This window comes from Abramis brama, assembly GCF_963993115.1.
Source record: "Abramis brama genome assembly, chromosome: 15".
Taxonomy (NCBI): Eukaryota; Metazoa; Chordata; class Actinopteri; order Cypriniformes; family Leuciscidae; genus Abramis; species Abramis brama.
The window spans coordinates 11571386-11715564 of NC_139977.1; the positions used below are offsets into that span (position 1 = coordinate 11571386).

The 144179-nt window shown below is 37.1% G+C and overlaps 6 protein-coding genes across 16 annotated transcripts; 2 read left to right on the forward strand and 4 right to left on the reverse strand.

Moving 5' to 3' along the window:
• The first annotated feature begins 15494 nt into the window (after window positions 1-15494).
• On the forward strand, window positions 15495-18717 carry adrb2b (adrenoceptor beta 2, surface b). Of its 2 annotated transcripts, XR_014609158.1 has the most exons (3): window positions 15516-15724; window positions 15899-17820; window positions 18038-18717. XR_014609158.1 is itself a non-coding variant. In XM_084136280.1 (2 exons), the coding sequence occupies exon 2, from the start codon at window positions 15909-15911 to the stop codon at window positions 17115-17117; it is 1209 nt and encodes a 402-aa protein (XP_083992406.1). In that variant the 5' UTR covers window positions 15495-15724; window positions 15899-15908; the 3' UTR covers window positions 17118-18717. The 2 variants fall into 2 exon arrangements, 1 of the variants encoding a protein (XP_083992406.1); XM_084136280.1 differs by having other exon boundaries at window positions 15495-15724; window positions 15899-18717.
• Window positions 18718-29753: 11036 nt separating this feature from the next.
• On the reverse strand, window positions 29754-37454 carry poglut3 (protein O-glucosyltransferase 3). The gene is made up of 8 exons (XM_084137656.1): window positions 36988-37454; window positions 36009-36203; window positions 34901-35184; window positions 34462-34678; window positions 34178-34374; window positions 33013-33207; window positions 32740-32844; window positions 29754-30779 (listed from the first exon to the last, which is right to left on the reverse strand). The coding sequence occupies exons 1-8, from the start codon at window positions 37214-37216 to the stop codon at window positions 30639-30641; spliced, it is 1563 nt and encodes a 520-aa protein (XP_083993782.1). The 5' UTR covers window positions 37217-37454; the 3' UTR covers window positions 29754-30638.
• A 283-nt stretch (window positions 37455-37737) lies between these two features.
• On the reverse strand, window positions 37738-59261 carry tmprss15 (transmembrane serine protease 15). 2 transcript variants are annotated; one of them, XM_084136912.1, is made up of 25 exons: window positions 58530-59260; window positions 58292-58431; window positions 54872-54939; window positions 53937-54085; window positions 53717-53758; window positions 50873-51013; window positions 48464-48572; window positions 48278-48387; window positions 48062-48199; window positions 46470-46622; window positions 46224-46329; window positions 44676-44823; window positions 44446-44587; window positions 44235-44324; window positions 43956-44081; window positions 43032-43172; window positions 42834-42944; window positions 42616-42748; window positions 41312-41407; window positions 41169-41218; window positions 40871-41075; window positions 40601-40782; window positions 38864-38959; window positions 38610-38749; window positions 37738-38257 (listed from the first exon to the last, which is right to left on the reverse strand). In XM_084136912.1, the coding sequence occupies exons 1-25, from the start codon at window positions 58648-58650 to the stop codon at window positions 38078-38080; spliced, it is 3117 nt and encodes a 1038-aa protein (XP_083993038.1). In that variant the 5' UTR covers window positions 58651-59260; the 3' UTR covers window positions 37738-38077. The 2 variants fall into 2 exon arrangements, with proteins under 2 accessions (XP_083993038.1, XP_083993039.1); XM_084136913.1 differs by lacking the exon at window positions 43956-44081 and having other exon boundaries at window positions 58530-59261.
• A 536-nt stretch (window positions 59262-59797) lies between these two features.
• rbm11 (RNA binding motif protein 11) lies at window positions 59798-70589 on the reverse strand. The gene is made up of 6 exons (XM_084136916.1): window positions 70347-70589; window positions 65235-65391; window positions 65085-65148; window positions 63875-63971; window positions 60793-60951; window positions 59798-60664 (listed from the first exon to the last, which is right to left on the reverse strand). The coding sequence occupies exons 1-6, from the start codon at window positions 70440-70442 to the stop codon at window positions 60551-60553; spliced, it is 687 nt and encodes a 228-aa protein (XP_083993042.1). The 5' UTR covers window positions 70443-70589; the 3' UTR covers window positions 59798-60550.
• An 811-nt stretch (window positions 70590-71400) lies between these two features.
• Window positions 71401-87041, forward strand: lipia (lipase, member Ia). Of its 2 annotated transcripts, none has more exons than XM_084136914.1 (11): window positions 71401-71498; window positions 73119-73182; window positions 75391-75761; window positions 79368-79476; window positions 80709-80810; window positions 80996-81085; window positions 81652-81819; window positions 81897-81986; window positions 84382-84490; window positions 84600-84773; window positions 86692-87041. In XM_084136914.1, exons 1-11 carry the CDS (start codon window positions 71475-71477, stop codon window positions 86774-86776), a joined length of 1386 nt encoding a protein of 461 aa, XP_083993040.1. In that variant the 5' UTR covers window positions 71401-71474; the 3' UTR covers window positions 86777-87041. The 2 variants fall into 2 exon arrangements, with proteins under 2 accessions (XP_083993040.1, XP_083993041.1); XM_084136915.1 differs by having other exon boundaries at window positions 71467-71589.
• Window positions 85851-93501, reverse strand: LOC311097331 (uncharacterized protein). 8 transcript variants are annotated; one of them, XM_084136922.1, is made up of 8 exons: window positions 93316-93488; window positions 93156-93187; window positions 92785-92844; window positions 92445-92543; window positions 90195-90299; window positions 88873-89087; window positions 88709-88772; window positions 85851-87981 (listed from the first exon to the last, which is right to left on the reverse strand). In XM_084136922.1, exons 4-8 carry the CDS (start codon window positions 92487-92489, stop codon window positions 87943-87945), a joined length of 468 nt encoding a protein of 155 aa, XP_083993048.1. In that variant the 5' UTR covers window positions 92490-92543; window positions 92785-92844; window positions 93156-93187; window positions 93316-93488; the 3' UTR covers window positions 85851-87942. The 8 variants fall into 8 exon arrangements, with proteins under 8 accessions (XP_083993048.1, XP_083993050.1, XP_083993049.1 ...); XM_084136924.1 differs by having other exon boundaries at window positions 86391-87981; window positions 92785-92860; window positions 93316-93501; XM_084136919.1 differs by having other exon boundaries at window positions 86392-87981; window positions 92449-92543; window positions 93316-93501.
• Window positions 93502-144179: the final 50678 nt, after the last annotated feature.

The window sequence follows — 144179 nt, forward strand, 5'->3', positions numbered from 1 at the left end:
TAAAGGTAATTACTCTGGTCAAATTAACTGTTGGACCACTTAAAATGGACTGATACCAATGAATTTGTCACAATTTTTTCATCTGTATATCACCTACTACTTTATAGCATCTGTTTTGACCCTCAGCCTGACTAACTGTCCTCTTTACCCAGATATTTTGATTGTGAGATCCTCCAGCAGTTTCCTGACCTTCAGACATTAGAGGAAGAGAGATGTGGCTCAGTGCGGTCATGCCTCAGCCCTGACCTAACGCTTGGACTCACTCCACATCCGGTTAACATCAGAGTCACTGCCCGAATGTCTGCGTTGTCTGTTTAACTGACATATTGTGCGTGTGCAGTTTAAAGTTTTACATGAAAAATATGGACCAAATCATGTGTTATTGTGAATATACTGTTGGTGTATAAATAATTATGAACATTAGGCAGGCGCTTTGTAGTGTCAGGTCAGGTTAAATGCAAGTTTTACCTCTGATTAAAGAATCAGATTATCAAATCAGATTAGGCCTATATAATTATATCATCTTGTATAGTAGGTTCCTTAAAGTATCAGATCAGATAATCTGGCAAGGTTAGTTAAACATTCCCTACAGTTTTTAAAAATAAATTTTTACCTGGAAAAAAATGTTTGAAAACAATATAAAATAATTAATAATTAATGCATATTCATTAATATGTATTCAAGGTGTTTTCATTACATCATTAAATCAAAACTTAGTTCTGTCTTGACAACTCTCTGAGTGTAATGGATACAATGTTGATATGTTTGGTCTTGGTGGAATAGATCTGCAACGCTACTGTTGCTGTTATTGCTACTTTTGCTACTGCTGTTGGTTATTGCTGCTGCTGCTGCTGCTGAAACTGCTACAGAAAATGCTGACCAGTATTTGAAGGTTGAGCAGCGAGCTCATTGGCTTATTGGCAGGATCCAATCAGCCCTATAGAGATGTGATTGCAAGAAAGTTAAGTTAAGGACCAATCAATGGATATGACAATGTTTATATATTTGGTCTTAAGGTCCTTGCACAATGAGTCCGAAATTTTCGTATGCTTTTTTCGTATTCGTCATTCAGTGTCTCTGAATTGTCAAAACACCTTTCAAAGTGCTTGCTATGGATGCGGAAAACGCAGAAAATGAAAAACGTGCGGAAATTTCAGACGAACATTTCGGACTCAGTTTGCAAGGACCTTGAGTCCGAAATTTTGGAACGTTAAAAAATTATTACAACCTCACGTTGTGTCAATGATGTTTACACACTGCATGCGAAACTTTCGTCCGTCATAAAACAATTCTGATCAGGTTCGATTTTGTGCGTTTTTCGCATCCGTAGCAAGCATTTTGAGAGGTGTTTTGACAATTCAAAGCCACCGAATGACGAATACGAAAAAATGCACACAAAAATTTCGGACTCAGTGTGCAAGGACCTTTAGCGAATGAAAAAAAATGCATTGTTGAACTTAATAAATTTTAGTTCAACTTAATGCATTGTTTAAATGTAGCTAAAATCAATTGTGTGCAACCACTTACCATAAAAAAATTGATTAAATTCAACGAATCATTTTTTTCAGTACACGTACGCTGCTGCTGCAGAGCAAGTACGGGACTTGCTACTGCCAATACATACATGACATGCTGCTGCTGTAAAAAAAATAGCAGAGCAGGTGACAATGAGATCCCCCATCATGCAGGAGAGGACAAAGGAGATGATTCACCTAAAAATTTTAATTATCCCATAATTTACTCACCCTCAAGCCACCCTAGGTGTTTATGACTTTCTTCTTTCAGTCGCATACAATCAACAACCTTAAAGTCATAGTGTAAATGTTTGTATTTTGTTCAAGTTTTTGAAGCTCCAAAAAGTGCCTCCATGCATCACAAAAGTAATCCATACAACTGTTAATAATAATAATTCTTAAGCAAAGCAATAGGTTTTTGTAAGAAAATATCCATATTTAAAACTTTATAAACTATAATCACTGGCTTCCGGCAACGTGACAACATGTTTGTCACACGTGCTTCAGACACCAGTCAAGCTGAGGTCATTCCCCACACTGTCAATGCAAGATGCAGTGTCTCGTTATTCTTGTCAGGGAACCAGGGTAACAGTTTTAAGCTTAGACATTTTCCAGAAACCAACATGAACACAAAGATTTCATCTTAAAAGCATTTTAAACCAAGATTTTTAAAAAGATTTTCTTGGAGATCTTTGTCTTTGACTCATTAACAGTCTAGTGTTATTTTAATGATTTTTAGAGAATAAAAATGTTTTCAGTGGCACAGTCAACGTCACATCATCCTAAAGACCACAGACACTATGCATGTACAGTGACACATACAGTAGGATTCAAATGCAATGTAAAAGTATGTTAGCTTTATTTTTAGCTCCAATTTAATAAACTAAACATCCTGGGGCTGCTGACGGAAAGGGGCTTGATTGTTTTTTCTTTGCTCTCTCTCTATACAAGAAAATACCAACTGGGCAGGAAAAAAAGCATATTTTTTATTTATACTTTTAATTTTACCAGAGAGTTCAGATATTTCAATCATACCCCTGTGCATTAAGAATTAATTGAGGGAGAGTCGGGTGCTTGACTAATGGAGCAGTTCTCTGTCCTGAAGGGCTTCACAGAGCTCTCCAAACAGTGCTGTCCCTTTGGAAAACCTGTGACCCAAAAGAGCCCAAAGCTAAAGGGTATGTTTTCATCCAGGCACACAAATTATTAAGTTAAATTAGATTTCAAGAGACCGCTTATGCAAAGTATTTCTTGATAGTATGAGTCAATTATTTTTGTCTGGTAATCAACATTATGCCACAAATGCTGTTTTTACTTGTACTGAACCTAAACAAATCCTTCCAAGAATCAAATCTTTTAAATTTTTTAGGCTTTCTAATAACACTTTCAAAAGAGAAAAGTTGAACTATGAGGGGGGAATCATAAGTCAAAACCATGTGCAGCATTTTTCTTTCTGACATTTTCACTTCACACAAGAATTTGATTTGATTAAATATCACGACTACCTGGGGACATGACATGCCTGAGGAAGATCTATGAGGATGAGGATGATAAAAAACCTTTTTTGGTTCTGCTTAAACAGACGAGTTTATTGTCAGTTACTGCACGTACTCGGGACGCATTAACACTCATGCTTCCAGGGGCCTACGCTAGGTAGCTGCATAAAAATAATATTTTTTAAATAATTATTTTTATATCTATTGGAGTTTACAGCAGTGTCAACCGCATTCTATAACCGAACTCACACCTGTAAACTTTTGGGAATCACAACCGCATTTTCGGTGAAGCCCTGGTGTGTGAACACAGCCAGTGTAACGGTTTAACTGGTTTCATAACATTAGGAAATTAAGTAGCCAACATTATCAAATCATATGAACATAAATTTGCATCTACATCCCAACTCAACCGCTACTGTCAAATGGACATTTCCAAGAGACCTAACATGCAATATTATTAATATTGCATGTGCGGTGCAGTGCTTCTAAATCAGGTGCTGGTGCCACTGGTCTCAATATATATATATATAAAGGAGAGATATCCAGCTTCCAGGTGTGTCCACAACATAGAATCTGGCACCCTTAAGATAAATTTGGACACCACTGCTCTATGGACATTTTAACACAGTGAGAACAAGAACAAGAAAAATCGGGTAAATATAGCAATATAGCAGTTGAAATATAGCAATATAGCCTTTCTCCACTGACGTTCTAAGTTGTTCAAAGCGTTTTTAAGGATGCTGATTTTTAGAAGGCAGCTGTTTGCCTCTGAGATGGCCCTGTATTTAAGTCTTCAGTTGTTGGTTGTTTAGTGCATACTGTTGCGCCTGATTTCCTTCTTGTTTATTAAACCTCATTTGTATTTTAAATCCTGCCTTCAGTCTTCATTTTCTTCAGCATTGTAATAGTTGTCAAGCCAAAGGCTAATTATATCAAGTATAGTTATATGTCCGATGTAGTAGAAAGCGATACATAAAATGCATAACCATTCTGATACATTGACTTGTAGATGTATAATTCGCTCTTCCTCTTCTTCTTCTTAATCAGTTCGTATATGGCTGAATTAAACCAGTATTTCCACTTTCCATTGTGCAGCGTTTGGATCAGGTAGTCCAAGCTGTCTAATTTCAAATTAACATTGGATAGGCTATACCAGTGTCATTATGGCCAAATAGTATATGCACATGCTCCAAGTTTTATTCATTATCCAGGTAAATGACAACAAGCCTATATATTTCTGTTTCATACCCAGCTTTGTGTGGTGAGTTTGGTGGTTTATTGCTGAGTGGATTCAATAAAAAATAAAACTGATTTGTGGTGTGCTAAGGTGAGAAGTAAGACTTTTAATAAGACATAAGGAAAGAATATTGATACTTCAGAAGGCAGAGCATTCAGTTCAGAGATTCTCTCTCTCTCTCTCCCTCTCCCTCTCTCTCTCTCTCTCTCTCTCTCTCATGATGGGTCCTGCAAAAGTGAGAAAGAGCTGCAAACATTTCTTCTACATGGTACATTCCCACAAAACAAACCGTTTATAATTAAAAGGAGAGTGGATAAATACATTGAAGAGTTAATATTTCCATTCAAATGTCATACGATGTAATCTGATGATGATACTATCAGATTGTGAGCATAGGGTGAAAGTGACATGAAGGTAACCCATACTTGGAATTTGTCCTTTGCATGAGTGAACACACACAGTGCAAACATGGACACACACCCAGAGCATTAGGCAGCCATTTTGCTGTGGCGCCCAGAGAGCGAGTGGGGGTTAGGTGCCTTGCTAAAGGGCACCTCAGTCATTTCTTGCTGGTATTGAAGATTGAACCTGCATCCTTCGGGTTACCAGTCTGACTCTTTAACCATTAGGCCACAAAGAAACAAAGCATTTCGAAATGATTCAGATATCAAGAACATGTTGTCACTTATCGCAGTCTCAAAAAGGTATAACGCACTCCACTGTTGTGTTAATAGTGTTTTTGATGGACGAGTTAAAAATTTTGGCAACACTTTAGAAAATTGTTCCGTCATTAATTAATAACTACACAGGAGCAAATGAGTAATGCAATATTACCATTCTAGTAACTACTATTAACTAACAAGAAACTCTGATTAATGAATTAGTAAGTAATAGCACAGTTGAATGAGGTAGTTCATGATTGCTAATCAGTACTATATTTTTCATACCTCCAAGAGGACTACTAAGAACTATACAGGTTTATAGTTTATGCATTATTATGTATACATAATTCTAAAGTAAAGATCATGGTAATCTACTAGTAATGAATGTCACTACATCCTTCTAGGAATTACTAATTATTTGGAACAGACAGTAAAGTGAAAAGCATAATAACCCTCTAGTAATTACTGATGTCGTAAGCTTTTGAGGTTTTTGTAAGGTTTTGGATAGTAATTGCTTCTGATGGATTTAGGTATGCTTGAGTCATTACTAGTGGTTTACCATGATCTTCACTTTAGAATACTGTTCCAAATGACCACTAATTCCTCTAGAAGGATGTAGTAACGCTTGAGTCATCATTACTATACATTATTATTACACAAAAGACATGTGAGCACATGGCACAAAGAAACAGAGAGTGCTCACATTAAACAAAACAAAAAACAAGAGCACATGGCCAGCGAACACAATCACAAGCCATGTGCTCAAACAAAAAAAGACAGGAACACGCACCTAATGAGAACACCGCGTGTTCACACAAAACATGACAACATGAAAGCACACAGTCAGTGAAAAACACAAGCTGTGTGTTACACAGCACAAGACAGAACATAACATCCACAGAACACAACAACAACACACGCGGACAGAAGAGCATACGTCTCGGACGAACTTGAAACCGCACGCTAACCATAACAAGACGATATGAGTGTCAGAACTCTGTCACCAAACCAAGAATAAACACTGCGAAGTGACCGGACAAGATGCCTCTAAGACTCCCATGCTATGTACTACCACTTTTTGCAGATCCAAAAGTGTATCTGAATTTACCTACCTTTTATTTAAATACTATAAATGTAAGTCTAAATTACACCTAGATAAAAGACATTTCTAAGTCATCCACTGAGTTAAATAATAGATAAATAACAGCAAAAACTGTTCCACTGCCTCAATATCCTGCATGTAAAGCTGCTTAAAAGAGGAAAAATCAACTTTAGCTGACTTTCCCATTCCACCTCACAAATCTCTCACCCATGCAACAAAAAAATCAGGCCATCCGTCCTCTGGTCTGCACCTGTCTTCTGTCGCGTCACGGAAAACTCAGTCCATGCATTTAAGATAATTTATCAACAAATTCAGCCCAGCTCTGCTGAAAGACTAATGAATCCTCTCCTGATAACAATGGCACCTGCTGTAAACTATATGACCAGTCATGACCAGGCTGACAGTACATCTCCCTATCTTAATCTGTGGACCTGTGGACCCTTAACTGACATTTGAAACCTTTGATGGGTGGGAAGCATCAATAGGTGAGGCACACTGAGGCTGGGCCAGGGATTTAGTAAACGTTTGCTAAACCTTGCTAACCTTTCCACAAACAGGTCTGGAACACACACTATCACATACTGGAAACCAAACATTATACCACTCCAGAATTTCCAGTTAGTTAGTGTAGACGTTTAATGAGGATTTCTTCAGCTATTTTCGAGTTTTTGAATAATGTCATTTATTTATTTTTTACCAATGGCAATTGAGTGGTTAAATCTGGCATAAAATCCATTTAATTATTATTATTACATGGCTTGGTTGAATTCTAATGTAGAATGCGGTCTCTTATGTAAGGGATAATGTAGAGCGAGGCGGTTGTTATAGCGAATACAACCCCGACAGACGCGAAGCAGAGGGGTCTTGAATCAGCCTGAAGGGGTTGTATTCGCTATAACAACCGTCTCGCTCTACATTATCCCACTTATTACATGGCTGCCTACCAAATAAGTCATTTTTAAATCAATAAACTCCTTTTTAAATCAATATTTTGTGTCAAATTATTGATTTAAAAAGGAGTTTATTGATTTAAAAACGATTGTATTGCTTCCGCTAAAGAAAATAGTCCGTTCCATCTCTACGGTTAGAATCCTGCGTCCATAGCAACGCTCTGTTTTTCATGGCAACGGTGTGTTATCCTTAGCAGCGGTCTGTTATCAAGAAATAACAGACCGCATTCTACATTGGAATTCAACCAAGCCATGTAATAATTCTTGATAACAGACCGCTGCTAAGGATAACACACCGTTGCCATGAAAAACAGAGCGTTGCTATGGATGCAGGATTCTAACCGTAGAGACGGAACGGACTATTTTCTTTAGCGGAAACAATATAATCGTTTTTAAATCAATAAACTCCTTTTTAAATCAATATTTTGTGTCAAATTATTGATTTATTTGGTAGATAGCCATGTAATAAGCGGGATAATGTAGAGCGAGGCGGTTGTTATAGCGAATACAACCCCTTCAGGCTGATTCAAGACCCCTCCGCTTCACGTCGGGTTCCTGATCAGCCTGTAGGTCGTTACATAGCGATCGACATGGGACTACGTGTTCAAATAAAAAGAGTATTTTTTCCATTCATTTTTCACATAGGGATTTTAAAAGTCTACATTAAAGAGTTATAAGCCATGAACCAAGCCAATCAGCTACGAGGTGGATCACAACACTACAAAATTAGATTTGAAGCAAAAAAAGTGTACCATTACATTTTTGGACAAAAAGACAATGGTACAAGACTGTTTAGTGAGGGAAATATATATATACACTAAAAAATGCTGGGTTGTTTCAACCCAATTTTGGGTCAACCGTTGGGTTTGTCCATATTTGACCCAAACTTGGGTTGAAAAACCCCCAGCATTTTTAGAGTGTGCATATATATAAAAACATTTCTGTATTTTGAGAGTGTAGAGAGATCGACTCGATTACGTCATTTGCAGTGGTTCATGGGAGTGGGCGGAGCTAAAGAGCTAATTCCGCTGTTAAACAATTATTTTAAAAATAAGCTGAAATAGCAAACAGCATCGATTAACAACCTCATTGCTCACAGTCTGCCTTTAAAGGTTCATAAGTTATCATTCAAAATCAATTTCCCTATACGGAGAAAATTAAATATTCCGCAACCCAACTGTTACGCTTCATAGGAAGTACTGAGGAAAAAAGATCCTCTCCCCTACAGATCTATTGGTTGCATAATGGCCAACACTTGAAAAACTAAAAAAAAATGTCTTTAGAGTAAAATAGAATAAAACTGGCAAATGTAAAGTTTCCCTTTTTAGACTCAACATTTATGAGAAGGGAGTATTGAAATGAATCATGCAAGGTGATTCACTTTACGTCAATTTACTGGTGTTTGCGCCATTATTTACCGCCCCAAAAAAGCATGTCTTAAAACAGATGCTAATTTGCGCATCTCTTGGTAGATTGTGTTGGTCATTATGGAAATGATCCGGCTCCATCTGTGTTCTTTAACGTGCGCGTCATCAGTAGATCACACACAGAACTTTCCACTTCCATCAGCGCTTTTTTGGGATTGCACTCTCACACTAATTTGCCCTGTTTAGTAAATCTGGCCCATAAAGTTGTACAGTAAATTATCTTTTTTCTTTACTTCATTGACTTTTGATTGTGTAGTGGTTACCCAACCCTGCTCCCGAAGGACCCCCAACACTGCACGGTTTCTTTGTCTCCCTAATCAAACACACCTGATTCAACTCATCCGCTCATTAACCCATGTGATAATGAGCTGATGAATTGAATCAGGTGTGTTTGATTAGGGAGACAAAGAAAACGTGCAGTGTTGGGGGTCCTTCAGGAGCAGGGTTGGGGAACACTGACGTAGAGGACACTTACTTGAACGAGATATTTTAACAAAATTACAAGCCTTTTCCATTTCGCATTGGAATTCTGTGATCTTCTAAAAACAATTAAATGAGAGACAGAGAAAGTAAAATAATCAAACATAAAAAAATATCCTAAAGTGAACATGTGAGAGGAAACAGGTCCATCATGTACATCCTGTAAGTGCTGTAGATTTATCTTCTTGATTGATTCTCTGGACAGTGAGCTTTTATCTGTAATTGACCGAAGTGCATCGCTGTCTGTTTCCATTACATTTTCACTTATTTTGACAACGTGCTCTCCTCTGCATTCAAATAAGACATGGATCAGGTTGGCGCCACTGTTTTGCATTTTAGAGACAGTATTAGCGTCCGCCCTTCACTGAATTTGTAAAGTTTGGAACTGTTTAAGGATTTTGGCTGCACCATTATCCTGCACATTGTCCAAGCAGGAAATTCAGTGAAACCAAGTTAATTGACCTTTCGTTGACCCTTTTAATGCCTAGTGCTGTTCTTTAAAATCAGCTCCAGTTTGTGGCATAACATAGATGCAACATATACTTTCATTATATGTAACATATTCTAGAAAAAATATATATTAGTCATGGCTGTGCACTGTATTTCTGGTCTATATTCACAGAAGATACAATGTAAAAAATGTGAATTTTCAGCATTATTTATTAATGACATGTACAGTCCAGTATATTTATATATTCATGGTTAGTGGTAGGTGATATACTGTAGAAATGATTACAGTCTGTTGTTTCCATATTTTCTGTGTAAATTATGTTAATTGTAATAATTTGTGTGTAGAGTGTTCAATATCAATATGTGCCTGGATGAGAGCCCAAAATTCACCAAATGATAACAACCACTTCCCTAACCACAATAATATTGTTTAAAATATATAATAATAATATGTTTGTGCTATATTATAAAATATAACCAAAAATGGCATTGCATGTTATGAACACATTTAGGTGTTATTAATAAATTCTGATTATTACATGGAGAAAATTCTGATTATTTTGTCCATGTATTTTGTCCTCAATTGTTACACCACCAAATTAATCAAAATTAAATTAAAGGTGGGGTATGTGATTATCTTTTTTGTCAATTTTTTCAAAATCACTTGAAATCCTATTCCTAACCCATTTACAGCCACTGAGTTAGAAGCATTGAAATGAAAATTAAGCAATTTAATCATCTGTGGAACGGGCAGGACTCGAAAAACTCCAGCCAATCATTTCCAAGACCACCTAGAATCATTGGACAGTAAGTTCGTCAATCAAGCGGTCGTACCATACCCCCCTCCCCCCATCCCCCTCGCGTGCGTGACCGCGAGAGACAGAGAGAGAGTAATGGGTGGAGTCATGGCCAGCGTTGGAGGAAAGAAGGTAGGACCATTTGAGTTGTGTATTTTCAAAATCTGCCGGCCGTTTTGCAAATCCCATACCCTACCTTTAAGTAATCACAAAAATATCAATATCAAATTAAACAACAATCTACTAAAGGTGTATGTTTCTGTCACATAGTAAAAAAAAAAATAATTTAAAAAAAAGATGTAATTGTTACTTTCTATGTGTCTTTATTTCTGAAAAATTCTTACCAAGAAAAAAACAGTTTACTCAAGTTAACCTCAAACTTACCTGGTAGGAACTAAAACCAGCTTCATGCAACAGGCCTCTGATGACATTTGCATTGTTTACTACATGGCACAAGCTGATTGGTTCCTGTCACATCTGCAGCCAGTGAGCTTGCTGCATAGCTGGTTAGAGTTTTCTAGCAGTCTGTAGCATGATTCAGAGTTCAGACTGAAACCCTCCACCTTCCCCAGCTCCACCTGTATAGATCTAATACAGGTAATTTTATATATTTGTGCAGCAGCAGCAGCATGTCTTGTATGCCACAGAAACAATGTGTTGTATTGGCAGTAGCAAGTCCCTGTACTTGTTCAGCACCAGTAATAATCTACATTATTACAGCAGCGTAGTAGATATATTCCACCAAGACCATATACATTAACATTGTCATATCCATTATCATGCTAGAAAATGCATCATATACTAGAAATAATGCCAATAAATCTATCTCTGGCATATATTTGGACCATTAGTGTATTTTTCAAACTAAAATATATATAATAATATCTCATTTATGGTGGTTCACAGATGAGTGTGGACTGATCTGAACCCTGCTATTTCCTAAAGTTGAAAGCTAGTGTCAATGTACAGCATGTACAGCATGCCTGACCATATAGACAAGCCTACACCTTCCTCTCTACCCTCATTTCCCCAGGAAGATAAGCAATCTGCTCATCAGATCTCCCTGGTGCTGAGTGGGAATACATCTGGCATGCATGTCAATGATAAAAAACGGTTTTGGGAGGCATCCTGTGGAAAAACCTTCTCTTCAAGTGTTTCATTTCCTTAACTGCTCTCACTGCTCTTGTGAAGTCGAGTATGTATGTGTGTTTGCATGTGTATGTGTGTGTGAGGGCGTTTATGCCCCTGTATGCGTTTGTCTAAGGTTATTGTCGGAGCCAGGAGATGCGTAAGTAAACTCGTTTGTATGAACATGGTGGATATCCCTCCCAAGGAAACATCTCACAAAACTCTTGGCCACTTCCTCATTGTTGGATTTATATGGAACAGACAGCATTACTTTTCCTTGATGTTACATGCCACAGCACTTTCAAAGCCAAGCTGACGCAATAACATCCGGAAATGCTAATGCTAAAGTGCTCTAAATTGTTTATGCCAAAACACTAAATTGTTTATGCCTAAAACAATTAAAACTACTTAATACCCTGATAACATGTTATGTTTTCATTATGCTAGCACAGGATGTTCAGCCTAAAAATTGACAGGTTGAAACTGGCTGTACGGAAAGGCACATTTACACTTAATGAAGCACATTTCATGCATATGTGCTCATAAACAGACTTAACCGTTGTTCACAGCTAAATACTACAAAAGATTGTAGAGAACACAAAATGTAGAGGTTAACATAGGGCAATGACTGAGGTTACTACATGAATATACAGACCAAAGCACAAATCCACCCACATACCGCTTCAGATTTTTTATTAGCTCCAGTATCAGATGCTATTGAGCATGTTTTGTTTTTAGCATCACAGAGCATGTTATCAACCAAGACAGCATGCTTATTTGCACATACGGATGCATAGTTAATTCACATACACGAGGCACAGGTTGCACAGTCTGGTGAATGATTAAACGTATGCTGAGATATGCTGCATGGACATTTGACTCAGTAAGAAAGCTATATGGAGTTTAGTGCTTTCATATTGTCTTATCTGATTGAAATGAACTGTGATTTGCTGAATGGCATTCTGTACATACATAGGTTAGTTATACATCTGAACATACATATAGTGAGTGACAAACCCTTGCAACCAAATTCAGAGTGTGCAGAACCAAACTGAACAACTAGCTAACAACATCATTTAAAAAGGTCATTTAAAAGTGAATTTCCTGAAGTGGAATAATCAGATGTGTGCTTTATTATATTGAGTGTGCATGTAAGGGTTATTTAGTTGTGTTAGTTCATATACACAACACCATTTTCAACAAAAAACCTGAAAACTTTTTATGCGTTTTGGCCGTTCATTTACACAACAGCAGCGTGTAAATGCAAGCTTTTGAAAACAGGTTTCAAATTTTGAAAATCCACTAGATAGTGTACACGCAGCGAACGCGTCTTTCCTCTCTCACGGCCAAAGGAGTATACTTTGAAAGGCACTCGCACTAAACTGAGCAAGACGGAGCAGAACGTGAAAAATGAAGTATATCTGGGCCTTTAGTTGCCTTAGTTTCTACTTGAATTACACACCTGTTCCCTGTTCTGTTGATTACCTTCGCTAGTGTATTTAAGCCCTTGGTTTTCCTCAGTTCATTGTCTAGTGTTAATGTTGTGTTTCCCTCTGCGTTCATTAAAAGTCTGTTTAATCATCTTCGGCTTGCTCTCTTGGATTGCTACAACTTTAAACATTACAGAGCCCTTGTGGGTACTACAGATCTTAAAAGTATAATATTAATGAAATAAAAGCCTGCTTAAGTGTACTTAAAGAGAGTACACAATCATAACCATGTTTTTTAAAACACTTAAGTACACTTTGTCATGCTTTGAAGTCAATCAAAATGGACAATTCTTGTTTTTTTTATAGAATATTGCACTATTTACTATAAATGAGATCCACGCAAAACAGTATTTTTTTGTAATTCATGTGGCCTCATATTCTTTCATCAAAATAACTTCCCCTCCCACTTGCAGCTGCATTGCTTCACTGATGATGTTTACTTGCATGAGACAACCTGTCACTCACATGAGATCAACCAATACTGTAGCAAACCACATTCATCCAATCAGTTCCCTATGGACAAAATCAAGTCCCGCCCCCATACATTTTTTCTTGTTCGAGAAGCCATTTCACTCAGTTATTGTCACGATTAGCCACGCACTCCCTGGGTGATTACGGACTCCATTTCCCATCATGCATCTCCCTGGACTGATTACACCATACACCTGCACTGCGCTGATTACACACACACCTGCACCTCATGGTCAAACACTCATTTAAGCCACAGTCACACAACACTCTGGGCTGAGTCTTGTTTTGCTGCTGCAAATATTTCCAAGCGGTTTCCATGTGTTTACCTGCCTGTTGGGCCCTTGTCTGTTCCTGATCTTCTGCCTGGTTCCTGTATCCTGTTTGTTTTCTGCCTGCCCTGATATCCTGCCTGTTTGTTGACCACGATGTTGCCTGATCTTCTCTGCTGTGTTTGCTGGTGTATGATCCTTGCCTGGTGACTACTCTGTTTAATAAAGACAAGCTGCACTTGGATCTGAATGACTCCTATGCTTCGTAACAGATATCTGTCACATCAAGCACTCACATTTAAATAAATGTAAACTACTATAGCCTACATCATTATTTAATTGTAAATATAATTATTTTCAAAATTATGCTAAAGTGATGGCATATCAAGATGGCCTACCAACAGCTAATGAGCAGCAAAAAAACATTTACCATGTTCAGAACAGTTACCAGCTGTGTATGTGTTTGTCACTCATTCTCAAATGTAACCTGTCCTTCTACTTTATATTTGCTCTCACCAGCCTTCTGGTCCAGGGGTAACATAACAGTTCAAAGAAACGGTGCTGTTTAAAAGCACCAGCTTATCAAGCATTAATAAAACATGGCTAAAAATTGCCAGACATTTATACGTCTCCAGTCGCTATTATTACTTTCGTCTTAAATAACAAACATTGAATGGCTTAAGCTGTTGACATTCATATTTCTTATTTGTAGGCACGAGACAAAACTGTTGCTATGTTTTATCACTATGTCAACCATCACAATTTCAGGAGAAACTTATGCATTTCAGACATATGCAGAACAATCGTTTAAGAGATTCAGTCCCACATTTAAATCCAGTAGTCATGTCCCAAATGTTATGGTAAGTGAATAGAGACTGTATAAAGCAGAAGCAATATTACTGTAAAAATATGCAAGTGGAAGAAATCAAAACGCTTATACAGCTGTAGTTCCACCTTACAATTAAAAGAGCCAGTGATAGAGGCATCACAATGCTTAATATAGGGGCTGTACCAATAGAAGTCCCGTCCGTAAAATTAAAAGAGCCAGACCTGGTTTCACAAACAGGGTTTAGATTAAACCAGAATTAGGCCTTAGTTCAAAGAGCTAAAACAGCTTTAAAAGCTTTTAAAACAGCTTTTAAAACAGCTCTGTAGCTTTTATAAACGTGCCTTAGAAAAAAAAAAAACATTACTGGTGTGCATCTTGAGATAAAACAATGGCACTGACATGTTTTAAGATATTAAAACATATTAAACATGCATTTTAGTCAGGGACTAGCTTAAGCCTTGGCTGTGAAACCGGGTATCCTTTTTAGTTCCTCAAAAAAGTGCATGTGAATTCGTTGGACCAGCTACTGTGTTATTTGAGTTTAAAAGGACGTTTTTCCTTTGACGTGAAGAATGTAAAAATAATGTCTACTTGAATAATTAAGACCCCAATTCTTTACATATTTATAAGTGTATTGTAAGTGGCCGTTATTAGCAGATAGGAATATTTTTAAAAGCTAATTTAATTTGTACAGAATAAAATATCCCAAACCAATCATTTTGAGCAATAATCTTTAAATATTAAGTTTTTTCATTAGTCTCCTGTCTCCATTAGTGTAACCCAGAAAATGTGAGGCAAAGATTAACGCATGTGGATAGAAATATTGATCTTACATGGCTTAATGACAAAACACAGTGGGGATCTTCTCTAGGTACACAGAACATCCATATCACAGCAGAGATCATTAAAAAAAAAAGAACAAAACAAGAGTTTCTCACCCTCTATCTGTCTGTCTATCTATCTATCAATCATAAATATATTTTGTCTTTTTGTTTTTTATTACTGGTACATATTGCCTTAAATTGAATACTAGTAATAATTCTGAAAGTAACATCAAATAGCTTCTTCTGTTTCTCTGCTTCTCTTTAGAAGTGAAGTGCTCTGCACTGCACAGAGCTGTGCTCTGATTGGCTGCTGACAAACTGTGATGTCAGCACTGGCTGTTATAAGAGTCCAACAGATAGTCAGGAGCACATTTAGTCTACAGTGTGTTCAGACAAGAGTGCTGTGCGCATGTAAAGGAAACACAGAAAAAATGACCAGGTGATTAAGAGTTGAGCACACTCAGTGTAAGAACACTATGTGAGACCAGAACACTTCCTAAGAGAAACACAGTTCAAAAGGATTATTTTTGGATACCTTAAGGGAGTCCATGAATAGTGGAATTAAGTTGGACGGCTCTAAAACACTCTCCTGATTTTAGTAAGTGACTTGATCTCTTGAGGATATTCTCCTCTGACACATTTTCCATGCTGTAAAGTCATTCTCATACTTTGCTTTCTGACTGACGCTCAGTGTACTTTCTATTCGCTTGTGCTCTCTGAAAAGCATTCCTTTTTCAGGCTAACAAAATGTATGTTGATTTTCCTTCCTCAGGTCAAAGCTCATGGAGGGAGAGGATACGTTGAGCACGGAGAACACCTCCCTGCCCATGAATGTTTCAGCTGGGCTAAACGATTCTTCTCCGGTGTCAGAATATAGTGATGCAGAGGTGGTCTTAATTAGCATCTTAATGGGGCTTCTGGTTCTAGGCATCGTCTTTGGCAATGTGCTGGTCATCAGCGCCATTGTACGATTTCAACGTTTGCAGACGGTCACCAACTACTTCATCAGCTCCCTTGCCTGCGCCGACCTGGTCATGGGCCTCATGGTGGTGCCCTTCGGCGCATGCTACATCCTTCTCAACACGTGGCACTTCGGAAACTTCTTCTGCGAGTTTTGGACGGCTACGGATGTGTTGTGCGTGACCGCTAGCATCGAGACGTTGTGCGTGATCGCTTTGGACCGGTACGTTGCGATCATGTGGCCTCTACGCTATCAGTCGATGCTTACGAAGCGGAAGGCCTGCGGGATGGTCCTAGGGGTGTGGGCGGTGGCCGCCCTGATCTCTTTCCTGCCCATCCACATGGAGTGGTGGGTGTCCGACTACCCTGATGCGTTGAGATGCATGGAGAACCCAACCTGCTGCGACTTCAACACCAACGCCGCCTACGCCGTGACCTCTTCCATCATCTCCTTCTACATCCCGCTGGTCATCATGGTATTTGTGTACAGCCGGGTCTTCCGGGAGGCCCGTAGGCAGCTTCAGAAAATCGATCGCATTGAGGGACGCATACGCACACAGAGCTTCAGCACCCAGGAGGGGAACCGGAGGACCAAGTTCTGCATGAAGGACCACAAAGCTCTGAAGACCTTGGGGATCATCATGGGAACATTCACCCTCTGCTGGCTGCCGTTTTTCGTGCTTAACGTGGTGGCGGCCATCTGGAAGATGGACAACATCATGTTGCCTTTCAGGATCTTGAACTGGATCGGCTACGCCAACTCCGCCTTCAACCCCCTGATCTACTGCAGGAGTCCTGAGTTCAGATGCGCCTTTCAGGAGATCCTGTGCAGGAGAACTTCTCACCAACCTTCCACAAGGAATAACAAGGGATATATCTACAGCGGCCACAGCTGGCAAGTCCACATGAAGACCACCAGACAACGAGAGCCCTCGCCAACTTGCGAAACAGAAATGGGTGCTAACAGTTTGACTGCAGGCACCAAAAACACAAATGGGAATTGTAATAAAGCTGTGACGTCCAATATTTAGCCAATTTTGAACGTTTGAATATTCCCTGGAGCACTTGAGAGATTTCTGCAACCACTATTGTCTGTGACAAAACATGGTTTTTAGATGTTTTATCCTTTGAACCATGAAGGTTTTGCCCATATTTTCACCATATTTAGGATGTACTGTTGACATATTGTGATACTTGTATTGAGTCAGAACAAATGGAAATGAAGTAACTTATGTTTCTGGACAAATGAGGAAAGAAACAAAGTTTGAAAGCCAAGACAGTCTACCTCTGGATTCCACTTACTACCTCGAGACACTTTTCAAGTCTCAACTGAAACCTGGATGGTTAATTCATAATTTATTCATAAATTCCTCAGCTTACAAAACCAAGAGTCTGGATTTGTGTGGACTGCAGATCTTAAAGAGCGTCAAAGGGGTGTCTTATGCCAGACAGACTTGTTACATTCCATTAAATTGGACTCGCTGGAAACCAGGGTCTTCGATATCTCTGAGCCCTCCTCCAGTCAGAGGAAATATAACCCTCTGATGAGGGGCAACAGGTGCACATTGCCGTCTGTGCTATAACCAGCTGTTCTTGTCGAAAGGAAAAAAGTGAAGGAGCCAAGCAGTTCCCTCCAACCCCAGCCCTTCAACCTTCCCCCGTTAACATTTCCACTGGGAAATCGTTTTAAGGTTACAGCTGAAGCTGTATCTATAAAGGGTCATGTTTATTAAAGTAAGTACGCAAGTCTACATTCGCAGTCTGGGTGGCACAATAATGATGTTATATTTAACACGTCACTACGTGTAATGAATGTGCCAATGATTCTCATCGCTAAACAATATTTAGATGTTGAGTGTGTAAATCTTGATGCTATATCAGCATCCTAATTTCAGGAATACAACTTCTGGGGGGTAGGCATTCATAACTGTTGTGTTTGTACTGTTTACAGATTCCTAAACAAACAGCCCTTTGGGCAAACGGCACAAGCTCACCCGATATTGATCCGACGGTTGTTTATTTCCATCCGTTTAGTTTTGTGTAATAGCCCAGGCAATGCACTTGATTATGACAGAAACACTACTGGAAAATATCTGACATTACTAAAAGCTGACAAATGTACGTTTACGCAATGGCCCGGTGTTGTGCTATTTGAGCCCCCTTCCTGTGTGCACATATGTCATGGGAAATAGAGAAAGACATAAATACAGCTTATGTGGCTCTATAGACTCATTGAAGTGCTATATTTATTTTTTGCCAGGAATAAAAACAAGGTTGTGATGAATAGAAGTACAGTGTGTTCAAAGAATTATATTTAAGAATTGTAGTCTTAATTAACAATGTGCTCATTTTTAAGCTGACGAAAGATATTTACAAAAAAATAAAAAAATAAATCAGTATACAAAAACTCCATAAAACACTTTTGAAAGCTGTGAGTTTTGAAAAGTTTGATCTAGGACCTATATATGCAGTGCATGCTATTGAAAAGACTGTAAATCTATGCTCACACGGCCTCAATTTCATGCACATAAAATTCAGTATGGTGTGTTTACACTGACTAAGGTCTATTCCAGAAGGAAGGACATTGCTAGGGAAGGCTGTATATGCTCTATCTCTCTCTCTCTCTCTCTCTCTCTCTCTCTCTCTCTCTCTCTCTCTCTCTCTCTCTCTCTCTCTCTCTCTCTCTCTCTCTCTCTCTCTCTATATATATATATATATATATATATATATAGCCTATATATATAGTCTTCCCTAACAATGTCCTTCCTCCTGGAATAGACCTTAGTCAGTGTAAACACACCATACTGAATTATATATATATATATATATATATATATATATATATATATATATATATATATATATATATATATATATATATATATATATATATATATCTTCCCTTGCAATGTCCTTTCCCCAATACACACACACATACACATACACACACACACACATATTTCGAAAAATCTATCTAGGATTGTTTATGTGAAATGCGCTCTTTGGGATAAAAACTGAAAAGCTTGAATCTCTTTCATTATGTGAAGAATTGTTGGTGTTTTGTTGTTGGTACTGTAGTAATGAATACATCATGCTTCTCATTTAAGGTATTAGTCATCTGTCAAACATCGTCTTAGGCACATTTTGTATGAAGTATTTACCACATTGATGGGCAAAGCAGTATGTGAATGTTGCCTAATGTGTCACTGTGTTTTGACAGCACATTTCTGAAATGGTCTCTGCTTAGTTTGTGTCATTCCACGAAACAAATTATATTGTTTGCCAAGTGCAAATGTTTCCTCTATGCTACTTTTACAACAGAAAATGTTTTGAATTTTTTTTAAGGTGTATTATTTTTGTTTATTTATTTTTGTCTGTCCAACCAGCTGCTTAATGTACAAAATAAACATTGTGGTTTGTAATGCTGTTGTACAGAGTCATGTTCTTGTGTGAACTTTACGCCATCTAGTGTTGACAGGAAGCATATAGGGAAGACTTGAGAATATTTCAATACTAACCAACTAGTCAGTGTTTTTTTGTTTGTTTTTTAACTCTATTTGTCTCAAACCTTTATATAATATTCACACTTTTAACTTCATCAAATTAAAGTAGTGTAGAAATATATTATTTCTCCCTAAATAGTAAATTATTGTCAAAGAGTGTTGTCGTTACAATCTACCCCATGGGGTAGACTAATAGAAAATATGGACATTTTAAATTTGATTAATAATAATAGAGTCCTTGTTATCGCTCATTCTCAAGCAAAACTATTAAAACTTATTTCAGAAGAATTCCACTTTAAATCAATTCTGTGTTACTTTAGCCTTCATATTGAAGCTTTTAAACATTCAATTTAAAGGGATAGTTCACCCAAAAATGAAAATTACTCACCCTCATGTCGTTCCAAACCCGTAAGACTTTTGTTAATCTTCATTAACATAAAATAAGATAGTTTTAAAGAAAACAGAGAGCTTTCTGTCCCCGACAGCCTACAAAACTACCACTTTCAATCCCCAGAAAGGTACACTGTCAATTATTTGACTGTAAATTTAAAGGAAATTGCAGGTTACCAGTTGCATGACTTTCACAGTAAGTTACTGTATCATTTTTACAGTAAATAATTGTGAAATGATGCCGTCGTATTTCTGTGATTGTAGAATTACTGTATTTAACTGTGAAATTACAGTTAGTGTATATCGTATTACTGTAATTTAGCAGTAGGCTGCTGTAGAATTACTGTATTTAACTATGAATGTCTATGTATTACTGTGATTTAGCATAAATGATGGACCAAACAAAACTGATAAAAACAGTGGTTTAACTTTTATTTTTTAGAAGAAAAATACAATTTGATAACAGGAATAAACACTGGGTAACAGGAATGTGTGTCAATATGTGTTTGCATGTGTTTACTATGTGATAATTGAACTTGAAAAATACAATTTAATAACAGGAATGAACATTGGGTAACAGGAATGAACACTGGGTAACAGGAATGTGTGTCAATATGTGTTTGCATGAGTTTACTATGTGATAATGGTACTTCACAATGTAGGAGGTGAAAAGAGAAAGAAGGAGAGAGAGAAGAGAGAGAGGGAAGAAAAGACAAAAAGGTGGGAAAAGAGAGGGTTGCAGGTGTCTCGCTCCTTCCCTTGCAGCTGGTATCTGCATAGTACGGGTTCTGTCCACTATCTTCAAAAGATAAGAAAGACAAAAAGTTGAAGTTACTCTGCGGTGGACTGGCTCCCTGTAAGTATGGTACTCAAATTGTAGACATTTTAGGATTAGTTTTACAATGCAAGTAATTTCATTTGTAAAACTCATAAATCATTTGAATAGTACTATATCAATGAATATTAAATCAACAAACCAGAGGACTCTATACTCACTCCTGTTACTTTTACTCAGTCCTGTTATTTTTCATATGATTAACAGGACTGAAAGTAACTTGATTGAGGTTAAGCAAAAATTACATGACAAACTGCCACATGGCGTACATAGTAATGCAACTCAGTAGCCAGTAATGTGATGTAAATTTACACTTAAAACTATTGTAAAGTACTGTATATTTGACATTTTTATTCTAACCCATAAATAACCAATAACATTGAAAGAGGTATGTTAATATTCAAACATTCAAATAAACGGAAGAACAATGAATTTTACACATTTATTGTGCAGTCTGTCTAAACTCTCCATTGAACCAGGAGACACTATAGAACAGATTAAAGGGATAGTTCACCCAAAAACTCACCCTCATTCCAAACCCGTAAGCCCTTTGTTCATCTTTGGAACAAAAATTTAGATATTAAAGGAGAACTCCGGTCAATTTTAACATTGAGCTCATTTTTTTGTAAATTTGGAGTGCTGTCAGTACAGAGAACAACGACAAAAATCGGTGTTGCCTACACCGTGTTATCCTCTTTTTAAAATTTGCACCCTGTTGATTTCAATGGGGCAAGTTTTAAACCTGCTTTTAGCCTCTTAACATCCTTGATGTGTCATTACAAGTGCCCAGCCAATGTGAGTGATTCCTTCAGAGAGAACACGGTGAATCTGACTGCAGTAGATGTGAAAGATATGTAGTCACATGGGCTATTTTAACAATGTTTTTACTACCTTTCAGGGGCTTGAAAGCGGTTATAACATTGCAGTCTATAGGTGGGATCAGAAAGCTCTTGGGATCTCTTGGATTTCCTAAAATTATCTTAATTTGTGTTGAACAAAATTCTCTTTCTCAGGATCATTTAGAAAATGGGCGTAGCAAAAAAACACTCAAAAGCCTATAAATCCTAAATGAAGACTCAGAACTTCACGAAAATTGGTGAGCATATGTGACATAACATTCTAAACAAGCATGCAACATTTTATGGTGATCGGACCATAGGTGGCGCTATAACTTTAATTTTTCAGATCCCAAAGGGTAAAGTTTAACTCTTTTTTTTTGATAATTATTGATCTAGAGAGTCCAGAGAATTGTACTGCACTGGTTTGGTTCTGATCGGGCGAAAAACCTAGGACTAGTTCCCAAAAGTAGGTTTTTAACATCATAACATATTTAATGAACAAATTGATTGACAGCAATGGTTCTTGAGGCAAAGTTGTTCAGTATGAGGAGATCTATCAAATGATATGCATCACATGATTACAGAACCGTAAAACTTGTTAGCGTCAACTAGTGGCCGATTTCTTTCAAAATTCGTACAGACCTCTAGGACCATGAGTCGAACATGCCCACCGAGTTTCGTTCTGATCAGCCTCCCTTAACCATGTCTTATATGTGCACAATCTTCATTGGCCGATGGCGGCCATGTTTTTCGAGATACACCAGTTTCCTCAAAGACATACATGGCACCTTGGACCAAGACACTGCATGCCAATTTTCAAGTCAATCGGACTAACGGTCGGGTGGTTATAGCCCTACATATGTTTATTTCATGTTATAGCGCCACCTATTGTTCAATCGTCACAATTTTTTTTACTGTGACCAGAGATTGTGCCCATACAAATGTATTTAGCAAGCATATAACCATCTTGATCATAGATGGAAAAGACCATTTACAGCCAATACAGGCAATTTACCATTGGAAATGTATGTTTATTAAAGGTTTTTAACAGTTATAGTGCCACCTATGGTCTGATCTCCATTTTTAAATAATTATTTTAAATAAATGATTAGTAACAAAATGCTTAGGCTACTTGTAGTCTGAAATGGCTTTAACAAAAGAAGAAAGAAATATTCTTAGATTTCTGCTAGTTCTAATCATGTACAGATAAAGTAGCACAGTAAGATTTATTTGAATGCTTTAGAGAGAGTGATTGCACTGTATGTGCAGTGTCTCTCTACTAATAGTGAATAATAGTTTAAGACACTTCGAAAACAGAAAGAAATATTTAATGTTCAATTTTCTCTGTTTTTATTGTTAAATCCCAGAATAGCATTTAGAATAAGTTTTGCGATCCTGAACGTTTCTGTGCATGTGATGTGTGTGTGCTACTGTCTGTATACGTGTTACAATGTTCCAGAGAACTAGTTTAGAACTGCAAATTTTGGTTCCTATGACAAGCATTAACAATTTGACAACAGCAATTAACTTATCTGTATATTTGGCCTAGGACTTGTTAGATTTTGCTGTATTTGGCCGAGCAGTGGTTTGGGTGGCTCGCCAATGTATTAGATTTCTCCAATACATAAAATAAGTAAGCTTGACCAGAGTTCTTGTGGGGAGAAGAATTTATTGAAGGTTTGTAGTGTAGCAGTCCTTCAGCAGCGATGTTAGCATGTCACCCTTCAACAATCTTAACCCAAAATTCTGTTTGTGAGACAGAACTTTATACATGAAGACAAATGGGCAACAAACAATAGAAAACTGTTAGGGCCTCCCACAGGAGATCGATCTACCCTGCAATCTTTGTCATTCATACCAATCAGTTTCTATGGGTTCACACCTTTACAGACACAGATAGAGTTGATTAAATCTAAGGCAGCGTTGATTAAATCTAAGGCACAGTCACAATGTAAATGAATATGATGACTGAAAATACACATAATCTTTCAATCCCTCATCTGATCATTTTTGATCACAAAACAAATTTCATTAATCATATATACAGCATGCTGCATACAGGCTCCATTACTTAAACACAACTGGAATCAATAGACGGTTCTGGACAAAAAACTCCCATAAAATCTAGCAGCAAGATAGAGAAAAAGTCACTCTACCCATTTAAAGACCTCAAGAAGATTGAGGATCAACAACGTCGTTATCTGCTAGAAGAAAGTGACAGCAGCTCGACTGGGAGCCCTGATGACAGTGATGTTGAACCTGAGACACATGCTTATGTCACCAAGAAGAACAAAAAGGTTAGACTCGCTCCTGTAATTGTCAAGAACAGAAGGACTGAAATTGAAGTTGACAATGAGGAGGAGTATGAGGAGGAAGGCGAAAGACGAACCCGCATCGTAAAAAAAACTATGAAGAAATATGTTCCCTGTAAGACATATCAGCCAGCTTCACTGGAGCAAGTAGACAAGTGGTCAAAATAATTGCCAGACATCTACAAGCAACCAAGGAAAGCTTGGCAATTTCTTCAACGCTTACAGAAAATCTACAATTTACATCCAGTAGATGGTGTGATGATTGTTAATGTGAACTTAAGGGACAATGACCAAAAACAGGCTAACTGAAAGTGTTGAAAACAGGGTAGGCGAGTCTCAAGAAAACATTGAGGCTGGATGGGAAACTGAAGGAACATTATTGTTTGAACTGAAACCTGCAGAGGTTAATTGGGCTAGAATTACCTCATGCATGCAGAAGACTGAGTTCGAAGAACGCTTCACACAAATTTGGTTGGAACATGCTGGTTTAAATGACAGTGAGGATCTTGACAAGGACACTAGCATGCCTCTGAAAACTGCTTTTGTAAATGGACTGAAACCTGAAGTTTCAAAAGCCCTCAAAATCCAATATGACGACTGGGACAGTGTTGGAACATCTTTTAATCAGATTGTTGAGTGGTCAGCAAAGATCGAAAGAACACATGAAGTCAAACTCTCGATCAAAGACAATGTCATACAACAAAAGGATGTGGATGTGAACAATGTGGAATGAGCATAAAGAAAATGAAGATAACAGACCGTCAAAAACTCAAGGAAGATGCAGGTATTGCAACGAAGAAGGACATTGGGTTCGTGATTGCAAGCTGAGTTTAAAACATCAAAGCGATGACAAGGACAACCTGTTGAGGAGGTTTCAGCAGTTGACAGCCAAACAAAAACAGATTCTGCTAAATGCTGTTGAGCCGCAGGGAAACTGAAGAGCCTCTCTCTGCAGCACCAACTAGTGACATCTCATCAGACAACTGATGGAATCCATGTGTATGCAAAAATGACAAATGAAAACACCACCCCAAAGGTAAAAGCATACACAGAAGTCTCAACAACTGAAGCCAAAGATGATGTCCTAGTAGAAGGTGCTGCTATACAAGCCGTAAAGGAGAGAGGTGCACATACAGCGGCATTAAGACAACTTCAGCAAGTTTTGCCATGTAAACTGATTCAAAATGAAGCATCCAGAAAACAAATGCCATCAGTGATGGAAGCTAAAACAAAACTGCATGATGACAAGCAATGCAGTAAGCATGACCACAAGGAAATTGGACTATGGTCGGCCATGTCACAGGTCGGCCCATGTCCAATGAAAACCTAACATCTGACAGCCTTGCCCAAACTGATGAAAGACTCAGCCTGGTAGGACACAATGCCAAGAATCAATTTTCACCATTAGAATCCAGGAGGGAAAGCCTTCATTATCTCATGGTAACTGATAAAGCAGTTAAGGTGCAGAGAAAAGAGTGGACCGACGTGAGCCATTGGGATTTGAAACATCTGCCTAGAGACGAGGGATAGACGGCAGTAGTGTTTATTAGAGTCCAGATATGGCGGGACTAGGGTTTTTAGGCTCTAGCTTGTCGCCTGAGGATGAAGACATAAACATACAGCCACTGATAAACACAGTAGTGTCCTGCCAATATTAAATAGGGACAGTTTTTCAGGCAGTTAGGAATTATGTGTTTAAAATCTTTTCCTTGGCAAGATACGTTTCCCTTTTCTCTTTTGTGTGATTGCAGGTGTTCCAGTGTGCCAGAGGATGAGCAAAGACATCCAACGTTTAGACTGCACTGCATTGGCCACCAAGATGAAAACTTCTGAACATTCACAGAACACAACACTATCCGCCACTTCCAAAAGACCACAACTCTAAAATAAAAGCTTCCAGAGGACTCGAGCATTCAAGAAGATGCAAAGTTTCACCATGAACTCTTATCCTGTCATTTTAAACCAAGGTTATTGTAGTTACTATGGTTTTACTTCAAACCATGCTAAACCAGTTACTACAAAAAAAACATGGTTCATTTGTAGTTACTTTGGTTTTACTGCAAAAACCATAGTTAAACTATGGTTCATTTTGTAGTTACTATGGTTTTACTTCAAAAAACATGGTTAAACCAGTTACTACAATAAAAACATGGTTCATTTTCGTAAGGGCCTGCTCGCCAGCTGATCGACCTCAGTGATGAGAAGCTTCAAAATTTGACTGCCCCAAAGAAGCACAGCGATGGTTTAATGTACGGTACTCAACATCCTAGGTATCTTGTAGAGATAAAAATGCAAAGGACACCAACATTGTATAAGCAAATGCGCTCTTGATACAGTGCTAACTTTGTGCTTTCATGTTGCCTGAAATGAATGTTCTCTGTTACTCCATATATGTTCGGGAGTGACTTCAAGCGACATAGATGCGAATAGATAGGGTCTGCCAGCATTGGATGTTCCTGTGTTTTGGCATTCTGCCTCCATTATTTGGGAATGGAGAGAAGAAATTGAGTGATGTTCAGGGTAGGGTGGGGGGATTTTTTTATATATATACACTACTTTTTTCTCCTCCGCTTTTGGCCTCCTCTCTAATTATATATTAACCTAACTTGATGAATAGCACCAGAAGCTCAGTTAGATTCTTGAGTTGGAATGTGAAAGGACTTAATGGTCCCATTAAAAGATCCAAAATTTTGACACATTTAAAACAACAGAAACCTGACGTTGTATTGCTCCAGGAAACTCATCTGCGCCTCAAGGTCCAAACTCGCTGGATATCACATGCGTTTCATTCCAACTTTTATTCCAGGTCAAGAGGAGTTGCCATTTTGATTAACAAGACTGTGCTTTTTTCTATTGACAATGTCATTTCTGATTTGAATGGTATATGTAATTGTGAAAGGGAAAATTTCACAAACGCCAGTAGTTTTGGTAAATGTATATGCCCCAAACTTTGATAATACTCTCTTTGCTCAGAATTTGTTTTCTAAGATCCCAGCTCTGAACACACATCTTCTCATATTTGGGGAGACCAAAACTGTGTTATTGATCCAGATTTGGATAAATTAAGTACTGTTATGAAAGCTCCCTCTGCTATGTCAAAGATATTTTCATCGTTTATACCATATGTGAAGAGTTGAGAAAGAAACGGATGTTTGTCAGTTTTTTTCGGTCCGTGCAGTCGGTCTTAAAGTGACAGCACACACTTAAAATTATATAGGCTACTGTTTTCTGTGTCATTGATATTAATAAAACAAAATACAGCTTTAACAAAGATGAAACTATATTTAATTTATACAGTGAACAAAGTGTGTTATTTTACATTTAGGCTTAATTATTCATTTATGTAGCCTACCTGAATATACTGTTAGACTTTGTAAACTTTGTTATTTAGTATTCATCTCTGCTTGTAATTTGTGTAGTAGCTATCGAAAAACTTCAAGTGAGCTTTAAGTAATAAATGAAAAGCTAAGTTATTATAAAACTTCTCAATCTTAAACCTAGTAGCCTATTATGTCTTATTTTGTTTCTATCTTGTTTGGTAACCTAATGTGCAGGGTTTGTAGATCTTTCAAATAATAAAGCTTTTCAGAATCGTGAGAGAATCGTGATCTTTATTCCAAGCAAAAAAATCGTGATTCTCATTTTAGCCAGAATCGTGCAGATCTAGTTCTAAGTATTATTGAAAGGGGCTCAATAGATATGGCAAAAAGTAATGGAGATAGGGGACATCCCTGGCGCGTACCCTGTGATAAAGTAAAATACTCAGATTTAGCATTATTAGTATAAACTGACTTGAGGGTCAGCATATAATAAACATAGGTTACTAATGTGATTGCTTTATCTGTAAATTAAATTAATGCTTTTTCAATTACTGAATTCATTGAAATAAAATTAATTCTTTGATTTGAATATATTTTTGGCAATGCGTCGTGTAGGTCTTAAATTTCAATCTTTATGGTCTTAAAATGTCTTAAAAAGGTCTTAAATTTGACTTTCTGAAACCTGCAAGAACCCTGTATAGGCAAGAGAGCAAAATGACAAAAACAACATAAATGAAGAGGGTTACTTGAGGACATTAGAGCAAAGGGTTGCTGAACTTGAGAGGGAAAATTGTTCCCTGAGGAATGCTTTGAGCATCATTGAAGGTAAGTTGATTATTAACAGTAATGTGTATTTTTAGATTTTCTAATACTTTGATTTACTAAAAACCTGCAAAGCTAAAGACATTTCTATCAACCCTAGATATACAGGGTTGTACAAAAAAATCAGTATCAGTTTAAGTGTAGGCTATTACTTAGAATATTTCCACAGCTTTACCTTGCTGTCAGACAGCCCTTTACGGTGGGGAACACCAGACTACTTTGACAAAAAAAGTAATTTTTCCTCTGTGTTATTGTGTGACTTTTGCGTTTTAAAGGGTTAGGAAATAAAACTAACCGACCAAAGCAGCGGTAGACCAGCTCGTCTTCTGTGAGGTAAAACTTTTTGTCAATGGAATAGTGGCTTTAAAGAGAGCAGAGAAAACGGTTTTGGAGAAAATAGTCTAAATATAGCATACATTTAAACTGATATTAATTGATCTAAAATACTTTAAGCAGCTGCCTCCGTCCACAGCAGTAGGCTACAGCTGAACTATCCCTTTAATGCATAGATACAGAAAGACAACAATGATGTTGCAGAAGCACCATTTATGGTGCATACCTCAACTGCTGGACCCAGTTTGCAGGTACATGATAGTTTGTTATTTAATGGTTCATTTGAATTACAGCTTTTATGTTGTTGGTGTTTTTCTTGGTTATAAATCAAATCTGTTTTGTCTGTCTGTATTCTTGTTAGTTTCTTGTGAATAACATACATTCTTCTGCGCTTTTTAAATTAGTGTATGCAGTCTTCCAGAACACAGCTGCCTGTGGATGACCGTTCGATTGCCTCTGTGGCTGTCTGTCTGGTAAGTTTATTCACTATTAACAGAAGTATACTATAAAGTGGGACTTCTGCAAATAGAAATCTGAGATAAATAGGAAGATTAACAAAATAGTTTTAGTTGTCCACTTTGAACCCCAACACCGCTATTTCATAACAAGCTTTGGTAATATGACCCAATGTGATACCAATTTATGTTCTTAGGATATTCCACAGGCAATCAGGGACCGCTGCGACAAGGTTACAGCAGCTAAATACACCAATGATTTGATGCATGGTCTGTACACCACTGCATTCATGGCAGCTCACAGTGTGACTGGGCTTGGGTCATCAAGCAAGAGGGAGACACGACCATCACTCCCTCCTGAAGATGTTAAAAAGATTGTTTGTAAGTATTTCTTCTTCAGTGGCAGTCAGTAATGTGCCGTCCGTAAAGAGTGACAAATGCCTGCCGCACTGTGTAGTGTTGTATCATTTCACAACATTAGAAAACATTGAGTGAGCCATACAGACTTAAGAAATTGTTAAGGTAACCAGGTATTTTGCAAAGCAGGGTGTGTGTTGCCCTTACTGTAACTCTAACTCTCAATAGTTTGTCATTGTATCTGTAATATCTGTGTCTGTGTCTCTATATGTACCTGTTTGTATGTCTATGTATCTATCTGTAACTATCTATCTATGTATCTATTCGAATGCAATGAATTAATTGACTTATAATAATCTCCTCTAAGGTAATGGGTCTATCAAGTTCAGATCCTAAAAGAGAGTCAACCTTAGGGAAGTTAACAAGTCCAAGAAATTGTTTCATTTCTTCTTTATAGTCCGAAGCTTCAGGTTTGTGCAGGGAGGAATACAATTTTTTAACTATGATTAAAGACAGTTTATCATGAAACAATAGTTTGATTTATTTTTTCATTAAAAATAAAAAATAAAAATCCTTGAGTTGACAAATGTCACTTATATTACCACAGAATATCGCTGTTTGGCACAACTGAACAAATGGAATGTGTACAAGTTTAAGGCAAGCATGATTTATGCTCAGACTTTGAGGACACTGATTTTTTTTGTTGAGGTCTGAGACACAAACTCCACGTCTAGTCAAATTGACACTTAAGTCACCAAAAGATCAGTTCAGCCATTCATTCTGAGCCGTCACAGAGTAAGAATTGTTAGATTATGATTTCTTTGGGCAATGAGCTTACAAAAGCTAGCTTACATTAGTTCATTCAGAACATTTACTATAAAGTTTCTGAGACTACTCACAGATTTTACATTGTTCCACAAGTCAAATGTTATTTATCATCCCTGCTTTCCATACTGATAAGTAATGCTAGTAAGAAAAGTAATATTAGTAAGGACAAACAAGGGGAAAAATGATACAAAATCAAAGCAAAAACAGAATAAAATATAAAGATCAAAGCAAAAATGTTACACTGTGAAATTCAAAATGTTAAAAAGCAGAAAAAATTTGGAAATAAAATAATTTAAAACAAAGTTGGAGTAATAGCATAATGCACAGGTACATAGTTATCTGCAGTCAGATAAACAAGTTGTTAAACATTTTACTCCTATCGAAACTCAAGTAAGCCATCATTCATCCTTCAAAAGTATATCATTTCTTTATATCTATACACAACAAACCATTCTGATTCATTTGAATGTTTTTTGTGTTCCATTCGATATTCTTTCTACATGTGCATGTTTGTGACACTTGCTTCAGATGGAGTAAGTTTCTATCAGTTAATCTTTGTCAGAGCTCGTCCTTCTGCTGAAGCTTCTGATCCTCTGATCTCCTCTCACAGTTACACAGTGTAGTGTGATCGGATGGCTGAGGCACTATTTCCATATCAGGATGGACTAGAGGCTGAGTGCTCTGACGATTTGCATAGGTCTGTAAAAGGACAGGACACACAAATTGACTACATTTACTACTTTCTCCATATTAGCTGTACCCAGAAAAGTCTCCCAGATGACAGCTCCAGGGCTTTTGTAAAAAGGTTAGTTCACCCAAAAATGAAACATCTGTCATTAATTACTCACCCTCATGTCATTGCAAACCCAGAAGTGCTGCACTGTTTACACTACGTCAACAGCGTAGGAGAATGACGTGCAAGAGAAACCACTGTAGTCACATGGACTATTTTAACGATGTCTTTCCTATCTTTCTGGGCCTTGAAAGTTACAGCCTATGGGTGATTCAGAAACCTCTTGGATTTCATCAATAATATCTTCATTTGTGTTACGAAGATGAACGAAGGTCTTACGGGTTTGGAACAACATGAGGGTGAGTAATTAAAGGCACAATATGTAACTTTTTTGCTTTAAAAATAGCAAAAATCACTATATCTATGTTATGTATTTTTTTTAGTTGTGTACTTACATTATCCCGACTGTTTCCAACAACTTTCAAACCAGGAGAAATTTGTAATTTAATTCGAAGACACGTCCCGTTTCTTTATTTCCGTTTTGTCGCCGTCAATGGCGTCATATCCGCGTTGTCCCTGGTTTCCGCTCGTACTGCCATGGCAACCAGAGCCCTCTGATAGTAACCAAAGCGACTGACGCGGACAACTGTGTAGTTCGCAATGTCTATTTGTACGCTGTTGTTGTTTCGTTCAAACATTATGGACCATGGCCAGCAGACTTTGGATAAAAAAGGAGAACTAAAACGAGAATCAATATCAGCGCGGTGTTTTCAAGATGCCGAGAGCTCCCATAGACAGTATATAAACGAGAGCTCCACGTCCGAGACTTCGACCGCACCTACATGTACTTTATTAAACAGGTGAGCACATTTACATAAAACTAATCAATGTTATATAGTTCAACAATGATAAAATGTCAGAATATGATCTGTATGTTATTCTAATGTTGATCTAGTTTACTGCTAGTCTCATACAGACAAACTAACACATACATTTCAACACATTCAAATGCAGTTTAGTGTGCTAGTGTAACGTTAGACCAAGTGAAACAGCGCTGCGTTACCTCACAAGTTTAATTTGTCTAATAAACTGACCTGTGAGTTGTAATTCTGCACTTGGGTGTAGTTCGGTAGAATGAAATGTCCATATTCCTTTTATATCCGCGGGACTCGTGTCGCGTGTGGAGCTGATAGCTGTCTCTTAGCAATCCCGAACTGCTTCATATCACAGTCATGATAAAAACATGATGTATTCAGTCATCCATAAACATTATTAGATCGGTCGGCTTGACGTTGACGACAAGATCCATAATTCTTAGCAAATGTTGCGTCATCAAACTACGCCTTTGTTATTGTAAAGAGGTTAGCGACCCCTAGTGGAGAAAAATTCCATACTGTCCGTTTAATGACAGAAAAGTCTTTTTTTCTACTGTATAGACTGTCAAGTTTTATTAAAAGCCCATCTCGCCAGGGGCAGGTCAGTTTTGGTCTACTGGTTTGATTTGCCTCACAAATACTTTATGTATATATTTAAAAATATATTTAGCCTCTGCGCTGTATCTTACACACACTTTTAGGTCTGAACTGTTGGTAAACATGAATATGCACACGCAAAGACAGACAAAAATATATACTGTATATTTTTTAAAAACAACCAAAAAAAAGGTATTTTGAATTTTTTTTTATAATTTTTTTAAAAAAGGGTACATGTAGTAATAACATGGTGATATTTAAAACTTAGACTTTTTCTCACATTCACTCATTAACGAGAAGTTATTGATCAGATACGATATGGTTTTAGTTGAAAAATATTACGTTTTATAAGTTCAATGCAAAAGCTGTCTGTAGTTTTTGAATGCATTAGGAGGCACTTTACATTTATTAGTACATTATTCAGCATTTATTGTTGTAAATGGCAGATTCTTACCTGAAAAACAGTGTAGTAGTAGCAGTAGAGTCTGTGAGGCTGAAGCAGATCTCTCACCACCGATTGTCCCATTTTAGCTACGGCCTCAGCCTCTGTGTCATTGTTCTGTGTACGTTAAATACATATTCAAGTTCTAACAATTACAAGATTTTCCTTTTTTGTTTTGCATATAATATGGGTCTTTTTTTTTGCAATTTTGTCATTGTTACATGCAAATGTATGCTGTTACTATACATATTCAATGTGCTCAAAAAGTAAGGACACCGTTTGTACCTTAGCCCATTTAATCTTCTCGATGAGGTCAGAAAGGTCCCTCTTCACTGGGATGTAGTGCACACCTGGTTTCAGATGTGTGTAAAAGTGTTCGTAGTATGGTGAATCCTGTTTTAAGACCAAGCTGTTGCCCAGCATCAGGTACGGAAACCTATAGGCTGCTACTGTTCCATCCACATTCATCTGGTATTTGTACTAGAGAGATTTTCAAGCATGTCCCAATTATTCATTTGTATTATTTATTAAAGAATTAGTTCACTTTCAAAACATTTTTTGCTGATAATTTACTCACCCCAATGTCATCCAAGATATCCATGTCTTTCTTTCTTCAGTCGAAAAGAAATTAAGGTTTTTGAGAAAAACATTCCAGGATTTTTCTACATAGAATGGACTTCAATGGCAACCAACTATTCCAATGTTCAAAGAAGGTTCAAATGTCCGTCTCAATGCAGCTTCAAAGTCTCGACACGATCCCAGTCGAGAAATAAGGGTCTTACCTAGCGAAACGATCGGTCATTTTCTAAAAAAAAAAATATATATATATATATATACTTTTTAACCACAAATGCCCGTCTTGTACCATCTCTGAGATGCGCCAAGTATTACGCCATCACGTTGGAAAGGTCATGAAAAAAATTAAAATAATATTAAATTAAAACAAAGATGTCGGACGATTTTGAAGTTGGAGGAGAAAATGAGATCCCTACCTTTTTGAACCAGAGTACACAGGCAAATAACTTAGATAGATGACGTGGTGTGTGACCTTTCCAACGTGATGACGCAATGCGTCGCACATCTCAGAGATGGTACACGATGAGCATTTGTGGTTAAAAAGTATATAATTTAAAAAATGTTTTTGAAAATGACAGATCATTTCGCTAGATAAGACCCGTATTTCTCAACTGGGATCTTGTCGAGACTTTGAAGCTGCATTGAACATTGGAATAGTTGGTTGCCATTGAAGTCCATTCTGTGTAGAAAAATCCTGGAATGTTTTCCTCAAAAACCTTAATTTCTTTTCGACTGAAGAAAGAAAGACATGGATATCTTGGATGACATCGGGGTGAGTAAATTATCAACAATTTTTTTCTGAAAATGAACTAATCCTTTAAGCAGAGAAAAAGCATATCACAGTTTAATGAAGCTTTTTCAACACATTACTTACCTTAAAAAAATCAAAGAAACCGACCAGTGGTGTTTTTCCAAGTTCCTTCTCCCGTTCACGAAAGAAAAAAAACGCTGTTATTCCCGCATCGAGCAGCTCTGGATTTTCTTTGGACATGGTTACCAAACGCAAGCGCTCTTCTCGACTGTCCCTGCCTCTGAAGAACGCCTTGTCCGTTTTATTTGACCACACAGGACCTGGGAAAACCGGAAGTCCAGAAAGATGAGACAAAGGCAAGTAAGATAATATCGGAGATTGACAAGAGCTGATGTTCGAAGAAGCACCTGTGTTCCCCTGGACTGACAGCAGGTCATTTGTTACGCCTCTCATTGCCTCTAAGGATGAGTGTGTGATATCATATGTGGGAAGAATGATGTCACGCGTGTCCGTGGAGCCGCACCATGAGATAATAGGCACTGGTCCAGGTTTGTCATTCACTTTCCTGGTCTCCATTGGCCAGTCTCCTACGTTAATATAAAATTCCACATCAGGCATTTTTACCTGGTGGAGACAGGACAGATAGTTGATATGACCAATAAATCACCATAAAAATGAAAAAATAAATAAATAAATAATAAGCGCTGATGACAATTATAATGGGTTTTTTTTCTATTAAATTAGAAAAATGCCAAATAGAAGCATATTCACTGATGGGTTTAATTTTGGACCCCATTTTTTAACTGTTTCAATGTGAAATAAGAACAACCGGTAAGAAAAGCTTACTTTTCGAGCGAGGGAGTGCAGTATCTCATCCGAGAACATCTTGAAATCGGTGTACTTGCCCAGGGAGCGCCGATGCACCTGGTTGTTTAAGATGGTATAGTGAATGAGTCCTCCTCGCTTTGCAAAGCGCATTGGAACCTCCTGCAGGAGCTGCTGCAGGTCAATAGATGGGAATGAACTGAAATCCTCTTGAATTTGGGGGTCTTCCTCTGGGCACTGCATGACCCTCCGCCACGCTGCCACATCGGACTCTGGACAATCACAGTACTCATGATGAACAGGACCTGATGGAATTAAAAAGATTTTATTATGCATATTTTGCCAAACTTTTAAAAGAATTGCAGATCATTTGGAAAAGAGTTTGTCTTTGCATAATACTAATAGATGTACACTTCTGCATACTTTTAAAGGCTATACTTTTTACGGAAATAATATGCTTTAAAAGAATATACTTAAGTGAGAACTTAATGCAATGTTTTTAGACACTTAATTTTAATTTACTGTATTATACAACATTTGTAATTTTATAATTTTTTGGAAATATGGTTTAAGTGCACTGCCGAATGTACAAGCATTTATGGTAAACAAATATTTACTTAAATGTAATTCTATTGACAGCTGTATGTCATGGATTTTAATATATTTGTATCTGCACATTTGTAATGATGAAGTTGCAATTTAGTCCATATAAACTATATTAACTGTAAGTGTAATATTTTCACACTACACACTACAGTTACAAATATAATCAAGTACTTCACATGTGCTTTAGTATGTTATTAAACGCATCAGAAAAGGACAACAAAAGGAAAAAATAAAGTAAAACTTTTCATTTGACATTAACTACAAACTAGTAGTTTTTATACGTTTTTAAAATAATCATGGAAAGTGTCCTTTAGGTACACTTAAGTGGCCTATTATACTATATATCAGCAAATACAGTTTTTTTTAAAAGACTTTTTAATAATTGAAGTACACCACAAGTGCTACTACTGTACTACTGTATTTATGTGGAATCTCACTACAAGTGCAAAAGCGAAATCTAAAGTTTGGCTGGGTAAAACTAAGCCTATAGACCACATCTATCAATGTCCAAAAAGTACGTTACCCCTAAGACTGTATGGTGACTTTGCCACTGGCTTGTCTTGATACAAAACTTCAATCTTCAAACCCTTCATAGAACTTCCATAGAGTCGGTATCTGACAAGCAGGGAGCCGTCGCCCCGATCCAATGGCGCTGGGACATGGACACGAAGATACTCCTTTTCCAATGAGGATATCGTCACTTTGAAAGAGTCTTTAACTAAAAGAAAATAAGCAGTTACCATAAAGTGTGCAAGAAAAGATACTGACATACACTGGTTTGAACTAAACAGATTTCAGTCAATTTACATGAAAGGGGGAAAAAAAGCTAAAAATGTATATTTGCATCGATTAATAATATTTTACAACTAAATACTGGCTTTTTAAGCCAGGACAACTGTGTATTACTGAAAAGGAGATCTTAAAAATCTGGTAATCCATAATAATAATTAAAAAAAAGTCATTCAAAACATACAAACACCATCATATTCGCCTATATACTGTAAAACTGAACAGTAAACATACATTCATTCAAAAATTAGAAATGTCATGAAACTTTAAGGCTGCAAGTTTTTTTCTTTTCTTTTGGATAACCCCTTGATATGATCCATCTCTTTTCAAAGAGATATTTTTTAGATATATGATCAGTGTTGGGTAAGTTAATTAATTACTAGCTACTGTACTAATTACATCTTTAACAGTGTAATTAGATTACTGTACTAATTGCTCTCTCAAAAAAGTATTGCATGATTAATTACTTTACAAATGCCAAAGTGTGTAAAGGGAAAAGGTTACATTTAAAACATATATTTTAACATAATAAGTTTGATTTTAAATCCACTATTGTTTTATATAGAATTGTTCTATAGTCTAGTTAGTATAATGCAATCAGAATTAAATGTAATTAAATTACAGAAAAAAGTAATCCCAAAAGTAATTAGATTACTTAGTAATTAATTACACCCAGCACTGTATATGATTATTATACATATTTACATTCTTACCAGGAGAGACAGTGATGTTGTCTCCTCGTGAATCAACAGTCTGAATGTAGAAGTATCTGACAGGAAGCACAACATCAGGATTCAGTCCAGGACCCCACACGAGACATTTACCCGGATTAATATCAATACTCTGACAATATCCAACATTTAAAGCTGTAGTAATGACCAGGGCGAAGGCAACATTTGGCATATTTGCAAAAGCGTTTCTAATGTTTATATGAGGGATCATTTTATCTGCTGTTCCTGTCGCTGAGCAACAGGGAGTTAAATTACAGCTAAAGTTCGCTGCAAAAGCTGCTAAGAATTTATTGACATGGTTATTACAGACGTTTTTAGCCTTTTCCTGTTTTATAGACCCGGACTTGTTGCGTTAAAGTGGAAAATAGCAAGTTAAAAAATAATTAGGGTGGCTTTTAAGTGTGGCGCTTGTGCTGCGGTGCGCCTCGATAATAATTCCGACGCGTTTTAAAAACTATTCAAGAGTTCCGGATCTTATGGGAATGGAAGTTCATAATGTAATGCAGTTAATTTTAATAGTGCGAATGCAAAATCAAAAACTGTAATAAAAATAACACTGGCCTAATTTGTAATGACATTTTATCTTTTTTATGTGAAAATAGACTTATTAGGTGAATAAAGTTCGAAATGTGCTGCTTCATCTGTCTTTCTTCATTGATTATCAACTAAGGTCATTTTTTATATTCCACTCAGAGCTATCACAAAATTAAAAACCATTACAAAACATTACAAGAAATAAAGTCTTTATTTATGATACACTGTAAAACAACTGTAGCAAAATACATTAAAAATATTTCAGTAAATAATTAATCTTCAAAACACAATTTAATCCCAAATTAACATTACAGTTGTTATTTATATTTCAAAACGGTTTATAATATCACATTTGGGTAGGCTGAATATTACTCACTGGTTACTAGCAAATACATTTTCCTCCATTATTCACATGTACATTTTTTTAGCAATGACAATAAAGTGCACAAATCACTAGATGGTGATTACAATGTCCAGAAGCTCATGGACATCAAGAAAACAAACTATTTAAGACATAACATCAATGCGTACTAAATTATTATAACCCCTTCCAGTCTGAATAGAGCCGTCGGTTCTCTACTACCCAGTCAACAAACTGACTGACGCGAGCATAAGCTCCAGGCCGCTGGGGTCGTCCACAGCCGATACCAAAAGATGTCGCCCCCACAAGAACCCAATGGCCAGCCTCTTCACACATCAGCGGACCTCCAGAATCCCCCTGTCAAGAGCCCACAAAGTATGCCAAAACATTAAAAAAATAATGTATGCATAAATATGTATGGAGGATTCGCTGCCTCCAAAATCGCGTACTGTCTAAGTAGCTACATTTGAATTTGAACTAAAAAAGGACATTCTATGTATAGTATATATAAATCTGACTTTATATATTTCACAATTCTGACTTTATTTCTCACAGCAAACTCGCAATTGAGAGAAAAAAAAGTCAGAATTGTGAGTTTATATGAGACATGTGAAAAATTGTGTGTTCACTATTCTTGATCTAATTAAATAAAAAAATTAAAAATAAATATGAAAATGTATACTATATAAAAAATTAAAAATGTACACACCTTACAGGAGTCCACCCCACCCTCGGCATACCCAGCACACAGCATGCGGTCTGTAATGTTGTACTCAGGCAGCCATTCCTGACACTGTGTGTTGCTTAAAAGGGGCACAACAGCTTCCTGTAACACATTAGCTACGTTGCCTGGAGATCAAAAACAAACAGCTTATACACGACCATCCAAAAGATTATTAACTCAAATTTGAAAGAGGAAAAAAAAAAAAACTGGAATAAAATGCACAAATGTGTATATCTGACCATTTTCAGACAGCAATCCCCAACCAGCAATAAAACACTTTCTCCCTTCTTCAATCTGTGCTCCAGGATCCGGGAGGCAGATGGGCTGAATGTAATCTGGAAGAAAAATCTTTTTAATCCTTGGCAAATCTGACAACAAAATATGTACAAATCAGTTTACATTGTTCTGATATATATCTCTGTAAGTAGTGGTGCAGCTAACAACTGCAAAAGCCAATGAAAACAAAAGTGTTTAAAAAGTCGGTAAAAAATGTAATTTATAATTTTTTTGCTTTTGATTTTTGGGTGAAATAAAACTTTAACAATATATTTCTGACAAACATGTTCCCCCTCATTATGGCCACCAAGTTGAGATCATATGACCATCCAATTATCAGCAGTGTTGTGGGTAACTCATTAAAAGTAACTTGAGTTACGTAATCAGATTACTTTTTCAAGTAACAAGTAAAGTAACGCATTACTTTTAAAATTTACAACAAAATATCTGTGTTACTTTTTCAAATAAGTAACGCAAGTTACTTTGTCTTCCCATTTATTGACTGACAGCTCTCCTGTCCTCATGTTGAGACAAATCAAAGTGCAGTGGCGTTTTGTGTGTGTGTGTGTGTGTGTGTGTGTGTAAACATGATGGTTCTAGACTAAATGTGAGTGTGCATTTACTCATCTCACTTGCACAAAAAAAAAATTCAATATTTCATAAAAATAAATAAAATCAGTGAAATGCAGAATCAGAATAATATGCAAACCTCCAATAACTAAATAAGTTAAATAAAACAATTTTTTATGCATTTAATTTCACTTTATTGACCAATGTACTTGCTTCTGACCTTCCATGATTCAGTTAAACCATAAGAAAAAATGATTATAGATTTTTTTTGTTTTTATTGGTAAAGTTTTAAACTTTCTTCTCCTTCATCCTATTCTTGCTTTATCCAGCAAAGGTTTGTCTGAGCTGTTCCTCTACAGTACACACGTGAATCTACATTTCCTTAAGCCTGAGGATTATTATTTCACTTTTGGTGTGAAAGGGTCTTTAAATTTGCCCAAAAATATAACTTTTTTGTTATTAAAAAAACAAGCCCAGCCCAGGTGGAAAAAAAGTAACGCAAAAGTAACGTAATGCATTACTTTTCTAAAAAAGTAACACAATTAGTTACTTTTTAAGGGAGTAACGCATTACTTTCCCCAACACTGATTATCAGACAATTTCAAATGCAAAATGAATAAATCGTAGATGACGAAATGAGCCTACATGTACACTACCGTTCAAAAGTTTGGGGTTTATGTTTTTGAAAGAAGTCTCTTAATCTCACCAAGGCTGCTTTTATTTGATCAAATACAGACAAAACAGTAATATTGTGAAATAGTATTACAATTTAAAATAATATCTTCTATTTTAACATATTTTAAAATGTAATTTATTCCTGTGATGTCAAAGCTGAATTTTCAGCATCATTACTCCAGTCTTCAGCGTCACATGATCCTTCAGAAATCATTCTAATATGCTGATTTGATGCTCAAGAAACATTTCTTATTATTATTATTGCTGCTTCATATTTTTGTGGAAACTGTGATAATATTTTTCAGGATACTTTGAAAAATCCAAAGTTTAAAAGAACAATATTTATTTGAATAGAAATCTTTTGTAGCTATAAATCTCTTTAGCATATTTAGCCTATAAAAAAAAACTGAGTAAAACCTCAACATTTGTAGAAAAACAGCGTTTTGTCTACGTACCTGTGTAGTTGACAGGTGTCTGTAAGTGCATTAGGGCAAAGTCAGACTCCTTTGTTATCCTGTTATAGCGCTTGTGCATGATAATCCGATCTATTAAATGGACTTGTTTGTTAGGGTCATCCGTCCCAAACTGAGAGTGAAGACCCAACACAGCTGCCCAGTTTGACAGGTGAACATTTTTTCTACGGGATCAAAATATAATTTAGTCTCTCAGTGCATGTTTTTTTTTTACAGCTTCAACTACAGCCATGAATGCTGAGCAGCGCTTACCCATGAACACAGTGTGCCGCTGTTATCAACCATTCCCTGTCAATCAAACTGGCCCCGCAAACATGGCGGCCGAGCCAGTTCAGAGACACTATCCATGGCCACGACCCTTCCTGGGAATCCTTTCCGCCCACAACTCTGCCTGATTGGTCGCTGTCCATTTCCACATTGGTCTCAGGTTCTGAAGGTACTTTACGAACACCACATGCTAGAACGCAGAGTACACAACAAGAGATGTTGAATTTGTATTGATTAGCATAAGAGCGAATGATACTGTACAAGCTGCGGGTTTCAAACTTACGTTGATTGTTACAATGCAGAGACACGATCTTCTCACTGAGACATGCGTCACTTTAAAAAGACACAAAAGAATTTGAAATGAGATTTTATAGGCCAATAAAAGGGGGGGATTCAGAAAAGTTTTAATCGATTTTTATCGATTACCTGGGTTTCAGATCCAGTGAGCCATTAGCATTCACACTTACAGTAGTAAATGGACTATCTCCATCCATAGTGATGGAGAATGAGGCATTTCCTGACCTAGGCACATCAACAAACATGTTATACTGTTTTTTTCACAATATTTATTAATTGACAAACTATTTTATGCTTAACCCTATAAAGCCTGTAACATATCTGATACACAAATTTCTAAGATATTAAAGAAACTTTGCTGTTGTACACAATCTTCCACGTGCCTTCTGTCCTATGATTTATAGTTTATACCGTTTTATCATATATAATTCAAAAATGTCCACCTTTAGGTTGTGGTACACGTGTCTTTTTGCTGGGAAATCTTTACTGATTTTTATAAAGGAAACAAAAATAACCTTTATATTGCTAGTAATATTCCAAGTTAAACACTTACTGGACTGAAGCAACTTAGGTTTACTCGATTATCCATCTTTTTTCTTTAGAAAAATCTGATGCATCAAATATGATACATCAGGCTTTTGAGGAGAGTTTATTTGATAATTTCTCTATCATCATTGCACTGCATTATATGTTTTGCCCCCACAATAAAAACTACAGAGCTTTGATCATAAAACTAAGCATTTAAATTATCGCATCCAAAATAAAAGTTTGTGTTTACATAATATGTGTGTACTGTGTATAATTATTTTGTATATATAAATACACACACATGCATGTATACGTTTTTTATATAAAATATTTATATATAATATAAATGATGTATAAATAGATATACAATATATGCAAATATTTCTTAAATATATACATGCATGTGTGTGTGTATTTATATATACAAAATAATTATACACAGTACACACACATATATTATGTGAACACAAACTTTTATTTTGAATGTGATTAATCGTTGCCCAGCACTAATTTAAATATGATCTTAGTGATCTTGACATATTATTGGGAGATCAACTGATTTTTATATTTATTTTATGTAGTCTGCTATGCTGATCTCATTGATTTACATTAGAATTTCATATAAACATTAGCCACTGCACAAAATTGCGTATTTTTGGTCAGTTTGGCCATCTGAATAAAATGTTGCTGTTTTTTCATACTCGAGAATAAGTTCCTTATTCTCCTATATCATGCTATATGAGCCATAAAAGCCTGATGTATCAAATATGATACTCGACAAACATATGCAATTTTTTTTTATTACTCAAGGTTTCAAAACCTTTTTTGACATTTTCTTTCATATGTCTGTCTTCACATGGTTAATATTATAATGTGCTTAATATATTAGACGGTTAAGTGTTTACCTGTAGCCCAAGTAGCGGCAGAAGAAGTCAGATAGCTGAGAGGTCCAGTCTTCAGCACATACCGTGTAAAGACCATTCTGGACCTGAAGTCTCAGTCGTTCAGTTCCAGTGGCATTAGCTTTTATTAAATGCACTAAAATACAACAGCCTGTGATCAGCAGCATGAACAGCGTGATTTGATTTGTGAGGTTTTGTTGAAGTTTGACTTGTCGATTTACCACAGTCGCCTTCATCGGAGCCATCGGAGCAGTTTTCTACACCGTCACACACACTGGCATTGGACACACACACTCCTGTGCCGCATTGAAACTGTCCAGTGGGACAGGGATCTGCATATTCATGAGAGTTTTTGCAGTTTTTTAGGCCACCTCCATGTTATTTTACCATTCGCATACTGTATGAAGAAGAAAACTAACCTGGTCGGCCAATGTTAAGGCCTGTGCTAAAGTTGGCTAGAAAGCCTCTGTCATTCCCAGAGGAGTCTGTGGAAAGCATGATGGTCAACCGAGAGGTTGTGGAAAAGAGATCCGGGAAGGAACGATCACCAGTTAGGACACCTTCAGTGACGAAACACACATTACTACATAAAGATCCATTTATTTTCTTTGCATATTGTGCAAATAAACATTAACAATGTAAAAGTAATGTTATGTTAAATATTGATTGATTATTATGCCATATTTTCTGACTTTCATATAAATGGTCAATGAAATATTACAATTATCAAAATATACATATCAAAAGTTTGGAGTCAGCAAGATTGTTTTTATTTTTAAAATATATATAGTTTAATTCAGCAAGGATGTATTCAGCTGATAAAAAGTGTCAGTAAAGACTTATACATTGTTACAAAACATTTTAACTTTCTATTCATTGAAGAAAATATTTATCACGGTTTCCATAAAAATATTAAGCAGCACAACTGTTTTCAGGATTGAAAATAATAAGAGATGTTTTCTGAGCATCAAATCATCATATTATAATGATTTCTGAAGGATCATGTGACTCTGAAGACTGGAGTAATGATGCTGAAAATTCAGCTTTGACCACATGAATAAATTACATTTGAAAATATATTAAAACAGAAAACCGATTACATGATTGATCAAATATTTTACAATTTTAAATATATGAGACTTCTTTCAAAACATTTAAAAAATCTTACCGATCCCAAACTTTTGAAAAGTAGTATATATTTTCCTTTAACTGAAAAATGTATTGAAATCCCCATTACCTATAATATAAATGCATATATATATATATATATATATATATATATATTTTTTTTTTTTTTTTTTTTTTTTTTTTTTTAAAGATTCATGTCTTCCTAACAAAATTACCTAGCAACTCTGAATACGGCTCCACTCCATCCCGAATTTCCAAAATGTCATAATCCATCTCTAAAGCAACGTCTTGAAAATGCAATTGTATATTCTGTCCTTCCTTAGCATGTAAAGTCCACATACCTAACCAAGATAAACCATAATACTCAAAACATTATAAATTAAACAAGGTAGGGTTGTAATTGTCCATTTTTTATTAGAATCTTCCATGAATTATTCTGCATTCTTTATGACCATGGCTGAAAGTTAAATGATTCTATCTACAGTTGTACTTACACGAAGCGTTGTGTCCATAGCCATTGGGGTAGTTTGGAGAACTGAACGTTGAGTTTGACTCATACAGATCAAAGGGTCCCCCACAATCCACTATTAGAATTGAATTACATAAATGTAACTCCTTTCCAATTTTGTGCTAATAAACATAGCATTTGCATGACAACAAACTGACATCATTGTGAAAAGGGTCTATTCACAGATCTTGCCTTACCTGGTATGGGAGGGGGGGTGGTGGGTGGCGGGACAGGGGTTGGGTCAGGGGGGGCCTGTCCGCAGGAACCAGACACTATGCTGATGTCATCTAGAGCGATATCATTCAGAAATCCCGCCCTCTTCTGCGCTTCAAATACCACCTGAGACAGACAAGAAACAGGCAAATGTATTTAATGACTTTTTAACCGTTTAATGTTAAGAACTAAGTTGATTTGTACGGGAACTGACCACAGCATCTGCAGTGATGTTTAGTGTGGCTTGAGCATAGTTCCAGTTGTCACCATAGTTCCCTTCTTTCTGGAAGAGGACCGTGACGGATGAGCGTTCCTCTGTTGTGACCGTCAGACGCCACACCTCCTCCCCGAACATATGGTACCTCAAAGAGCACAGGTACATTCATCAAATGCTTACAGGGGAGATCAATCCCTTGTGAAAAAGAAGTACACCTCAGCATACATTTAAGTATGAAATAATATACTTTAAAAGAATATACTTAAGTGCTAATCACTAAAAGAATGATGAAAATGCTAAACTAAAATACACTTTAATGTAAATTCTATCGAAACTTGCGTGTCGTGCATTTAAAGTGATTGATTGTATCCCTTAAAACTCATCTTTGATCACCAAAATGACATTTAAATGTTTTTTTTTCCTTGAAAATGTTTTTCTTTATGCCTTAAAATAAGAATGTAACTCTTGAATGTAACTCTATATACCCTTGCCTCATTTAATATACGCGGTTCTATGAATATGCAAATGATCCCCGCCTCCACTCACTCACACCAGTTCAGAGATCCACTGGTTGATGATCACACGTCGACCTGATTGGTTACAAGGTAGTTTGTGACGTCAGAAACATCAGTGATTTCAGACCGCGTTTTTTAGACTGTCTTTGGTTCACTGCAGTTTTAAGGAGAAAATGTGGTTTAATAAAAATAAGTGTACTTCTATTGTATTCGGGTTTGTTTTGACATGAAAATATTTTTTTAATCCATAGTTTTTAGTACGAAGATCAATTTTGTTAAGATTGTCAAAATACACTTTTTTCAGATTTTTTTAACAAAAAAAATTAAGAGATATAACCAACTAAATTGTTACACTTTTAAAATAAAATGACAAAAACAAATTAATGTCTTAATGTGTTTGTAGAGCAAAAGTTCATAGACCAAATAGTCTAAATTTGAAAAAGGAAAGAGGGATTGGGGGGGGGAAAGTTAATATTTCACTTTGCTGCCACCTATTGATAAACCATTGCAGCATTAAAAGGAGATTCAAGCATCATCATTTTTTTCATATGAAAGTAAAATGTCATGCAAGTATATTTTGTTTGAAAACAGTTTTGAGCAGTCACGAGTTATAAGTTTCAATTTATATGAGAAATACAAATATGAGAATTAAAAGTATGAACTATTTCAGTTAATGGAGTTCATACTGGTAATTCTCATTATAATTTTACTTGTTTAATTGTTAATTGTCTTAAAATGTTTAATTTGGCATTTAAGTACACTTAAGTGGACTTTTATTTCATTAACATTATAATATCTGCAAGTACAGTTTTTAAAAATAAACTTTTAAAATCTGAAGCACACTACAAGTGCACATTCAATACAATTAAGCGCACTCCTTTTTTTCACAAGAGGTGGAAACATTCTTGACTACCTCTACCATTGCATCATCTTAGCCCATTTTAATTTGCATTTATAAGACACATTTTTAGAAAAATGTGCATGTATAAGCTAAATGTTTCCAAACGTTACCCCTGATAAAAAAACTAACCAGAATTGCAGACACATTGATTCCTTTGCAGGAGTCAGAGGAAGACTGTAGATACGGATTTTTTTATCCCAACTTCCAGGAGTCCGAGGGGTCACAATGTAGTACCCTATGAGATAAAAATCGTAAATATCATCAATCAGAAATCTAAGTATAATAAAACATTAGACAGCATACATTTTCAAGTATTTACTAAAAGCAGATCAATTCTATGTATAGTATTTCATAGCATAGTGTATGAAACGGCACCTGATTGGTTGTTGCCCATTGTGTGATCAAAGCTCGGGCCAGTGTCTGGTGGAGAGGTAGCGCCTTGTGCTCGAATCCAGTCGCCATTGTCATCAAATTCTTGCCTCCAGAGACACAAGTCCTCTTCAAACAAACAGTTTATCTTGTCTTCATCTAACAAAGACCATAGAGTTCAATAAAACTTCAATATGATTTTTTTTAAACTGAAATAAAAGTTAGCATTTTTGCACTTAGGAAGCTTAGCGATGGTGATGTTGAAGCCATGCGACAGTGGTGTAGTTTTAGCTAAGTTTAGCTTTTACATCTGCCGATTGTATTTAAGACTTTAAAATTCAGTAGTGTTCATTTGGGAAATTTATCTAGAGGAGCAGAATGTGTAAGAATCATTATCTTTTCTTAGTCACAGCTTATTTTCTGCAATAATCCAAAAGCCAAATGGAAGAATCCTATGGGGTTTTTGTTGAGAGAACCAGGATGATGCTGACTACAAAAATACGTCATCACTGCAGCACTCTATATGTGTTGTCAAAAATATCGATATTTCAGTATGTATTGATACTGAAATATCTGAAACGGTTCCAATACTCCTTTTCTGCAGTATCGATAGGCCAATACCAAACTGTGCGTTCTCACTCTCTCTTCTCTCCGACAGTGAATCGACACACGTCAGCATCTTCTTACTCACTCGTCTCATTCGCAACGGTTAAATAGTGCTTGTATTATGCATGATTTTAGTCATTCCTGCAGGTTTTGAGCTCACACCAAAAGCGCGCACACCACTGATCTATAGTGCAAACAGCTTGCGAGAACCAAATTGACTTCTTTTTTGTGGCTTATTGCACTTAAACGGTCAAATACATACAAAATTATGTCAAAATGTCTGAGTATTCCGGTAAATGCAGTCAGTTTTGGAACGTAAATAGTTTAAAAAAAAATTAATTGCATGTTGTGTAACAGTATATTTGATCTGTGCATAAGCTCTTAAAGTGACAGTAGCCTCATAAACCTGCTTCTGTCTGTAATGTTAATCAAAGAACAAAAGACAAAGAGAAAAATCACTCTCTGCTCTTGACCGAGTAACCTTTGTAACTTTAATTGAGCATTAATCTGCATTTAACTTTTTACAATTGATTACTTTAATTTCAGCAGTATTTCTTACCTGAATACTATTGTTAGACCCACCTGAAAAACTTAAAGCCATGTTTACTTCATTTGTCTCTTTATGCTATTGTATATTTGTGCTATCGTTTACAATCTATTTATTTGTTCTTATTTTATTACTGATTCTTTATTTATGTAGTTCAAGCAATTCAAATAAAGCCTCCCTGTGCTGAGTGTAAGCTATTGCAACAAAATTACCCAAATTAGCAAAAAAGTATGAGATAATAAATTATCTGTATGGCAGTGGTATCGAATATCAGAATTTTTCAAGGTATCGTATCGAAGTTGGAAATTCCAGTATCGTGGCAACACTACTCTATATGCCTCTGAATAAGGTATTTCCACACCATTATTATGTCGAACGTTCCATAAATGTTCAAGTAACATTGATTCAATGGCATTTATGGTATTTTGGGGAAATCAGTACTCACTAGAGAGCTCACTGATGTTCTCTGCTGTGTAAGTAGCATTGAAGCCTTGAAAGTTATTGATGTAGTCTGCGTTAAATTCAACAGTGGCTTTATGAGATAACAGCCAGACGTCCCCTGGTGACGTTCCTGAGAGAGAGTCTGAAAGACACAATCTGATGTGAAGACACTACTTAAGAAGTCAGAAATCTTAATGTAACACTGTTTGTCGAAACTCACATGTCAATGTTTTCATAGGGCCGGTGCCCTCATATAGCTCCAGAACGTCAATATCTTGTTCCGTATGGAAAGTGTGAAAGACTATTTTTATGGCCATGCCCTCAGTCACTCTGTGGGTGAAATAAAAGACTGTATGAGTTGGTGAAATCTCAAAGTATGTCTAGATGTATCTGAATATTGTGTTACCGTATAATCCAACGGCAGGCTGTGGGACTGTCATAGACTTCTGGGAAGTTTTTAGAGTGGAAGGATCCAGTCGAACCAAGCAGGAGAAACTGGCCATCACACGCTGTTGCTGTGGAGTATGAAAGACACACAATACTGTATCAATCGCAATAAGTGCATACAGGGCTTGACATTAACACCCGCCAACTCGCCAAATGCGTGTGGATTTCCACAGTGGCGTGTAAAGCAGTCAGGCCTACTAGCCACATTAAGCGGGTTGAATTTTATTACATAATATATACCTTTTTTCAATTGTAGTCTTTTAAAAAGGCATCTGAAATAATAAATGAAACTAAATCAAAAATATAGATTTTTCGATACATATCGATACTGAAATATCTGCAACCCTTCCAATACTCATTTTCCGCAGAACAGATACACGATACCAGCTGCACTTTCTCATCTCTCTTCTCTCCTTCTCTCCAACAGAGAGTTACACACAAACCCGCCTCCCCACACTCACTTCTTTCGTTTGCTCCGGATGAATATTGTTTCTGTTACAGGGCTTGAATTGCGGTGTGGGATTTCGTGTATTGTGCATAATTTTACTCATTCATGCAGATTTTTTGCTCACACCAAAAGTGCACGCACATAAAGCCTCCTGTCAGTACTAAATTGAGTTATTTTTCGCTGCTTATTGCGCTTAAACAGTCAAATACACACAAAGTAATATCAAAATGTTGGTCTTGGTGAGTATTCACGTAAACAGTTGAGGAAAAAAACGCATGTGTAACAGTATAATGGATCCGTGTGTCGGTTCTTAAAGTGACAGCGGCCTAATATACCTGCTGCCAAACTATGAGATAATATTAAAAATATCTATATGTCAGTTTTTCCTCTTGGTATCAATTAGGGCTGTGCAAAAAATATATATATATATATATAAATGATAATTTTTTCACGATAGTGTATCAATATTCCAACCACTACTATGGATACTTTAAGATTTTTTTTTTTACAGGTTTAAAATGATGTGAACGTAATCAAATCCCTGTGTCTGTGTCTACAAAGAGAACAGTTGTACATCATATACATTCATACGGCCCAGCGGCAGACCATGGCGGAAAACATGAGCTTGCAGAGCCGACGTGTGTGTGCACTTTGGTTTAGGGGTGTGCGATATCAAGATTTTTGATCATGGACGATTAAAATGTCTCCACGATCTGCTTTTGAAGAAATATCGTAGTATCGTGTTACAGTGCATTCTATCAGTTGCAGTTCTGGCGCCTCCGTCTCAATGCGACGTACATTCACATCACATGTTAACGCAGAGATAGACTTACACTCACGGGACACTGCAATTCACAAAAGTTCATTATTTGCATGTGCTTTAAAGCCTTGCCGATTAAACATTTAATTCATGTGCTGATGCGCTGTTTTAACATGCGCTTTTCTGAGCGCGTACACGAGAAGCTCACAGGCACTAAAGCCTGTCAAACAGCATCTAGATTCTGTTACATTTGAGTCTTATTACGCTAATACTGTTAAATATGTACTCACAAGGTTTACATAAACACAGTTGGTTATGTCTAAAGTGAAAGCAAACGTTTGAGAGGAAATTGGGTGTGCATCGTATGCGTGTATATTAGATGCGTCACGTGCCGGTCTTAAAGTGACAGTACCCTAATAGTAAACATGCTGCCGCTTATCCTTAAAGGGATAGTTCAACCAAAAATGAAAATTCTGTTATTTAGTACTCTCTAATGTTTTTCCAAAACCTATATTAAGTTCTTTTCTTGTGCTAAACACAAAAGAAGATATTTTGAAGAATGTGGCTAACCAGACAGTTGCTGTTCCCCATTGACTTCCATAGTATGAAAGTCACAGGGGACTGCAACTGTTTGAATACACATTCATCAAAATAACTTTTATTTTCAACAGAAGAAATTTCAGTTTAATACATTTTGTGGGATCTTCATTTTTAGTTAAAAGTGTTCAGTGACACAATATGTAAATAGCTTTGCTAATAAACTGGAATGGAAGTTTTTATTTTTCTGATGAGTTATCAATATAATGTGATACACATACCACACAGCAAGTTGTATTTTCAACTCTATTATTTAAAAAATAAAATAAAATTGAAGTATTGCAATATATCGCAATATGTATCGTATCGTGATATATCGTATCGTGACACACGTATCGTGATATGTATCGAATTGTGAGCCCCTTGCCGATACCCAGCCCTAGTATCGATGTCAAAATTGTGGCCAGTGAAAATGCTGAGTGACAAGTAACTTTGGAAAATCACTATAGCCACAGTGGCTGGTCAGCAAAAAAGTTAATGTCAAGCCCTGAGTGCATATTTTCAAAGTAAATACTAATATTTTAAATAAAACATATAATATTAAAAGGGTCATAAATACATACCACAGACACTCTGATTCTCATCTGAGCCATCAGAACAGTTTTGTATTCCATCACATAAGTCAGTTTGAGAAATACATGATGAATCATCAGCACATGCCTTCTGTCCATCTGGACAATTCACTGGAGTGACTGACGGACGATCTGTTAGAAAATCAACAGAAAATCTGTTATCTTTCACAAATTTGCAATATGAATAACATTAAAAAATAACTATTTTCTGTTTTAATGCATTTTTTCAAATGTAATTTATTCCTATGATGGATGATTTTCAGCATCATTACTCCAGTCTTCAGTGTCACATGATCCTTCTGAAATCATTCTAATATGATGATTTGGTGCTCAAGAAACATTTCCAATTATTAATGTTGAAAACAGTAAATCATTTTGAGCAATCCATGATACAATTTTTTCTGGGATTCTTACTGTCACTTTTGATCAATTTAATGCTAAATAAAAGTATTAATTTCATTAAAGAAATATTACTGACCCCAAACTTTTGAACAGAATATACAGTGAGGGAAATAAGTATTTGAACACCCTGCTATTTTGCAAGTTCTCCCACTTAGAAATCATGGAGGGGTCTGAAATTGTCATCGTAGGTGCATGTCCACTGTGAGAGACATAATCTAAAAAAAAAAATCCAGAAATCACAATGTATGATTTTTTAACTATTTATTTGTATGATACAGCTGCAAATAAGTATTTGAACACCTGAGAAAATCAATGTTAATATTTGGTACAGTAGCCTTTGTTTGCAATTACAGAGGTCAAACGTTTCCTGTAGTTTTTCACCAGGTTTGCACACACTGCAGGAGGGATTTTGGCCCACTCCTCCACACAGATCTTCTCTAGATCAGTCAGGTTTCTGGGCTGTCGCTGAGAAACACGGAGTTTGAGCTCCCTCCAAAGATTCTCTATTGGGTTTAGGTCTGGAGACTGGCTAGGCCACGCCAGAACCTTGATATGCTTCTTACAGAGCCACTCCTTGGTTATCCTGGCTGTGTGCTTCGGGTCATTGTCATGTTGGAAGACCCAGCCTCGACCCATCTTCAATGCTCTAACTGAGGGAAGGAGGTTGTTCCCCAAAATCTCGCAATACATGGCCCCAGTCATCCTCTCCTTAATACAGTGCAGTCGCCCTGTCCCATGTGCAGAAAAACACCCCCAAAGCATGATGCTACCACCCCCATGCTTCACAGTAGGGATGGTGTTCTTGGGATGGTACTCATCATTCTTCTTCCTCCAAACACGTTTAGTGGAATTATGACCAAAAAGTTCTATTTTGGTCTCATCTGACCACATGACTTTTCTCCCATGACTCCTCTGGATCATCCAAATGGTCATTGGCAAACTTAAGACGGGCCTTGACATGTGCTGGTTTAAGCAGGGGAACCTTCCGTGCCATGCATGATTTCAAACCATGACGTCTTAGTGTATTACCGACAGTAACCTTGGAAACGGTGGTCCCAGCTCTTTTCAGGTCATTGACCAGCTCCTCCCGTGTAGTTCTGGGCTGATTTCTCACCTTTCTTAGGATCATTGAGACCCCACGAGGTGAGATATTGCATGGAGCCCCAGTCCGAGGGAGATTGACAGTCATGTTTAGCTTCTTCCATTTTCTAATGATTGTTCCAACAGTGGACCTTTTTTCACCAAGCTGCTTGGCAATTTCCCCGTAGCCCTTTCCAGCCTTGTGGAGGTGTACAATTTTGTCTCTAGTGTCTTTGGACAGCTCTTTGGTCTTGGCCATGTTAGTGGTTGGATTCTTACTGATTGTATGGGGTGGACAGGTGTCTTTATGCAGCTAACGACCTCAAACAGGTGCATCTAATTTAGGATAATAAATGGAGTGGAGGTGGACATTTTAAAGGCAGACTAATAGGTCTTTGAGGGTCAGAATTCTAGCTGATAGACAGGTGTTCAAATACTTATTTGCAGCTGTATCATACAAATAAATAGTTAAAAAATTGTGATTTCTGGATTTTTTTTTTAGATTATGTCTCTCACAGTGGACATGCACCTACGATGACAATTTCAGACCCCTCCATGATTTCCAAGTGGGAGAACTTGCAAAATAGCAGGGTGTTCAAATACTTATTTTCCTCACTGTATACATTGACATGAAATACTTAGTGTAACATGTTTCGCCATGGAATAAAAAAAATGTAAAAGATAATTGCGACTTTTTATCTCACAATTCTGACTTGTTATAAACCCGCAATTGCAAATTATAATGTCAAAATTGCGGGATATAAACTCGCGATTGCGGGAAATAGTCAGAATTGTGAATGGCTTTATTTGTTGCAATTGTGAGTTTATATCTCACAATTCTTTCTCTTTCTCTTTCTAGCTTATATCTAACAATTGCAAAAAGAAAAGTCCGAATTGTGAGATGAAAAGCCGCAATTACCTTTTTTATTTTTATTTTATTCAATGGAGGAAACAAGCTTCCATAATTTTTTATGCATGCAGCTTTAATAAGCTCAAAATATATATATTTTTTTGAGATTACATGGAATTCGTCAATATTTAAATTTTGTAAAATTCATTTAAAATGGCACAAAGGTGATTAACAATTGTGAAAATGTAAAGATTCCCACGTTCCCTTATACATTCATACAAATGTATTTTAACCAAACATTTTGGTGTTGATAAAAAAAAAAAAAAAAATCCATGGACTTTTATATTACATTTTATATACACATTTTTTTAGCTTTTCATTACATTAATTAAATACAATTGTAACAACCAGAATGGACGTCTGTCACTGTTACCATGTCATGATGACCTCACAGCACACATTGCAATAACACACACAGCAATAAAATATAAAACATAACCCACCTGGTTTTGTTGTAGATGGTCTCTGGGTTGAAGCTGATTTATCTGAGGGTATATATTAGACATTTTATACAATCAACTGAACTGTTAAACAATCAGCTGAACAACAGTTCAAACGAATTGCCTATATTAAATTAACTAATTAAATGAAGAATATATGGTCAGATGGAGATCTTCAGATGACTATGAAACTGTAGATATGTCTTGTTGTTGATGATATTACCTGAGACCTGCACACTGCTGATGTCAATTACGAGTCCATCATTCCCACCTTCACCCCGCTGTAAACCATCTACTAACTGCTCCTCCGCCGTCGCAGAATCTAGAACACCTCGGAAGAGGACGTCAAAGTGCACGACCACACTGCCTTCGCTGAGAACAACGGGAAAAAAAACTGGTGACAGACAATGACACTACTTGAGAAGCACAACTATATAAAATAAGATATTTTTAGAGAATATATCCTTAAAGGGATATATTATATATTTTTATATACACACCATGTAACTTTTTTCATTAAAAATTGACATAATGTATATAAAGAGCGAGTACACCATGAATCCATCTTCCAAACCATGTTTTTGTCTTATCCTGAATCAATACACTACATGCCTATGATAAATGTTTTATTCAGAATTTCTATTATTCTATATACTATTTTAGACCAAGTGTCGCAGATATCTATTTTAGGAATAATAGGCGGACATGTTATAGACGGACTAGCCTATAACATGTTTGCAGGTATTTCATAACCTCAAAAGCTGTCAATTTTTTTAAACATTTATATTCCTGATTTCAAACCCCATCTCTAGACTGTGATTTTGCCATGTAAGACATGTTCCTGGATCAACATATTTTATTGATCCTGGAACAACAAACCCAACCCTACCCACAACTTCTCCCGACAATCAGAGGGAAATGATAGGCGAATAACACTGATGTAAAAGCCTAAACTTGACATAAACTGTAAATTTGTCCCTCAAATCTGATTGGTTGATTGGAATAATGTAGATGTTGATCCTGGAACATGTTGCACTTGGTGAAATCACGTTCACCATAGAGATCTCTAGAATCTAAATACATACGCATTATATTATAGATTATGAACTTTATTGCTGTCTTTATAGCTTAGGGGCTTTAATATATATAAAGTCTCACCTGAATTCATTGACCTTGGAACTTCTGAACTGCTCCTTAAGGGAAGTAAGACTGTAGGCTTCACTGATCTGCAGGGAGAACAGAAAATCTGCTTTATCACACTAAAATACTGAGATAAAACATATTTGTAAGCCAATAACTTACAGAATGAAATGGTATGTAACATAACACACTATATACACTGAAAAAAAATTATTCGTTGAATTTAATCAGTTTTTTTATCGTAAGTGGTTGCATTCAATTGATTTTACCTACATTTAAACAAATGCATTAAGTTGAACTTAATCAATTTTAGTTCAACTTAATGCATTTGTTTAAATGTAGGTAAAATCAATTGAATGCAACCACTTACGATAATTTTTTTTATTAAATTCAACAAATAATTTTTTTCAGTGTACAAATGTTAGTCACAGCTGTTGAAAATGAAGTTTGATTTGCATTTAGATTCACATAACATAGATGTGTTAAAAAATCATAATATAGCTTTTTGTAACCATTACAATGATTTATCTCATGAAAATATGCTCACATTTAAAATTATATTTTACATGATTAAGCTTATTTTTATGTACTATTAACATCTTTATATTTACATTGTGGCATTTTTGTGACAAAAATTAAGTCTAATTTATATGTAATCCAGTTGTTTTACAGTTGAGGAGTTTTTGCCATTCCCTTTATTTTTAATCAATGATTTTCCTTATTAACTTTATCAAGCAATTTCTACTGTAAACAATTCATTAAAATCAGTCTTAAAGGTTTTACAACAAATACGACACATGAACCATGATTTGTAAATAAATGTATGGTGATTTCATATTTCACAATATCCATTTCACATTCATTGTACAAAAATGTTTGTACATTTGTAAATGTATGTTGGAAAAAAATAATAATAATAAAAAAATAAAAATAATAATAATAATAATAATAATAATAATAATATTATATATATATATATATATATATATATATATATATATATATATATATATATATATATATATATATATATATATATATATATATTTTTTTTTTTTTTTATTATTATTTTTTTTTTTATGTAAACACAAACTTTTATTTTGGATGCAGTTAATCATTGCCCAGCACTAATATAAATAATATAAATAATATATATAATATATATGGTAGCAACGATTAATCGCATCCAAAATAAAAGTTTGTGTTTGCATAATATATGTGTGTGTACTGTGTATAATTATTTTGTATATATAAATACACACACATGCATGTATATATTTAAGAAAAATGTATTATCAATATAAAAAATATTCATATTTATATATAATATAAATTATGTATAAATATATATACAGTATATACATGCAAAAATTCTTTAAATATATTATATATTATATATATATATATATATATATATATATATATATATATATATATATATATATATATATATATATACAGTGAGGAAAATAAGTATTTGAACACCCTGCTATTTTGCAAGTTCTCCCACTTGGAAATCATGGAGGGGTCTGAAATTGTCATCGTAGGTGCATGTCCACTGTGAGAGACATAATCTAAAAAAAAAAATCCAGAAATCACAATATATGATTTCTTCAACTATTTATTTGTATGATACAGCTGCAAATAAGTATTTGAACACCTGTCTATCAGCTAGAATTCTGACCCTCAAAGACCTGTTAGTCTGCCTTTAAAATGTCCACCTCCACTCCATTTATTATCCTAAATTAGATGCACCTGTTTGAGGTCGTTAGCTGCATAAAGACACCTGTCCACCCCATACAATCAGTAAGAATCCAACTACTAACATGGCCAAGACCAAAGAGCTGTCCAAAGACACTAGAGACAAAATTGTACACCTCCACAAGGCTGGAAAGGGCTACAGGGAAATTGCCAAGCAGCTTGGTGAAAAAAGGTCCACTGTTGGAGCAATCATTAGAAAATGGAAGAAGCTAAACATGACTGTCAATCTCCCTCGGACTGGGGCTCCATGCAAGATCTCACCTCGTGGGGTCTCAATGATCCTAAGAAAGGTGAGAAATCAGCCCAGAACTACACGGGAGGAGCTGGTCAATGACCTGAAAAGAGCTGGGACCACCGTTTCCAAGGTTACGGTTGGTAATACACTAAGACGTCATGGTTTGAAATCATGCATGGCACGGAAGGTTCCCCTGCTTAAACCAGCACATGTCAAGGCCCGTCTTAAGTTTGACAATGACCATTTGGATGATCCAGAGGAGTCATGGGAGAAAGTCATGTGGTCAGATGAGACCAAAATAGAACTTTTTGGTCATAATTCCACTAAACGTGTTTGGAGGAAGAAGAATGATGAGTACCATCCCAAGAACACCATCCCTACTGTGAAGCATGGGGGTGGTAGCATCATGCTTTGGGGGTGTTTTTCTGCACATGGGACAGGGCGACTGCACTGTATTAAGGAGAGGATGACCGGGGCCATGTATTGCGAGATTTTGGGGAACAACCTCCTTCCCTCAGTTAGAGCATTGAAGATGGGTCGAGGCTGGGTCTTCCAACATGACAATGACCCGAAGCACACAGCCAGGATAACCAAGGAGTGGCTCTGTAAGAAGCATATCAAGGTTCTGGCGTGGCCTAGCCAGTCTCCAGACCTAAACCCAATAGAGAATCTTTGGAGGGAGCTCAAACTCCGTGTTTCTCAGCGACAGCCCAGAAACCTGACTGATCTAGAGAAGATCTGTGTGGAGGAGTGGGCCAAAATCCCTCCTGCAGTGTGTGCAAACCTGGTGAAAAACTACAGGAAACGTTTGACCTCTGTAATTGCAAACAAAGGCTACTGTACTAAATATTAACATGGATTTTCTCAGGTGTTCAAATACTTATTTGCAGCTGTATCATACAAATAAATAGTTAAAAAAATCATACATTGTGATTTCTGGATTTTTTTTTTTAGATTATGTCTCTCACAGTGGACATGCACCTACGATGACAATTTCAGACCCCTCCATGATTTCTAAGTGGGAGAACTTGCAAAATAGCAGGGTGTTCAAATACTTATTTTCCTCACTGTATATATATATCTATATATATATAAAAAATTATACACAGTACACACACTTATATTGTGTAAACACAAACCCAGCACTAATATATATGAAATATATATGAAACCCAAAAATGAAAATACTGTCACTATTTACTCACACTCATGTCATTTGAAAACTGTATGACTTTTTCTTCTGTGGAACAGAAAAGCAGATGTTAGGCAGAATTAATATCTCACTTTCAATGCGTGGACCGTAAATGGTGAGACTGTTATTCTGCCTAACATCTGAAAGTAAGTCATACGGGTTTGGACTGACATGAGGCTGAGTAATTTGTATTTTAACTGTTTTTTAAACCTTCCAGGAATAATAACTATGAAATAAATGGCTAATTCACCTTCTGCTCAGTGTCATATGCCAGAGCTTTAAACTGTGCACTGTTTTTGTTCAGGAGCTCCTCTGTGAAAACCGTTCCATTAGAGATGACAAGTCTCCCAGTGAACTCTGAGCCGGTTTCCTCTCCTTCACCATCTATAGCTAAAAAAATTAAAAGCACAAAAATGAAACAGGGGTCACTACAGAACATCCTAAGTATTCAGTATTATTAATCTGAAATGGAGGTAATAGTCTCATACCTTTGTTGTCCAGTGCGAGCCAAGTCACGACACTTAGTCCCACGCAAACCACAAACAGCACAACAACCAGTGTTGTGAGCAGAACCTCCGTGGACGACAAACGACAACCTCTTCTAGACATTTTATAGACAAGTGACTGACTTACGAAGACTTAAACACTTTTCCTCAGATGATAAACCTCCAGCATGTCACTGGAAAGTCAGAGGTGACACTGGCTTCCAGAGCTTCTAATATCCCACCTTCTTGCTTTTGTCACTGTTATATAAACTAGCAATAAATTTTTATTGAACAATAACCGAGCACCATTTTATCAGCATTTCCAGAAAACAGGAAAATATGGAAATAAATGGAAGTTGGAAGCAAAAATATAATGTTCAAACACTTTGACCTTTTCTATCATTCACAAAAACTGTCAAATCATACTTCTAGATTTCCACAATCCTAATATATTCCAGTGGGAAGAATCAGCATGTGCTGTGAAAACTCACCTGTCCTTTCCATGTTAACCTTCAGGAAGAATCCTACCACCTTCTCCTTGACAAACACATGGTTAAGTCGTCAACAGAACAGCAAGATTTCAAATGGGATAAACAAAGCACCACAATAGACAAAATACTAAATATTTTATATTCAAAAATACAGTCAGAAACAGTAATATTGTCCATTATTCTTACTGTTTGAAAAAGTATTACATTTGAAATAGCAAGTTTGAATATATATTTTTTTACATTTCAAATACCTGAGCTTTAAATATACATCATATTTTATTAATAATTATTTGATCAATTTATTAAGAACTTTATAATTATTTATTATAATGCCATAATTAAATTGTATTATGTATTAAGAAAAAGGTTTCATTATTTAAAGTCAAAAACAGTAATATTGTCAATTATTATTACTGTTTGAAATAGTATTGTTTGAAATCATATATATATATATATATATATATGATTTCAAACTACTATTTTGAACAGAAATAATAATTGACAATATTACTGTTTTTGACTTCTTCAATGTGTATGCACACAGTACAAGAAAAAAAAAAAATAATAATAATAATAATAATAAAATATATATATATATATATATATATATATATTGATTAATATTAATCATTATTTTATTGTAAGAAAAATGAACACTAGCATTCAGAAGTTTGGGGTCTGTAATTTGTTTGAATGTTTCTGACACAATTTTAAAATACAGTAAAATTGTAATATTGTGAATTATAAATACAATTTAAAATAACCACTTTCTATTTGAACGCATTTTAAAATGTAATTTATTTTCAGCATCATAACTCCAGACAAGAAACATTTATAATTATTAACATTGTTGTAAAATTGATATTATATAAAACTTTCAGGAAATTTTCTTTCAGGATTCTTTGATTAATTGAAAGTTAAAAAAAAAATGCATTTATTGGAAATGGAAATCTTTTGCAACATTTAATTTTTTTTAATCAGTGTACAATGATTAGAAGTATTAATTATTCACACATATCTCAAGGTTTTTGTTATGTTTGTACATTTCTTCTTAATTAATGCCAACACCAGAACCAACTGAAATACATTGTATTCTTGTACTTGGTGAATAAAAATCTCCTTAAGTCTAAAGTCTAAAGTTAATAGTTATTGCATCTTATCATACCAGTTCAATTCAAGAGAAGGAGAGGCTTTCACTGTCTAACCCACAACAGACTACTCAAGGTAATAAGAGTGAATGGCCATAAATTATCATCCAATATGATATATGACATTTTACGTCACGTTAATATTTTATCCCCGCCACTAAATATGTCATTGTAAAAATGCTAATTGACCAATCAATCATTATGCTATTGATTTTGCAACTGCACGAGATGCAAAGTCCTACTGGAGGTGAACACGAGATGAAGTTTATCAGCAAGTCACAAAAACAAACATTTCAGATCATCAGATTTGTGTTTCAATGTTTCAAGAAACAGTAAGGTGCATTTAGATGGCTTTATTAGAGCATTCACACTCATATATCAATGATTACAGCTTACAGTCTGAATCAGTGCTACCAAAAGCACTCACTGGAATATATGGTGTATTTTTTTGTGCAAGAGGTGTCAGGATGCTTGTACAGCGTCCACTGTATTGTTGTCTCTGAAAATGAAACGTTTATCTGGATTTTACATTTAAACTCAGCCTGTAAAATAAGATTTACACTCGTTTTTGCTGTTAGGGTCGCATTTTATAGCATTTTTACTCGTTTTTTTACCCTCTGAACTTACATTTGCACAACCTTCTCTGGTGCTGGCTGACCTATAGAGCAACAGATTCTCATCCAGACAGGACGTCCAAGGAGGGTATCCAGAGTTCATCCACTGCTGGAGGGGTGGACAGTACCACACGACTGGAGGACACACATCCAGAGGCCTGCTGCTGTATACCTGAGACACAAAGAACACAACACCTGGAGATATGTTCATATTTTCTTCTCAAGTGTGCTCTTGTAAGCTCTATTTGTAGATTTAAAGGCAGGGTAGGTGATTTGTTCCAGAAACATTTTTGGTTATGCTGGTTAAAAGCCTCTTCACATCCTGATAGCAATCACTAAGTTAAAGGGATAATTCACCCAAAAATTAAAATTAGCCCATGATTTACTCACCCTCAAGCCATCCTAGGTGTATATGACTGTGTAAGCTAGTTATTATAGTTGATAAAGTTTTAAATATGGATATTTTTCATACACAAATGCATCGCTTCGCTTCAGAAGGCCTTTATTAACCCCCCGGAGCTGTGTGGAGCACTTTTATGATGGATAGATGCACTTTTATGGACTTCAAAACAGAAACCGGCCATTCACTGCCATTATAAAGCTTGGAAGAGCCAGGACATTTTTTTATATAACTTTGGGTGAACTATCACTTTAAAGGAACACTCCGCCGTTTTTTGAAATAGGGCTCATTCACCTTCTTTCCTACATTTAGATAGGTGGGCAAATGCATTTTTGTCTCAGTGCATGCATTGTTTTAGTTTGACTGGGTCGGCGCTAGCTTAGCTTAGCATAATGAATGGAATCCTTTGTTGCCAGCTAGCATGTCCTGAGTAAAAGTGATATAAAAAAAAAAAACCCCACCTAATTACTTCTTGTGGCCTGCGTATTCACAACGAGTACAAATAGCGATGCAGATTAACACTAGGTGATTTCCTATGCAGATATTGACTTGGGACTATATTAGGGGGAAGCACAGGCGAAGCACTTCTACTTGGGCGCAGAGATATCTCGCCCAAGTAGCAGTGCTTTGCCTGTGCTTCCCCCTAATATAGTCCTTAATATATAAGTCAATATTTGCCTAGGAAATCGCCTAGTGTTAATCTGCATCGCTATTTGTACTCGTTGTGAATACGCAGGCCACAAGAAGTAATTAGGTGGGGGTTTTTTTTTTTTTATATCACTTTTACTCAGGACATGCTAGCTGGCAACAAAGGATTCCATTCATTATGCTAAGCTAAGCTAGCGCCGACCCTGTCAAACTAAAACAATGCATGCACTGAGACAAAAATGCATTTGCCCACCTATCTAAATGTAGGAAAGAAGGTGAATAAGCCCTATTTCAAAAAACGGTGGAGTGTTCCTTTAAGTGGTCTAAATGTATTTATATGTATACTGTATCGCAGGGATAGGCAACTCCGGTCCTGGAGGGCCACTGTCCTGCAGAGTTTAGCTCCAACCCTAATTAAACACACCTGAACAAGGCAATCAGTGTTTTCAGGATTACTAGATAGATACAGGCAGGTGAGTTTTTATGAGGGCTGAAGCTAAACTCTGCAGGACAGTGGCCCTCCAGGACCGGAGTTGCCTATCCCTGCTGTATCGTCTGTGGAAGGCGTAGGACCATACAATGTTTGTCCAATCATTGAATTCGATGGCCTAACTGCCTGTCAACGTATTTCCATACATCCGCGCAACTGCTCGCGCAGACATAACACGTCATCCGCGCGTTTCATTTTATGCAGAGAAACAGCAGCCACCTTCTCCTTCCTCCTGAACCAAAACAACAAGCTTATGCTGTTTTCATGCCATAACTAGAGATGGAAACCCGCGATGTTATACTCAGAGAAGTTCGTGACTCTAAGGCCGTGTGTCCACCAAAGCGTTTTTAAAACACCATGAGCGTAGCGAGGTGCTGAGCGGTTTTTTCACGCTGAAGCGCCGAGCGCTCTGCGTTTTTTACAGATCGCCGAGAGTTGAAGAATGTTCAACTTTTCACTTTTTACCCAACCGTCCAATCACAGTGGAGGAGGGGCGGGACTAAGACCACACCAACCAACCACAACATTCTGCTTGTACAACGTCAACAGATGACAACAACAAGCATAATAACGGAAAAAAAAAACATTTAAAACAAGAGCCAGAGAAAATACATTACATTGGATCGACATTTTAATATAGAATCAACACAGAAACAAAATATGTGTGAATTGAGATACTAGTAACATTTTCACGGATCTTCCGTATCATAACAAGCAAAGTGTCTCAACTGAAAAAAACGCAACGCTTCCAAAACGCTCTCAAGCACTCACAGCTAGGCGTTTTCAGCAGTGCGTCTAGCGTTTTCAGCTGGCTAAAAACGCTTTGGTGGACACACGGCCTAAATTGTACATTTCAATGGCAACACTATCAACGGCGAAATGAATCTGCAGCAGTCAGGTGGTACAGGTCAGAGCTCTTTAAGTTGTTTATGTTCATTATTATTGTAATGTTTTCTGCTTCGAGAAATGAGGTAGTTAAACGCCATCTCTCGTCTTGTGACGCTTTGCTGACGCTGCTGTACTGTGTTTTGAAGAAGGCGTGGCTTTGGAGACGCTCTGAAGGGAGGGTGGGATCTTATGCTTTCAAAGCTAGCTTGCTATTGCTAGCCTCTCTGAAAATTGCCTACCCTACCTTTAAAGGGATGGGATTTGCAAAACGGCCGGCAGATTTTGAAAATACACAACTCAAATGGTCCTACCTTCTTTCCTCCGACGCTGGCCCTGACTCCACCCATTACTCTCTCTCTGTCTCTCGTGGTCACGCACGCGAGGGGGATGGGGGGAGGGGGGGATGGTACGACCGCTTGATTGACGAACTTACTGTCCAATGATTCTAGGTGGTCTTGGAAATGATTGGCTGGACTTTTTCGAGTCCTGCCCGTTCCACAGATGATTAAATTGCTTAATTTTCCTTTCAGTGCTTCTAACTCAGTGGCTGTAAGTGGGTTAGGAATAGGATTTCAAGTGATTTTGAAAAAATGGACAAAAAAGAGAATCACATACCCCACCTTTAAGGAAGAAACATGATGATTATATTTTTCTCTTTGTGTATGTTACCATGTCACTCCAGCCACATGCTTCATTAGAATGGTTCTCCACACCTGGACTGCCATTTAAATTCAAAACCATATTGTCCTGGTGCACAGCATCAGCACTGTATGGAAAACGTTGAAGGGAAATAACAAGAGTATGCGAAATTGCAATAAATGTCACACAGTTAAGGTGATGATACACAGGGCAACTTTTTGAGCAATGTTGCTGGGCAATCTTGCCGAGCGATTGTTGCTTGGGCACTTTTCCCATTGAAAAAGGGCAATAAATTTCTATCTGGATAATTTAGATCAGTCGTGGGCCCTGTGTCTCATCTGGTTGCCCGTTGACGGCAACATTGCCCAGCAACATTGCTCAAAAAGTTGCCCTGTGTATCATCACCTTTAAAAACAATTAAAACACAACACATTACATTTCAGCATGCTAAATATCACTTATCTTACAACAAAAGAAAACACTATACTGTTCAAAAGATTTTTCAATGTTTTTGAAAGAAGTCTCTTATGCTCTGCATTTATTTGATCAAAAATACAGTAAATTGTAAAATTTGATTACAATATTAAATAAATGTTTTCTTTTAGAATATATATTTTAATATGTAATGTATTCCTGCGATGGTAAAGCTGCATTTTCAGCATCATTACTCCAGTCAGAAAATGCTGCTCAATATTTTTGTGGAGGATTCTTTGATGAACAGAAAGTTCAAAAGAAGAGTATGCGATTTCGGACACAGACGAATTGTTGAACTTTCTTCTTCTACAGACATGTCACGTGAATTTACATTTATTTCAGCCTGAGGCTTATTCATTCCACTTTTGGTGTGAAAGGGCCTTTACATGTGCCAAAAATAGATATTTTTTTGTTATTAAAAAACAAACAAGCAAGCCCAGCCCAGGTGAGGAAAAGTAACGCAAAAGTAATGTAACGCATTACTTTTCATGAAAAGTAACACAATTAGTTCTATATATCCTTTTTAAGGAGTAACGCAATATTGTAATTCATTACTTTTAAAAGTAACTTTCCCTAACACCGCCCATCTCCAATGAAGTACATACTTGTAGTTTGACCTCATTGCCTGAAATACCTCTGTGGTCCAGTGCTTAGTAATCCACAAAAAAGCAGCCCTTTTTTAATACCCATAATGCCAAACTCTGCCATAAACAAAAACACTGACAAAAGTGCATGAAACTGTACCTTTTTTTGTAATCTGACACACCTGTTTGCTATCAGTCCATTCTCCATGTGGTATGCAAGCATGTGATTTCTGTGATAATGGCCACCTAAAAATAACAAAGCACAAGCATTCTGTTAAGATAACACGTCTGCCTTTAAACACTGATTCTCAACACTGATTTTAGTTACCCACCAATTTTACATTGTAACTTGATTGGCTGCCCATAGAGCCAGATTCCATTGAGAAGTTCAACTGCATACGGAACAGCTTCAGCATGCTTATAATAAACACATCCATAAGGAGCCTGCTGTCCGTCTCGGAATATATGCACCTTGTTTACCGGCCCAGCCTGGTAAGTGAATCATATATGAAGAAAAAAAAAAAAAAAAGTGTATGAATTTTTTTTTTTTTTTACAATTTCACACTACAGCAATAACAAAAAAAAAATTCTTAAAATAAAAAAATAAAAATAAAAAAATGACCAACAATCATAATATTTTACAATTCTAATATTAATAAAAAAAAAAAATTAATTTAAACTGGGGTCCGGAAACTCCAGAAATGTGTGACAGGGGGTCTGTGGAAAAGTCTTAAAAATTAAATAATTAATAAATCAGATTCAAATAAATAAATGAATGAATTAAAAAGAATAGTTTACTATTAAGTATATTCAGTTATATATATATATATATATATATATATATATATATATATATATATATATATATATATATATATATATATATATATAACTGATTAAAATTCAATAAACTAGATGTACCGCATGGCGGTACAAAATATGACCGCCGCTCAGGCCTGCACTGGCTTTCCACAAAAAGAAATGACGTGGAGCAATTTGGCCTTATTGCGTGTTTATGTATATACCTAAAAAAAGTAGTAGTATGTGCATGTCTGTGTGTGTGTGTTTGTGTATGTGTGTGTCTGTGTGTGTGTGTGTGTCTGTGCGTGTATGTATGCGTGCGTACATGTGTGTGCGCGTGTGTGTTTGTGTGTGTGTCTGTGCATGTGGATTTGTATGTGTGTGTGTATGGGTGTGTGTCTGTGCGTGTGGATGTCAGTGTGTGTGCATGCTTGCGTTTGTTTGTATTCCTGCATGTGTGTGTGTGACAGTTAGGGTTGCCAACTTCAGAAAAGGAAAATGCGGGACAATCGTGGTTATTTATAGGAAAATGAGGGACACTCAAAATATTTGTACTGTATCACACAGTGTACGTCATTTCAGTGTCTGCAGTTAAGTTTGTGTTTAAAAGGTTATCAGACATAAACACATTTGTATTGCTTAACCTATTTATGTATTTAATTCTAAAAATAATTTTAATGTCATACATGAAAAAAGTCACATTACAAACAAACCATAGTTCAAAATAACAGCATTTATCTAAAATAGAAAGCTTTTTTAACATTATACACTAGGCTTACAGTTCAAAAGTTTGGGGTTAGTAAGATTATTTTTTGGGAAAAAAAATAAAGAAAGTAATTGTCTACTTTTATTCAGCAAGGATGCATTACATTAATCAAAAGTGACAGTTAAGATAATGTTACAAAAGCTTTCTATGTACTTTCTAAAAGCTTTAAAACATTAATAATAATCAGAAATGTTTTTTGAGCATATATTCCCTCAGGTAGATTACATGTTTTCTTGCGTGGCTGGATGTTAGACTCATGAACAATAATCACGTTGTTTGCATTCGCCAAAATTGATTAGCCGAAATCAAAACGTGGACAGTGAAAGGAAATTACCGTTAGCGCGAGACGAGTCCGGCTTGAAGCGGAAGCGACCAGACGGCAGAGGATGTTCGCAAATCAAACAATGATTTGTCTCAAAACAGTGATTAAAAAAAGCTGTGATTGGATGATGACAGGTGTCGGTGATCATTCTCAAGTGTCGTGGTCAGCACTGCTGCTGTTGCTGTTGTATCAGTCAGTGGTTTATCAGCTTGTCAAAAAACGGGACACGGGAGGTCACGCAAGGGACAAATAAATTAGGCCCAAAATGCGGGACGTCCCGCCTAATTCGGGACAGTTGGCAACCTTAGTGACAGTATCATCCTAAACCAGCAACCCTTCGCTCAACACCACCATCTACAGGCCGATGAGTGTACAGTCACTAAATGTGCACATAAATGAATTTATTTTATACCCCCCCCATGGATGAAATTCTACGAAACTTAGCATACCCCCAGAGGATGTCAAGTTAATCATACACATGAAATATGGTGCAGTTCTGAACATCTAAACTGAAGATAGGGGCGATTAAAGCAGAATAATATTGCATTTTCATTTTTTATGGGAGGGGCGCAAATCACAAATGAGTGATTATGGGGTAGGTTGATGTGGGCCCTTAAGAGCAACATACCATAAAAATTTCTTCATCCTCGGTGCCACGGTTCAGGTAGTTATTTAGGAAAAACTGCATTTTTTGGGTTTGGGGGGGCCCAGCGCGGGGGGGGGCCCAGCGCGGGGGGGGGGGGGGGATGGGGGGGGAGTGGCCCCCAGGGACCAAACGAAATTTTTCCGTAAAAGTCTAGTGGGGCTACATGCCCACCAAATTTCATGTTCCCCGGTGTTTCGGTGTCCCTGGTATCGTTGACGAAAAATTCAGTAGATGACGAAAGAAAAAAAAAAAAAAAAAAAAACCTTTGACAATCCCTATATGACCGCTAGGGCCAGCAACCAGTTTGGGGTGGCACAGAAATCTTAATTATTGTTTGATAAAAAATAATTTGAATATAATGTATTGGACTGTTTAAGTGCCTACACAACTGAACAAAGTTAATTTGTACTTAATTGTAATTGAGTTAGTAGTGAATTAGGAATCATGGAATACTGAGTGAATTTTTTTTTTTTTTTATTATTATTACCCACCACCTCATATTAAAATTAATTAAATAGTAATAAAAGGGCACACACTATAGCTAAAGTTCAACTTGCTTGCTCTACATTGTTGCATCTTCATGGATGAGATAGCATGCAGATAAATACTGTAGTCCAAAGATTATTCAACCTTCAATGCGTTTTTTATAATCAATGAACTCTTTAACCAATTCCGAGTTTGTCAAAAAAGTTGAACTTTCTATATTAGTTGTCAAAATAAATAATTGCAACAGTTCTATAATACCTAAATTAAAAAGGAAAACAAAAGTTCTCTTTTGAATCCCCATGTGCAAGAATGTGAACAAGGCGGAAGTCAACAGCACATAATGTAAAATGAACAAATTACAAATTTTTACAAATTAACAAATTAACGCAAAATGAATGCATATCTTCTAGTACAAATGCACAGTGCTCACATTTATTTGGACATTAAAATATTACATATCAGTTTGTGCCTTATATTGTGATCTCACATTGCAGAATAATTTAATCCAGACACATGTGACGCATAGTAGCCTATAACAGATACATGCATGCAGTTTTGACAGCTTTAATCGCCTTTTTGATTCTTACATGAGTTAATTAACGGCAACTACGGCTACAGCACGCCGCATCTGCACGTAATGTGCAAGCACAGTACAACGGCTGTCAGCCATATGACAGAAAAGTTACTTTTACTGACATTTGGCCTGATAACATCTCATTTTACCGAAGACAGCCAACTGAATAAGGACAACGCCGTTTTCTCAGCATCTGACAGAAATGTCACAAGCTTTCACACACACCTTCTAAAATAAAAGTAGCATGAGAAAAAAAGAGAACTACGTTTGTTGTTGACTGCACTCTATTCGACTTACTCAAAACGTTCTTGCAACCAACCAGTTGAGAAAGATTGACTCTATATTTACTATGTGCGTGAGAAAAAAAGTCTCACGTTTTTTGTGGTCTTAAAGAGACGGTTCAGCGTTTTAAAAACACAATTTTTGTCAATAAAAAAAGAGACAGAAACAGCAGTTGTGAGAGGGGTGGCCAAGCTTAGACCAAGGTTTTGGCCACTAGTGATGGGCGATACTGCAAATTTCGGTACCGATCCGATACCAAGTAAATACAGGGCCAGTATCGCCGATATCGATACCGATACCAATACTTTTTCATTTTGAAAGCATGCACTTTAACTTGTATGCACTTTCCTGTGCTAGAGCAGTGTGTCATGATTTATGAGGTGAATGCATCATTAATATGATAAATCTGAATACGTTTTCATGACTACTAGGCCTAAATATTTTGTGATTTGTGCTCTCAACTCGCCTGTAATTACTCAGTGACTTTTACAAAACGACCCTAATTACAGTACTAGCCTACAAGTACTAGCCTACTGTTCAAAAATTTGGGGTCTGTAAGATTTTTAATTCTCTTCTGCATTTATTTGATCAAAAATACAGTAAAAACTGTAATATTACAATTTAACATAGGCTATCTGTTTTCTATGCCATTCAAAGCTGAATTTTCGGCATTATTACTCCAGTCATGATGATATTTCATTTTAATATGCTGATTTGCTGCTCAGGAAACATTTCTTATTATTATCAATGTTGAAAACAGTTTCATATTTTTGTGGAAACCATGATACATTTTATGCAGAATTATTTGATGAACAAAGTTGAAAGAACAATTTATATGAAGTAGATTTTTTTTTAACAGTGTAAAACCCTTGACTGTCACTTTTGATCAATTTAATGCATCGATCCTTGTTGAATAAAAATATTAATTTCATAAAAAAAAAAAAACTTACTGACGTCAGCATTTTGAACCGTTATGCACACTTTTGGTTTGTTTATTGCGAAATAACTCCCGATTGTTTCTCTGTGTCATCTAAGCAAGGCTTCGTTTCCCAAACGCACTGGGCCTGTGAGCTCAGTGAAGTACCAGCATCGAACGCTCTCTGTGATTGATTGGTTTCGTCTTGTATCCAGATGACTAGGAGAACAAGTTCTATCCTACACAATTATCCGCTAACATTCGCTTATTTTTCCACTTAGAAGCTTATTTTACGCACTGAATTGCGTGCTAAATTAATAAAAAATTACTAGTAAAAAAACACCCATTTGGATCGATATTTTTATGTGAGGATCGATCCTTTTTGATACCACGTCAGTATCGAAGTATCGATACTTCAGGATCGATCCGCCCATCACTATTGGCCACCCCCTAGCTCCGCCAGTGGATCTTTGGAGTCCATGGCATCTAAAAGACTGAAACCTCTGCTCTAAACGTTAGCAAACGTACCCAAGAAATATGGGATGCAATAACCGATTTGTCAAGAAGACAAGAATCATTTGAGCATTGCATATAAATAAATAATCTTCAAGACTCTGAACAGGTGAATGATGATGGCCTGGATGAGCTCACCTGCAGAAACAACTCGAACAGAATCTCCTCCGTCACACAGCTGTGGATGTTTCCCACGAGGATGGTCTTGTCGAGATCTCTGTCCCTGTCAAACATTCTCTAAAGCGATTTTAAGGGTTTGAAATGTTAGATTTATTTTTTTTATATATATATTTTTCGGTTGATGTTAGACAGTCATGCACTGTTTTTATAAAGACGGTGTTTGGTTTGTCGTAATGAATGACTGAATTGCGACACCGCAGTACCACCGTGAGCCACTAGATGGCGATATCGCCCCTAAAATATCTGGACGAAAAGTGGGATATATCTGCACTGATCTATTTAAATAATCAGTTATATAGATGAGTGGCATGTCATTGCAGACGGTAACAAAATATCAGTTTTGAAAGTGGCATGGTATAGATAGCACAAGCACACTTTTCAAACGACACCTGCGGTTACTCTAAATAAGCCACCTGTGTGAACTTAAAGTGACAGTTCACCCCAAACTGTTAATTATGTCTTCCGCTGAACACAAAATAAGACATTTAGAAGATTATGGGCTACCAAACAGTTGGTGGACCCCATTGACTTCCAACGTCTTTTTTTTCCCCATACTATGGAAGTCAATGGTGCCCCACAACTGTTTGGTTACCTACATTCTTCAAAATATCTTTCTGTTCAGCAGAAGAAAGAAATTCATACAGGTTTGGAACGACGTGAGGGTGAGTAAGTGATTACAGAAATGTCATTTTTGGGTGAACTAACCCTTTATTATACTACTATTGTATTATATATTAATTCTATATACATTTTAAGAACTATGAATGATTTATATATTTAATTAGATAGTTTTCCAAAGTTATGTTGGTCAACCAATGTAAAAAATAATATGTGCACGCAGTCTCAAACGCATGTTTAATTCAGTTGTAAAATCCCAGCTTTTTTCTAGCTTCTTGTTGAGTCCTGCAACATAGAATCAGGATCAGATTTCAGGAATGTGCCACCTGTAGGTGGATGTTGTTTGTAGGATGGTGGGTGGAGCAGTTAAAGTTAAAGGAGGAGTAGCTCAGCCAGTAAATGTGTCACCTTACTATTTCCTGGTGTCTTTAAATGAAGTATCAGCAACCCTGACGTTGTCAGACATAAATGTCTGGATACTCCTCCAACATGGTACGTTGTCTCCTCGTTTCATGTCAAATATTCCTTGTTGCAGATAGTAGTAACTGCTCTTTGTTTGAATAGACTATGTTGATGTCCACTGGTGAGTAAATGGCTACTATACGTTTGTGTGACTGTTTAACATTAGTGGTTTGTCAGACTGGGAACACAGTTAATGTATGTTAATGTGATTTGTTCTGCTTGTTTGGGAAGCACATTCTTAAACTCTCCCCATGACAACAGTTAAAACCAGTCTGTCTTCTTTTTAGCTTTGGTGTAGGAGTCTCTAAAATGTGCACACACTCACAATGACTGTTTGTTTTAGTTTATTGTTCAATGATTGGGTTTTTCATTGACTTATATATGGTTTTAATGCTGAGCTAATAATGTTTTGTATATTTTGTATTCTTTAAGCACCTAAACCTGTTCCCCACACAAACCTTCCTGCATTTTAAAATGTTAATGTTTATTTAATTATATATATATATATATATATATATATATATATATATATATATATATATATATATATATATATATATATATATATATATATTATATATTGAACTTACGATACTCCAAATCATATAGTAAAATGTTAAAAAAATACTGTAGATTAAAATGCTAAATTTGATATTACATTGTGGGTGTAAATGAATAGGCTTGGACATAGTGCTGGAAACCCAATGTACAGGACAATGGTGACATCAGAATAAAATATTCATGATTCTAAAGCTGAAAATACAGAATTATTTTAGACAAACATGCTTGTACTCTGTCACTGACTATATAATGTAGGCCACTTTTTACTGGTAACATAATTTGGCATTATCATGACCCACAAATATCCCCCCATTGCATTATTATACTTTATATTCAACATTATATATAGTAGTTTAATGTAGTGCTGACACTAAAAATCTGAAAACTAGAATTTTTTCACACACAGTCATTTTTATTTTGTGTGAACTATACACAATACATATTGTCACTATCCACGATACATATTGTTGCATTTTTGTATTGCGATATAACATGATATATTGTTAAACCCCTAATATATACAACATTTTCATTACTTGAAATAAAATAAACATCTACTGAAATAAAATATTAGATTTTAGCTAGTTGTCAAGGCAACATTTCTCATTTTCATTAGTTTAAGCGGAAGTACTAAAATAACAAAAACGAAATGAACGAGAACCTAATAAAAACTATTTAGACATATTAAAAAAAAAATGAATACAAATGGGGAAAAAATGCAAAAAAACATAATTACTAAACCTGTACAATTACATTAGAAAAATAAAATCTAATGAAGAAAAACTAGTATATCAATGATACTAAAATAATAAAAGGAAAAGTAGAGACCATATTGCTCAATAATAAGTTTCATTGAAACTGAATGTAAGTGTGTGTGCTGGGGTCACTGGAAATTTATGGTTTCATCATGTGGAAAATACGTGATGCGTGGCTTTCCATAAAAAATGTTAAATCGTTTTATATGGCCAGCAAGTAATAAGAAAGCAAAAGAAGTCTGCAGCACTTCCGCCACTTTATAGTGAGAAAAAACATTGCTAAGATGAGAACTGTGAATTTGCGGTTTGTGTCATGCTTTTGTCTCTTTTGCAGTTCTACAGGATGTTCTTTTGGGGGCTCTTATATGTGATGCTGATGTTGTTTGACACTTTCAGAGGTAATGTTGTTGATTACCACTTTATTCCATATGCACACACTTCAGCGTGGTTAACCATAGTGGCCTAAAACACCATGAGACAGTCAGCTGTGAGAAAACAAATACAGTTTCTATATTACTCACAGTGAATGCTGTCTCATTATGATGGGTGTTACTTTATAAGTTCTCTCTTGAAATGTTCCAAATAATTCCATGAGTGGGCTCCACAGATGTACTGTAACATTACTCCCACTCTTCCTGTAAATACCAAAACATACGTGCACACATTTTCCCACTACTTGTCGTCTGCTTTTAAGTGTAAATGTAAAAAGATTGCTATTTGTAGACTACAATTGTATTCCTTTCGGTTGTCTCTTATAAAAAAAGTAGGACCGTATTAGATGGTATCAGATTGCAGTGGTAATTTGATATCCAGTGGCCCTCGAAAGTTCTTGAACGCATACACCAATGTATTGTGAATGCTTCAGAAAAAAAAAAAAATCAAAGCAAGCAGCATTTCCAACACAGCTTTTCTAAGCCACTTTTTAAAATGACTTATAAGCAACATGTCAAGTTTTATTGGATTAATGGAAGTCAGTTCTCTTCAAAAATCAGTTGCGAGTTATAGAGTCAGAATTGTGAGACATAAGCTTTGCACATTTATATCCTGCAATTCTGCTTTATTTTTTTTATTCCATGGTCGAAACAAGCTTCCATAGAAATTCTTGTGCAGTCCAAATAAAAACAAAGCTGATTCTAGTTTATTTAAAAAACAACAACAATTATATAAGAATTATTTCCGGCAGGCAGGCTGTCAGTCTGTGCATTAGTGTTAGGGATTTTTCAGTGACTCCTTCTGGAAGTTACATCAATATACCATTAAGTGGCAACAAGTGATTGTTTTTATGAGTGAGTCATTGAATCATTTGCTCAATCAATGCATTCAAACACATTTAGGAACGAAACTCCTTTATACTGTTATATATTGGTAGAACTAAAGTAGTTAAAGTTTGTTTTTTTATGAACTTTTGTATTAAAGTGTTGTGCTGTTTCCTACAACCAAATCAGTCACAACCATGTTGACATTCAGACCCAGAGTAAGGTTGTGAGCAGGGCCATTTCTAGAGATAAGCGAATTAGGCTGTTGCCTATAGTGCCACCACCTGGAGGGGAGCACCAATGAGCAACCCAACGCCCCTGTTGATGCGATACATGACATTGCTTTTTAGCAAATAACTTGTGTTAATAACATTGACTTGGCTGAATATTAGCATAAGAAAGATTTTCAAATTGTATCGGAAAGATGGTGATCAGGAATACAAATGTTTTGTGTATTTTTAAATGAATGACAGTAGCTAAGTTTCCATCCACTTGTCAATCGAATTATCTGAAGTTCGGTAACAAAACTAATGCGAATAAAGCTGGTGAAAGTGTGTTTCCATCCAGCGGCTTTAAAGCGAATAAAAACCTGTGCGTAATGATGTCACATGCTGTTTTGTGATCAAATTGGTATATCGAATTGATTTGAGACATTTGAAGGTGTTTCCATTCATTTTCGCACTGAATCGCACAACATTCAAGCAAACATTTGCGAACAAAGTTTTGCTAGACAAAATGGATCGCACCATCTACCAACAAATGATCAATATTGCACAAGTTGTAATAGTGCTTATGTGCCAGCTGACATATCAAGCTATAATAAGAAAACAACGACGCTATCAACACATTGCTATGATGATGCAGATGCACGTAAATGCCCGACGATATTCGGCAAATAACGTTTCCAGCACCGTATATCGATCAAGATAAAATCCGATGAGCCCGAACGTATTTCGTTTGAGTCGATATTCATGAAATTCAATCAAATTTTACTGTTTCCATAAGGCATTTTTCATTCGATATCACTTAATTCGGATAAAAACGTGTGGATGGAAACATAGCTAGTGTCAGCAAAATAATTGATTTACTAAAATAATAATGATTTCCACAACCGAAAGCTTCGCTGTAGTATTAAGAAAATGTGTCCAAAAGTGTTCTGTTGTAAAAGTCAGTAATGGATCTTGGTCTCCTCTGAAATATTTTGAATAATCATATCAATAATTTAATCAAATGCATTGATAAGTCTTATTTAATTTCGTACAAGATACAACTAAAGTTCTTGTTTTTTAAACAAGGACTTGCTTTGCCTAATAAGCCAGCCTCTGAACATTATTTACTTTCTCCCTAAAGCTCAAGAATGTGAGAAGATGATAGACCTTGACCTTAAACACTCCCTTTCTGGGACGTCTTTGGATGTCAGATTGCTGCTTTACACACGGGCCAACATCTCCTGCGGTCATCTGCTCTCCCACCAAGAGCCCTTCAGCAATCCTCACTTCAACCTCAGCTCTCCCACCACCTTCCTCATCCACGGGTACCGGCCCACCGGCTCACCCCCAGTGTGGCTCTACCAGTTTGTGGAGTTCCTTCTCAACCGCCGTGACATGAACGTTATTGTGGTGGATTGGAACCAAGGTGCAACCAATTTGAACTACTGGAAAGTCGTGAAAAACACGCGCAAGGTGGCTGCAAATCTTACTGATCTCATCCGGAAAATGGAGGTAAAAGACGTGCAATCTCAGATACAGAATTTTACATAATTGTTTTTAATCACAGGCTGTGAATACTCTCTGAGTAGGTGGTACTTTTGAATAAGTAATTACTTCACAACCGTTAAAAAGTACGTTCTATGTAGTGTGTTGTATGTCATTGTCATGTTTCCTACCAGCATCAGTTGCGTTGCTTCACTGCCATTCACTAATATCCTCCTGTGGCCTCATGGGATAGTAAAGTGTCCACTGGATGCGCACTTCATAATCTCAGTGGGAGTATAGGTCATCTGGGAACTTTGTACATACTCTTTTATGAGTACTGTGTGTGAATTCAGACATACTACTCTTCACTACTATATAGTAGGTAAATATGTGATTTCAGATGCAGCCAAATTCTGGGTGGGCTTATTGGAAATTAAAGGGTTAGTTCACCCAAAAATGATCCCATAATTTACTCACCCTCAAGCCATCCTAGGTGTGTATGACTTTCTTCTCTCAGCCAAACACAATCAGAGTTATATTAAAAAATATTCTGGCTCTTCCAAGCTTTATAATGGGAGTGGATAGTAACTGAGATTTTGAAGCCCAAAAAAGCACATCCATCCATCATAAAAGTAATCCATACGACTCCGGTTGGTTAATAAAGGCCTTCTGAAGCGAAACGATGCGACTTTGTAAGAAAAATATCCATATTTATAACTTTATAAACCATAATCACTGGCTTCCGGGCCATATGCGAGTCGAGTTTGTAAGCCCGTTTCTCGGTCCAAATGGGGGTTTCCGCCAGAACGGGTGAACGTCTTTGCATGTTACTGTCTTTCCGTCTGGCAAAGTAATTTAATTCCATTTAAGCTTTTATCTAACTCTATTTTATCATGACCTCGAATTTAAGTTAGATTGCCAATTGGTTATTGGTCAATTATATAGTAGTTTAGCAAAACATTAGATTGTTCTATTTAACCCTTTACTTATATTTTACCCGTTCATATTAGGAAGCTATGTCGCTCAGAGGTCCTCACGCCTTGTTTAACGTGGGTCTCACGATCACAATCTCGCCAGCTTCGGTCACTAAACAGAGGTAATTGCTATATACCTGAGATCGGTCGCATTCACGCTTACACAATCAAAGATACTTTGGTATAGCCCCCGTGATTGCATACACTTGAAATTAAAGTAACGTTTACTTCAGTAGAGGTATGGCCACTACTTCAGATATAAGTCAACCAACTTTACTTGTCTTATAATAGCTTTGGATTGGCCATGCTGTGGTTTTCCACACACACTTATCTAAAGTAACATTAAATTAAAACAGAGGTAAGACACACCCAGATTTAGGTTGGTCAAGTAGCACTTTTGCTGTCCTAAACGGAAATCCATCATAAAAGTAATCCATACGACTCCGGTTGGTTAATAAAGGTCTTCTGAAGCAAAGTGATGCGACTTTGTAAGAAAAATATCCATAATTATAACCGCAGAGGATACCGCAGAGGATAGAGCAAAACAAAACACCGGTCACGAATTAGACGTCTAAAACCAGAAGAAATGTGGGAGGATCTTGAGTTTGTTGACCAGCCCTATTTGCTTAAACCGAGAGAGGTGTCTACTCTAACCGAAGCTTACGCTACTCCTACATCCTACGTCATACGCCAGAACTCAACTCTCTCGTGAATTTACGTATGGCCGTTACCGGAAGCCAGTGATTATAGTTTATAAAGTTATAATTATGGATATTTTTCTTATAAAGTTGCATCGCTTCGCTTCAGAAGGCCTTTATTAACCCCTTGGAGTCGTATGGATTACTTTTATGATGGATGGATGCACTTTTTTGTACTTCAAAATCTCAGTTACTATTCACTCCCATTATAAAGCTTGGAAGAGCCAGGATATTTTTTAATACAACTACGATTGTGTTTGGCTGAAAGAAGAAAGTCATTTACACCTAGGATGGCTTGAGGATGAGTAAATTATGGGATCATTTTAATTTTTGGGTGAACTAACCCTTTAATAAGTAGGTGAGCCTAAATTGTTGGTGTGCTAGATGTCAACAATTATGGAATATTTGTTGATGGAAAATGATATATACATTATATACATTTCTGGACTCCGTTATGGATAGTTTTTCACTCTACAAAAATTTTAGCACCAGAGAGGCTCACAATACTAATTGATTCAAATACTAAAATAAATTTTCATGTATACCCCATGAAATCAAAATTCAGTTTTAGTTTGAGCGTTAGTTCTAGAACCACCAGATCTTTTCTTTGTATTGAGTGGGAAAACATTTATGGTGGGACTTTGGTTGTTGATTGGATCTTGAGATGTGGGTGTTGTATTCACTAATATGTTCGAGCTTACAAAGGGGATTGTGGAAAGTTGTTGAACAACATGAGTTTAAAAAACTTCCTCAGGGAAAAGAAATTAATAAAAAAACATCTGAGCCCTTTAAGGTTCATTGGTCAATGTGGAGTCTTGCACGTTGGCAGTAGGTTTGTATATGCAGAGGTGAAGGATACAGGCATTTTATAATCCTGCGTTAATCGTTAACTTGCTCAGGCTATTTAAATGCAATCCTCATGTTGACATAAGTCATGTTTATATGCAGTGCTGGGTAGATTACTTTCAAACCATAATCCATTACTGAATACAAATTACAAGATTAAAATTGGAGTTAGTAATGTAATCTATTACATTACATATTTTAGGTAATGTAATCTGATTACTTTTGACCCAACTCATTTATCAGATTGATTTGAATAGAATAATCGTGTAGCATAATGATATAAAAATGCAAAGAGAGAACATTTATTCCAGTTATCAACAAAGTGAAGTGCATTAAACGTATGTCAGGCTTTCTCAAACTGGGAGATGTGTAGGAACTGCAGGGGGTTTGAAAATGGATGAAAAGCTAACAACTATTAAATCTTAAAGGGATATTTCACCGCTGGAAAGATGAATGTGTATTTAAATTGGGTCATTTATGTAGGAGAAATGTAAAATTATTTTAGAAGTTGGTGCCTTCTAGACTGAGAAAAGCCAGAAAATGTATTTTTGTCTCATGTGGATGAAAGACAACAACTCCCAGAATGCACTTGCTTCGCTGCCCTACGAGGCCACTCCCAAGCCACACCTACCGGTTACAGAGGGCAGTTTTAGAAGAAATGATACAACTAGGCTACTAGTTGACTCAAAACTGAAAAGACGCCATTTTATCGTGAGGTCCCACCCCCTATAGGCGGGTTGAAAACATGCGGAACGAGCTCCTACTACTGGCTGTAGTCTCTCGCCTCTGGCCAAAAAAGCCTCCGATGACACAAAATGACGATTTTTGCATCATCTGAGTTTTTTTTCCAGACACACAATACAGAAATCTCTCGTCTCAGGGGGACATGAGGGAGGGAAGCACGGTCATTCAAAAATACTACCGGTTTTCTACTGATACAAAGCTTAATGCTAATCGGTGAAGTATCCCTTTAATGTTAATTTTTTTTATTTTTATTAAAACAACCAAAACAAAACTTATTTATAAATATTTTAATTGTTTATGCTGTGTGGCCTCTCAATTTCCCATGTAATTATAGCTGCCTAACTATTGTGTTTGCACGGTTGACATTACAGATCAGTGGGGCCAACCTGAGCTCCATTCACATGATTGGTGTCAGTCTAGGAGCCCACATTTCAGGTTTCACTGGGGCCGAATTTAGCGGGAAAATTGGCAGGATAACAGGTGAGATTCATCCATTCACCTACTAAACCTTTAAGCCAGGGATTCTCAACTCTGGCCCTCAAGAGTTTTGCTCCAACCCTAATCAAACACACCTGGACAAGCTAACCAAGGTCTTCGGATTTACTACCCTGCGTCCTTATGTGCATATTATCCATCCTAAATAGTATGTGAGATTAGAATAAATGTGTCCCAAAAGTCGCCGGATGGTCCTCTGTTTCTGGTAGATTTTCAAAGTGTGGATCTGTGCACACCCTAACGGCTAATATTGCCCACAACCCATTGCGCTTTGGAGGAGGATTCGGTTTCGGAACTACAAACACGAATAAAAAGTGTTCAAACATGGCGGATGTGTCCGACCGACAGTTAAAGGGATAGTTCACCCAAAAATGAAAATGCTGTCATCATTTACTCTTCCTCAAGTTGTTTCAAACCTGTATGATTTCCTTTCTTCTGCTGAACACAAAAGAAGATATTTTAAAGAAGGTTGGTAATTAAACAGTTGCTGGTCCCCATTGACTTCCATAGTATTTTTTTTCCTACTATGGAAGTCAATGGGGACCAGCAACTGTTTAATTACCAACCTTCTTTAAAATATCTTCTTTTGTGTTCAGCAGAAGAAAGAAAGTCATACAGGTTTGGAACATTTACATTTTTGGGTGAACTATCCCTTTAAGTAGAGAGGTTAAGTAGAGTGGACTAATGATCAACATTTAGCCTTATAAGAAATATTTAAGTTATCTTATCCATGTTACATTTCATCTGCAACAACAATGCAAACTTTTAGATCCATTTAGCCGTTAACTTTTAAATGCATCATAATGCAAAAATATGGGAGTTCTTTACATTAAAGACCCACTTCTGGCAGATCAACGTGCTATTTCTTTTCTCTCCAATACATTAGGAAATTATATTAAATAAAAAGTGGAGGATGTAAACTGTGAAAAGATGATTGACAGGCCAGTTTACGGAGACAGGATATACGTACATATGCGACAGTGTCCATTAAAGACACAATTTAATGATGTGATAGTATGTCCTAAAGCTTGTCTAATAATAATAATTTGGTGAATTGGGACGCTGCACTTGAAAGTTATAGGCAGGTGAGTTTGATCAGGACTGGAGGAAAGTGGACCTCAAGGGCCAGCGTTGAGAACCCCTGCTTTAAGCTATTATCAGTTTCAGTATTATGATATTTTCATCAGCTTTATGATATTTTCATCTGCTTTAATCAGCGCTGGATCCAGCAGGGCCTGAGTTTAATGGTCGGGCTCACAGTGACCGTCTAGACCCCTCTGATGCCCAGCTTGTGGAAGCTCTACACACAGACATGGATGGTGCGGTTTCTCTCACACATCATTGAGACTTATCTCGACGTGGGGCTCTTGATTCGGTTCAGGAAGCAACCACTCACAGCAGTCTTGCATTGTAGATGTGACATTTGCAAAGGCAAACACCAAATGCATAGTAGAAAAATAGAAAATCTAGGTCTGGTTAATTCATTGTTGCCACTGTCTTGTAGCACTGGGCTATCGCGATCTCCTGGGTCACATCGACTACTATGCAAACGGTGGAGCAGACCAGCCAGGATGCCCTAAAACCATCTTTTCAGGTCAGCTTTTATATCATTTTAATAATATAACCAAAAAAGAAAATTGTCACTATAAAAATGTATATATATTTGAAGGTAGGGAAGGCAATTGTATAATGTATATCTTGATCCGTAAGATTTTTAATGTTTTTAAGAAGTAAAAAGAAGTCTCTTATGCTCATCAAAGCTGCATTTACAAAAAAAAAAAAAAACTTAATATTTAATATGTATAATTTATGTTAATATTAAGATTTATGTAGTAAATCAGAATCGAATAAAATGAATGTATATATTTTGAGACAAAGCTCTTGTTAATGATTTTCAGTTTTGTTCAATGTAATTTAAGCAAGTTTTTCAATAACTGAATAAATACTTTACTTTTTAAATAATTTTGTTTCTGTTTTTAAAATGAACATATTTTAATGACAGTATATTGAACAACAATTTATTTTATCAAAATAAACTAAAGTGATTGTTTTGAACAAGTGTAAACTTATACATTTATAGAAACATTATTTTAGCTAAAGTATTTGTATCAATACTTTGTGCCTTTTGCCTTTTTACAAAATTCCTCTCTATCTTCTCAGGATCACAGTATTTCAAGTGTGACCATCAGAGGTCGGTGTTTCTCTACATGAGTTCTGTGAACGGCTCCTGTCCCATTACTGCCTACCCCTGTGAATCCTACACAGACTTCCTAGATGGGAAGTGCATGGATTGTGGGAAGTTTAAGCCAGATGGATGTCCTGTTTTTGGTAAACTCCAAACACCGAGTAAACTCTGAGTTTAATTGCCCATTTTGAGACATTCATCATTTCATTACATCGCCTAGGTTACGATGTTGTACACTGGAGGGAGCCACTGGTCCAGCTTGGACAAACAAGGACGTATTTCCAAACTAATGAAGCTCTTCCATTCTGCAGTGAGCACCTTTTTACTGCATTTCAGTTACATTCATTATTACTGTCAATTTTGACCAGATTTATTAATAGGGTTTATTTATTTTTTGCTTTCACTAGTCGTGCATTGTGACAAGTACAATATAGTATATTCTATATAGTCTAATATGGTCGATGTTAATATTATTTCTTGTTGTTAATGTTAATATGGTCATTAAGTATTATATACACTACCAGTCAAATATGTGGAATAATTAAAAACAAATTATGTTTTAAGAAGTCTCTTATGCTCACCAAGACTGCATTTATTTGATCAAAAATCAAGTGCAAATATTATTTTTATTTTTAAAATTACATTACAGTTTAAAATAATTGTTTTTCCGTTTTAATATATTTTATTCCTGTGATGCAAAGTTGATTTTTCAGCATCATTACTCAGTGTCACATGATCCTTCAGAAATCATTCTAATATGCTGATTTGCTGCTCAAGAAACATTTATTATTATTATCAATGAAAGCGGTTGTATAACTTATTTTTGTGGAAACAGTGATACACTACCATTCAAAAGTTTTGGTAAGTAAGATTAACAACAAAAACAAATTAATACTTTTATTCAGCAAGGATGCATTAATCTGAGCAAAAGTGACAAAGACATTCATAATGTAACAAAAAGTTATTTCGAACTTTATTCATCAAAGAATCATGAAAAACAAATCAGCATAAAAGATTGATTTCTGAAGGATCTTGTAATCAGCTCTTTTAAATTATAATTATATTAACAAAATTTGTGTTTTACTGTATTTTGATTAAATACATGCAGCCTTAGTATAAGAGAGATTTCTTTAAAAAAAACATAATTATATGTAGAAAATTAGCTTCAAGGGGAAATATGAATAATTAATTATAAATATTTGTATCGGTTAATAGAATTAACTTGATGTAGCTGAATTAATGTTACAGTCAATTATTGTTTGTCCAGCGAACTCTCAGTATTGATCATCTATCTACGAAATGTTTCGTGACCACAGAAAAATCGCTCTTTCTTAGCATGTAGCTGTTATCGCATCGCTAAAGGGACTTTGTCTCAAAAGCAGGGACCAGAATCAAAACTCGCATGAATGTTCACAAAAGTTTTATTTAACTTAATCACGAACACATAACTGGTCTAAACAAACACACGCCATCATGCATACATGGGTAAAATGGAAAGTGAAAGTGACTGAATCTGAAGCAGAAACCGGGTAATGAAGCTATGGAAACATAACACAAACATAATAGTCAGTTAACTGAACAATCTGTTAATCTGAACAGAACCATCACTCACCTTGTTAACAAGGGGTCTGCATACTTCTTACCATTAATTGTAACTGGAAGGACCTTCTCTTTTTTCTTTGTGATTGATTTCAGAAAGAAAAAAGAGAAGCTCCTTCCAGTTACAATTAATGGTCAGTTGATCGATATTGTGCAGTCATATACATTTTTAGGTGTCCATTTGGATGAAAAATTACATTTTTCATATAGAGAACACTAATGTTGTAATGAAGAAAGCTCAGTCGAGACTGTTCTTTTTGAGAAAACTAAGATCATTCAACATCAGCACAAAGCTCTTGAATGTTCTTTATCAAGGGATTTTAGCTAGTGTTCTTTTTTATGCTGTACTTTGCTGGGGGGGGGCAGTATATCTGTTGAGAACAAAAATAGAATAAATAAGCTGATAAAGAGAGCTGGTTCAGTTATTGGTCTTAACCCAGATGTATTGGAGGTTATTGTGGAGAAGAGGATAAGTTCAAAATTAAAAATTGTCCTGCTTTTTGAAGGCCATCCACTACACAATTTGTTTAAGGGACGCAGAAGCTCTTTCAGTAAGCGATTGGTTATGCCTCGGTGCTCTAGTGAGCGCATGAGAAGGTCTTTTGTTCCCGCAGCGATCAGATACTTCAACGAACATTGTTAATTACTAAATATTATCCTTGTTTTTTTATAGTGTTTGTATTTTTATACTTTTGAACTGATATTGAATCTTTTTTAAATTGTATCTCCAAATCAGGTTTTATTAGTCTTCTAATGCAGAATTATTTATTGTTTGTTAGTTGTGTATTGTGTTTGATGGCTGTATGGTTGGTGGCAAACCAGTTTCCCTACCGGGATTAATAAAGTTGTTCAATCAATCAATCAATAAACCTGTTTAGTTAGTCTAAGGTGCAATACTTGGGGGTTTGCTGGATTATTCATTACATATAATGAATAGTTGTGTGTCTGATTGATCAGGCCGCTACAAAAAAATGGTAAATATTAATTGTAACCTTTGACTGGTAGTGTACTATTTTTAAAAGTATTACAAAAATGCTGTTTCTAGTTTTGCATTTCATCTGTTCTGTAAAAACAGACTCTTATTATTTAATCTTTGACTCCATCAGAGTTTGGTTACAAGGTTGAAATTGTCACATGGAACCAGAAATTGCATTGGGGATATTTAACAATTAAATTACACAACGGAAAGGAAGAGACACAAGTTGAACTCAACCAGTAAGTCCATGAAAGTCTATTTTCTCCCATCGGACATTTGTCTTTATTAAAGAGTAGTTCCAGATTTATTATTTGGGCTTATGCTAATGTTTCTCCTCCTTTTTTCCAGTAAATCCATAATGTTTGAGAAGTATGTGGAGACCAGTCTCTTTGCTCAGTTTGACAGAGACATCCAGCCTGTTAAAGAGATCACACTGAAGTTCTGTCCAGCAAAAGGACTCCGGCCACGTACAAAACTACGGCTGCTGCAAATTCGCCTGACTCCTCTACAGAACAACCTCAGGTGTGTTCTCAAACGTTTGTACACTCTTCACATTTAAGGTTTTTTACCCCGCTATTTTGCTGACTTTATTGCTTTTCTCTCGTTGGATTAAAGAGGCCTTGTATTTCATCAAACTTTAAAAAAATGGATTTGATGGCCCAGTACACCATTCTCTAAAATTTGGAAGCCCTTTTTAGCATTTATACAAACTCTGCAGACTCTTAATTTGGCTTATTAACCCTTTTCATTCCAGCTAGTAGATTTCATTATACATCTTCACCTGGATTTATATTTAGAATTCAGTTCTAAATGCACACACTACCAAGTGCACTACTTTGTCTGTCTATATTAGTATATTTCAGTGTTCCACTGTTATCTGCTAATGAGAATGTATTATTTTTTTATATTCTTCCATCATTACCTTTTGTTTTCTTTTTTATTATTTATTTAGGTATTTTTTTTTTCACCCTGTGTGTATCATAAATTATAAATAAATCATAAATTAAAAAAACAATAATAAAGGTTATTTATGGGCATTTATGGTTTCATCCATGGAGCCTTTCCATTGCACAAAAGGTTCTTTATAGGGTTCTTTAGATTGTATGTTTATATATGTTTACTTTTGAAGAATACATTTTTTTTAATTATGAAGCACCTGTATATATACATATATATATACATATATATACATATATATATATATATATATATATATATATATATATATATATATATATATATATATATATATATATATATATACACACACACACATACATACATATGTACATACATACATATCTCTATGAAGACTTCAGATGCAAAAGCCATCTGAAATTTTTATCAAGCTTGTATGCTTATGTTCAGTTATTTCACTTTAATGGCAATGAAAATTACCTATTAATTGTCATTTTACTGAAATTACTGAATCTAAATATACGAGCTTGATAATGTTAATTTTAGAAGAAAATTTCAGACGCCACTTAGAGGCTTTTGCATCTGAACTCTTCATATATATATATATATATATATATATATACACACACACAGTACCGATCAAAAGTTTGGAAACGAAAAGTTTGAAAGAAGTCTCTTATGCTCATCAAGGCTGCATTTATTTGATCAAAAATACAGAAGAAAAAAAACAGTAATATTGTGAAATATTATTACAATTTAAAATAATGGTTTTCTATTTTAATACACTAAAATATAATATCTTTCTGTGATCACAGCTGAATTTTCAGCATCATTACTCCAGTCTTCAGTGTCACATGATCCTACAGAAATCATTCTGATTTATGCTGATTTGATACTCAGTTATTATCAATGTTGGAAACTGTTGTGCTGCTTAATATTTTTTTGGAACCTGTGATACTTTTTTCAGGATTCATTGATGAATAAAAAGTTTTTTAAAAACAGCATTTATTCAAAATAGAAATATTTTCTAACAATAAATCTTTACTATCACTTTTTATCAATTTAACACATCCTTGCTGAATAAAAGTATTAATTTCTTGCAACAAAAAAAAAGAAAACAAATTACAGACCCCAAACATTTCAACGGTGATGTATATTGTTACAAAAGATTTCTATTTTAAATAAATGCTGTTCATTATTTAAACTTTTTTTTTTTTTTTTCATCAAAGAATCCTGGACAAAGCATCAGGTTCTAAAATAATATTATATATTGTTCGTCACTGACGTCAAACATGGGATTAGGAAATGTCACAGGCTAGATTCAAAGCAGAACTCTCAAAACAGAGCATTTTCTTCACATGAAATCTTTCGACGTGAAGATTAAATTCACGCTTGTTAATACACATCTCAAACAGAATAGAAACAAAGACCAGTGTACAATTGACAGCCACAAAGCAAAGGATAGTCTTATGGTTTCATTCAACTAAATGTCACATTAAACGGTTGCTTTGCTTTTCAACAGGCCTCTGTGTCGCTATGATCTTCTGCTGGAGAAAAATAAAGATGTGACGTTCAGACCGATTCCTTGTGAAGACTCGAACTTTTGATCCAGACTCTCCCAAGCAAGGACATTCCTGTCTCGAGACTGTAACCCCTGCCTCTTTTAGTCAGTTAACTCGGCATAGCTGTCATTTGTAGTCTTTAACTAAAATGAGCTGAAGTTGTTTTTCTTGTCAACATGTTGTCTTTCACAGTTTGCCCCTTCAGAATTATAATTTACTGATTATTGTTGTGTTTTCTTCATCAAGGTGCAGCTACACCTGTTTGTTTTTATGTAATGTAAATAAATATTTTTCTCGTTTTTGTATGGTATTACTTTAGTTGTCTGTGTTTTAACTTAAAATCTAGTGCAGTGGTTCCCATTCTTTTTCGTGCAGGACCTTGACTTTCTTGCTCACCGCATATCCAAAATGTACAATATAATTAAATATAATAGCAAAGTTAATACATTCTATTATACATTACCGTTCAAATGTTCGGGGTCAGTAAGAATTTTTGTTTTTAATTGATCAAATCAATATTTTTTTCATTGTTCCTAAAAGCCCTGTTTTTTTACTTTCTATTCATCAAAGAATCCTGAAAAAAGTATCATGCTTCCACAAAAATATTTTTCAACATTGATAATAATTATTGATAGAAATTATTATTGAGCAGCAAATCAGCATATTAGAATGATTTCTGAAGGATCATGTGACACTGAAGTATGATGATGAAAATTCAGTTTTGCAATCACAGGAATAAATTGCATTTTAAAATATATAGAAAACATTTTTCAGTTGTAATAATATTTCATGATATAATGTTTTTACTGTATTTTTTTGATCAAATAAATGTAGCTTTAGTGAGCAGAAGAGACTTCTTTTAAAAACATTTTAAAAAATCTTACTGACTCCAAACTTTTGAACAGTTTTATTAAAGCTTTAGAATTCTCCTGCATCTGACAGAATCGGACATCCCAACATTAAATTAACATTAAATGTATTTGATTGAAACTATATAGACTGATGTCTCTTTCCAGTCATCTTCCAAAGTTTGTAACCCAAAACATTTCTTTTATATTACCCATGTAGCGGCACAATATATTTTCACAATGAATCTTGATACAAATTCCCAAGAGTCCCTCCTTAGTCTCTGAAAGTTTTTCGTTTCCACTCTTGAGACTCACGGTGGCGTATTTGTGGTTTGATCGGGTGATGGATACCTCAGAGCTGGTTCACTTGGACATGTGTTTCTTTAGGTGTTCTACTTCAATCTGAAATTAAATCCAGCACAAGTGAGAGGGTCAGAAATTATCACAAATCTTCATGTTAGAGGACCTATTATGCCCTTTTCCAAAGTTTTGATTTTACTTTGGGGTCTACTATATAGGTTTTCATGTTTGAATGTTCAAAAAAACATATTTCACATATTTTATATTATTGCTGCTCCTCTCTTCCCAGTCTGTCAGTAACGCTCTGTTTAGTTCTTGTCTCTATGAAGCCCCTCCTTCTGAAAAGTGCAGTGTGCTCTGATTGGTCAGCTGGACCAGTGTGTTGTGATTGGTCAGCCGCTTTGAGCGTGTTTGGGAAATGTCACACCCTTTAACATAACAGTGAGTTTCAACACACTACTTGCACAACTCAACCAGGCCTCGTCCCTTTATTTTGCGTATGCCTTAGTTAGAATTACTTAAAGGCAGAATATTATGACATGTTCTTTCCCGAAAGAAAACTCAAGACTGCAGTCGTGGCGTTTCATGGAGTTCAGAAACAGTGCGCACTGATATAGAGAATATCTCGCATTGGAGTGACTGTGCTTTATAACTTTGCAGACCTTTTTCATGCTCAAACAGCAACATTACAGACTAAAGATTGTTGAAAATGTGAAAAAGCATAATAGGTCCATTTTAGGCAATTAAATAAGTTCTACTTTATGGTAATGAGTGAAATTGTGAATAAAGAGTTAACATCTAGAGGCTCTTGACTCATCTTCATGCTTACTTGCAGTGACAAACGCATCTTCTTTTCTTCATCAAGTTCGTTCATGAGCAGTTTGATCTCTTTTCTGAAACGCAATGCCATTACATTTATTTATTTTTACAGAAATATAAGGATAGGCATCTCAACATTTTTAGTTAGTTTAAATACAATCATATTGCACTAACTTCTGCTGAGTCCTCAGCGTATTCAGTTCATCTCGAAGATCTCGGAGCTCTGCTCTCATCTGCTCCAAGGTGGCGGGGCCCTGAAGGGCCGGTCGGGGTTTAGCTGCTAATAATGCCGAGAGATACGCAGGGAGCGGGATTGTGCTTGTTGTGCCAGAAGATGAAGAAGAGGAAACTGCCGGTGCAGGAGCAGAGGTACAGTTGCTGACAGGTTCCTTAAAAAAAATGAAAGGGACAATCCTAATCATTTCAGTTGTGAGCAGTTTGTCCACTAGGGGCCTCACACTGCCAGAAGCCCCAAAAACCCAATAAGGCCCCTAAAGGTGAGCACTGAGCACTGAAAAAAAACAGTTTTGAAAGTTTAAGATTTTTTTAATCTACACATTTCCTAAATTTTTAGAAAAGGATAAGGCAGGGCTTCCCAAATGGGGGTTCGCAAAGTTATTAATTAATTAATTAAATTGAATGTAACATTAAAATAAACAAATGAGGCTATACAATTAATCAAAATCTATTAATACATCAACATGTAAAATAGCGATATATCTTATCACATCACAATTATCAAATCAAAGGCTGCGATTTAGATTGAACTACATGTTTCAGAGTGAAGAGCGGCACTGTGTTCATTTACACACGTGTGGCTTATAATATCATGTTTTCAGAGCGGCACAGTTCACAGTAAATGCTGCTTCTCACAAACTTTGCATCTCTGCAGAGTTTAACACACATTTGAAACTAAATAAAAGCTTAAGGATTTGACATTTTAAAAGCTTGAGGGTTTGAATGTTTGAAAGTGAAGAATTTAAGACATAAATATTTGTATTGTAACTTAAACCAGGATTATGCCTTAGTTCAGTAAGGACATTTAAGTAGCTTTTATAAACAAGAAAAAAACATTACTTGTGTGCATCTTGAAACAAAACAATGGCACTGACATATTTTAAGATATGCCAGTGCAAGTTGCTTAGCTGTTAGTAAATCTGGCCCTTTGTCCGTGTCTGGATGTCTCAGCAGTAGCAATATGAGAAATTTTCATATGAAATGAATGTCATATCACAGACATGCAGCCATATATGGCAATCAAAATGAAACACTTACTAAAGATAAGATATTTTATTTGTTTACTTGCATGTTTTGTGACCATTAACCAAAATCAGAGAATCGTGAACATGCCAATGTGTTGCAAAATTAATGAAATATTAACTTAAATCACAGGCCCCAGGGGGTACTTCAAGAAAATATTTTACTTCTAAGGGGTTTGGCTGACAGAAAACTTTGGGAACCCCTGGGTTCCCAAAAAAGCATTCAGACAAACTTACTTTGGTGTCTTTGGGTTCATCTGTGTTATAAAGAAACTTGAGGGCCAGCAAATCTGGTTCCTGATTCACTTCATTCATTTCCTGTCCTTCTTGTTCCTCGACAGCCTGCAAAGGGAACACTAATAAGTACAAAACACTCAATATCTTCATAAAGGATGAGATTTTATTCTCAAAACTTCAGTTTTAGGTTCTAAAATGTATCTTATCTCATGGTTTCATCCTACAAACACAACACAATTCGCAGAATACTGTAATTAAATGAATTATGGAATTATCAGTGTTCATTCACACTTATTTGTACACCAGTGTTTCCCAAACTGGGGCGTACCCCTGGGGATATGTGAATACATTCTGAGTGTAACAAGGTTTAATAGTTAGAAGAAGGAAGGAGGAAAAACCTTTGCATTCCCCGAAGGATCTTTGCGTTCGCTTGCAAAACCTTTGCATTCCCTGGAGGAACTTTGTGTTCGCTCACAAAACCTTTGCGTTCCCCAGAGAAACTTTGCGTTCGCTCGCAAAACCTTTGCGTTCCCCCGAGAAACTTTGCGTTCACTAGCAAAACCTTTACATTCCCCCAAGAAACTTTGCGTTCGCTCGCAAAACCTTTGCGTTCCCCCGAGAAACTTTGCGTTTGCTCACAAAACCTTTGCGTTCCCCCGAGAAACTTTGCGTTCACTAGCAAACCCTTTGCATTCCCCAAGAAACTGCGTTCGCTCGCAAAACCTTTGCGTTCCCCCGAGAAACTTTGCGTTCACTCACAAGACCTTTGGGTTCCCCTGAGAAACTTTGCGTTCACTCACAAGACCTTTGGGTTCCCCTGAGAAACTTTGCGTTCGCTCGCAAACCTTTGGGTTCCCCCGAGAAACTTTGTGTTCGCTCGCAAAACCTTTGCGTTCCCCTGAGAAACTTTGGGTTCACTCGCAGAAACATTGCGTTCGCATCCAAAACCTTTGCGTTCGCATCCAAAACCTTTGCGTTCCCCCAAGAAACTTTGCGTTCACTCACAAAACCTTTGCGTTCCCCCGAGAAACTTTGCGTTCACTCACAAGACCTTTGGGTTCCCCTGAGAAACTTTGCGTTCGCTCGCAAACCTTTGGGTTCCCCCGAGAAACTTTGCGTTTGCTCACAAAACCTTTGCGTTCCCCCGAGAAACTTTGCGTTCACTAGCAAACCCTTTGCATTCCCCAAGAAACTGCGTTCGCTCGCAAAACCTTTGCGTTCCCCCGAGAAACTTTGCGTTCACTCACAAGACCTTTGGGTTCCCCTGAGAAACTTTGCGTTCGCTCGCAAACCTTTGGGTTCCCCCGAGAAACTTTGTGTTCGCTCGCAAAACCTTTGGGTTCCCCCGAGAAACTTTGTGTTCGCTCGCAAAACCTTTGCGTTCCCCTGAGAAACTTTGGGTTCACTCGCAGAAACATTGCGTTCGCATCCAAAACCTTTGCGTTCGCATCCAAAACCTTTGCGTTCCCCCAAGAAACTTTGCGTTCACTTTGCAAAACCTTTGGGTTCCCCAAAGAAACTTTGCGTTCGCTTGCAAAACCTTTGGGTTCCCCTGAGAAACTTTGCGTTCACTCGCAAAACCTTTGCGTTCACTCGCAAAACCTTTGCGTTCCCCCAAGAAACTTTGCGTTCCCCCGAGAAACTTTGCGTTCGCTCGCAAAACCTTTGCGTTCCCCTGAGAAACTTTGCGTTCACTCGCAAAACCTTTGCGTTCACTCGCAAAACCTTTGCGTTCACTCGCAAAACTTTTGCATTCCCCTGAGAAACTTTGGGTTCACTCGCAGAAACATTGCGTTCGCACCCAAAACTTTGGGTTCACTTTAAGGGGGCAAATATATGCCACTAAGGAAAAGGTGTGACTGTAGTCTAAGTGGAAGAGAGGGGGTCCGCCGAAGAATGTTAAATGCCTCAAGGGGTATGCCACTCTAAGCTTGAGAACCACTGTTGTACACTTTTAGTCATTGCAATGTACTGAGTTGTACACTGAAAAGTTAAATATAACTCAAGGACATCCTGACACAGACTCTGTCTGTCAAAACGTGACAAACATTCTGTCTACACATTCCCAGGAGTGACAGTGATTTAAATAATCTTATGTGGACCTCAAGAGGTTTGGTTGTCATTGGTAAATACACGCCTTTATGTAATGTTGACTTAATACTGATTATTTTCCCTATAATCTAAAATTTATAATAACTAAATTGCCATGGCTTGTTCATGCAATAATTTTATATCTAATAATTCACTTACTGACATGATTAACTGAAAGTGTGTTCTCCAGCCTGTTGTGTTCATACAGAATACGCTGGTTCTCTAGAGTCGACACAATGGACTTGAAATCTTCAATATCTGTGATGAGGAGATGCAATGTGGAAAAATAAAATAAAAAGGAGAAACATAAAATACAGTATACAATCTGATTTTAAGAGAAATCAAATTAATGCAAAAAAATATACCAAGCACAATGTGGTGAAATACATGAAACATAATCTTATTTAAAGTTTAAAATACATCTTAAATACACCAGGACTCTTGTGTATTTGGTAGATGAATGAAGATAAAGGAAGGAACAAAGAAATAGATGTCTTACCAGCTGTAAGTGCGGCGTTGTAGTTGCCCATGGCAACATGAAAAGAATGGGCTCATGGATCTGAGACAAAAACAAACTAATCTAATTTAGATGTGCAATATAAAACAATATTTCATTTAAGACTCATTTTAGTACACATTGGGGCTTCAGTAAATATCAGCATAGGACCTATGCGTAATAGCTTTTGCAATTGCGATTCAAGTTTGTTTTTGTATATTAACCTTCTTGTCAGCACTGTGGTCACTACACAAATCTATATATAGTTCCTAAAAGTTATCACACCAACTGCTCACTGTGTTGTAATTGTACACCATCATGACAGTGACTATTGTCGAGACTAAGTTTAGCCGAGGACAGAATATCTCACTCACCAACCTGATTCGGCCCAAGAAATACAGACAATCTGGGAAAGAGAAATAAAGTAAGACATTCACATTATATTAAAGTAACCAATGCATCTAAAACTTATTGTAGTTAGTTCCAAAATCCAACAAACACTGTGAGGTTAGAGGTTTGGCCCAGCAAACTCACCTGTCTCTGTATTGAAACAGTAACTTTCCAAACTACATCTACAGCAATACTTCCAAAACTCTCATTTCTCCACACTCATCTTCTGTCTTTCACGATGATGGTGTTCTTCTGCTCTTCTGTATTGACACTGTGGCGTTTCTTCTCTTCCCAGGAGCCTGTTTGACTCCTAATACACTCTCCTTTTATGGAGCCCCCAAGACACCAATCAGACTTAGGACTGGAGTCATACACATGTCCCAAACACTTGTCTCTTGCATTTGTCCCACAGATTCATTCTCCATGCTGTAGAATAATAATAAAGTGAACCATTTAGATCAAAAAGGGCTGATGATAATTAACTTTAACTTAGTTTTGACTCATGTTTGTCTCTGATATTATCACTCACTGGCAATGCGTAATAAAGAATATTAAAATCACTACAGTCCATTGTCTCTCTTTGAATCATGATGGGGGATTCTAGGATTATCAATTTTATTTATTGACTAAATTATAAATGTTAGCTTATGCTCATTACCTGTCTAGTGATGTATAATTAAATAATGGTTTGTATTTTAAAAAACATCTATTGCATGTCATTATGTTTTGCACTTCAGAACTTTCGTTAAGGGAACATGGGCTGCGTCCGAAATCACATACTCTCTTGAGTAGGTACTTATTTTGAAATAAGAAAAGAACCGCTAAAAAAGTATGTTCTACATGAATGTGCGTAGTATGAATGTAATCTGGAAGTACTACATTTGCCATGTTGTCATTATCATGTGACCTAACAGCGTCGGTTACGTCGCTTCAATGCCATTCATGAAACCTCTCCTGTGGCCTCATGGGATAGTAAAGTGTCCATCGTATGCACACTTCAGAATCTCGCTGGAAAAAGAAGCCTAGGTCATCCGGGTACTTTTCTTTCACCTACTCTTTTATGAGTAATATGAATTCGGACATAGCCTACTTCTTTTGTCACATACTGTTTTTTGTACAGGGTTTCTCAAACTCAGTCCTGGAGGGCCACTGTCCTGCACGGTTTAGCTCCAACCCTGATCAAACACACCTAGCTGTGAGTTTCTAGTGATCCTGAAGACATTGATTAGCTTGCTCAGGTGTGTTTGATCAGGGTTGGAGCTAAACTGTGCAGGACAGGACCGAGTTTGAGAAACTCTGGTCTACAACATTACATTTAGTAATTTAGCAGATGCCTTTATCCAAAGCGACTTACAAATGAGGAATACAGCAAGCGTGCGTCATCATGAAAAGGCAAACTACGCAAGAAGTTTCAGACATTACTTAGAGTAGCATAAGCCTAAGCATAAGATTCAAGGAAAAGGAATGATTTTTATAAAACAATATTTTTTTTTTTATTATATAGTAGGGAAGTATGCAATTACAGATGCAGCCATAGTGAGCATTGATGCTCCTTGGTTTTCACAGTGCATTGTGGGACTTTTTAGGGAGCAAACATTTCAGTGCAATGATAGGATTTTGTGAGAGACAGCCCTTAAAATGGCTGACTCTCTGATCAGTGCCCTAGGAAGCTGACTGAGATGCACCCTTAAGCAAAACAACTGATTAGTCTAAACTTTTTTGTCTTGATGTTTCTTTTATCTCTGATACTCCTTTCTCTGGCTGAGGCTGAGCATCAAGACTATTTGGACTCTGCCTTTCACATTAGACACACCGGTGTGTCCCAATTCGCGTACACTATTCTATGACGTTTTGTAGTATAATTAGTGCGAGTAGTGCATGTTCACACAATCAGAGCTTTCAAACTCCAATATTAAATGACAAAATAACCTTATAAAATTCACACACGGTTAAGTAGGCTAAAGTGCGTATATTGAAAGATTATACAAAACTTACTGGCTTATATCTTTTTCCACTCCCATTCTGTGAACACAGATGGGTAGAAAATCTGCCTGTTGCAGAGAGAGCAATTGAGGTATGGCCAAAGCTGAAAGAATATGTGGAAGCAGTCCGTAGAAAAGATCTACCAAACCCTGGAACCTCTTCTTTTGATACCATTGAAGCAGCAAATAAAGATCCCCTGATCTTAGCCAAACTTCAGTTTTTCATGGCGTTATCCAGAACGTTTTGTCCATTCTTGAAGAAATACTAGACTGATGAGCCAGTCTTGCCATTTCTGTGCAGAGACATAACGATTAATGATGGTTAATTATGGTAATAATCTAATTTCTGCTTCGTTTTAATGGCTAATTTTTGTTTTATGATGACTTTTGAAGTGGGTATACCACATTGAATAACTGTATACCTGTGTAGGATGGAATAACAAAGCTGGTTAACAGGATGCTAAATAATTACACAAATTTGTTTTTCCTTTTTGTAGAGTCTGGTGAGAGGTTTCATCAAAAGGGAGCTACTCCAAGACATCACTCCCTTTAAACTGACCAAACTTGACACTGATGACCAGAAGAACTGGGTCAGTGCTAGCCTAACTTACATTGGATTGGGTGCTGACTCTGTCCTTAAGGTAATGCATTGTTACTGTTTTATGTATACATAATACACATATCCCTCCTTGATAGGCTCTTCAAAGCAAATCAAACAACAGAGTTGGTGACCTCACTATCCTCGAATTTAGAAGGGACTGCATAATGTACCTCTCCAGAATCTTAAGAAAATGCAAGAAAAGAGCCCTTTGAAATACCCCACTGTCAGGCAGATAGCATGCTTAGACCCCTCCATCATGAGCAGAGACCCAGAATGGTGCAAGGGAAAGTTGAAGTCTCTAGTTCAAAGATTTCTGCAGGACAAGCAGTTGACAGGAGTTTCAGCTGGTAGGAATATTATTGGAAAATAAAGGTTACACACAGCACAGTATGCATAAGCTGTGTTCTCAGTACTTGATCTTAAGAACATTTTGAAGATTAGTTTAAGTTTGTTTTTAAATGTGCTTGCCTAAAAAGAGTATGATATGGGCTTAAACAGTAAATAATTAGATGTTACATATTTTATATGCATTAGTCTTCCTTTCATGTTCAAACTCCGATAAAACAAATACATTTACATCAATATCCAATACCAGCCAGGTATATAAATAACTAGGGGTGGGGGGAAAATCGATTCTTAGATGCATCGCGATGCGGACGTGTGGACAATTCTGAATCGATTCACAAATGTCAAAAATCGATTTTCTAAAAAAAAAATTTTTTTTTTTTTCTAATAACGTAATATTGACGGAACGCAAAAGGCGGAACTCTAAAGCGGACTTTCAGTGCGCGGACAGTCAGTGGCGTGCACATAACAGACGCATGATGGCTGAGCGCCAAATTCGAACGGCACCCTCTTCGTTAAAAGCTAACGTATGGAAAATTGGCAATTTCATTGTTACCTATTTAGTATTTTTTGTATGAGAGCTGCTTTCTGTATTGTTTAGTTTTCAAATCAATATACTGTAAACTGATCTGTTATACGTACGTTATACTGCCCTGCAATATGTGCAATGCCAGTCACAAAAAGTTACATTTTGACTGTGCTCTCTGCAGATGTTCATTCACTTTTTTTTGTATAAGCTATTTTTGATTGTGGTATACAGCAAACATTTCAAGTCATAACTCTTTATTATTTAGTTGTGTATAAGAGCAGCTTTGTATGTTACTAATTATTCAGAATATGCATAAGTCCACAAGCATTATATGAGAGCTGCTGGTACATAATTCTATATTTTTGAACGAAAACTGTTTGTGATTTTGCTACAGCAAAATGTTTTTTGTCTGAAGGATTATATTGCTCATTGGAAATAACAAGAGGATGTTGGTTAGAAGTCTATTATTAAATGCTATAGATTCAGAATATGCTGAAGTTTGTATTAATTTACTACAAGTATGCTGCTAGTACAGGCACACATTTATTTTCCTGTTGGTTCTTTGCAATGTTGGGACATATGCTGGCAAATGTAACCTTACAGTTGACTTGCCAAATCACTTCCATTTGTTTCATTAATAAAATTAATATAGGAAGTATTGGAAGTAAGTTCGTTATGGGTCATCATAAATACTTTGCTTTAAAAGTACCAAGTAAAAAAAAAAAAAAATTCGTTAATAATCGATAATCGTTGCCCCCTGAATCAGAATCGAATCGTGAGGTGCCTAGAGATTCCCACTCCTATAAATAACCATCCATTCAAATTGATGTGATTTAACTTTGGTGTTTGTCCATTGCAGGTGATACTGTTGCGCAACAGTTTGACAGCTTTCTCTGTCTGCATGGCAAAAGTGAGGAGTTCCTCTCTTTCAAACCCATGGAGCAACGACTTGATACTTTCCTTCACCAAACTCTCAACGCGTCTTATCCTGAGCTTCGGAGTTTCCTTCAACGCCTCCTGCTGTTATCTCATGGGCAAGCTACGTAGGAAGTAGAGACATGCAACATAAAAGAAGAAACTGTTGAGGCCCAGAGACTTGTCTGTGACCAAGTACATGCTTAAAGGGATAGTTCGGCCAAAAATGATATTTAACCCATGATTTACTCACCCTCAAGCCGTTCAAGATCCATTTGTCAATCTTTTTTCAGACAAACACATTTTCAGTTATTTTAGAAAATGTCTTAGATCTTTCAGTGGTTATAATGTGAAGCAATGGGGTCCAGCTCCTCCAAGTCCCAAAATGTGCATGCATCCTTCACAAAAGTAATCCATCCGGCTCCAGGGGGATAAACGAAGGCCTTCTGAGGGTAATCCGTGCGGTTTTGTCGTAAAAATATACATATTTAAAACTTTATAAACGAAAATAACTGGCTTCCGGTAGCGGTCGACGCGCGTTCACAGAGATGGATGCGCCGTGACGTAGAACGAACGTGACAGCGCAGCCAGAGAGCAGAGCAAAACAAAACTCGACGTTCGTTCTACGTCACGACGCATCCATCTCTGTGAACGCGCGTCGACCGCTACCGGAAGCCAGTTATTTTCGTTTAAGGAGCTGGACCCCATTGCTTCACATTATAACCACTGAAAGATCTAAGACATTTTCTAAAATAACTGAAAATGTGTTCGTCTGAAAAAAGATTGACATATGGATCTCGAACGGCTTGAGGGTGAGTAAATCATGGGTTAAATATCATTTTTGGCCGAACTATCCCTTTAAGGGGGGGTTCTCAAAGTGTCCCTTACAAGGAACTACTGGCTTCTGTAGCCTCATCCAGGACCAGATACAGGATCTACCTTGATGAGGAGAGGAGGAAGAGAGGGGGCTAAAGAGAAAAGCTTTGGACGATGAGCTGGAAGAACTGAAAAAGAAAAGGGGGGTGTTGACGGTGGTGTGCGCCAGCCTTCAGAAGGACGACGATCAACTATCTGAGCAGGCCGAAAACAAATCTAACACGCTCATGGCTGAAATGATTACAAAATCTAATACTCTAAGGAGGAGATTTAAGGAAAAGTGCAATGAATTGAAAAATGTTGAGTCTGAGTTGGAACTAAAATATACTGGATTAAGGCACATGCCTTAACTTATTTACACAGTAAATGACTGTGCAATTTCTATAGCTCTTGCATACATGTATGTACTTTGAATACATTAAGTTTCAGCGTTTAAAAAGTTGAGCATATTGAAGAGCTGTTTTTGTGATGATAATTATAAATACAATAATTCTCTTTTTGAACTCCAAGTTGGCAGTGAGCTTACATTTTGTTATAATTGCACACTTTTGTTTTCGGTTACAGTTACTGGTTTGTTGTTTTGCACACTCTTTTACAAAAGCAAGCTTTTTGAATAATTGTGGCCCTCAACTTAGTAGAGTAGAGTTCCTGCTAATTTTGAAATATCTCCAAATAAATTGACATTTTAAGCCTTTTCTAATTCAGTTCAGAATGATATAGTTTCATTATTGCATCATCGTCAAACTGAATGGTTGAAATTCAGAATTTGGGACATGTCTATTTAAAAAAAAAAAAAAACTATATATATATATATATATATATAATATCCGTGGTTAGTCATGGGTCGTGTATGGCATTAAAATGTAAAAAAATTGCATTAAAAGGCATTATATTTGCCTGGTATGTATGCATGCATTTGTGTGTGTGCGTGTATGAAAAAAAAGTGTCCTAAATGAAAAATGTGCAACCCAATGTCATAAAAAAGACATGTATTATAGTTAATTTGTCAACTTTAAAGTGTTTGTTTCTTTTGTTTGTGATATTTCTGTTTTTTTCTAAATAAAAACCAGTAAATTTATTCTCGTTTGTTTTATTTTTGTCTATTTAAATTCCATTTTCAAATTTACCACACACAGTAATGGTCAAAAACTGTAATTTGTTGAAAGCTATTTTATTTCTGAAAAAGATGACACCTTGCACATTAAGATAGCACATTGTTTTAGAATTTTACAGTCAAAAAAATCTAAATATGTGAAAAACACCTATTTTAGCTTCAGGTTCTAAAGGGTTAACGGTCATTGTGTTCTGCAGAAGAGCAGCGTCATGTTTTAAACGCTTTGTTTACTTTTAAAGATTGTAGGCTACGCAACGCATGGAACATTCTGTATTGTGACGTCATGACAGAGCTCCACTGATGTATATTATGACGTCATGAGCTATCCAGTCATTATATAGATCAGTGCATTGCTCACATTCTCAGATTTTAACGGACTTGGCTAGCTAGCTTTTCGCTCGCAGACAACTCGACAGCTCAGGAATATTAACTTGCTGCTCCTCAAGGGCTTATCTCTCGTGACTCACGATTACAATGGAGAAAGAAAAAAAGAAAAAGGCGCTCAAGACGAATCAGAAGGGTAAGACGAACGGGCAGCGATCGCATCAGGGGTCCTGCTGCAAAATGAAGAAGAAAACGGTGAAAGTAACACCTCCTCCTCCTCCGCCTCCGCGTCCACCGACCAAACTGCCGGATAAAAAACTGCCAACCAGCCCGAAAATTAACTGGCCAATCGCTCCTGATGGCTACATCCCCAACTCCATAGTCAGGAGTTTGGCACCGTTTCCTCCACGTAATGGCGCAATGAAGTAACTTACGAAAATACAGCGGAGGAGGAGAAGAAACTGAGATGTCCCTGAAAATTGCCTTCTGGAGGTCAGTACAAAAACGAGGAGGATTTCTATCCTCTTATAAGGGTCATTCTTCATTTGTGGCGTGTCCCTCAGGCTAGTTACATTTTTGTTTTAAAATAGGCTACATATTTAATTGAGTTTGAGAGATTGCATTTGTAACTAAATATGCATGTTCCCGCCATACATCAGAGAGGTATCATGGAATGTAATTGCAACAATATAACATTTTTAACACAAATAAATTGTAATATCTAAGAAAAAAGTAGTGTCCCCCAAACTCATGTCTGTGGTGTTACATCAATGGATGTCGTCCCTTTAAGAAAAGGGAGAAATCTATTTGGCCTACTTCCTGTGTGTAATGGTGATTGCAAGTGCTGGTTGATCTGAGGGGTGCATGGTGAGTACATTCTTTCTTATTAATTTTCTTAAAATTAGCTAATTTCCTGACAATTTCATGTGTCACACTTTATTAGTGTCTGTGGTGTTATGTTGATAACTTGCAGATTTTACATATTTTAATACAAATTTCCAAAATGTCCCCTGATCTTTAAATCATCATGATGGCAGCCTCCATTTTAGAAAAGTCTGGATTTAGGCTAATTTGTCTGTGGTGTTACTGTATTTCCTGGTAACACCACAGACTCTAGGGCTAGGCTATAGTAACTCCACAGACAATATACAACCAGCAATGTTGAATTTTTAATAAAACACATAGGACATCCATAATATAATTGTATCTCTCTTGTCAGGTATGGCCAGATTAACTTCCGTTGCGACTGCCGCTAGCAGACAGTCGGTTTAGCCAGTCTGTCTGCTTCCTGACCTGAGCCCCAGATTGTCAAGTTTGAGCTCTAAGACTATGTGCCATATTACTAGAGAGAAGAGCAGCACCATTCCAGGAGGGATGAATACCATCTCTTTTCAACAGGTCAGGTTTGCCCCAAAAACTTTTCCAATTGTCTATGAATTCTATATTATTTTGCAGACACCACTTAGACAGCCAACCATTAAGCGAACACAATCTACTAACTATCTCATCACTCCTGCGAACAGGAAGGGGGCCAGAGCAAATTACAGTCCTGGATACGGCCTGGATCCGGCAGGCTGCGGGAAAACCTCGGGATAAACAAAGACACTAAAATTAGCGTAGATGCCGTTCTTCTCATGATGTAACGAGTACATCAGGATTTATGGGAAGTGTTCCCGGTTCCGGCTGACCTAATCTATGCAGCCTAACATTGAATTATAGAAGTCTATAATGTATTATGTGAATGCTAGGTCAAAGAGATGTGTCTTTAATCTGGCTTTGAACTGACAGAGTGTGTCTGCTTCCCGGACAATGGTAGGAAGACTGTTCCTAAGTTTTGGTGCTAAATAGGAGAAGGATCTACCGCCAGCAGTCGATTTTGATATTCTAGGTATTATTAGCTGGCCGGAATTTTGAGATTGCAATAGACGTGAAGGACTATAATGCGTTAAGAGCACGCTCAAGTACTGCGGAGCTAAACCATTTAGTGCTTTGTAAGTAATCAGCAATATTTTAAAATTTATGCGATGTTTAATAGGCAGTCAATGCAGTGTTGACAGAACCGGGCTAATATGGTCATACTTCCTGGTTCTGGTAAGAACTCGAGCTGCTGCGTTTTGGACCAGCTGTAGTTTGTTTATTAAGCGTGCAGGGCAACCACCCAGTAGAGCATTACAATAATCTAGCCTTGAGGTCATGAACGCATGAACTAATTGTTCCGCATTTGTCAATGAGAGCATATGGCGTAATTTAGATATATTTTTAAGATGGAAAAATGCGGTTTTACAGATACTAGACACGTGACTTTCAAATGAGAGATTGGTATCAAAGAGCACACCCAGGTTCCTAACCGACGACGAAGACTTAACAGAGCAGCCATCAAGTGTTAGACAGTATTCTAGGTTATTATTACGTGAGGAAGTTTTTTTGTCCAATAATTAGAATCTCTGTTTTTTCAGAATTTAGAAGTAGGAAATTACTAGTCATCCAATTTTTTATATCAGCTATGCATTCCGTTAATTTTGTGAATTGGTAAGTTTCGTTAGGTTTTGAAGAAATATACAGCTGAGTATCGTCAGCATAACAGTGGAAGCTAATTCCATGTTTCCTAATGATATCTCCTAATGGTAGCATGTACAGAGTGAACAGCAGCGGTCCTAGTACTGAGCCTTGTGGTACGCCATACTGAACTTGTGATCGATGAGACATCTCTTCATTTACTGCTACAAACTGATAACGGTCAGATAAGTATGATTTAAACCATGCTAGTGCGATTCCACTAATGCCAACATAATTTTCGAGTCTATTTAAAAGAATGTTATGGTCAATAGTGTCAAATGCAGCACTAAGATCGAGTAACACTAATAGAGATATACAACCACGATCGGATGATAAGAGCAAATCATTTGTGACTCTAACGAGAGCCGTCTCGGTACTATGGTACGGTCTAAATCCGGACTGGAAATCCTCGCAGATATCATTTCTTTCAAGAAAGGAACACAGTTGTGAGGATACTGCCTTTTCTAATATCTTTGACAGAAAAGGTAGATTCGAGATTGGCCTGTAATTGACTAATTCTGTAGGATCAAGTTGCGTTTTTTTAACAAGCGGTTTAATCATAGCCAGCTTAAAGTTTTTTGGTACGTATCCTAGAGACAAAGACGAATTAATGATATTAAGAAGAGGATCTATGACCTCTGAAAGCATCTCTTAGTCGGTATAGGGTGTAACATACATGTTGTCGATTTAGATGATTTAATGAGTTTAGTAAATTCTTCCTCTCCTATAGCAACGAATGAATCAAATTTTTCCTCAGGGAGACTACAATGCACTCCCTCATGTGATACTGTAGTAGACGGTTGCATAGTTATAATTTTGTCCCTGATATTATCAATCTTATAAGTGAAGAAGTTCATAAAATCATTACTGCTGTGTTGCTTGGAAACTTCGGTGCTTGAAGCTTTATTTTTCGTTAGTTTAGCCACCGTTTCAAATAAATACCTAGGATTATGTTTATTTTCTTCTAATAGGGTTGAACAATAAGCAGATCTAGCAGCTTTTAAGGCCTCTCTGTAAGTAATCGAGCTCTCCTTCCATGAAATGCGAAATACCTCTAGTTTTGTTTTCTTCCAGTTGCGCTCCATTTTTCTGGCTGCTCTCTTAAGGGCCCGGGTGTGCTCGTTGTACCACGGCGTTGGACTATTTTCTTTAATCTTCTTTAAGCGCAACGGAGCAACTGTGTCTAAAGTGCTGGAAAAGAGAGAATTAAAAGTTTCTGTTGCAATATCGAGTTCTTCTAAGCCATCCGGGATGCTGAGATGATGAAACTGATTAGGAAGATTATTAATAAAGCAATCTTTAGTGGCAGAAGTGATAGTTCTAACATATTTGAAACACGGAGTCGGCTTTGCAGCCTTGGCTAAATGTAATTTACACAAGACTAGATAATGATCTGAGATGTCATCGCTCTGCTGCAGAATTTCAACGGCATCAACATCTATTCCGTGTGATAATATTAGATCTAGAGTATGATTACGACGATAAAACTTGATTTCTTAGTGGTTTTGAAAATATTACTCTAAATTACAGCAACACCACCCCCTTTGCGTTTCAGACGAGGTTCATGTTTATAACAGTAATCTTGCGGGGTGGACTCATTTAAAGTAATGTAATCGTTTGGTTTTAGCCAGGTTTCTGTCAAACACAGCACATCTAGGTTATTATCTGAAATCATATCATTAACAACGAGTGCTTTTGGAGTAAGCGATCGAATATTCCGCAACCCAAGCTTTAGCATTTGCTCATCTGTATTATAGCTGTTTTTTATTTGTTGAACATCAATTAAATTTTTAACCTTAGATGGGTTTAAACGTTTTTTGGATTTCCAAGTTCGGGGAACAGGCACAGTCTCTATATGATGATATCTAGGTGAAAGAGGCTCTATGTGATGGGATTTATCTGACCTTGGTGACGCGAGGCCGCTAGCAGACAGTCGGTTTAGCCAGTCTGTCTGCTTCCTGACCTGAGCCCCAGATTGTCAAGTTTGAGCTCTAAGACTATGTGCCATATTACTAGAGAGAAGAGCAGCACCATTCCAGGAGGGATGAATACCATCTCTTTTCAACAGGTCAGGTTTGCCCCAAAAACTTTTCCAATTGTCTATGAATTCTATATTATTTTGCAGACACCACTTAGACAGCCAACCATTAAGCGAACACAATCTACTAACTATCTCATCACTCCTGCGAACAGGAAGGGGGCCAGAGCAAATTACAGTCCTGGATACGGCAGGCTGCGGGAAAACCTCGGGATAAACAAAGACACTAAAATTAGCGTAGATGCCGTTCTTCTCATGATGTAACGAGTACATCAGGATTTATGGGAAGTGTTCCCGGTTCCGGCTGACCTAATCTATGCAGCCTAACATTGAATTATAGAAGTCTATAATGTATTATGTGAATGCTAGGTTAAAGAGATGTGTCTTTAATCTGGCTTTGAACTGACAGAGTGTGTCTGCTTCCCGGACAATGGTAGGAAGACTGTTCCTAAGTTTTGGTGCTAAATAGGAGAAGGATCTACCGCCAGCAGTCGATTTTGATATTCTAGGTATTATTAGCTGGCCGGAATTTTGAGATTGCAATAGACGTGAAGGACTATAATGCGTTAAGAGCTCGCTCAAGTACTGCGGAGCTAAACCATTTAGTGCTTTGTAAGTAATCAGCAATATTTTAAAATTTATGCGATGTTTAATAGGCAGTCAATGCAGTGTTGACAGAACCGGGCTAATATGGTCATACTTCCTGGTTCTGGTAAGAACTCGAGCTGCTGCGTTTTGGACCAGCTGTAGTTTGTTTATTAAGCGTGCAGGGCAACCACCCAGTAGAGCATTACAATAATCTAGCCTTGAGGTCATGAACGCATGAACTAATTGTTCCGCATTTGTCAATGAGAGCATATGGTGTAATTTAGATATATTTTTAAGATGGAAAAATGCGGTTTTACAGATACTAGACACGTGACTTTCAAATGAGAGATTGGTATCAAAGAGCACACCCAGGTTCCTAACCGACGACGAAGACTTAACAGAGCAGCCATCAAGTGTTAGACAGTATTCTAGGTTATTATTACGTGAGGAAGTTTTTTGTCCAATAATTAGAATCTCTGTTTTTTCAGAATTTAGAAATTACTAGTCATCCAATTTTTTATATCAGCTATGCATTCCGTTAATTTTGTGAATTGGTAAGTTTCGTTAGGTTTTGAAGAAATATACAGCTGAGTATCGTCAGCATAACAGTGGAAGCTAATTCCATGTTTCCTAATGATATCTCCTAATGGTAGCATGTACAGAGTGAACAGCAGCGGTCCTAGTACTGAGCCTTGTGGTACGCCATACTGAACTTGTGATCGATGAGACATCTCTTCATTTACTGCTACAAACTGATAACGGTCAGATAAGTATGATTTAAACCATGCTAGTGCGATTCCACTAATGCCAACATAATTTTCGAGTCTATTTAAAAGAATGTTATGGTCAATAGTGTCAAATGCAGCACTAAGATCGAGTAACACTAATAGAGATATACAACCACGATCGGATGATAAGAGCAAATCATTTGTGACTCTAACGAGAGCCGTCTCGGTACTATGGTACGGTCTAAATCCGGACTGGAAATCCTCGCAGATATCATTTCTTTCAAGAAAGGAACACAGTTGTGAGGATACTGCCTTTTCTAATATCTTTGACAGAAAAGGTAGATTCGAGATTGGCCTGTAATTGACTAATTCTGTAGGATCAAGTTGCGTTTTTTTAACAAGCGGTTTAATCATAGCCAGCTTAAAGTTTTTTGGTACGTATCCTAGAGACAAAGACGAATTAATGATATTAAGAAGAGGATATATGACCTCTGAAAGCATCTCTTAGTCGGTATAGGGTGTAACATACATGTTGTCGATTTAGATGATTTAATGAGTTTAGTAAATTCTTCCTCTCCTATAGCAACGAATGAATCAAATTTTTCCTCAGGGAGACTACAATGCACTCCCTCATGTGATACTGTAGTAGACGGTTGCATAGTTATAATTTTGTCCCTGATATTATCAATCTTATAAGTGAAGAAGTTCATAAAATCATTACTGCTGTGTTGCTTGGAAACTTCGGTGCTTGAAGCTTTATTTTTCGTTAGTTTAGCCACCGTTTCAAATAAATACCTAGGATTATGTTTATTTTCTTCTAATAGGGTTGAACAATAAGCAGATCTAGCAGCTTTTAAGGCCTCTCTGTAAGAAATCGAGCTCTCCTTCCATGAAATGCGAAATACCTCTAGTTTTGTTTTCTTCCAGTTGCGCTCCATTTTTCTGGCTGCTCTCTTAAGGGCCCAGGTGTGCTCGTTGTACCACGGCGTTGGACTATTTTCTTTAATCTTCTTTAAGCGCAACGGAGCAACTGTGTCTAAAGTGCTGGAAAAGAGAGAATTAAAAGTTTCTGTTGCAATATCGAGTTCTTCTAAGCCATCCGGGATGCTGAGATGATGAAACTGATTAGGAAGATTATTAATAAAGCAATCTTTAGTGGCAGAAGTGATAGTTCTAACATATTTGAAACACGGAGTCGGCTTTGCAGCCTTGGCTAAATGTAATTTACACAAGACTAGATAATGATCTGAGATGTCATCGCTCTGCTGCAGAATTTCAACGGCATAAACATCTATTCCGTGTGATAATATTAGATCTAGAGTATGATTACGACGATAAAACTTGATTTCTTAGTGGTTTTGAAAATATTACTCTAAATTACAGCAACACCACCCCCTTTGCGTTTCAGACGAGGTTCATGTTTATAACAGTAATCTTGCGGGGTGGACTCATTTAAAGTAATGTAATCGTTTGGTTTTAGCCAGGTTTCTGTCAAACACAGCACATCTAGGTTATTATCTGAAATCATATCATTAACAACGAGTGATCGCTTTGGAGTAAGCGATTGAATATTCCGCAACCCAAGCTTTAGCATTTGCTCATCTGTATTATAGCTGTTTTTTATTTGTTGAACATCAATTAAATGTTTAACCGTAGATAGGTTTAAACGTTTTTTGGATTTCCAAGTTCGGGGAACAGGCACAGTCTCTATATGATGATATCTAGGTGAAAGAGGCTCTATGTGATGGGATTTATCTGACCTTGGTGACGCGAGGCCGCTAGCAGACAGTCGGTTTAGCCAGTCTGTCTGCTTCCTGACCTGAGCCCCAGATTGTCATGTTTGAGCTCTAAGACTATGTGCCATATTACTAGAGAGAAGAGCAGCACCATTCCAGGAGGGATGAATACCATCTCTTTTCAACAGGTCAGGTTTGCCCCAAAAACTTATCCAATTGCCTATGAATTCTATATTATTTTGCGGACACCACTTAGACAGCCAACCGTTAAGCGAACACAATCTACTAACTATCTCATCACTCCTGCGAACAGGAAGGGGGCCAGAGCAAATTACAGTCCTGGATACGGCCTGGATCCGGCAGGCTGCGGGAAAACCTCGGGATAAACAAAGACACTAAAATTAGCGTAGATGCCGTTCTTCTCATGATGTAACGAGTACATCAGGATTTATGGGAAGTGTTCCCGGTTCCGGCAGCCTAACATTGAATTATAGAAGTCTATAATGTATTATGTGAATGCTAGGTCAAAGAGATGTGTCTTTAATCTGGCTTTGAACTGACAGAGTGTGTCTGCTTCCCGGACAATGGTAGGAAGACTGTTCCAAAGTTTTGGTGCTAAATAGGAGAAGGATCTACCGCCAGCAGTCGATTTTGATATTCTAGGTATTATTAGCTGGCCGGAATTTTGAGATTGCAATAGACGTGAAGGACTATAATGCGTTAAGAGCTCGCTCAAGTACTGCGGAGCTAAACCATTTAGTGCTTTGTAAGTAATCAGCAATATTTTAAAATTTATGCGATGTTTAATAGGCAGTCAATGCAGTGTTGACAGAACCGGGCTAATATGGTCATACTTCCTGGTTCTGGTAAGAACTCGAGCTGCTGCGTTTTGGACCAGCTGTAGTTTGTTTATTAAGCGTGCAGGGCAACCACCCAGTAGAGCATTACAATAATCTAGCTTTGAGGTCATGAACGCATGAACTAATTGTTCCGCATTTGTCAATGAGAGCATATGGCGTAATTTAGATATATTTTTAAGATGGAAAAATGCAGTTTTACAGATACTAGATACGTGACTTTCAAATGAGAGATTGGTATCAAAGAGCACACCCAGGTTCCTAACCGACGACGAAGACTTAACAGAGCAGCCATCAAGTGTTAGACAGTATTCTAGGTTATTATTACGTGAGGAAGTTTTTTGTCCAATAATTAGAATCTCTGTTTTTTCAGAATTTAGAAATTACTAGTCATCCAATTTTTTATTATCAGCTATGCATTCCGTTAATTTTGTGAATTGGTAAGTTTCGTTAGGTTTTGAAGAAATATACAGCTGAGTATCGTCAGCATAACAGTGGAAGCTAATTCCATGTTTCCTAATGATATCTCCTAATGGTAGCATGTACAGAGTGAACAGCAGCGGTCCTAGTACTGAGCCTTGTGGTACGCCATACTGAACTTGTGATCGATGAGACATCTCTTCATTTACTGCTACAAACTGATAACGGTCAGATAAGTATGATTTAAACCATGCTAGTGCGATTCCACTAATGCCAACATAATTTTCGAGTCTATTTAAAAGAATGTTATGGTCAATAGTGTCAAATGCAGCACTAAGATCGAGTAACACTAATAGAGAGATACAACCACGATCGGATGATAAGAGCAAATCATTTGTGACTCTAACGAGAGCCGTCTCGGTACTATGGTACGGTCTAAATCCGGACGGGAAATCCTCGCAGATATCATTTCTTTCAAGAAAGGAACACAGTTGTGAGGATACTGCCTTTTCTAATATCTTTGACAGAAAAGGTAGATTCGAGATTGGCCTGTAATTGACTAATTCTGTAGGATCAAGTTGCGTTTTTTTAACAAGCGGTTTAATCATAGCTAGCTTAAAGTTTTTTGGTACGTATCCTAGAGACAAAGACGAATTAATGATATTAAGAAGAGGATCTATGACCTCTGGAAGCATCTCTTTCAGTAGCTTAGTCGGTATAGGGTCTAACATACATGTTGACGATTTAGATGATTTAACGAGTTTAGCGAATTCTTCCTCTTCTGTAGTAATGAATGAATCAAATTTTTCCTCAGGGAGACTACAATGCACTCCCTGATGTGATACTGTAGTAGACGGTTGCATGGTTATAATTTTCTCCCTGATATTATCAATCTTATAAGTGAAGAAGTTCATAAAGTCATTACTGCTGTGTTGCTTAGAAACCTCTGGGCTTGAAGCTTTATTTTTCGTTAGTTTAGTTAGTAATTTAAATAAAATTAATGAATTTAAATGGATGAATAAACAAACATGTTGCCCAATTGTTATTTTCTTTATTTGTCTTTATTATATTTGCAATGAATGGTTAGTTACCTTTACATCATTAAAAATGGGTGTCTCAACTGTACCACAAATGGATAGCTGACAACCTCACAACGACAATGTGCAAAACACCTCTAGAAAATAAATCTTAATGTTACTCATAGAACTCTAAATTTACTCTACAAAATAAAACTTACTCATAAAACTATAAACTTACTCTGTAACTATATACAGTATTTAAATACAGGTCCCGTTGTGATACTCCGGGCTCCATGTGACACAGTGATGACTCAGTGTCTGGGCTTCTTTCTTCGGGGTTCCTCGGGCAGGGGCTCTTCACTGATGTCCACGTCGATTCGAGGAGCGAAGCTTCTGCTGGTTGTGGCGAAGCTCTCGGTGATCCGGACACGTCCATCAGGATGCTCCGTCTCCTCCAGTGAAGGGCGGTTGAGAGCCTCCCACAGTCGCTGCTTGATCTTCCGTCCGAGTTCAAGGCTGTAGGGACGCTGCCGGCCACTGCGTGTCTTCAGCATGGGCTCCACCACAGAGCGGTAGATGTCCTGGTAGGCCTCTACGCTGTAGCCGTGGATGGAGACAGGCTCATCCTGCTGACGCGCGTCCACTGAAGAGCCTGAGACTGCTGGACGGATGGCTGGACGGATGTCAGGAAGGACAGCAGCGTTCTTCACGTAGCGTTCTTCCAAACCCGTGGGTCTTCGAGCTTTGCCAGAGATGCAGCTGTAAGTGTGATCTGACCTGACCAACGTTACAGCTGCCAGCTGTGGAAGCTCACAAGGTTCCGGACTGGAAGAGACGCCCTCCTCCACCAATCCCCTCAGGCGTGTGGGAAGAGCCCTGATTCTTCGTGACCGACGCTGCTCCATGATAATGAATCAAGAAGTACCACAAATCACTAAGACTTACCAAATTGTAGAGTTGTGAAGAGCTTGCAGCAAGTGCGTTCAGGCTTCAAGGCTTCAGAAACAGTTGTGTTGATTTTTAATGTACTGGACTGACATAGAATGCTTGGGATCATTTAAATGTAAACATGTGAAAATATGTATTTAAATACAAATACAGTATTTTGTATTTTGAAAATACACAAAATACATGTGAAATTGGCCATCGAGTGCAGGGAATGAAGAAACTACAGGCCTATTGACTTTTCATTCCTACCACACCTCTGCCCTTTCTTTCTTTCTTTCTTTCTTTCTTTCTTTCTGGCAATTACAAATAAATGTATGCAAAATAGCAGCCATTTATATACTTATTTCTGGTTACAATGTAGTCTATTACTTTTTGATTATTATTTTTTATGTACAATAAAACTAAAAGCTGAAGATTTTTCTGGAGTATCATTCATCAGTGCTTCTTTTTCCACTCCAACGTTCCAATTATTCCTGCCCACTAAAAGCTGCACAGATATTTGCTTACTCCACAAATAGGCCCATCTATGTAAACGATTTAGAAAAAGTTCCATCAATTCAAACTTTATATCATCGCTATGATATGTAGTGTCATATCACCCAGCCCTAACATGATAAAAATCAACTATTCTTTCTTTTATTCTTTCATGTTAACTGAAGTGAATAATGCACTATTTTAACTTTAATCATCAAGTAGAATTGATCATGACATTCTCACCTTATAAAAAAAATTAAAAAAAATCGCTGATCCAATGTTGAGCTAGTAAATGTCTGAACTAGTTGATGCACAAAATCAATACCCTGATAAAGAGGTTGACTGGCAAAAAGTATTTTATGTATTTTGAAAATACAAAAATACTCATCTTAAATGTATTTAAATGCAAATTACATTTGATTTTTTTCCAAAGGCTTTAAAATACAAAATAGTATTTTGTATTTCAAGTATCTGAAATACTGCCCCTGTGTATGTATATATATATATATATATATATTAATCATCTTTGTGTGTATGTAGTTGTGTTTGTTAAGGCTAGCATCACTGTTAGGAACTGGGTTCATGAATGAATCTGTGTGTTGAAATTCATCTTTAAAGTGAACATACCATTCTTGCATTGACTTTTCTTGTTCTTTTTCTAGCCTGGTAAATGTCCAGTAGCTGACCAAATAAAACAATATATCTGCTCAAATTATAAAATTAATTCGTTTTTTAACCTGTGTCTTTGTAATTGCAGACACCAAGGGCGAAAAGAAACTTAAAGTTTCTTTCTAGAAACATTGAGCAGCTGAAAAGAAGAAAGCAAAGACACATTGTAGGTTACGCTTAGATTTATGTAGTGATCGTCAATCATTACTGCCATTTGATTTTTCTCCTATAACAAAAGAAAATGAACAAATCATTTTGATTTATTTTAAAGCGTGCAAGTATATGCTTTGTTTACTGTGTTATGTTTGCTAACTTGCAAATCAATAAATATTTATTGTCTGCATCCACTAATATCATTGTTGGCTAGTTAAATAATATAATAATTCATAATATCTAGGGCTGCAACTACGATAATCCATTAATCTGTCGATTATTCCTGATGGATACTTCCAGCAGGATAATGCACAGTCACAAAGCTCAAATCATCTCAGATCATCAGTTCACTAACACTCAAGTGTCCTCTAATAAAGTGGCTGGTGAGTGTGTGTGTATGTGTATGCATATATAATAGAGTAGTTAACATCTAATAGTGAAGAAATTAAATAGAGCTAATAAAATATATTTTATTATAATATTGCTACACCAATGCAGTTTAGAGCTTGTTTTTTTAATGAATCACTATGGAGTATAGTTCAGTTGTATTAATAAAAGACAATTTTGCACTTATTTCATCTGTTAACTCTCACTCGTTCCTGCTCGCTCATTAGTCTGGGGGTGGGGGCGTTTAATCGATGTCTGTAAATTTGGGGACATCTGAATAATGCTAGTGGTATATTGGCTCACAAAATTAGACCACAATCAGACCAAATCATTATGGAATAAAACAATTTAAGAGATAATTGCAACTTTTTATCTCACAGTTATAAACTTGCAATTACGAAAAATAAAGAATTGCAAGATATAAACTTGCAGTTCTGAGAAAAGTCTGACTTTTATTGATTTTTTAACTTTTATTTTACATTTCTGACATTATATTTCGCAACTGCGAGTTTATATCACACAGTTCTGAGAAAAAAAGTCAGAATTGCGAGATGTAAACTCACAATTGCATGAAAAAAAGTCCGAATTGTAAGATAATTACCCTAGTCCTTTTTAATTCAATTTTTTATTCTATGGCGTGAACAAGCTTCTATACTAATTTGTCCAGATTTTTGTTCAGTCAAATTGTTTCTAGAATGAGAATGCTTGTAATAGCAAGTTGCATGTCAAGGCTGGACATTGTAACGAATGGATAGAGAGGACAATAGCAAGTAAAACAGATCTTTATTAGAATGTATAGCACCAGTCTCAGAGTGAATAGGAAGGCAGACAAAGTTCTCAGTAATGTTGGAAGATCGCAGATGCAGTTCACAAGAGAGGTGTGTAGATCACAAGATCCTTCTCAGTGCGATGGTAATCTCCGATGATGATGATGATGGCAAGGCAGCGCAGGCTTGCGTGGACAACTCGATCCGATGGTCAGACGTGAAGTGATGAACCCAGTGTCGGTGAAGAGTGAAGACATAAACTGCAACAGCGAACTTCCAGACGAAGACAAAGCAGGAGACACGAGGAGCCGAAGAAACAGGAACACAACAGGCAACATCCACAAAACAACAATCTGACAAACACAAGACGCATAAGGTGAGTATAAATAGGCAGTGGTAATGCACAACACCTGTCGCTGATTCCCCCGGAGGATAATCAGCGACCACGCCCACACACACACACATTCATTCACAAATACACACACAGCGCAAGGAAGCGTCAATGAATTCCTCAACCGTGACAGACATGCCTTGTTCTTAAGCCTTGATTGAATGCTGTTGTTGCAGATAATGTAATGGTTTTACAATATGCACACAAAGTCATTTTATCTTGATCTTTAATATGGTTTTAAGGGAGCAGAGCCATTGTGATGGAAAGCCAGTTTGGTCCACGGAGGAAGGGCGTTCAACCTAAAAAAGGGTCAGAGCAAGAAACGAATCAAAACATACTCTACAAAGCCAAGACAGGTATTACACCCAGCTCCCCACAGAGAAAGCTCACCTGTACCATGACGTGGACACTGCAAACCTGCCTCCACTTCCAGAGCAGATCTGCTTTGCAGAGGAAGAACAAAATGAAGATGAAGAGGAAGAGACAGAGGAGCTGGACAGTGAAGCCATGCAGGACGTCACGATGGAGGATGGGGCGTCCCTACCCTCTCGACTACACCCGCTCGTGGCAGAGAAGATCTGTGAGTTGGTAGCACGAGGTCATAACCAAGTTTACACTGTCTGTAAGCAGCTCAGGTATGACTCAGATGGTTTCAAATCTCCTTTGTTTTATTTGCTGGAAAAATATTTACCGTTGCTTTGTCAGAGGAAGTGCCTGAGAGACACAGTCTGTGTTACTTTCCCACTGTCAATGACATCAAGAACCACATCCATGAGGCTCAGAAAGCTCTTCAGCTGACGGCGGGACCACCGGCTACCTCAGATACAGAAAACATGTTTGTAAAGCATTAGATTGGTGAGCACAAATATGCCAACCATTTTCTGTAGTAAGCATTTATTTGGATGTTTTTGATGTTGTTGTTGCAGTGGAAAGCAGAGGCTAATAACCTGCTTCCAGAGACTTTGACCCTGACTCCTGCTACTGTGGATGGTAAAATACTGTTGAGATATTGTTTGAAATCCGACATACATTATTTAAAGGTCCCGTATTATGCCCCTTTTCACAAGATATAAAATAAGTCTCTGATGTCCCCAGAGTGTGTATGTGAAGTTTCAGCTCAAAATACCCAACAGATCAGTTTTTACAGCATGTTTAAATTGTCATTTTTTGGAGCACAGAAAAACGCGCTGTTTTAGTGTGTTCCCTTTAAATGCAAATAAGCTGCTGCTGGACGACCCAGGGGGCGGAGCTTCATGAGCTCGCGCTCAGTCTCTCAGGACAATTTCATCTCACGGAATGATGATAATATCAGAAACTCTCAGTAATGGTGTTCATTTCGAGTCGGACAATAATGCCTACAGAGTCAGAGTGCTGTATAGAGATGAAACAGGTATAGTTTAGTAGTTTAATTACGGTTATTATAACGTATTTGTCATCTGCTTGTATGTATCCATTATTTATAGCCTACAAGTCTGCTGTCCGAATGATGATCAAACATATACTGATGAGTTTAATAAAGTTTATTGTACATCACACAAAAGATGAAGCATCAGTTTTACTTCCAGAAAATCACCATAAGAGCTGAGTAAACACAGTAAGTTATAAGAAGTGCGCAAGTACATAAACGAATTTCGGTAGAGTTGAGGGAGCATTCCTGTGGGCGGACGTAAGTCAAAAAACGGTTCTAGTGACGTCATTAAAGAAGGAAGTAGAGGGATGTAGTCCAAACGGGCCGTTCGATGTAGGCGACTTCTGTTAAATAAAATATCTCGCTTGGCATTGAACTTTGAGCTTTATAATTTTACAGATATTATTTATGCTCTAACAGCAACATTACACACTAACTAAAGTTTGAAACATGGGATCACGAAGAATGGGACCTTTAAACAATAATCTTGGAATCATTCAATACAATTTAGAGAGCAGAGGAAAGGTCCTGCCTCAAAAAGAAAGCACATACCTGTAGTCCAAGTATAAGCATTGTTTACCCTGCCACAGAATCTAGTGTACTGCTGTTATATTGACAGTGTCCCCTCAGAAGGAAGGACTCTTGGAAGAGAGTGACACTCTTTCTCCAGAGGCTGTGCAGCTCTTCAGCTCTCTCACCTCACTGCAGCCCAAGATCTTTGCACATCTCCCGGTGACCCTGTCCTGAAATGATAATTTTTTATATGGATCTATTCATTTATGATGTATTAATGCATACATTTTTTATGCATACATTTTGCATACATTTTATTTTACATTTTGCATACAATGTATTAATGCATACATTTTTTAAATTTTTAATTTCTGAATAAATGCAAAAAGTTTCAGGGTGATCAACTGTTCTGATCCATTAAAATTAAAATCCATTAAAATTAAATGCTTGAAAACCTGATTATGTAATCATTTTTTATACATTTTTGTTTTGAGCTTTTTGTTAATGTTCCCATTAACTTATGGAAACGTTATTTCATGGCTTTCAAAACCTCTAGTTTTAAACATTTTAAAAACATTTGTTGGTAAATGCAAACGTTAAGGGAACATTCAATTTTATAATTTTGCAAACATTATGTGAAGGTTACTTTTAAAGAGTAAAAGTTACTTTTACTGTAACATTTAAAAAAATGTTAGATAAACATCCAACTAAAATATTTCAGAAAAAAAAAACTCATTGTTTTTGTGCTAAAGTTTTGAGAACATTATTTAAAAACATATAACTTTGAACAAATGTTCTATTAACGTTAATGGAAGAATGTTTGTTCATAAAAACTTGCCTGGCTTCATTTGTGAGAATGTTCCCTGTTGCCTGGGACAAACCTGGTGGGCAAACTTATCCTTTAAGAGTGCTCTCCTCTTGTCTGATAGGCCATCCAGATACAGCCTGCCTTGTGTCCAGCTGAAGACACTGCCCAACCTACACCCCCACCACCACCAGAAGCCCCAGAGCTGTCCAGCCCTGCACCTCCACAGCCTGTTCTGCTGAGTCCGTCCCAGTTCCTCCAGTCAAGTGGCAGTGCTGGTGAAAGCATATCTCTGTGTGACCCCCCCGACCCTGCTCGGCATGAGCCAGCCGGTGAGTGTGACCTCGGTGACTAATGCCGGAGCTGAAGGTGGCATCACACAGATCTTGTTGGAGGACGGACAGGCCATTCCAGTCCAGATTGTGGACCCTGCAAGCATAGGTAAGTACATGGCACCACAGAAATAAAAATAAAAAAATCTAAATTTAACCAATTAGAATCATGAAAATAACACATAAACCTGTTGTTTGTTGTTATTGTTCAGCTTTGACTCCCTCAGCAGACGACACTTCAGTTAAATAGGAGAGTGGGAAATCTATGGATGTGTCAGCAGAAATACAACAACGAGAAAAGAAAACTAATGTCCATTTCTGTGACAACAGCGATTGACGATTGAGCTCTTTGACCAATGGAGGACTGATTCATTGTTTCAAGTACAGTATTATGATAACATGAACTCATGCAATATTGATTTGTATTATTATTTGTTTCCATTTCCCATTATTGCTATTTTAATTTATTACAGTGGTGGCTGGAGAAAAAAAAAACAATTTCTCAAAAGTATGAATGAGATCAAAATTAAATATTTAAAGCTAAATGTTTTCTGTTGCATTCTATTCACACAAAAAACTATTTCACATCTTTTTATAAGAATATCTTATGAGTATTTCTGCATGTATTTCTACCCTTTGAATAGAAGCCTAATGGATCCTTGCGGTGGACTTTTTAAAGTCCCCCTGTGGTGAAATTCAAGTTTTTAATGTTTATTGTCAGGAATCAGTCAGGCTCATTCACATCCACAACACAAAGATCACACTCACCCGAATACTAATCACCTGCACCTGTCATCAATCCCAGCAATCACTGAGCACTACAAAGGAACACACCTCACCTCCAGTCCCTGTCGAACCTTGAACTAGGAAAGACCCACTAACCTGCTCTCTGTGCATTTCAGACTATTGTTCCCAAACTGTTCCAGTCTGTTTCCACAGTACATCCTTGTGATACTTACCTGTGATACTTGTGATACTTACCTGTTTAACTCGTCCTGAGATCCCACATTCTCCTTGGTGTCCATGCTGTGTGTTCCTCGGATTGTGTTTCAAGCCACAATCAAGCCTGCCGTTATCTACGAGAGAAATTACGATCATTCATCAATGTTATTCTCACAGTATCTGTTTGTGCATCTGAATTTACCTGCTGTCCAACGAAAGCTCCATTAAAAGTTATTCTGAATCCTTCTAACCTTGTTATCCGAGTGTACATCCTGACATTTATATGTCTGTGGTGTTTTTAATATGCTTTAAGACAAACCATGTGCAAACTCATAAGTCAGCAACACTGCTGAGTGTTTTCCCCTTAAAACTGCAGTGAAACACAAACTACCTTGTAACCAATCAGATCAACGTGATTGTCAATGAGTGCATATCTGAGCTGGTTAATTTGCATATTCATAGAACCGGTATACTAAATGAGGCAAGGGTGTAGAGTTACAATCAAGCTATTTTTCAAGGACAAAACAGAAGAACAGTGTCTGTTTATGAAGTTCAGATTACTGTGATAGTGGTTACCTGTGAATAGTGATTGTTGTATTTTAATCATTTTCTCTGCTTACCTGTATATGATCATGTGCCTGAATTTAGAAGAGAATTATTTCATATTTATCATACATATACAAGAATGTAAGAAATGATAATATTAGCATTCCTCTGATTTAATTGGCCGAATGCTTTTACAAAAATGCTGAAGAAAGAATGCAGCCTTTGCTAATATTAAACTTTTTTACCTTGTTCTGTTCGATCGGTTGCTTCCATTGATCCATTGATGACTTCCACAAATAATCAGTTTTCCTTGAATCATGAATTTTCTTCCATTCCGGTACCGCTGATGTTGTTGTCGTTGTAACAAGACAGTGATCTTCTGCCAGGAACATCAGGTCAATCTTCTGCTGTCCAGAATCAGGTGGTTTGTCTTCGTCTGGCATCTCAGCTGAGACCTGTCCACTATGGGTGACCCTAGCAGTAGTTGTGAAGTACCAGTGGCGTAGCTCTCAGCATCACTGATGCACACAAGCCCTCACAGCACGTCAAGCTGCAAACCGTGTGAGGGACCCTAACCTTCCCTAACCTAAGCAACCGCATATCAACCAACTAGGCTACTCTAAACATCCTGACAACCACATAGCAATGCATGAAAAACCAGTCTAGTCCAGCAACACGCTAACAACCGCGCAAAAAACCTTGGCAAACGCATGTCAACACACAAACCATCCAAAACATCCCAACAACCGTGTAGCAAAACGCTAAAAACCACTTAGAACAACCTATGAGCAGCATATCAGTGCTTTGACAATCACCAAAAACATCCTGACAACCTCACAACAACAATGTGCAAAACACCTCTAGAAAATAAAACTTAACGTTACTCATAAAACTCTAAATTTACTCTACAAAATAAAACTTAAAACTATAAACTTGCTCTGTAACTATATACAGTATTTACATACAGGTCCCGCTGTGATACTCCGGGCTCCATGTGACACAGTGATGACTCAGTGTCTGGGCTTCTTTCTTCGGGGTTCCTCGGGCAGGGGCTCTTCACTGATGTCCACGTCGATTCGAGGAGCTAAGCTTCTGCTGGTTGTGGCGAAGCTCTCAGTGATCCGGACACGTCCATCAGGATGCTCCGTCTCCTCCAGTGAAGGGCGGTTGAGAGCCTCCCACAGTCGCTGCTTGATCTTCCGTCCAAGTTTAAGGCTGTAGGGACGCTGCCGGCCACTGCGTGTCTTCAGCATGGGCTCCACCACAGAGCGGTAGATGTCCTGGTAGGCCTCTACGCTGTAGCCGTGGATGGAGACAGGCTCATCCTGCTGACGCGCGTCCACTGAAGAGCCTGAGACTGCTGGACGGATGGCTGGACGGATGTCAGGAAGGACAGCAGCGTTCTTCACGTAGCGTTCTTCCAAACCCGTGGGTCTTCGAGCTTTGCCAGAGATGCAGCTGTAAGTGTGATCTGACCTGACCAACGTTACAGCTGCCAGCTGTGGAAGCTCACAAGGTTCCGGACTGGAAGAGACGCCCTCCTCCACCAATCCCCTCAGGCGTGTGGGAAGAGCCCTGATTCTTCGTGACCGACGCTGCTCCATGATAATGAATCAAGAAGTACCACAAATCACTAAGACTTACCAAATTGTAGAGTTGTGAAGAGCTTGCAGCAAGTGCGTTCAGGCTTCAAGGCTTCAGAAACAGTTGTGTTGATTTTTAATGTACTGGACTGACATAGAATGCTTGGGATCATTTAAATGTAAACATGTGAAAATATGTATTTAAATACAAATACAGTATTTTGTATTTTGAAAATACACAAAATACATGTGAAATTGGCCATCCAGTGCAGGGAATGAAGAAACTACAGGCCTATTGACTTTTCATTCCTACCACACCTCTGCCCTTTCTTTCTTTCTTTCTTTCTTTCTTTCTTTCTTTCTTTCTTTCTGGCAATTACAAATAAATGTATGCAAAATAGCAGCCATTTATATACTTATTTCTGGTTACAATGTAGTCTATTACTTTTTGATTATTATTTTTTATGTACAATAAAACTAAAAGCTGAAGATTTTTCTGGAGTATCATTCATCAGTGCTTCTTTTTCCACTCCAACGTTCCAATTATTCCTGCCCACTAAAAGCTGCACGGATATTTGCTTACTCCACAAATAGGCCCATCTATGTAAACGATTTAGAAAAAGTTCCATCAATTCAAACTTTATATCATCGCTATGATATGTAGTGTCATATCACCCAGCCCTAACATGATAAAAATCAACTATTCTTTCTTTTATTCTTTCATGTTAACTGAAGTGAATAATGCACTATTTTAACTTTAATCAACAAGTAGAATTGATCATGACATTCTCACCTTATAAAAAAAAAAAAAAAATCGCTGATCCAATGTTGAGCTAGTAAATGTCTGAACTAATTGATGCACAAAATCAATACCCTGATAAAGAGGTTGACTGGCAAAAAGTATTTTATGTATTTTGAAAATATAAAAATACTCATCTTAAATGTATTTAAATACAAATTACATTTGATTTTTTCCAAAGGCTTTAAAATACAAAATAGTATTTTGTAGGCCTATTTCAAGTATCTGAAATACTGCCCCTGTGTATGTATATATATATATACATATATATATATATATATATATATATATATATATATATATATTAATCATCTTTGTGTGTATGTAGTTGTGTTTGTTAAGGCTAGCATCACTGTTAGGAACTGGGTTCATGAATGAATCTGTGTGTTGAAATTCATCTTTAAAGTGAACATACCATTCTTGCATTGACTTTTCTTGTTCTTTTTCTAGCCTGGTAAATGTGCAGTAGCTGACCAAATAAAACAATATATCAGCTCAAATTATAAAATTAATTCATTTTTTAACCTGTGTCTTTGTAATTGCAGACACCAAGGGCGAAAAGAAACTTAAAGTTTCTTTCTAGAAACATTGAGCAGCTGAAAAGAAGAAAGCAAAGACACATTGTAAGTTACGCTTAGATTTATGTAGTGATCGTCAATCATTACTGCCATTTGATTTTTCTCCTATAACAAAAGAAAATGAACAAATCATTTTGATTTATTTTAAAGCGTGCAAGTATATGCTTTGTTTACTGTGTTATGTTTGCTAACTTGCAAATCAATAAATATTTATTGTCTGCATCCACTAATATCATTGTTGGCTAGTTAAATAATATAATAATTCATAATATCTAGGGCAGCAACTACGATAATCCATTAATCTGTTGATTATTCCTGATGGATACTTCCAGCAGGATAATGCACAGTCACAAAGCTCAAATCATCTCAGATCATCAGTTCACTAACACTCAAGTGTCCTCTAATAAAGTGGCTGGTGAGTGTGTGTGTATGCATCTATAATAGAGTAGTTAACATCTAATAATGAAGAAATTAAATAGAACTAATAAAATAAACAGAAAATGAAAAGAATAATGAAGTTAATTGGTTGCTGTCCGGTTCTGCCATTTCTTTCAGTTCTCCTGATGTATTTGAGCCTCCATTGAAGCCATTCCCACCAGGGGCACCAAACTGGGCTCTAAGACTGCGTGGGTGTGAGGTTTGTCCAGTAGAAAATGGATAAATTGAGGTTTTTTGGGGTTTTTTTGGACACAACTTTCACTTACAAAAATTTAAATAATAACTTAAAAAAAGTAGTGTAATATGCATGGAAATAGCCTAAATGCATCGTACTGTTTCTATTGTGCGTAGAGCCCTCTGTCAAACAGATCCATTTACAGCAACACACATGTCTAACTAACAAGTTCTTCTTTGCTACTCTTAAGCCAAAGTCAAACTGCATTAGATTGCCCCTACAGGTCAATCTACCAAAAGCTCACTCTACAAACAATGTCTAATTTACATTGTCTGTGTTGCGTTACCTATTAAAGTACTATTTGTATATTGTCGATGTCGAGGCTAGTTGGTTGGTTTGGCTAACAACGTAGCTAACGTTAGCCATTTAGCCGTTATCAGCACGGATAGCCTGCTTATTCGTTTGGTCTGAATTACATTTTTCGTAAGGTGTTATACATTAAGCAAACGTTTTTATATTCATGTGGAGATGTGGGACTTGAAAGTAATTCATTACAGGATTAGCAGCTAGTGTAAGAATATAGTCTGTTGTGGTGAGAAACCGGGATAATTTTGAAAACTGAAAGGAGGACTCTGTGCGCGCCTGCGCCCCCTCACATCTTCTGAGGATTTGGTGCGACGTGACGCGGTGTCTCCTGTTTCATCAATTTGTCCTCTTATTTTGCAGGTACTATTGTTACAACAACTTGATAATATGCACACGAGATCTGTAATGTAAATGTATATGTTCATACCGCAGATATTTCGGGTAACGTTAATGACGTTCGGGGTTGTGATGTTGAATATAGGTCTATGCAGACTGTCCGCCATTTTGTGAACGCTGTAACAAACGAGGTTATTGTGAAATGCGTTTAATTCGATTCAAATTGACTCCAGTTACAAGGTTATAGTGTTCATTATGAGTTTACTTTTATTTGTGTTTGGTTTAAGTTATGTATACATATAAAGATCGGATGCACGTATTTTGCAGAACTGTCTCTAACGTTACTTGGCCTTCTTCTGCGCGGGGCCTGTAACATTAAGAAATATGTCTGTGCCCTATGCAGTGAGCAGCCACAAATATTATTGTGCAGTAAAAACATAGACAATTTACATGTAACGTTATGCAATTTGTCATATGAATTGTATAGAGAGAGCGGGAGGATTGTTTTCTCTATATTTTGTATAACTTAAGTTGATGGCGCTCTTGCAAGGGCTCTCATACCAGGTAATTATTAAACGGAATAATTATTTGATGAAGCAAAACAAACATATTTCAGTGACTGACAACTTTCTTTTTTACAGAATGTACCATATCAGACGAACGTGTGTCACAGCTTAAATAATGGTTGAGAAACAATTCTCAGCCCCTCAGCCAGATAGAGACCTACATGCAGAACACGGTTGTCGACAGGGCCAAGTGGATTAGGGACAACAATTGGACCATCGATCAGATCCTTGAAGAGTTCCCTCGTCTGATGACCAAAGGCATGGTAGGTATAGGGAAATATGATCTTGAATATGAGGATGCATTGTTTAAAACGTCTTATTAGTGCGCTACATTGAATTGGTTTTAAAAATGTGTTTTCCATTTTATAGATTGCACAGAACTTTCTTGTCCTGCATTGGGATGCTGCATCAAAGTTGTTTGAAACATGGCTACCCATCTATGCTGAGAAGATCCTGGGGGTTAGCATTCCTCTTTCCAACATTTTTGAAGTTTTTTGACCAAAAACTTTTCACATCATTTTGGCCAGAATAGTGACTTAGGCCACATCCACACGAAGCCAGAGCTTCCCTATCCGATGTTTTTTTTTCCTCGTTCAAAAAAAAAAAAATCTGTAAACACGGCGTCGTCTCAAGAATTATCTGCGTACACACGAAACCACTGAAACCGACTCAAAACGATGTACTATACATGCCAGTCCAGTATGTGGCGCTTTAATTCTGCCACAGAGATGGCAAAAAACGCGGAGAAGAAGCACGCGCATAAGGCATAAATCTTACTTATAGTAGGGTTGTGCCGATAGACGATAGTATCGTGTATCGACGATAGACAGAGATATCGCCGATGGCAGATGCCTTTGACGATATCAATACGATAATTGGCTCGTTTTTCCATTAATGTATTAAATCATTATTATTATTATGAAGCTAGTATAGTTATTAAATTAATTAGGAACTACAATTATATTTGCCTTGCCTAAATTCATAACGACATCACCACATAACCACACTTGCGCCATATCACGCGCGTATGAGGACTCCTCAAAGAAAATGTTTTTAAAACAGACAAAACAAAAACTACATCCCACAACGAAATTTCATTGCAAGGTTATCCATTCACAAATTGTCAAGAGTGCTTTAACAGACGCATAATTTTTATACAGAGCCTAGATGAAGACGCGGCATCGTTGTTCGTCAGTATTTTGTTTCCATAGCACATTAACAAAATATTTAATGACACGAATAACACTAAAAACAATACAATTACAAAATATTAATTATAATAATAATATCAATAAAATGATATAGGCCGCCTAGGCCTAATAAAAGTCTTTAGTTCACGAAGCATCTGTGAAACTCTGCCATCTGTGAAAATCACAAGCAACTTCAAACTTGTTTAACAAGAAATATTCTTCTAATTTTTTCGCTGTCAATAATGTAAGTCCACAAGAGAAATATTCAGCCAGTAAATTAAGATAGTTGCTGTAGCCTACCGTTATCCACCGTCGACTCTGAGAGAACGTGCTGTTAATGCAGCGAAAGCTCAGTCCGTTTCTGCTTTCGTTTTCAGGGATTGAGCGCGTTTACATGCACGTTATTAACTCGATTATGCTGAATAAACTGACAATGCATGTGGTCATGTAAACGGATTAACCCGTTTTCCTTTATCAGAGTCAAGTCATAAGTTTAAGTCGGCGTATAACCGATCGACTTTTAGATTTTTGCCTCTGATTTCTCCTGGCATTTAAAACACCTGCGTTATTGAAGTGCGGTGCGCATGTGAAGTGCATCCAGACAGAGAGAGCACTGGTAGGAGGACATATATCGCAGACTCCGACTCTTTCTTGAATCAAGAAATTAAAACGTGTTCACATCTCGTCAAACAGTCAAAATGCTGCAGATCTGTAACGGCATGAGAGGATAATGTGTGTCCGTAAATTTCCCGCTGACATGTTGAAATACTCCCGAGTCAGATACAAGAATGATTAGGATCTTTTTTTTACCTCACTATACCAGGAAATAACCTGATTTAGCCTATTAATAAACACTCCACCTTTGCTAGCAAAATAGAAAAAAGATTCTCATATAAAACGAAGTAATAAAACAAGCAAATTGATGAGTAAATAAGCAAGTTAATAATCAAATAAGTAAGCCCCGCCCCCTCACGATAATATCGTGTATCGCCGATCTCACAGGCTGACGATAGGACGATATGAAAATGGAGCATATCGCGCAACCCTAACTTATAGCCTACTTTCAATGGCATAAACCCTATGGATAAACCGTGCGCACTGTATACAATAATATTAGGCACAGTAGCTGCTTCTTTTCTTTTATAGGTCTTTTTTTACATATAACTTATATTGAAAATATTGAACAATATGAACGGACGCAATATGACATATAGCGGACGCATAAAGCTTGCACAAAGAACTGGCAAAAGTAATCAAATATGAATGTGTCAAAAATAGCAAGGAGATATTTTAATTGTTTATTAATAAACTAGTGTTTTCTGTGTGGCTGCAAAGATGAAGTTGACGATGCTGACTCGCCACCTTCGCAGTATTATGACCGTGACATTTAGAGAAATGCACACTTGATACGGATTAGTCTACATAGGTATATGTTTCTTAACTTTCTTTTCATTTAGAATTTTTGTTCTATGTTGTTTAAAAGTTATTTCAAGCTTTCTAAATATGCCTCTCTCTATATATATATATATATATATATATATATATATATATATATATATATATATATTTATATTTCTGAGTTTCGGTTCATTTATACAGCGAGGACGTTCACGAGCAATGCAAGACATATGGCGCCGGCACGTCCATGTCTTGATTGTCTGCTATTTGCTTCTTATTGATTAAATCCAGGCAATCCGTTGATGAAACATGGATTAAAATTAAGATACAATTTATACAAAACGAAATTCACTTTAAAGAAAGGCTTTATACAAAACGAAACTTAATGGGGTCAAAATTAGGCCTATGTCTCCCGATATATCTTATGATTACTCATTCACTTTTCAACATTGATGAAATTAAAAAAATAACATTATTTAAGCATAAATATGAAACTAAATACATTTTCTTTAATGGCTACAAGTAGGCCTACAGATAAATACAGATAAATGTCGGAGTGGAATGTTTTGCTGGTTAGTGCGTTTTTTTGAATAATTCCCAGCGATCGTCGAATATTATTTTCGCTTGAAATGCATCCCTACAAAATATGAAATGTCTTAATCAGACAACAGACCAGCACCATATAATGAAGAAAATAGAAATAAGTAAGTAAAATAAGAATAGCTATATGTAAATAAATAAAAGAATAAAATAGGCTCAGTAGGCTATAGCTTCTTCTGCAGCATTATAGTATATTTTTATACAAGCATATCGTCCGCAGTTGTTGCTGTTACGTGCGGTGTCTGACTAGTCGACACGTGGGGTGATGACATCATCGTTTCACAAAATGTACGGATTGGCCGTACACACGGAAACGCAAGGGCGGCGTTTTCCGATTTATCCACCTTGGTACCCGGTTTCAAAAAATAGCGGTTTCAGTCTCCGAAAACGCCGGATCCGTGTGGACGAAACGCCAATACGATAAAAAATGTATACGTATACAGCGAAACGCGTCTCCGTGTGGACGGGCCCTTAGTGAATAGAGAATAGTGAGTGATATCATCATAAGAATAGTTAAATAAATCCGTCAGCCTCTTTATGCTAATTGGGTACAAAAAAGGCCAAGTTTTCACAGCAGAGTCAACACAGCGGTACCGGTGTAACTAATAACATTAACCAGTCCCTCCAGAAAAAACAGAGTTTTTTTGTGATTGTTGCGGGCAAAAATCCTTGATTATGTGGCACGTTTTCTTAAAAAATGCGATGGAATATCAGGGTTTCCGTTGTCCGGTAATTACCGGACATTGGCCGAAAAAAAAAAGAAATGTCCGACAAAATTAAATCTCTCCGGTCAAATTGTCAGATTAAAATTGCCTAATAATCCCGCCCCCCTAACACAATCTGAATTTGAGAATAAGCCTAAAATGTATAAAGCAAAAATACACCGACCTTTGGCTATGTTATAAAGGAACAGGCTCTACCGTTTGAAAGTTATTAAACATTATTACATGGCTTGGTTGAATTCCAATGTGGAATGCGGTCTGTTATTTCTTGATATCAGACCGCTGCGAAGCACTAACGGCGCCAGGATTTTGATTGTAGGTCGGCCTCCAGAAAACTGGATGGGCCAGTTAAAATAAGCCAAAAAATAAAATAAAAAATAAAAACAGGTTCCCCTTCATCTCCGTTTCAGCGCTTTTCTGGGCACTGAGGACAGTGACTCAGTAGCCTACCTGAATTTAATGCGAAAAAAAAAAAAAAAACTTAAACAGGATTTTTTTTGTTGCTTTTTTAATACAATTACAATTTCATTTAATGTATTGTTTAATACAATTATAGGCCTATTATTTTTAGTTTATTAACAGCAACAACAGCTGTAAAGATGAAGTTGACGATCGCCATCTCCTTATGAACGTGCCTATAGAGAGAAATGCACATCATGGATTACATAATCAGAGAGTAGCCTATTTCTTTTCGTTTTAAATTGTTAAAAAGACATTTCAAGCTTTCTTAAGATATATTTAATGTCTGTGAGGCCTACGCTGAGTTTCGTTAAATTAGGATGAGATGCGCTCCCGTTCACGAGCAATAAGTGACCGCGCGGGCGCCTGCATGATTAGGCCTATCGTCTGCTATATTTGCTGCTTATTTATTAAATACAGGCAATTGGTTGATAAAAAAATTATTAAAATTAAGATACAATTTATACAAAACGAAATTCACTTCAAAAAAGTCTTTCTACAAAACCAAACTTAATGAAGTGGTCAAAATCATGTCTGACCCGCTCCATGTCTCTCGATATTGCGCATCCTATCCTACTCGTGAGGTTCACTTTTCATAATCAACATAAATTAAAAAAATAACATTATAATATTTTAACAAATATTAAACTAAATGAGCTTATTTAATGGCTACAACACGTATAGTAGACCTAGACTCTCTATTTGTACAAATTGCTGCACATTCTTTTTATTCTGAATTTTGCACACATAAGTTGAAAGGCATTTGTTTGTGCATGCATAGCAAAACATATCTGCAACATTTATCAAGTTCACTGATAATTATGCGCGCATTTATTAATTATTATCTTAATGAATAATGAAACAAGGACGAACCATATAAACTGCGTTGTTTGTTTAGAATGAAATGGATCGCAAATAGATCCGAATGAAGAAACGTACAAAACCATAGTAGAAAATGGGTCTCGAGTGTTCCTGCAGAGAGGGGGTTCTCGCTGCAGAATCGGATCAAGACGAAGCAGCGAAGTCTAGGGCTGGGACGGTTACCGCATTACCGCAATACCGCGGTCACGTGACGCCTACCGCGGTCTGAGCTCGTCACCGTCATCACCGCAAAAAAAATAAAATAATAATAATAATAAAATAAATAAATAAATAAATAAACACTGGCCTTCACATGTGTTCACGTTGTGTCTAATGACATGGATTCATTGATTCTAATGACATGGATTGTGTCTAATAACATTGTGTCTTACATGGATTCAAGGTTTTCTAAACAAAACTTATCATCAAAAGATGGAGCAAATCCGACCTTTCGCAAGTTCGCAAGTTGTTTCATGACACATAATAACATTCCATTCGTAGGCTATTGACTATAACCCCTTATTTACACTCTGTGGCGCGTTACGGCTGCGACGCGGCTACCGGAGCTGATCGCGCCCAATGCTTGTGTTTACAACAGCCACGACGCGGCGCGTTTCAGAAGCGTCTCTCCGCGCCGCTTCTCTAAAGATAGGCGCCTAGTCTATTTTCGACGGACGCCGCGTCCAAGCCGCACCGTAAATAAATAAAAAAAGTAAAAGCAGGACCTCAGCTTTTAATTGCACGTGCTTATTTAACACAATTCTCTCACGTGAAGACCGCATTTGTCAACCCTCGCGGAGTCGCGGCAAGTGCACACTCACAGCACCAGAGAGTAATCTTGACGGCACTTGCAAGAAAATGGATAAGTAGGCTACATAATCAAATTCACAAATATTACACCATTTAAACATTATTAAAAATACATAGGCTATGAGTTACTAAAACAATATTTGTCAAAGAATACACTTGTTCACAGTTTGAACGTTCTTGTTTCCATTTGTTTAATTTCAAGATCTGAGGTGAATTATCCATTGTTGCTTTTACAGCTACAAAGCTGGAGCACTAAACGATATTCAAAGTCACATTGCATGCTTTTAACATTAAATAAAGCACATAAACACTACCTGAGATTATCATTGACACACTTTGTTGTTCCAGCCGCAACGTGCAGAAAAAAAAAACTGGGGGAGGGTGGGGAGGGGGGTTGAGGTTTAAAGTGGTTTATCGCAATACCGCGGGAATTTCTTGCTTTTCAACCGCGGTAAGAAAAAATCGATACCGTCCCAGCCCTAGCGAAGTCGCCTAACAAGGTTACGCGGCTTATGCGCATTGCAGGTTGTGGAGAGACACTGGGAAGTTCGCTTGAGTAAAAACAATAGGCTTCAGATATTCTATGTGGGGAAGGGGGATTGGTTTGTTAAACTATGAATGTGAAACCATAGTAAAAACAATTGGCGTTGATTGACGCCAATCGGACGTTCGTTTTTTTTCCGTTTTTTTATTTGAAAGTTAGGCTAATAAACATGTTGCATTCGGCCTGATTATGTCATTTTTTAAGTTACATAGCCTTCCTCCGGTTTTCCTCAACTTGACTAATTAAGAGGCGATATTTGACCGGCATATCATCAAAATGTCCGGAAAACGAAACTTCTGCCGGTCACTTCGACCGGCACCATTTTTTTCTAGCGGAAACTCTGGGAATATGCAGGATATTTATGCGATGATATTGTGGGGATTGTGAAATCACAGGTATGCCATTCCACATCGTATTGACACCTATGTCTTACAGATGGTGTTGGGGAACTCGCCCTGAGGGAGCTGCCAGCCTTGCTTCCACCTACAACTTGGAGAGTTGGCCATGGCCGCGGTGCGAAAGTGGTTTGCCACACCATTCAGGAATGCAGCTTGGCCTTCATCGACCATAAGCCTGTAAGTCCTCAAGCACATCTAAAGGGGAAACTTTATACATTTTATCAGCATATCTGAGCTCAAGACTGTGCACGCACACATGCATATCCAGGTTTGTTTTACTATACTTTTGGGGACAGGCATCAAATATAGCCTGACAGTATTCGGAAAATAGCTGTTCTATAATCTTAAGTTGGTCACTATCAAAGCATCCTGGGCTTCTAGAACACCTCAGCAGTGCCACAGGCTGGTGACCTCTGTACCACACCGCACTGATGCAGTAATTTGTTCTAAAACAGGCACCAACAAAGTATTGAGTGCAGAAATTAACATATTTATCAGAAAGTTGACACTTTTGTATTTTAACCCATTTGGACCTGACTCTATGAGGTTGACTCTAAAGAAGTCTTCTAAATCGACAAAGCATTTGCGGCCCATCTATCTGACCACCTAACCCCGCTGCCCATCGGCCAGATAGGATAGTCAGATAGGTGGGCCGCACGTATTTTCTGAGCATGTTTATTGTAATGATATATCATCAATCAATTTATGGCTTTTTAGGTCAATTGAGGTCTGAATCGTTTTTTAAATTGTTTTCTGTAATGTGAGCTATATGCTCTAAGACTTAATCAAAAAATATTTTGTTATGTGCAATGAAATGTAGACTATTACAGTTCAACTTTTTAGAAATGCACCGAATCTTTTCCAAATTGTAAAGCTAACTAGACTTTATCATAAAACAATTTCTCTAGTGAGGACCAGGAAAATAGTCCTCACAAGGTCTATATTTTAATTATACTATAGTAGTCGGTAGACATTTGGTCCTTACTCACTTGCACTCTCTAACTCTCGCTCTCTTGTATTCTTTCTTTTTTAGCCTGGAATAAACATGGTGGAGTACCTTCATGAGGCCAAGGCATGCAAATCTCCACTGCACCAGTTCCACTACCGTATTTTCCGCACTATAAGGCGCACCGGATTATAAGGCGCACCTTCAATGAATGGCCTATTTTATAACTTTTTTCATATATAGGGCGCACCGGATTATAAGGCGCATAGAATAGAAGATACTGCAGTCAAACGTTTGACTGGGTTTGCGTTCTGCAGTGGTCACCAACCTTTTCAAGCCTAAGATCACATCCAAAGTCCAAATGTAAACCAAGATCTACCACTTGCAAAAAAATATGAAAAAACAAGTGGCTGAGCTGTAAAACCTTGTTTATACTCGACGCGTCCGCATGAGCGCGTAGGTAATAAAAAACTAATATCCGTCTGGTCGGGCAGATTCGGCTCAAAGTCATGCATCTCCGGACGCGGAGGCGCGCGCGCGGCAAAAATGACGTCATTGTAACAGCACGTGCGCCTCCGCATCCGAAGATGCATGACTTTGAGCATTATCTGCCCGAGCAGACGGATATTAGTAGTATATCTCATCACACCGGCACCCAGTTTGCGCGTCTAAATCAGTTGTATGGTCTGGTGTTCAGTCTAAAACAAAACAGTTGCGTCAAGTATAAATGCCTCGTCTGTATGGGGAGTTGCGCGCGCAGTCAGCGGAGGCTCGCGCTCCGTTGCCAGGCGAAAGTATAAACAAGGTTTAAGTCAGCGGTTGTTTTATCCATATATAAGGCGCTCCGGATTATAAGGCGCACTGTCGTTTTTTGAAAAAATTAAAGGCTTTTAAGTGCGCCTTATAGTGCGGAAAATACGGTATATTTTTTATATGAATTGCAGAGATTCCATTGTTGTTTTGTTTAAGTGTTTATTGCATAATATATGCATAAATCTAGCATGTATTCTGTTCTAGGTTTGTAGTTTAACAGTTTTAAATGGGTAGTCAATTGCAATTTATTTTCTAATGTAATGTGTTAGACTTAATCTGGCATATGGGTTCATTTTACCCAGCATATGTAGTTGAATCAACCTAGAATTGTAATTAATTTGACCCAGCATTTGGGTACATTATATAACAAATATGTACTTAAATCAACCCATAATTGTAATTAATTTGACCCAGCATTTGGGTACATTATATAACAAAAATGTAGTTAAATCAACCCATAATTGTAATTAATTTGACCCAGCATTTGGGTACACTATATAACTAATATGTAGTTAAATCAACCCATAATTGTAATTAGTTTGACCCAGCATTTGGGTAGAATATTTAACTCATCTGTTGGGTTAAATATGACCGACCCATCTTGCTGGGTCAAATTAACTACTGCTGGTCTGGTGCAATATTGATCCAGCGGTTGGGTTATAAAACAACCCAAGTTGGGTTATTTTTAACCCATCATTTTTAAGAACCTTCCCTAACCTAAGCAACCGCATATCAACCAACTAGGCTACTCTAAACATCCTGACAACCACATAGCAATGCATGAAAAACCAGTCTAGTCCAGCAACACGCTAACAACCGCGCAACAAAAACTTGGCAAACGCATGTCAACACCATAGACTGTAAAAAATATGGACAAAGCGTCTGTGACGTCACCCATAGACTTTCTGAAGAACGGTTTTGAAGCCGTTTATGGGGGGTATGGGCGGCGCCATCTTGGAAAATCTTGGGAAATCCTAACCCCGCCCACCTTCTGACGCAGCGCACGTCACTCACCTCGCTCTGCTACTCCGGTTATCTCTGTGTATATTTTAGGCAACGAAATATGTTATAAAACACCATACTATACACCATACTTTTCGTTTTCATTTAAAGAAATCTTAAACATTATAGCCACACAAATGTGGTTCAGGCAACACGTATTGATTATATTCACTGCACATAACGTTTGCCTATTTATAAAAAACGAAATATAAAACACAAACCTGCCTCTTTTCGTTTTAAATATAATATAAAAATATGAAACATTTTAATATGGTCCAGGCAATATGTGCATTTGTACTAAACAACAGATTTTGCAGTAAACAACTTTACAGATCATCTTCGTTGTATTAAAATTTAAAATGACAAAACTCAAACCTGTCTCTTTTTGTTAAATTTCACTTTTATCAATATTAGCCATTATAAAAGTATAAGTAAAAGGTACAAGAAGCTATACAAATAAAGCAAACAATTCAGTCAAAAATACAAAGTCAGCGCTCGTCTAACCATACAACGGTAAAGTTAAATAGCTTATAAAGTTATGAAACTTACCCTCAGCCAAAACGATTGCCCAGGGAACAAATAATAGATTCACGAGACCAAAAATCGCCCGTTAGATATACACAAGACGAATTATATCTCATGTTTAACCACTACAGAGACGCCAGAGTCCGCGGCAAACGCCAGAACGACAAGCCGAGGAAAGGCTGTTCCAGGCGGGGTACATGAACGCCGAGCGCCCGGTCATCGCTGGATCAACTGGATAAAATTTTCATAAATCTTTAAATAAACCACAGATTTGAGATTTAAACAACTACATTCTCGCCTGAAACCACTTTTCATGATACAGAAACAGTAGTATTATATTTCAACTGTGTTAAAAAATGGCGCTTCTTATGTTGTCATTCTCCTTAAGCTGTCAATCAAGCTGTCAATCAAAGTTAACCACGCCCTTATTTGTCATACATTTTATATCTAAATACGATCTAAACTAACTAGTTAGAAAAAAATTCACCCCCCTCACAGTTGTCAGGCACTCGGAAGCTATAGAAAAATACAATAAAAGTCCATGGGACCAACCTGTAAAAACATGAATTTATGCTGTGAAAACGGACATTTTAACATGGGGGGGCTATGGCCATTTGCTCCCTTTTGGGACCTCCCTCTAGCGGATTTTCGATGTATTGCAGTTTCTCGCACTTCCGGGTAGGCTTCATTTTTCAGATTAGAATGTTGCCGCTTGGTCAACACACAAACCATCCAAAACATCCCAACAACCGTGTAGCAAAACGCTAAAAAACACTTAGAACAACCTATGAGCAGCATATCAGTGCTTTGACAATCACCAAAAACATCCTGACAACCTCACAACAACAATGTGCAAAACACCTCTAGAAAATAAAACTTAACGGTACTCATAGAACTCTAAATTTACTCTACAAAATAAAACTTGCTCATAAAACTATAAACTTGCTCTGTAACTATATTCAGTATTTACATACAGGTCCCGCTGTGATACTCCGGGCTCCATGTGACACAGTGATGACTCAGTGTTTGGGCTTCTTTCTTCGGGGTTCCTCGGGCAGGGGCTCTTCACTGATGTCCACGTCGATTCGAGGAGCTAAGCTTCTGCTGGTTGTGGCGAAGCTCTCGGTGATCCGGACACGTCCATCAGGATGCTCCGTCTCCTCCAGTGAAGGGCGGTTGAGAGCCTCCCACAGTCGCTGCTTGATCTTCCGTCCAAGTTTAAGGCTGTAGGGACGCTGCCGGCCACTGCGTGTCTTCATCATGGGCTCCACCACAGAGCGGTAGATGTCCTGGTAGGCCTCTACGCTGTAGCCGTGGATGGAGACAGGCTCATCCTGCTGACGCGCGTCCACTGAAGAGCCTGAGACTGCTGGACGGATGGCTGGACGGATGTCAGGAAGGACAGCAGCGTTCTTCACGTAGCGTTCTTCCAAACCCGTGGGTCTTCGAGCTTTGCCAGAGATGCAGCTGTAAGTGTGATCTGACCTGACCAACGTTACAGCTGCCAGCTGTGGAAGCTCACAAGGTTCCGGACTGGAAGAGACGCCCTCCTCCACCAATCCCCTCAGGCGTGTGGGAAGAGCCCTGATTCTTCGTGACCGACGCTGCTCCATGATAATGAATCAAGAAGTACCACAAATCACTAAGACTTACCAAATTGTAGAGTTGTGAAGAGCTTGCAGCAAGTGCGTTCAGGCTTCAAGGCTTCAGAAACGTGTTGATTTTTAATCTACTGGACTGACATAGAATGCTTAGGATCATTTAAATGTAAACATGTGAAAAAATGTATTTAAATACAAATACAAAATACTGTGTGAAATAATGTATTTAAATACAAATACAGTATTTTGTATTTTGAAAATACACAAAATACATGTGAAATTGGCCATCCAGTGCAGGGAATGAAGAAACTACAGGCCTATTGACTTTTAATTCCTACCACACCTCTGCCCTTTCTTTCTTTCTTTCTTTCTGGCAATTACAAATAAATTTATGCAAAATAGTAGCCATTTATATACTTATTTCTGGTTACAATGTAGTCTATTACTTTTTGATTATTATTTTTTATGTACAATAAAACTAAAAGCTGAAGATTTTTCTGGAGTATCATTCATCAGTGCTTCTTTTTCCACTCCAACGTTCCAATTATTCCTGCCCACTAAAAGCTGCACGGATATTTGCTTACTCCACAAATAGGCCCATCTATGTAAACGATTTAGAAAAAGTTTCATCAATTCAAACTTTATATCATCGCTATGATATGTAGTGTCATATCACCCAGCCCTAACATGATAAAAATCAACTATTCTTTCTTTTATTCTTTCATGTTAACTGAAGTGAATAATGCACTATTTTAACTTTAAGTAGAATTGATCATGACATTCTCACCTTATAAAAAAAAAAAAAAAATCGCTGATCCAATGTTGAGCTAGTAAATGTCTGAACTAGTTGATGCACAAAATCAATACCCTGATAAAGAGGTTGACTGGCAAAAAGTATTTTATGTATTTTGAAAATATAAAAATACTCATCTTAAATGTATTTAAATACAAATTACATTTGATTTTTTCCAAAGGCTTTAAAATACAAAATAGTATTTTGTATTTCAAGTATCTGAAATACTGCCCCTGTGTATGTATATATATATGAATCATCTTTGTGTGTATGTAGTTGTGTTTGTTAAGGCTAGCATCACTGTTAGGAACTGGGTTCATGAATGAATCTGTGTGTTGAAATTCATCTTTAAAGTGAACATACCATTCTTGCATTGACTTTTCTTGTTCTTTTTCTAGCCTGGTTAATGTCCAGTAGCTGACCAAATAAAACAATATATCTGCTCAAATTATTAAATTAATTCGTTTTTTAACCTGTGTCTTTGTAATTGCAGACACCAAGGGCAAAAAGAAACTTAAAGTTTCTTTCTAGAAACATTGAGCAGCTGAAAAGAAGAAAGCAAAGACACATTGTAGGTTACGCTTAGATTTATGTAGTGATCGTCAATCATTACTGCCATTTGATTTTTCTCCTATAACAAAAGAAAATGAACAAATCATTTTGATTTATTTTAAAGCGTGCAAGTATATGCTTTGTTTACTGTGTTATGTTTGCTAACTTGCAAATCAATAAATATTTATTGTCTGCATCCACTAATATTGTTGGCTAGTTAAATAATATAATAATTCATAATATCTAGGGCTGCAACTACGATAATCCATTAATCTGTCGATTATTCCTGATGGATACTTCCAGCAGGATAATGCACAGTCACAAAGCTCAAATCATCTCAGATCATCAGTTCACTAACACTCAAGTGTCCTCTAATAAAGTGGCTGGTGAGTTTGTGTGTATGTGTATGCATCTATAATAGAGTAGTTAACATCTATTAATGAAGAAATTAAATAGAACTAATAAAATATATTATTTTATTATAATATTGCTACACTAATGCAGTTTAGAGCTTGTTTTTTTTAATGAATCACTATGGAATATAGTTCAGTTGTATTAATAAAAGACAATTTTGCACTTATTTCATCTGTTAACTCTCACTCGTTCCTGCTCGCTCATTAGTCTGGGGGTGGGGGCGTTTAATCGATGTCTGTCAATTTGGGGACATCTGAATAATGCTAGTGGTATATTGGCTCACAAAATTAGACCACAATCAGACCAAATCATTATGGAATAAAACAATTTAAGAGATAATTGCAACTTTTTATCTCACAGCTATAAACTTGCAATTACGAAAAATAAAGAATTGCAAGATTCACTTGCAATTCTGAGAAAAGTCTGACTTTTGATTTTTTAACTTTTATTTTACATTTCTGACATATTTCGCAACTGCGAGTTTATATCACACATTTCTGAGAAAAAAAGTCAGAATTGCGAGATGTACACTCACAATTGCATGAAAAAACGTCAGAATTGTAAGATAATTACCCTAGTCCTTTTTAATTCCATTTTTTATTCTATGGCGTGAACAAGCTTCTATACTAATTTGTCCAGATTTTTGTTCAGTCAAATTGTTTCTAGAATGAGAATGCTTGTAATAGCAAGTTGCATGTCAAGGCTGGACATTGTAACGAATGGATAGAGGGGACAATAGCAAGTAAAACAGATCTTTATTAGAATGTATAGCACCAGTCTCAGAGTGAATAGGAAGGCAGACAAAGTTCTCAGTAATGTTGGAAGATCGCAGATGCAGTTCACAAGAGAGGTGTGTAGATCACAAGATCCTTCTCAGTGCAATGGTAATCTCCGATGATGATGATGGCAAGGCAGCGCAGGCTTGCGTGGACAACTCGATCCGATGGTCAGACGTGAAGTGATGAACCCAGTGTCGGTGAAGAGTGAAGACATAAACTGCAACAGCGAACTTCCAGACGAAGACAAAGCAGGAGACACGAGGAGCCGAAGAAACAGGAACACAACAGGCAACATCCACAAAACAACGATCTGACAAACACAAGACGCATAAGGTGAGTATAAATAGGCAGTGGTAATGCACAACACCTGTCGCTGATTCCCCCGGAGGATAATCAGCGACCACGCCCACACACACACACATTCATTCACAAATACACACACACACAGCGCAAGGAAGCGTCAATGAATTCCTCAACTGTGACAGACATGCCTTGTTCTTAAGCCTTGATTGAATGCTGTTGTTGCAGATAATGTAATGGTTTTACAATATGCACACAAAGTCATTTTATCTTGATCTTTAATATGGTTTTAAGGGAGCAGAGCCATTGTGATGGAAAGCCAGTTTGGTCCACGGAGGAAGGGCGTTCAACCTAAAAAAGGGTCAGAGCAAGAAACGAATTAAAACATACTCTACAAAGCCAAGACAGGTATTACACCCAGCTCCCCACAGAGAAAGCTCACCTGTACCATGACGTGGACACTGCAAACCTGCCTCCACTTCCAGAGCAGATCTGCTTTGCAGAGGAAGAACAAAATGAAGATGAAGAGGAAGAGACAGAGGAGCTGGACAGTGAAGCCATGCAGGACGTCACGATGGAGGATGGGGCGTCCCTACCCTCTCGACTACACCCGCTCGTGGCAGAGAAGATCTGTGAGTTGGTAGCACAAGGTCATAACCAAGTTTACACTGTCCGCAAGCAGCTCAGGTATGACTCAGATGGTTTCAAATCTCCTTTGTTTTATTTGCTGGAAAAATATTTACCGTTGCTTTGTCAGAGGAAGTGCCTGAGAGACACAGTCTGTGTTACTTTCCCACTGTCAATGACATCAAGAACCACATCCATGAGGCTCAGAAAGCTCTTCAGCTGACGGCGGGACCACCGGCTACCTCAGATACAGAAAACATGTTTGTAAAGCATTAGATTGGTGAGCACAAATATGCCAACCATTTTCTGTAGTAAGCATTTATTTTGATGTTTTTGATGTTGTTGTTGCAGTGGAAAGCAGAGGCTAATAACCTGCTTCCAGAGACTTTGACCCTGACTCCTGCTACTGTGGATGGTAAAATACTGTTGAGATATTGTTTGAAATCCGACATACATTATTTAAAGGTCCCGTATTATGCCCCTTTTCACAAGATATAAAATAAGTCTCTAATGTCCCCAGAGTGTGTATGTGAAGTTTCAGCTCAAAATACCCAACAGATCATTTTTTACAGCATGTTTAAATTGTCATTTTTTGGGGCTCAGAAAAACGCGCTGTTTTAGTGTGTTCCCTTTAAATGCAAATAAGCTGCTGCTGGACGACCCAGGGGGCGGAGCTTCATGAGCTCGCGCTCAGTCTCTCAGGACAATTTCATCTCACGGAATGATGATAATATCAGAAACTCTCAGTAACGGTGTTCATTTCGAGTCGGCCAATAATGCCTACAGAGTCAGAGTGCTGTATAGAGATGGAACAGGTATAGTTTAGTAGTTTAATTACGGTTATTATAACGTATTTGTCATCTGCTTGTATGTATCCATTATTTATAGCCTACAAGTCTGCTGTCCGAATGATGATCAAACATATACTGATGAGTTTAATAAAGTTTATTGTACATCACACAAAAGATGAAGCGTCAGTTTTACTTCCAGAAAATCACCGTAAGAGCTGAGTAAACACAGTAAGTTATAAGAAGTGCGCAAGTACATAAACGAATTTCGGTAGAGTTGAGGGAGCATTCCTGTGGGCGGAGGTTAGTCAAAAAACTGTTCTAATGACGTCATTAAAGAAGGAAGTAGAGGGATGTAGTCCAAACGGGCCGTTCGATGTAGGCGACTTCTGTTAAATAAAATATCTCGCTTGGCATTGAACTTTGAGCTTTATAATTTTACAGATATTATTTATGCTCTAACAGCAACATTACACACTAACTAAAGTTTGAAACATGGGATCACGAAGAACGGGACCTTTAAACAATAATCTTGGAATCATTCAATACAATTTAGAGAGCAGAGGAAAGGTCCTGCCTCAAAAAGAAAGCACATACCTGTAGTCCAAGTATAAGCATTGTTTACCCTGCCACAGAATCTAGTGTACTGCTGTTATATTGCCAGTGTCCCCTCAGAAGGAAGGACTCTTGGAAGAGAGTGACACTCTTTCTCCAGAGGCTGTGCAGCTCTTCAGCTCTCTCACCTCACTGCAGCCCAAGATCTTTGCACATCTCCCGGTGACCCTGTCCTGAAATGATAATTTTTTATATGGATCTATTCATTTATGATGTATTAATGCATACATTTTTTATGCATACATTTTGCATACATTTTATTTTACATTTTGCATACAATGTATTAATGCATACATTTTTTAAGTTTTTAATTTCTGAATAAATGCAAAAAGTTTCAGGGTGATCAACTGTTCTGATAGTATAATTGAAGAAACAAAAATCCATTAAAATTAAATGCTTGAAAACCTGATTATGTAATCATTTTTTATACATTTTTGTTTTGAGCTTTTTGTTAATGTTCCCATTAACTTATGGAAACGTTATTTCATGGCTTTCAAAACCTCTAGTTTTAAACATTTTAAAAACATTTGTTGGTAAATGCAAACGTTAAGGGAACATTCAATTTTATAATTTTGCAAACATTATGTGAAGGTTACTTTTGAATGTTCTCTGAACACAAGTTGAAACATTTAAAAAAATGTTAGATAAACATCCAACTAAAATATTTCAGAAAAAAAAACTCATTGTTTTTGTGCTAAAGTTTTGAGAACATTATTTAAAAACATATAACTTTGAACAAATGTTCTATTAACGTTAATGGAAGAATGTTTGTTCATAAAAACTTGCCTGGCTTCATTTGTGAGAATGTTCCCTGTTGCCTGGGACAAACCTGGTGGGCAAACTTATCCTTTAAGAGTGCTCTCCTCTTGTCTGATAGGCCATCCAGATACAGCCTGCCTTGTGTCCAGCTGAAGACACTGCCCAACCTACACCCCCACCACCACCAGAAGCCCCAGAGCTGTCCAGCCCTGCACCTCCACAGCCTGTTCTGCTGAGTCCGTCCCAGTTCCTCCAGTCAAGGGGCAGTGCTGGTGAAAGCATATCTCTGTGTGACCCCCCCGACCCTGCTCGGCATGAGCCAGCCGGTGAGTGTGACCTCGGTGACTAATGCCGGAGCTGAAGGTGGCATCACACAGATCTTGTTGGAGGACGGACAGGCCATTCCAGTCCAGATTGTGGACCCTGCAAGCATAGGTAAGTACATGGCACCACAGAAATAAAAATAAAAAAATCTAAATTTAACCAATTAGAATCATGAAAATAACACATAAACCTGTTGTTTGTTGTTATTGTTCAGCTTTGACTCCCTCAGCAGACGACACTTCAGTTAAATAGGAGAGTGGGAAATCTATGGATGTGTCAGCAGAAATACAACAACGAGAAAAGAAAACTAATGTCCATTTCTGTGACAACAGCGATTGACGATTGAGCTCTTTGACCAATGGAGGACTGATTCATTGTTTCAAGTACAGTATTATGATAACATGAACTCATGCAATATTGATTTGTATTATTATTTGTTTCCATTTCCCATTATTGCTATTTTAATTTATTACAGTGGTGGCTGGAGAAAAAAAAAACAATTTCTCAAAAGTATGAATGAGATCAAAATTAAATATTTAAAGCTAAATGTTTTCTGTTGCATTCTATTCACACAAAAAACTATTTCACATCTTTTTATAAGAATATCTTATGAGTATTTCTGCATGTATTTCTACCCTTTGAATAGAAGCCTAATGGATCCTTGCGGTGGACTTTTTAAAGTCCCCCTGTGGTGAAATTCAAGTTTTTAATGTTTATTGTCAGGAATCAGTCAGGCTCATTCACATCCACAACACAAAGATCACACTCACCCGAATACTAATCACCTGCACCTGTCATCAATCCCAGCAATCACTGAGCACTACAAAGGAACACACCTCACCTCCAGTCCCTGTCGAACCTTGAACTAGGAAAGACCCACTAACCTGCTCTCTGTGCATTTCAGACTATTGTTCCCGAACTGTTCCAGTCTGTTTCCACAGTACATCCTTGTGATACTTACCTGTGATACTTGTGATACTTACCTGTTTAACTCGTCCTGAGATCCCACATTCTCCTTGGTGTCCATGCTCTGTGTTCCTCGGATTGTGTTTCATGCCACATTCAAGCCTGCCGTTATCTACGAGAGAAAAGACGATCATTCATCAATGTTATTCTCACAGTATCTGTTTGTGCATCTGAATTTACCTGCTGTCCAACGAAAGCTCCATTAAAAGTTATTCTGAATCCTTCTAACCTTGTTATCCGAGTGTACATCCTGACATTTATATGTCTGTGGTGTTTTTAATATGCTTTAAGACAAACCATGTGCAAATTCATATGTCAGCAACACTGCTGAGTGTTTTCCCCTTAAAACTGCAGTGAAACACAAACTACTTTGTAACCAATCAGATCAACGTGATTGTCAATGAGTGGATCTCTGAGCTGCTTAATTTGCATATTCATAGAACCGGTATACTAAATGAGGCAAGGGTGTAGAGTTACAATCAAGCTATTTTTCAAGGACAAAACAGAAGAACAGTGTCTGTTTATGAAGTTCAGATTACTGTGATAGTGTTTACCTGTGAATAGTAATTGTTGTATTTTAATCATTTTCTCTGCTTACCTGTATATGATCATGTGCCTGAATTTAGAAGAGAATTATTTCATATTTATCATACATATACAAGAATGTAAGAAATGATAATATTAGCATTCCTCTGATTTAATTGGCCGAATGCTTTTACAAAAATGCTGAAGAAAGAATGCAGCCTTTGCTAATATTAAACTTTTTTACCTTGTTCTGTTCGATCGGTTGCTTCCATTGATCCATTGATGACTTCCACAAATAATCAGTTTTCCTTGAATCATGAATTTTCTTCCATTCCGGTACCGCTGATGTTGTTGTCGTTGTAACAAGACAGTGATCTTCTGCCAGGAACATCAGGTCAATCTTCTGCTGTCCAGAATCAGGTGGTTTGTCTTCGTCTGGCATCTCAGCTGAGACCTGTCCACTATGGGTGACCCTAGCAGTAGTTGTGAAGTACCAGTGGCGTAGCTCTCAGCATCACTGATGCACACAAGCCCTCACAGCACGTCAAGCTGCAAACCGTGTGAGGGACCCTAACCTTCCCTAACCTAAGCAACCGCATATCAACCAACTAGGCTACTCTAAACATCCTGACAACCACATAGCAATGCATGAAAAACCAGTCTAGTCCAGCAACACGCTAACAACCGCGCAAAAAACCTTGGCAAACGCATGTCAACACACAAACCATCCAAAACATCCCAACAACCGTGTAGCAAAACGCTAAAAACCACTTAGAACAACCTATGAGCAGCATATCAGTGCTTTGACAATCACCAAAAACATCCTGACAACCTCACAACAACAATGTGCAAAACACCTCTAGAAAATAAAACTTAACGTTACTCATAAAACTCTAAATTTACTCTACAAAATAAAACTTACTCATAAAACTATAAACTTGCTCTGTAACTATATACAGTATTTACATACAGGTCCCGCTGTGATACTCCGGGCTCCATGTGACACAGTGATGACTCAGTGTCTGGGCTTCTTTCTTCGGGGTTCCTCGGGCAGGGGCTCTTCACTGATGTCCACGTCGATTCGAGGAGCGAAGCTTCTGCTGGTTGTGGCGAAGCTCTCAGTGATCCGGACACGTCCATCAGGATGCTCCGTCTCCTCCAGTGAAGGGCGGTTGAGAGCCTCCCACAGTCGCTGCTTGATCTTCCGTCCAAGTTTAAGGCTGTAGGGACGCTGCCGGCCACTGCGTGTCTTCATCATGGGCTCCACCACAGAGCGGTAGATGTCCTGGTAGGCCTCTACGCTGTAGCCGTGGATGGAGACAGGCTCATCCTGCTGACGCGCGTCCACTGAAGAGCCTGAGACTGCTGGACGGATGGCTGGACGAATGTCAGGAGGGACAGCAGCGTTCTTCACGTAGCGTTCTTCCAAACCCGTGGGTCTTCGAGCTTTGCCAGAGATGCAGCTGTAAGTGTGATCTGACCTGACCAACGTTACAGCTGCCAGCTGTGGAAGCTCACAAGGTTCCGGACTGGAAGAGACGCCCTCCTCCACCAATCCCCTCAGGCGTGTGGGAAGAGCCCTGATTCTTCGTGACCGACGCTGCTCCATGATAATGAATCAAGAAGTACCACAAATCACTAAGACTTACCAAATTGAGTGTTGTGAAGAGCTTGCAGCAAGTGCGTTCAGGCTTCAAGGCTTCAGAAACAGTTGTGTTGATTTTTAATCTACTGGACTGACATAGAATGCTTGGGATCATTTAAATGTAAACATGTGAAAATATGTATTTAAATACAAATACAGTATTTTGTATTTTGAAAATACACAAAATACATGTGAAATTGGCCATCCAGTGCAGGGAATGAAGAAACTACAGGCCTATTGACTTTTCA

Coding starts and splice junctions, on each gene's coding strand:
- adrb2b (XM_084136280.1), top strand. CDS start 15,909: ATGGAGGGAGAGGATACGTTGAGCACGGAGAACACCTCCCTGCCCATG.
- poglut3 (XM_084137656.1), bottom strand. CDS start 37,216: ATGATCCCTCATATAAACATTAGAAACGCTTTTGCAAATATGCCAAAT. Junction 35,185..36,008: donor GTCACCATACAGTCTTAGGG/GTAACGTACTTT, acceptor TAATTCCATCAG/GTCCTGTTCATCATGAGTAC. Junction 34,375..34,461: donor GTCAGTCCAGGGGAACACAG/GTGCTTCTTCGA, acceptor CGGTTTTCCCAG/GTCCTGTGTGGTCAAATAAA.
- tmprss15 (XM_084136912.1), bottom strand. CDS start 58,650: ATGTCTAGAAGAGGTTGTCGTTTGTCGTCCACGGAGGTTCTGCTCACA. Junction 44,824..46,223: donor TCAATGTGTCTGCAATTCTG/GTTAGTTTTTTT, acceptor GTGCTCTTTGAG/GTACCATATGTTCGGGGAGG. Junction 44,588..44,675: donor ACATCACTGCAGATGCTGTG/GTCAGTTCCCGT, acceptor TGTCTGTCTCAG/GTGGTATTTGAAGCGCAGAA.
- rbm11 (XM_084136916.1), bottom strand. CDS start 70,442: ATGTTTGACAGGGACAGAGATCTCGACAAGACCATCCTCGTGGGAAAC. Junction 65,392..70,346: donor TGTTCGAGTTGTTTCTGCAG/GTGAGCTCATCC, acceptor TTCACTTACCAG/GCTGGGCCGGTAAACAAGGT. Junction 65,149..65,234: donor CAAGTTACAATGTAAAATTG/GTGGGTAACTAA, acceptor TGTTATTTTTAG/GTGGCCATTATCACAGAAAT.
- lipia (XM_084136914.1), top strand. CDS start 71,475: ATGTCTGGATACTCCTCCAACATG. Junction 71,499..73,118: donor CTGGATACTCCTCCAACATG/GTACGTTGTCTC, acceptor TCTCTTTTGCAG/TTCTACAGGATGTTCTTTTG. Junction 81,820..81,896: donor AGATGGATGTCCTGTTTTTG/GTAAACTCCAAA, acceptor TACATCGCCTAG/GTTACGATGTTGTACACTGG.
- LOC311097331 (XM_084136918.1), bottom strand. CDS start 92,815: ATGGGCAACTACAACGCCGCACTTACAGCTG. Junction 92,544..92,784: donor CAACGCCGCACTTACAGCTG/GTAAGACATCTA, acceptor TCCTCATCACAG/ATATTGAAGATTTCAAGTCC. Junction 89,088..90,194: donor ATGAACCCAAAGACACCAAA/GTAAGTTTGTCT, acceptor ATTTTTTTTAAG/GAACCTGTCAGCAACTGTAC.